At 50.2% G+C, this 116,508-nt stretch overlaps 1 protein-coding gene and 1 long non-coding RNA gene across 21 annotated transcripts; one reads left to right on the forward strand and one right to left on the reverse strand.

Annotated features, from left to right (window-relative positions):
• Window positions 1-11,057: 11,057 nt before the first annotated feature.
• Window positions 11,058-46,497, reverse strand: LOC102548902 (uncharacterized). Of its 10 annotated transcripts, XR_010066220.1 has the most exons (8): window positions 46,359-46,497; window positions 43,124-43,203; window positions 38,253-38,468; window positions 35,583-35,731; window positions 35,069-35,151; window positions 19,680-19,891; window positions 18,058-18,312; window positions 11,058-12,140 (listed from the first exon to the last, which is right to left on the reverse strand). It is a non-coding gene; the product is annotated as an uncharacterized LOC102548902 (long non-coding RNA). The 10 variants fall into 10 exon arrangements; XR_010066214.1 differs by lacking the exon at window positions 11,058-12,140 and having other exon boundaries at window positions 14,298-18,312; XR_010066217.1 differs by lacking the exon at window positions 11,058-12,140 and having other exon boundaries at window positions 14,298-18,312; window positions 29,258-35,246.
• Window positions 40,484-114,177, forward strand: Slc6a6 (solute carrier family 6 member 6). Of its 11 annotated transcripts, XM_063285683.1 has the most exons (17): window positions 46,750-46,887; window positions 48,405-48,730; window positions 55,161-55,204; window positions 67,821-67,937; window positions 78,799-79,038; window positions 80,333-80,467; window positions 81,487-81,721; window positions 89,753-89,885; window positions 95,011-95,145; window positions 96,156-96,259; window positions 96,380-96,504; window positions 100,064-100,176; window positions 103,555-103,692; window positions 104,991-105,093; window positions 105,539-105,639; window positions 107,286-107,456; window positions 109,982-114,177. In XM_063285683.1, the coding sequence occupies exons 4-17, from the start codon at window positions 67,919-67,921 to the stop codon at window positions 110,123-110,125; spliced, it is 1,896 nt and encodes a 631-aa protein (XP_063141753.1). In that variant the 5' UTR covers window positions 46,750-46,887; window positions 48,405-48,730; window positions 55,161-55,204; window positions 67,821-67,918; the 3' UTR covers window positions 110,126-114,177. The 11 variants fall into 11 exon arrangements, with proteins under 11 accessions (XP_008761345.1, XP_063141755.1, XP_038963138.1 ...); XM_008763123.4 differs by lacking the exons at window positions 46,750-46,887; window positions 48,405-48,730 and adding an exon at window positions 40,484-40,716; XM_063285684.1 differs by lacking the exon at window positions 48,405-48,730 and having other exon boundaries at window positions 46,640-46,773.
• Window positions 114,178-116,508: the final 2,331 nt, after the last annotated feature.

Raw genomic sequence — 116,508 nt, forward strand, 5'->3', positions numbered from 1 at the left:
TCCCATTGTTGCAAGGTTGGTAGCAGTGAGCCGAAGTGGTTTCCATTGTCTGAGGACAGGGCCAGTCACAGCACACGACTGCTTCCAGAAGTACAGAGGTCCATGGAGCGGGAGGAGATCCCTGAGTTCAGGGGAGCCTCAGAAAGGAGTGTGTCATAGCTTTCCTGACTGTAGGTGTGGCTGGCTCCTGGGCCTCGGGCCTGGAGCTCCTTGGTTGCCCCAAGCAAGCAGCTGCTCTGCCTTGCCCTCTGACCTCCCCATGAGCCCCAGCTGGACACCGTGCTGTCTTTCCTCATCCCCAGCCAGTTGGTTACCAGGAAAAGGAAACCTTCACACACTCGGCTTGGAGTCCCATGTGCCAGAAGCGAGAACATTCCTACACTCTTTGCTTTTTGAGTGTCTGTCTTCTCAGGTCTCGTCAGGATGCCTGTTTCCTGTTCCCTGCCCAGATGCATCTGGCCTGGATATGGTGACATGGAGTCACCAAGGCATCAACAACCACCCAAGCTGGGAAAGAATCTGTGGTATTTGTTAACTAGGATTGGGGGTGGGGGTGGAGGTGGGGGTGGGGGTGGGAAGATGGCTCAGCTGCTTTGCAGAGGAATGGGGCTCAGTTTCCAGCACCCACATCAGGTGACTCACAACCACCAGACCCTCCAGCTCCAGAGGATCACATTCCTTCTTCTGGTATTCAGGTGCACACACACACACACACACACACACACACACACACACACAAAATATATAAACAAACTTCTTTTTTATAAAGACGTAAATTGGGAATAAAAACTTCAGCCAGAGAAAGGCATATTGGTACAAGCTCATAATCCCAGCAATCATAGGCAGGAGGATCAGAAATTAAACAAAAACCACACATGGTGGTACACACCTTTAATCCCAGCACTCCGGAGGCAGAAGCAGGTAGGTCTCTGAGTTCAAAACCAGCCTGGTCTACAGAGTTCCAGGACAGCTAACGTTACATAGTGAGACCTATCTAAAAAACAAATATTAACAAGTTATTTAACTTAAAAACAGACAAAATAAACGTGGTGAGAAACAAGGGCACAGAGGATGTTGAACATAGACTGAGTCCACGGTCCGGTGGGTATGCACAAAGCGTAAAATTGAGCGTGGTGGCACATGCCTGCAATCCTGGTATGCAGGAAGTAGAGGCAGGAGGGCCAGGTGGGGAGAAGGTCCTGTGGTTGCCGACCCACAGGCCCTGGTTAGAGAGGCTGCACACCTCCTCATCGTGGGCCAGCCCACTCCTTACCAGCCACCTATTTTCTGGTGACCTTGTCTCATTAGGTAGCCCTGGCTGGCCTCAAATGCATTCTATAGACCAGGCTAGCCTCAAACTCTCAGAGATCTGCCAACTGCCTTCCCAAGAGCTGGAATTAAAGGGATGTGCTACCTAATGCCTGCCCCACTCCTCTTCTTCCTCCTTTTCCTCCTCCTCTTCTTCCTCTTCTTCCTCCTCCTCCTCTTCTTCCTCCTTTTCCTCCTCCTCTTCTTCCTCTTCTTCCTCCTCCTCCTCTTCTTCCTCCTCTTCCTCCTCCTCCTCTCCCCTCTCCCCCCTCCTCCTCTTCCTCCTCTTCCTCCTCCTCCTCCTCCTCCTCCTCCTCCTCCTCCTCTTCCTCCTCCTCCTCCTCCTCCTCCTCCTCCTCCTCCTCCTCCTCCTCCTCCTCCTCCTCCTCCTCCTCCTCTTCTTCTTCTTCTTCTTCTTCTTCTTCTTCTTCTTCTTCTTCTTCTTCTCCTTCTCTCTCTCTCTCTCTCTCTCTCTCTCTCTGTCTCTCTCTCTCTCTGTCTCTGTGCATGCATGCACACATGATTCTGGGCCCTGGTGGGGTTTTTTGTTTTGTTTTGTTTTTGTATTTTAAAGACTTGGTCTCCTATAGCGAAGGCTAAATGAACTCTGTAGGATGACCTTGAGCTCCTGATCCTCTAGCTTCTGCCTCCCAAGCTTTTAGTTTGCAGGCAAATGCCAGGACTGAGGATGTGGCTCAGTTAGCTGCTTCTCAAGTATGCAAACATCCCTGTGTTCATTCCCAACACCCCGTAAACCAGGTACAGTGTTGGTGAATGCCAGTACTCGCAGGACTTGAGGAGTAGAGACAGGAGGTCAGATGTTCTAGGTTATCCCAGCCCCACAACAAGTTTTGAGGCCATGTTTGGCTACATGGGACCCTATCTAAATTGAGAGGGTAGAGGAGGAGGAGAGGGAAGAATATAGAGACCACATTAGAAGACTACATTGCTGTTCTCCACCTCAGTTTCCCATCTGTGAGGTGGAGCGAGAGGTAACAGTCCTCTATTGTCCATCTGGTTTGTTGTCTCGTCAAACGTTCTGAGGAAGGTAGTAGGTTCTTTTTCAAAAGTTGATACAGCTATTAAGAGTCCTGCAGTCATCGGTTCTAACCCTATTGCTACCATACCTGGGCTGTCGCTTGGGGGTAGGGGATTGGTTCCCAGAGCCTCTGTTTACCCACCTGAAAGATCCTGAAGGTGCTGTGAGGCCAGAACGGAACCAGCTGCAGAGTCCTTTTCCTGTGCTCCAGTGGCGACCTTTCACCCCTCCTTGCCCCTTGTCTCCCCAGCACTACACAGGTTCCCCTTCTTTACAGTCCCCGCCCCTGCCCCCATGTCCTGTTTAGTCAGTATTTGTTATATAGGTTTCTCTGCCTCATGTGTGAGTCCCCTTTCTGGCACAGATGGTCCTCACTGGGTGGTGGGGAGGTACTGCCCCTCTTCCCACAGCTTGACATGGGACTGGAACTTGGATGCTTGTCTTGCCTCACACAAGTGGTCTTTGCTTATTGACCCTCCGTTTGCCTTCTCTACAAGGTGGGGACAAGACCCAAGTTCTTGCTCTGTGTTCATTCCCACCCTGTCACCTGAGGAAGTGACCATGGCTCACAGGTGCAGCCTCACAGTGCAAGTGTTTTCTAGAAGAGAAGAGAGGACTCGGCCTAACCCTCAAGGCTCACTTAGCGGGACTTACGTAAGTTCCGAAACTTATTTTGCCCTGTAATTATGGCAGACTCCCGCAGTGACTGGGCCCTGGCCCGGGCTTGAGCCTTTGTGCCTGTTGGGACGTACACCAGCATTTAATTTAATCCCCAACCCGGGCTTCCTTCCAGGTGGCCCTGTGAGAGCACCTCCCTCTGGGTCTCATTAAGTCTCCTGTCAACATGCCCACTCCAAGGGGGCTGCAGGGCCTTGGAGGTTAGGGGGGAGGGAATGAGCACTCACCCCACCCCTCCTCTTCTTCCCACAGATTCTTCCCTTAACCATCCTGGAGCCAGAGGAGCCTGCAGGAGGCCGATAATGCCCTGGGTGGCTGCGTGGGCATACATGGAGGTGGCTCCCTAGTAAAAGCTCCTGTGAGAAAGAGGGAAATGTCCAGTTTACTGTAAGGGTCCACATTTTGGGAGGGAGTTAGGTGGCTCTGAATCCCAGTTTGCACTGTCGTGTGCTTCTAGTGGAACTTGTAAACAGATGTAGGCTGAGCCCCTCCATCGTGCTTCAGACTGAGCCTTCATCCCTCCCGTACTTGGGTTATAAACACAGTCTGACAGTGGTTTCAGGTTGGGCTGCCCTCGTTAGAGCCTAAGGCTGAGTTAGACTCAGCCCTTCTGCTCACAGACTTTCAATCTGGTTGTAAGTACAGCTCAGATCCTCATTTCAGCTGAGCCCTGATCCCGATCAGCAGAATGGGACCACCATTCTGGACAGGACTGGATATATACTAATCCATGCTCCTGGTTCATCTAGTGAACAAAGTCCTGATCCTGACTGTATGCAGAACTCAGCTTTGTCTCTGACTGAACTCAAACATTAACCTTGGTGAGCCCTGTCTGTTATAGACTAAACTGAGCCTAACTTGACCCCTGTATGACTTCTGACCCTGAATCCTAGATGAGCCTGCCCTGGGCATTCTTTCACAGGTGCAAACCCGAACTATTAGCTACTACTGAGTGTCCCCTCCTCAGTCCAGAGGGAAGCCAGGGCAAGCTAGTGGAAAAGGTTATTGATGTCCTTGAGGACAGGTGACAATGAAGGACATCTTCACCAGAAAGCAGGGCAGTGACAGGCAGGGAGCCCACAGCTGGCCCCCTGACCTCTGCAGACCTATCTCTGGGTGGGATAAGGAAGTCACAGACCCTGGGGACATCAGGGAATCAACTCCATCCAGGCACAGTCAGGCTAGTACACGGGAAGAACAGGCAACCTCAGGAGGTGTGCTCTAAGGCAGACAGAGACAGGGCAGAGCACCCTGGGCTCTGGACATCTGAGCTGACAGGAGCCACTCTCTTCTAAGTGAAGGCAACAGATCGGTTGGCACAGAGAAGGTAATGAGGTGCCACATAGTGTAGTGCCGGTGGGCCTCTGGAGGTGAACGTGATCAGGCTCGGCGCTCGGGGTTCTTCCATATAGGTCAGAGGGCCCTTCATGTCACCCTACATCAGGGATGAGAGTGCTTATTTTCAGCTGAATATTTCCCTAACCACAGACGAGACAGGACGGGACCGCACATTCCAGAGTCCTGGCAGCTTGGGAAACAGTGCTGAGAGTCCTGCCTGGCCATCTCGCCTCCTCATGGTGGCCTGGTGCCCACCCCCGAGGCTCTGGGGTCTGAATGCCAGCTTGGATGAGAACCATGTTTGTGGCAAAATGTGCTGGCCATGTACCAACTCCTCTCCTTCCCCCCTCTCCCCTCCTCTCATGACTCAACCCCATAGATACTAGCCTGGGCTATAGAGAGTCAACACATACACACACAAGGATGAGCATCCTAGGCAGGGGGACAGCATGGGTTATAGTCTAGAAGTATGGCATGTCTTCTTTGGAGAAGGTGTATATGTTCTGCAGACAGAGCATCAGACTCCTGCTGTATGAGGGGTGGGGGTGGGGGAGCCACATGAGATAGGACAGACATGTCTGGCTACCTGAAGGCCCCGAGCATCAAGGGCCTATTCAAGGAGTTGAGCAGGCAAGTGTCCAGTGGAGTGGACAAGTAAAGCATGAGGGTTAAGTGATTGGGGTAGGTTGGAGTGAAGGTTCAGGTGAGGTCTGAGCTCCTCCAGAGGACAAACCACCTGACAGGGTCAGGTCCCTAACTGGCCACAGACTGGCTGACATAATTTAGTCTATAGAAGAGGATGCTGGTAGTTACCAAAATTATCTTCCTGATGGGCAATGGGGTGGTAGAGTCAAAATCCAGCTCTATTTCTCCCTACTGTGTCCACCTGGGTCCCAGTCTAGGCACTTGCAGGCTGTGTTTCTCAGGGATTCAAACTCTACTCAGCCTGGCACTGGGTAGAGGTGGCTCATACCCACAGCCCATTTTTCCCACCAGACCTTCAGTGAGGCACCATCCTATTTCTCCTCTCTATTTGGCTGGGTGCTCTCAAGGGACACTTAGGATCAATCTCCATTCCCACCTTCACACAATCTGCATCCCTCCTTCCCTCGCAGCACCCAACCTGTACTCTAGCTCAGGCTCCGTCTAGCTTATCCAGACCCTTGAGGTAGCTCACTCTGCAAGTGACCCAGCACGCTGAGCCCCTACTCTGTGCTACTATCTTAGGGATACTAAGCCTTTTGACATCTTCAAATAGAGCCCAAGCTTTCTCATGACCATGTCTTTAGAGTTGCTTTTATATGTTTGGTTTTCTCTTCTTCCTCTTCATCCTCTTCTTCATCCTCTTCATCCTCTTCATCCCCCTCTGCCCCCTCTTACTCTGCCCCCCTCTGCCCTCTCTGCCCCCTCTCTGTCCCCTCTTCCCCTTCCTCTTCTTTTCCTCCTCCTCTTCTTCCTCCTCTTCTTCCTCCTCCTCCTCCTCTTCCTCTTCTTCCTCTTCTTTTCCTCATATATTACATCCTGATTAGTTTCCCTCCATCTACTCCCAGCTCATCCACACCTCCATCCCATTCTGATCTACCCCCTTTTCTTTTACAAAATAAAATAAAAATAAAAAGATAAAATCAGAAAGAACAAGAGAAAAGAAAGAAAAGGAAAGAAAGACAAAAGGACAGAAAGACAGAAAGAAAGACAGAGAGAAGCTTTGCAGGACATTGTAAGCCAAGGAACCCCAAAGATGCTGTGGAGTTCCTTTTCTGTCGGCCATCTACTGCTGGGCAGGCGACTCCCTTGGAGGAAACTAAACTTTCATTTGCAAGTTACTGCTAATTGGAGGTTGCTTCTGGGTTAGGAATGGGCATGGGTTCACTTCTTTCAGTTCTGGGAGCCCTTCTGGTGCAGACCCTGCAGGCCCTGTGCATGCTGCCTCTGTGAGTGCTCATTTGCATCAGTCCTGTTGATGCAGAGGGGAGCTCTCCATCCCCTCTGACCCCTGTGCTCTCTCTCTGCCCCCCTCCAACAGGGCCGCTCTCACGATGCACACTGTCTGGCTCTGGATCTTAGTGTTTGTCCTGTCGGCTGCAGGAGGCAGCTTCTCTGATGATGGCTGAACAAGGCACTAATCTGCTTCCCTGGCCAGAGTGGTTTGTTCTTGGTGAGTTCCTATTCATCCCTCAATACCCACTCCTCGTGGTTGCCCTTCCACAGGATTACATATAGAATCAACCTCTCCCCTGAACCCTAGGAAGGCCCGGAACAGGGCCTGATATATACTCAGTATTCAATTATTGCTTGTCAGAGAAATAAGAAAGGGTTTTCAATGAGTGACACCATACCCCTTCCCCCCAAAGCACAGCTGTTCGAAGAAAGATAGGTTTTAAAACCAGACAGACCTAGCCAGCCCCCAGCCCTACCTCTTGCTGTGGGGGCATCTTTTTTCTGCAGACTGCCGACAGCCACCTGTCCTGGAGTGTGAAGTGTGGCACTGTTAGCACATGTGGTACAGAAGAGCAGTCTGACAGCAAGAGAGACGGAGCATGGTCTACAAAGCCAACTGACTGGGTTCAAACCCCGCCTCTGCCACTTCACAGCCGTTTAGCCTTGGAGAAGTTACTTGCCTACACTGTGCCTCCATTCCTCTCCGCCCCCCTTCCCCATAAAATGAAGAGGACATTCTCCTTGCTGTTTTGAGGCTGTGGTAAGAATATAAACATGGCAATTAGCAGATACTTCAAAAGAATCTCCTCACAGCCTCCTCTCCTCACCCTGTGACCCAGGGAAGTTGCTTCTGGGCCTTGGTGGGCTAGCCTCAAACTCAACTTACAGCTGAGGATGGCCTTGAACTTCTGATCCTCCTCTGCCTTCACCTCTCAAATGCTGGGACTACAGTCACATGCCCTCTCTGGAGGCGTAAGTGGGCCCAAAGCTGCAGAACCCACTGCGTTCCTGAATAGAAGCTCCGGGCAGACCTGGAATTAACCTCCCACGCCAACACTAATGACATTCATTTTGGAGCTTCTGCAGAGGAGGGAATATGAAAGTCGTGCTGAGAGAGGATTTCCGTTTAATGGCTTTTAGCCCCTGAGCCATGCTCCAGTACCTGTAAACAGTTCCTATTCCAAACAAAGTGTTCCTTCCGCTGGGCAAGGCTGATAATGTAAGCATGATTATGTCAGTTGCTGTTTTTCCATACCGAGTAATTTGCCCAAATTGTGTAATTTAATCCTTGCAGTCCTGGTAGGAGATGTGGTTATTCTGGTTGAAGGATAACACTGGGCTCAGAGAGGTTGTTGAATAAGCAGAGGTCACCCAGCAACATGAACCTGTTCAAGCCTGGCCCCTAAGGTGGTGTTCTTAAACATTGCCCCTCCGCACTGGCATCCCCCTGAAAAGGCCTGAGACTGGGGGCTGCCACTGAGATGCTAAGTGGGGCAGTGGCTATAAGACTTAAGAGACACGTCTCTGAGCTCATGTCTTGCCCATAAGATCGGTGTTGTTCTTCCTCTAAAACTCCTCTCGGAGACGTCATCCAGTCCTGTTGCCTGTCCATAACCCTCCCGGCCACCAAGTCACAATCCAGCTGCCTAGAGCTGTCCTATGGCACAGCTACCTGTATGTCTGGCCCATCCTTTCCGCCCAGGTCATAATACACAGTGGCCTGATGCTAGGGAAGCCACTGGGTGTGCTCATCTTAAATCTATGCCAAAGCTTTCACACTCCAGTGTCACAGCATCCACACTGGCCTGGACCCCCCAGGTGTCTCCTGCTCCACTCGCTTATTTCAGGTGAAACGGCCATCTGCTTGCAGTACCCCACCCACTTATCCCCATCCCTAATTCCTGTCTCCCACTAATGAGCCTGCCTTGTCTCTAAAGACGATCAAGAGAAGGCACCTGCCTGGTGTCCATTCTTCTCATCCCAGGGAGGCTCTGGAAGCCATGAGGAATGGAGAACCATTCTGCTTCCCTGTCTCTGACTGGAATGGAAAACTGTGGTGCTGGCAGACCTGACACAGGTGATCCCTCTCATTGCTGTCACCCCAATGCCCTTACCTTTTAAATTCCTGCTATCTAGAGACAAGTCATTCTGTTTCCTGGACTGTGGGACGTGGGGTGTAGCCTGGTAGTGTACTTGCCTAGTAAGTATGGCTTCTGTCTGCAGCACGGCATACGTCAAGCACGATGGGACCTGTTTCTAATCCCAGCACTTGGTGGGCAGGATAAACAGGAGTTGAAGGTCATAACTGGCTACATGGGACCTCATTAAAAAAAAAAAAGACTTCCAAGTCATGAGGTATCCTTCAGCTGTTGTTTTAGAATCTCAGCCCACCACAACTCCTGGACACAAGAAGTCGAACACACACACACACACACACACACACACACACACACACACACACACACATACACACACACACACACACACACCCCGGAACAGCCTTCTCATCTGACATAGCTGGGGGTACACCAGCCCTGAACTGTTCCATCAGCCCAGGGCCTCCACTATATACTGGTTAGAAAGGTAAGGCTATGTGATCTGGAGAAAGCACCTTCAGCTCTTTGGGCCACTCCTAATAGTATCCTCCATTTGTGATATGTAGGGTCATAAAGAAATGGCTGAATCCTTCAACCCCCATTTCACAGACTAGGCTCTGAAGGTGTTCTAAAATGCCTAGGAAATCCTCAAGCTGGGAAGCTTAGGGCCAAGATGCAAACACTGCTTGCTTGTTTCAGGGAATCCCTACTCCCAAAGGACACCCCATCTTCTCTCTTTCCCTCATCACCTTTCGGCTGAGCCTCCTGGCTGCCAGGGCTCCACTTTCCAACAGGCAGGAATGGGCAGGTGTGGGCAGAGCTTGCCTGGAGCTTAAGGACATTGCCTGCCAGTCCCTGTGCCATGACAAGGCAGGATGATGCAGAGAGATGCGGGAGCCAGCTCTGGCTGGAGGCTGGCCCTGCCCAGTCCCCAGGCTGATCCTTCAGCTCAGCCAAGGTTGAGCTCCACTAAGTTCAGATTAGTGCCTTTTCTCTGAGACACCCAGCTCAGGGCCAAGAGTTACTGATGAAAACACCACCCAAGGCCTATCACCACCCACACCTGAAAGTGCCCCCATTTGGACAGAGCATCACCCAGGCATAGGTAGCAACCCTGCACAGCATCTGTCTGCTGTGAACCTGGGGGCCACTTACCTGTCTTCTCTGGCCTCTGTCCAGGAAGAGAGGTGGTATTTACAGCGTGGACCTCTTCCAGCTTGGGGGAAACCATGAGGAACTTAAGTGCTCTAAGAACTCAGGGAGGTAAGGTATCACCATTATGGTTGTCCCTGTGGCCTGGTGACACACATGTAATCCCAGTATTCACATGGCGGAGGCAGAAGTTCCAAGCCATCTGCAGCTACCCTACCCTCTGAGGCTGGGCTGGGCTAATTAGGACCCTGGCTCAGCAGTAGTGACAACACCTACCGTTGTCATAGATGTACATTTCCAAGTTCCCATGCTGTACGTGAGTCTGAGCTGGGGCCCAGTGATTCCACTGGAGGACCAGTGACGGCTACTCTCCTCAGGGTGGAGCTGCGAGGGATAATGAGACTATAAGGATGAGAAGGGAAAGGAACTAGGGAGTTGTGCTGTCCACTTAAAGCCCCCACTGGCTACATGAACTTTGGCATGTTCAGTGGACCACCATGGCCTTCAGTCCTTCTCTGGACCACCATGGCCTTCTTCCGTCTTTATGAAGGCACTCTCCATTCTGTAGATCTATGACAAGACCATGGTCATAGAAAGAAAACCAGCCTCGGGCCAGGTGCCTGATGAGAAGCTGGAATCAGATTTGGAAGGATATCAGACCCTCGTTCAGTTCCTCAGAGGGGTGCTTGCTTTCCAAGGAAGGGGAACTGAGTGAGTGTTGCTATATGTTCGTGTGCCTCTGACAATACTCAAGATAAAATATGTCCTGTGGGGCTCAGGTTTCCTCCTCCAGGAAGTCCCCAGGAAAGCTCCCTTGACTCAGACGAGGCAGCTCTCTTTGCAGCCTCCTCAGTGTCTGTTCCCCTATGTCATGGTCTGGCTACCGTCCTCTGTCTCCCTCCCACTGCTTTCTGTGATGACAGAGCCTGCAGTGGCTTCAAGGAGCCTGTGGTCTTGACTGATGAGTGGAATGAAGGAGGGGGAGAATCTGGGAAACTTGGGGAGGAAGGGATCCAGACAGTCTGCTGGAAAGGAAGGACTAGGAAAGGGTAGTTAAAAGGCAGAGCCTTAGGGATTCTGACCTGAATCCAAGAGGGGCTTAGAGCTTTGAAACAATGTAATCCAGGGAGACAGAAGCTTAAGGGCTCTGATTCCATGCTCTCTACTGAAACATCACCACCCTGTTTTACAAGCAACACAACTGTCACTTTGAAGGAAAAAAAACATTTGAGGACATTTAAAGACATTTGAGGAGAACCATGACTGCACACTGCTGTAACCCCAGTACTGGTGAGGCTGAGAGAGGAGGATTGACCCAACACCAAGGCTAGAATGGACTACATAAAAAGAGACTATCTTAAAAGGCAAAAAGGAAAAGAAGGAGGAAGGGAGGGAGGGAAGGAGGAAGGAAGACTGGGAGTACCTTATTTGGCAGAAGGATTGTCTAACATGAAGCCCTGGGTTCAAGTCAAACAACCAAATAAAACCAGGAATGGAAGCCAGATGTGCTGCTGCAGGCCTTTAATCCAAGCACTTGGGAGGGAGAGGTGTGTGGATCTCTGTGAGTTCGAGGCCAGGTTGGTCTACAATGTGAGCTCCAGGACAGCCAGGCTTATATGGTGAGATCCTGTCTTGAAAAAACAAAACCAAACACATGGGAATGGAAATAAAATCTCAGGACTTGGAAAGTAGAGGCAGGAAGATGATGAATTCAAGATCATTCTCCGACATATATGGAGTTCAAAAACAGCCCGTCTATACAGATCTCTGTCTCGAAACAAGGAGTTAAGATTAATGTATATATTTATGGTTATTTATTTTAACATGTGTATTGCCTGCATGAGTTTATGTGTACCACATGCATGTGCCCGAGGAAGCCAGAAGAGGGCATTAAATCCCCTGGAGCTGAAGTGACAGGAGATTGGGAGCTGCCTAATCCGCAAGAGCCATGGGGGCTTTGAACACTGAAGCACCTTCAACCTCAAATTTCTTTTCTTTCTTCTTGAGACAATCAAGGCTGACCTTGAATTCTCTCTATATAGCAGAGCTCCTCTTGTCTCTGCCTCACAAGTGCTGGGATTATAGGTGTGTCCAACCGCGGAGACGTTAACTATCCGGTTTGAAGATTGCACCCACATACATGTATCTGTTTATCATGCAGTACCCCATAACCCTGCACGATCAAAGTCACTGAAAGCAAACACATTCTGGATCTACCTTATTGTGGCTGGGCCAACCACCACTGCTTCAGTCCAACCCACCTTGAAGTGAGGATACGGAAGGGGTAACTTTCTGCACATGCCCCTGCCTCACTGGTCTGGCGTGGGACCAGCCCTTTGGAGACAACCAGAATGGTGACTAGTCCTGGCTCTGCCTGAGAGAGGGCTTGTTATCTTGTTGGTGGCCTCAGGGTAGATAATCCCAAAGTGGCTCTGGAGTCTGCAGGCCGCTCAGCCTCGCTCAGCTCCACTGGGCCAGGAGCCTCGGACAGTGAGCAACAGGCGGGTCACAGGTCAAAGAAGCCTCTGTGAGGAGTCCCTCTGCTATCTTCTGCTTTGTTAGGTCAATAAACAGAAAGCAGGTCTCTGACCCTGAAGAGATAAAGAGAACCCGGGGAAAACGTCAAAAACCAAGTCTGCCTTCACATTTGCTTCTGTGGCAACCCCAGTTTGGAGAGCCTTTCTTCCGGTTCATCATGAATAAAGCATTTTAAAAACAAGCAAACTTGGCAATTGCAACAAGCAGCCAGCCAGAGGGGCTCCGCAGCCAAGGGTCTGTCTTCGAATCCCTCATGACCTCAGCCAGGCTCCATGCCTCTGTTTCTCCACTTGTGCAGTAGAAGGGCAGCTCAGAACAGTCCTCTAGCCTGAGGAATATACACGGTCCCTCTTGGCTTCACACGATGTGATTGATACTCTATTTAAAAAGGCTGACCTATGGGCAACCTGGTGGCATGCACACCCAACCGGGGCAAGGCTGGCTTGGTCCAGCCACTAGGCCTGCTGCTACTTGCCTGCCTCTCTGGCAACCCCCCTCACCACCCCCTTTTACATGCTGCCTTAATCCCCAGGTGTAAACAAGATTAGGTTCCGGGCTTTGTCCTCTTCCAGGCCACCTCCCACAGCACATCCTGACCCAGCATTGATGTCTGAAGCACCCAGTGCCAGGCCCAATACTGCCCATAACCTGAGCCTCAGTCTCCTCTTGAAATGGGTGTAGAACACAGCTGTCACCTGTCACCACCTCAGCAGGGGGTGGAGACAGGCCTGGGACAGGGGAGGGCTGTTCTGGAAACTCATCATCATCGGGGATCTATTATTTTCAATGTGTGACTCAAATACCTGACTTGTAGCCTGCCTTGCTCTGGAAGGTTCCACTGTGCTCTTCTCCTGCCCACCCATTCCTAGCCCTTGGCCTCCTCTACTGGGACCCTAAGCCAGAGAATTCTGCTTCTGCATCTCTCTGAACATCCCAGGGTTTTGGGTCCAGGGTACAGGATAGCTGGACCAGCAAGATGGCTCAGTGTATAAAGGGGCTTGTTACCAAGTCTGATGACCCGAGTTTCCTCTCTGTATTCATACGGAGAAAGGAGAGAACTGACCCCTAAAAACTGTTCTCTAACTTCTACATGAGCATCATGGCACACCTACACCTGCACAAACATGAACCTACACAAATGTAAAAAAGTGATTGTGTGTGTGTGTGTGTGTGTGTGTGTGTGTGTTCGTGCGTGCGCGCACGCACGTTAGTAACAGTTGCTCCCTTGTGAGGTTATTGGAATGAATTCATAAGCCATGTGCTGATTCAGCATCAGCCCCATATTATATATAGATTATGTGAGGCCAGAATCCTAGCTCTATAGGATGGTTTCCAGCACCAAATTTGATTTTTATGTATATGGTAAAAAATCACTAACACTCACTAACTCACTCACTCACTCACTCACTCACTCACTCACTCACTCACTCACTCACTCCTTGGTAGGCCCCTAGCTGTATCACAGTCAGCACCCATGTTCTTATCTCCACAATAGCCGGGCCTAAGCCTGCCCAGCTCCTCTCTTCTGAAGTCTTTGACGGCCCCTCCCAGCTGTTTCCCCTGCTGCCTCTGCTGGTGTCCCAGGGCCACCTCCTGACACAAGATTCCCAAAGGTGCCTGGTGGTTTCCAGCTCAGCCACTACCCAGAGGTCCCTGGGGCAGCCCCACTCACCCTTCTGGGCTTCAGGCTGCCTCAGGACCAACCCAACCCTTCCAGTCATGCCTGACACCACCTACTTCACCTGTGTGCTGCCCAATCTTAGCTGAGCTGTCCCCCAGGGCCTTCCCTACCTGGAAGGCTGGGTAGCGTCCGAGATCAAGATTGGTGTACAACATTGGGCCACTCTCACTCAGGTCCTCAGACACATGTGTAACCAGTTCAAGTTCTTTCTCTCCCCATCAGAGTGAGGACAGGGTAGGCCTGGGGTTTGCGTGTGCCCAGTGCTGCATCAACACCCCTCATTTAGCCCTCAAAACAGGACAATGGTGGCTCTGCTCATTTCTTCTATACCGGAAAACTGAGTTACAGAGTGGCCACACCATAATAAATGACTAGGGTTCATACCATGGGAGACACACACATACACATCATGTACACACACATATACATAAAGACACATACATAAACATAATATACACACAAACATTCAAATGCATTCACATATATACAACACATACATACAATATACTGAACACACACACACACAACCTTGGTACAAATCATTTTATTTCTTTTTAACTTTACTATTAGTGTGCCTATGACATCAACACACATGCTTTTGAGGTTCCTTGACAGCTCTGAGGAGTCGGGTTTTTTTCTCCTTTCACTTTTATGTGAATTCTAGGGAGCCAACTCTGGTCATCAGATTTGCATGGCAAACACAGCTGAGCTATCTTAACATCTATTTTCTGAGTCAGGATCTCATTATAGTCCAGGCTGGGTTGGAACCCGTGGTGACCCTCCTGCCTCAGTTTCTTGAGTGCTGGGATTACAAGCAGGCATGGACACACTTGCTAGACAGACTCATTTCAGTGAGGAGCCTGAGATCCTAAGATCCAGACTGACGAGCACAGGCCCACATAGCTGGGAGGAGGTGGAGCACCAGTTAGGGGAGTGTCCCATCAGGTACATTTGAGACAACATAGCCTACAGCCAGCTGGTTCCCTTCCTCCATTCCTCTTCCTACCCCAAGGGTCTGCTAGTCCCCAACAGGATGTGGTAAGCAGTGAAGGGGCTGCTTAACCAGGGCCAGCTCAGCTGCTGCGTCCAGCTGTCCCTGGTTGGGGGCTCCATGTCTCTCTTGATTTTATGTCTGTCTAAAGTATTATTTGCTCATTGGTCTCTCTGCCTCTCCTTCTCCTTCTCCCTCTTTCTCTGCCTCTCCTTCTCTCCCTCTGTCTGGCTTCACTTTGGAGATAAACAATACCCATGCTAGTGCCTCTTCACCCAGACACTGGAGCATCCAAACACAAGAAAGTCCACTGGAAACTGCAGAGAGCCATGAACAGTTTGCAACTGGTGTGATGGGTAAGGTACTTCCTGGTAAGTGTCCATGGAGTGAAGGGAAAGGAGCCAGAAAGATAGGGATGAAGCCACAAAGCAGGGGGCCCAGAGACCCTCTTCCTTCTACTCCACAACACACACACACACACACACACAGCCCCTATAGCAAGCCATAGAGCGTGCAAGAGACACTGACATCTAGGACCAAAGGACCCAGCCTGAAGCATTAACTCCTGGTGCGGCTCCTTGAGAACCCAGGAGGAAGCTGTGGGGGAGAGAGATGCTGTGTACATGTGTCTCGGTTCCTCTACTTGTCTCTTCTGCCCCCCATGGTCCTAGAAGCCTTAGATGGGGTATGAATGGAGCCTGGTCCCTCCCTGGCATGCATTCAACCAGTTAGTCCTCAGTGCTTTTCTATACCTGCTAGTTTGAGGTCTGAGAACTCAGGTACCCTTTGGTCCTCTGGGAAAGGGAAGTTTAACAACCAGGGGTAATGTGCCTGGTATTCAACTCTCGGCACTCTGCCTTTCTGTACTATAAAAATGGGGGCAAGCCATACCTGGTGGTACACACCTAGAATCCTGGCTACTAGGGCTGAAACAGGAATACTCCAAATTCAAGATCTGCTTGAACTACTGAGTAAGTTCAAGGTCAGCCTTAGCAACTTAGAAACACTGTTTCAAATTTTTAATTTTAATTAAAAAGGGGTGGGGGGTGACTTCAGCCCTGTCTCTCCTGCTTCTTTCCTTCTTTCCTAAATGCAGCCCACTGGCATTTACCAGGACTGACTCTCACACACACACTCAACCAACCCAACCGCTCCTGCTCTCAGTGTCCCCTGTCACTGTCCCCTGCTGTCATGACCTTCCAGCTTATGATACACTTCCCATCCTGACCCTGAACTTTTACCGGAATCCCTCTAGGGAGTACCACCTTCCTCACCATCCCCCTATCACCCCCAAAGCAGGGGCAGGTTAGAATATTGGCTCAGCTCAGTCCCCATGCTCAGTATCACACAGGGGCACCAAGAGCAACGTACAGAGGGGCTGTTCTCAGTCCTAAACTAGGGGACGGACCTAGGACAACACACCCTCCCTGTGCTACACACACTCCCGAATGCCCCTATGACCTCTGTGTTCTGCCCTGAGTTGTATTTTGGGCACCAAACCCAAAATCACACTCTGTGCTGGAGCTGCACCCAAGCTCCTGAGCACACCTGCAACCTCTCCATCTGGGGTGGTGCCGTTTGGCCTCCCTGTGAGGGTGGTTCTGATTAGATCAACCAGCCAAGGTTAGAAGAAGCCAACCCTAGCACCCAGGGCACCCACATGTGCCTCTGCTTGGCTCTGCTACTGTCCCAGCTGGGACACTTTCCGAGGGAGCTCTAGGTCGGCTCTGTCTGTGGACTCCTGTTTATGCTAAACCAGTGCCTGGTGCCAGAGAGTGCGTGGGTAGGCAGCTCCCCCAGTAGCAGCTGCCCCTGGCAAGAAGGGCAGGGCCTGTGCCAGGCACAGAGGGTTATTGGTCTGAGGGGTGGAGAAGCTTGTGGAAACTCTGAGAGAAACAACTGTTGCTCCCCAGAGATGGGGAGGGAGAAGGGTGGAGGTAGCTGGAGGAGGGGTTTCTTCCTGTGCTGGGTGACATGATCATATGTTTGGGGCATGAGCTGACGACTGAATTGTGGAGCCTTGATAATGTGGGCAAAAGCTGGTAGCCTTGAGTCTAAGCTGCAAGGAGGTCTTTGGAGGCCTCTCATGACTTGGATTTGGGTTAAACCTTACCCAGATAATGGAAGGAAGATAGTCTCTCTTCCTGAAGCCAAATGTGGGATCAAGGCATACCTACAAAGACCATCCCACCAGTAAAGAGAGAGAGACAGGTAGCCCAGGGTTCTGGCTGGCTTCCTGCCTGTGGTGAGAGCCTGGCCTGCTAACAGAGTGGCCCTGGATCTTTTCATTCTTTGATTGATTGATTGATTGATTGATTGATTAACTGACTGAGTCTCATGTAGCCCAGGCTGACCTCAAACTCATTATATAGCCCAGGATGCTCTTTTTTTTTTATCAGTAATTTTTCTTGCATTTATTTAAACAGTTCTCAAAACATTTGAGTGAATTGGGCTTCCTTTGGTGAGCAAAGGACCTGAAAATCATAGTTAAAAAATGAACAGGCAGTCTTCATCCATGACACAGGTGTGGTGATCCCTTCTCTCATTCCCTACTTTGAAGCACCCCGTATTTTCATAGTCTAAAGGTTCATTAGACACTCTTCACTTTTTTTTTCTTGAATTCCTCATCCACCTTTGCCTCTCCAGTGCAAATGTCCTAAGCATGCATCACCACATTGGGTTTCAGTGGTGCTGGGGATGGACCCAGGGCTTTGTGCACGCTAGGTAAGCATTCTGCTAACCAGCCACATCTCAGCCCCTCCATGAATTTTAACTCTCAGATGTTCTGGGTAGGAATGACTAATCCCACGTTACAAACAAGGATACAGAAGCTTAGAGTCTGTCTCAGGCTGTTCCAATTCATTGTCCAGGGGAAAAAGTACCTTTTTTTTTTTTTTAAAGAAAAAACGGTATGCGTGTGGGGAGGGTCTTTTAGTAGGACAGGGCTTCACACTTTACCTCAGGCTGGCTTAGAACTCACTCATGACAGTCTTCTTGCTCTAGGTGCTGGGATTACAGACCATCATGCCCAGTTGAAGAAGTATTCTACATGCCCACTGTGGTCTACATGCTGTGTCCTCATGTGGGATTGGGGGTGGTTGGGGTTTCTAAGATTTGTTTTCATTTTTTATGTGTCTGTGAGGGTATATAGACATTCGAGTGAGCATGTGCCCAAGTGCACAGAGGGCTGGGGAGGAGGGTGTCAGATCCCCTGGAGCTGGAGTCACCGGCAACTGTGTGTCCCTCAGTATGGGTCCCCCACACTCTGGCGTTCTACAACAGTGACGTGCACTCTTACCTGATGAGCCACGTCTCCAGAACTGAGGGCGTTCTCTGACCCTGGACAACCTCCTGGTCAAGCCAGGTCCCATCCTGACCATCTCCCAGGGATGAGATGTCTCCCAGGGGTCTTTTTTTCTTCAGTTTTCATATAATTCAGTATAAAGGGTGGCAGGAACCATATCATCTGGGGACCAGCTTGTGATTTTCTGTTTCTTAGAAGCTGGCTGATTCCTCTCAGGCTTTTAACCTCTCTGAGTCCCATTTTTCTCACCTGTAACAGGAAAACAAAACTCATACCACCAGGGTATAAACTCTATATGGTAACAGAAACGAGTGAACCGGGCTAGCATGTACCAGCACAGGTGAATCTCGGGGATGTCCCATAGAGAGAGAAATGACAAGTTCCAAAAGAATCATCCATCTGGTCTTCTTGTAGTGACCATGAAGGTTTGTAACTCAGTGGTACCATTCTTGGTTAGCACAGGGATGGCCCTGACCAGGTATGGAGTCACACACCTACAATCCCAGCACCTGGGAAGCTGAGGCAAGGGGATTGCTATTAGTAAATTTAGTCTGGGATATATAGCAAGTACTAGGCTAGCCAAGGGCTTACAGCAAGTTCTTATCTCAAAAAAAAAAAATCCAGTCCACCAAACAAAAATACTCAAAATATGCACACATGAAAAATACTGACATTTGTCTATATTCTTTGTAGGTGGATATGTATATAAAAATAAATTTAAAAATGAATAGGGTTGGAGTTGAGGAACGTCAAGCACAAGTAGTGGCTCCCTTTCGGTGAGGCCATGAGGGAAAGCTGTCTAGAGTCAAGGTCTGCCACGATTTGACCTTGTCCAGCTGGGGCCAGCACGGTGACGACTGTGAAAAAGCCAACCACAGCCGATCACAGCAGAGGGCTTTGTGCTGCTGCTTTGTTTTGAATCAGGGTCTCCTGTAAGCAAAGCTGACCGTGACCTAGCTGTGTGTCAGAAGACGGACATGAGATTCCTGCTCCTCCTGCCTCTATCTTCCCAGTGCTGAATGGCTGGTGTAGGCCACCATACCCAGTTCACGAGGCTGAAGACAGAACCCAGGGATCCATGCCTGTGAGCCAATCTCTCAGCAGCTGAGTCACATCCCCAGACCCTCGTGTAGGGTTCTGTGTGGAAGGGGTGATTGCTCCTTTGTGAGTGAGGAGAGCCATAGGAAGACATCAGTGTCCTGCCAACATTCCCTTCACCTTATTCCCTTGAGACAAGTCTCACTGAACCTGGAGCTCACCTACTTTGGTGCATCTATTTTTGTCTTTTTTTTTTTTCTGTTTTTTCTTTGTTTCTTTGTTTGGTTTTGTCATTGGTTGTGTATCCTGTCTTCCATCCCCACTAGGCTGGTGGCCAGAAAGTCCCAGCAATCCTCTGGCATCTGCGCCCCTACCCCTCACCCTCTCACCCAAGTGCGGATTTCGAGCTTTCTGTTCTGGTACGGAGGATCAAAACTCAACTCCTCCTGCTTGCACAGCTGTGCTCTACATGACTAGCCATGTCCCCAAGCCCCTGTCATTTTGAAGGCACACTGGTACGCCCACCTCTGGGGTTGCACATATATCTGGGCCTTCACTTTGCTATTTTGTTTCCTTACCTGTGAAATGGACAAAGGCATACACATCAACATGCTGGGCTACCTCACAGATTCTGGGCAGTGATGCTCGGTGCCTGGCACTCAGAGGGCTCTTCCAGTGGCTGACTACAAGTCATTCCAAACTCGGGGTGTAGATCAGGTGACAGACTATGTAGGGAGACTGAGACTTGGAGCACCAGAAGCCACATCAGCCATTGCATCTCTTCTCGCCTCTGGAGGAGGCGGGGAGGGAAGAGAGGGAGGGAGGTCAGGCTTCACTCCTCAGCAATCCCTGAAAATCCCTCCCGTGGGACTCACAGGCCCCACTAATCGGTCACATGGCTGACCTTGAGCACAGAAGCTGATCCACACATGAGTCCAGGCTGCCTCCTCCCACCTTGGGCCTGGGAGGCCTCTGGTCAGTGCTGAAGAGGCTTTGTGTTCTGAGAAGCAGGCAGAAGCTGCCATGCTTACATCTGACTGAGCTGGTCATCTGTGGGTGTCCACAGCAAAGCCTGGGCTAGTCCTGTCTGTGATCTCAACCAGTGCTGTGAGCCCCAAGCCTCAGCCTTCTCATCTGTCACATGGGGACATGGAGGTATCCTCTGCAGGTGGCCTGGGCGGGTTGCTTGGCTAAATAAAGCCATCCTTTATTTTGGTGGTGATGTCTAGCACCACAGTGGTTTTTTTTTTTTTTTTTTTTTTTTTGGTCAAAGGCATGTCCCTGTTACCCACTGCTAGAATGCAGCATCCAGAACAGAACAGCACATGACCAGTAGCTTGATGTCAAACAGGAGCTAAGGAGAGGGGTGTCTCTGAGGACTGTACCATGGGTCTGATTCCTTCATCTGCTGTGACTATATGTGGCATGGCCTGCTCCTCCCTCTCTAGGTCTAAGCTGTTCTGGATATCCAAGCCACCTGCTGCCGAGACCTCCCTGATTTCTCCAGGGCTGGGAATCCTTTCTCCCCAGGTCACGACTCTGGTGGCTTCTGCTGCTATGATCTAGCTAGAGTGCTTCCTAGGGCCCCTGCAAGTGCAGCCACAGCCCAGTACAACACCTGGCACCTAAGAAGACCAGAGAGTGGCCCAGGCTCCTTCCCTGTCCTTGTAATCTGTTGGCCAGGTGATGAAGAGCCCTTCCCAGCAAACAGCATGACCTCAGAGACCCAAAGTACATTGCAAAGGACGAGGAGTGACTTCTGAGGATGGAGTGACTTCTGCCCTGCTCTCTGGGACTACTTCACTGGGGAAGCCAGATACAGTGGGACAGACACTCACAAAGTAAACTGAGACATCCCACCAATAGCTAGTGTACTGCCCCAAGAGAGAGTGTGTCAAACCTTCAGATGACAGCAGTCCCAGACTATGCCCTGACAGTGACCCGACAACAGACTCTTTGACCACCTTCACCCAAATTCCTGGCTAACACAAAGAGCACATGTTTATTGTTTGAACTACTTTTTCAGGATGATATGATAGGTAACCAATACAGACAATGTGAGCTCATACTACTGTCCAGGGATGGATGGATTTCAGGTTCACACTGCCCCCAAATTTCCAGGGAATGGCCTCTCATTATACATCCAGGATGCGTAGAAGCCTTGCATCCCCTGGATCAAGATGAGGGGGTGTGGCACCTGAGCCCCAGGATGGGGACTTCGTGTTCCCAGGAAGTCGACATAAATGTTCTCGACGTTTGTTTACCACTCAAAGGCAATGTGCACTGTGCTCCCTGAAGGCAGAGGAGAGAACTGAGCCTCCCCGGTGATTCATAGGCTTTCCAGAACAACACAGTCCTGCCTGGTGTGAGGACCCACCCCAAGGCCCTAGGAAACCACAAAAGGCAGACAGACCCGGGACTGAATGTTACAGCTTCTTAGAAATTTACTGACAGATGGGCCCAGCAGCATCGTTGCCTCATCAGAAGTCCGAGTGGATTTAAGGGGCTTCCATTGGCTAGAATATATCTCCTTATCTTAGGATCTGGGAGAGTCACTGATTAAGACCTGTGAGGCCGGAAAGGCTTTATCTGTTTGTGGTTTGCTGGGAGGCTATGCAGAAAAAGGGAGCCCGGGGTTTCTCATGACTCGAGATGGCTGCAGCCATGTCAAGCTGCTTCCATACGATACAGTGGTGTTCCAGAAGGCATTGAGAAGGTTCTTAGGACTTTTTTTCTTTGCAGTGCTGGGAACACCATTCTCCCCACCCCAACGCCCCAGGACCCTCTACCATTGAGCTATACACCCAGCCTTGGCACACTCTTCATTAGGGGTTGGTGCAAGACCTGCTGGGAAACAGGTTAGGGTGTTCTTTTTATTGCAGCATCCAACCTGGAAGTCGTTCCCTTTCCCAGAATTCAGGTGCCCAGGCAGGCTATGCCCCTCCCCTATGTGGTCCCAGAGCCAGGCCCCGGGAAGTGAACCAACTGTGCATCTGGCCCTCTAGACATACAACTCCAGCTGCTAACATGGGCTAAGCTCTCTAGGGCTGGTGCCTCTGTACTCAAGAGCTCAGCACACTTCTGCCACATTGTGTTTTAGCAAGTGATGCAGTTTCTCATGAGGCTCCCATAGTTTTGCCCTTGGCCCATGGTGACATTACAGTTCTCCACATGGTCTTTCCAATCAGTCAGTCAACCAATCAATCAATTACATCTTGTCGCTTTGCTGATCAAAACCTTGCACTGACTCTCACACAGTATCCAAGATTTGAAGTCAGATGTGGCTTGAAACTGTACTCCCATCATTCCCTAGTCTGAGACAGGAGGATTGCTTTAAGTTTGAAACTAGTCTGGACTGCACAGTGAATAAGTAGGCCTGCCTGGGTAACCAAGTGAGATTCTGTTTTAAAACAAACAGTTGGGGGCTAGAGAGATGGCTCAGTGGTTAAGAGCACTGACTGCTCTTCCAGAGGTCCTGAGTTCAAATCCCAGCAACCACATGGTGCATCTGTAATGTAAGAGATCTGACGCCCTCTTCTGGTGTGTCTGAAGACAGCTACAGTGTACTTATTTATAAAATAAATAAATCTTAAAAAAAAAAGTGGTTGGAGAGATGTCTCAGCTGTTAAAAGTGTGCACTGCTCTTGTAGAGGTTCAGTTTCCAGCACCTGTAACAGGTAACTAAGAACTTCCTTTAACTGCAACTCCAGAGGAACCAATGCTCTCTTCTGGCCTCTTCTGGCCCTACCTCACTCACGTGCACAGACATGCACACATACATATAACTTAGACAAACCAAACAAAAGTAAGACTTCTCTAAGAGTTAGCTCAGGGGCAGACACTTCCCTGACATGCTGGAGTTTCATCCCCAGCACTGTAAAACAAAACACCAACACCTACTAATCTGTGGCTTTCTGTGGCTCTGGCTCCCTTCCTCTCCCACCCCACCTCTTTCTCTGTAGGATCTCTCCCCAGCATTGTAAAATAAAGCACCAATATCAAACACTCTGTGGCTCTCTGTCTCTCTGTCTCTGTCTCTCTGTCTCTCTCTCTGTGTCTCTGTCTCTGTCTCTGCCCCCACCCCCACCCCACCCCCGTCCCTCTCTCTCTGCAGGATCTCTCTTTATGTAGCTCTGACTGTGCTGGAACTTGCTATGTAGGCTAGGTTGGCTTCAAACTGCCTTCTGAGAGCTGGGATCAGGCACACTGGAGGCATGTACCACCATTCCTGCCTTCTCTGCGCCGCCCTTGGAGGCAGGGTCTGATTACACAGCACTGTTTGGCTTCAGAGTTGTCCTGACTATTGATTAGTCACTGGACTAACTTAAGATTACAGTAACACAGACAGTAGTGGCACACTCCTTTAGCTACAGCACTTGGGACGCAGAGGCAGGCAGATCTCTATGCGTTCTAGGGCAGCCTGATCTACAGAATGAGTCCGAGGATAGCCAAGGATACACAGCAAAACAACAACAACAACAAAGACCCCTATAACCAGATGAACTAATACTGGGATGGGACAAAAGAAACACGGGCCTATTTATGACATCTTTACTACTATTTGTTGTTGTATTTTTATTTTTTAAAATGTTGTGCATCTACTACTTAAATCATGAGATATTTCAAATTTTAAACATTTATTTTATTTTATATATTTTGTCTTACTGAAGTCTTGGGGCTTGGTGCTCATGGAGGCCAAAAGAAGGCATCAGATTTCCCAGAACTTGAGTTACATATGGTTGTGAGATCTCAAGTGGATGCTGAGAATTGAACTCCGGTCTTCTGCAAGACCAGCCTGTGTTCTTAACCGCTGAGCCATCTCTCCAGCCCCATTATTTTGCTTTTAAAACTTCAGTAAAGTGGGCTGGAGAGATGCTTCAGCAGTTAAGAGCACTAGCTATTTTTCCAGAGGACCCAGGTTCAATTCCCAGTACCTACACAGCAACTCACAACCTGTAACACCAGTTCTGGGGGAATCTGACACCCTCACACAGACATACTCTCAGGCAAAACACCAATATACATAAAATAAAAATAAGTTATTAAAAATAAAACTTTAGGTAGGCTCTTGCTATGTAGTCATGGCTACTGGAACTCCCAATGTAGATCGGGCTACCCTTGGACTTTTGGTGATCCTCTTATTTCCTGAGGGCTGCTGGGATTCTTATTAACTTAGTTTATATTAAATTAGGGGGCGACCTGAGTAGACTGCAATCCCAGCACTGGGGAAGTGGAGGATGAAAGGGTTCCAAACCCAAGACCAGCTCTTCACTATTATCTGCACCCTGACCTTGGAGCAAATGTCTCTCAAAACAGCAGAACCAGAAACGTGCTTATCCATAGAGCAGACACTTGCTACACAGCAACTAATGATTAGACTGCTACAGAACACACACATACACACATGCATACACATATAGTCATACATACACATATACACAACCACATTCATGATATATGCATGCATACACATATGCATTCATACATACACATATATACAATCACAATGCTTCCACACATGCATACATATATGTATTCATACACACATGTATATACAATCACACAATGCTTCCACACACTCACACACTTGCTCATACACCCACTCTCGAGTACACACACATTCCTACCTTCACTAGTCTCTCCATCTTGCACCCTTCTGCTAAGGAAAAAAAAATCAAACACATTATATAACCTAATCACATGAAGATCAAAACCAGCCTGGCCAAACTGTGGGAGCAGAAACCTATCTGTGACTGCCTCAGTGGAGTCAGAGTTTTCCCAGAAAGAGGGTAAGGAACACTTCTTTAGTATATGTGCTGCCGAAGCGAGCACAGGTAAGGAACACTTCTACAGGAGAGATGAGAGCTTCAGTCAGAGCTCTCCCTGAAAGAAGACACTTAAGAGAGTTGACTAATAAAAAGAGTTGCTTTGGATTATGGTTTCACAGATCTCGGCCCATGGCTGCCTGGTGCTATAAGCCATCTACGGAGGAATTGGGGCTGGTTGTAGCCAAGGACAACTTTGCCTCCTGGAAAAATAAAAGGGCTGGGGAGAGGCTCAGGGGCTGAGAGTGCTTACCTAGTGTGCTCAGGGCCAAGAGTTCAGTTTTTAAAGCACCAGAAGTGGCTTAGCTGGTGAAAGTGTCGGTCAGGAATGCCTGATGACCTGAGCTCCAGCCCTAGAATTTACTGTGGGAGAAGAGAACTGACTCTACAATGTTGTCCTTGACTGCATGCAAAAGGGAGCTTCAGGAGTGAGTCAGACAATGGGCTGTGAGCATCCGGGAGAGGCAGCACAGTATGGCGGTATGGCAGCCGTGCTTGGGCAGTAGAAGGGATTTACATTTTCGTAGAGGCTAAAGGAATAAGAAAGTGGGGACAAGGTGGGGGTACAAGGCAAGGTGCTGAGCACAATTGGACAAGGAGGGAGGCAGAGATCTGGAAAGGAGGAGTTTCTAGATTTACCACCATGTCAGAGCAGATGATGGGAAGCCATTGAGGGAGCTAGGGAGACAGAGGCTTAGAAGAGAGGTGGAGACCAAGGTTGATTCATGGTGCTACATAGTGAATCCCAGCTACATAGTGAATCTGAGCCAGCCAGGGTTACAGGAGACCCTGTCTCAAAAAACAACAAAAAAAAGTTAAAATGGAAAAGCTATGGCATGGACAGAGATCTGGTGGCTTGAGGGACTCATTTTACTAAGAGCAGAGGCACCTTCCACCTCCACCCCCCCCAACCCCTCTTCCCCATCCCCGGTCCCTTCAGCATTTCATACTTCTCAGTCCACAAGCACAATCAATCAGACAGCAGTAAGTAACAGAAAGCACTATCAAGAAGCTGAGCCAGGGTTCCTGAGTCATAATAACCTTGGGCCCTGCCCAGACTAGCTGCCTCTGTGACTCCTGTTAGAGGAAACGTTAATTTGACAGAATCTAGAGTCCCCTACTGAGACAAGCCTCCAGGCATGCCTGTGAGGGGTTCTCTAGAACCCAGTGGGTTTTCCCACTGGGCTGCAGTGGCACCATTCCTTGGCTGGTGTCCCAGACTGAATGAAAAGGAGGAGAGCACAGGCATTCACCTCTCTCTGCTCCCGGACTGTGGACACAATGAGACCAGCTGCCTCAGGCTCCTGTTGCCATGGTTCCCTGTCATAATGCTTGAACTGTGAGCCAAACTAAACCCTTTCTTCCTTAAACTGATATGATCAGGATATTTTATGATAGCAACATTAAAAGTAACAACACAGCCTTTGAAACCCTTTCCTTGACTGAGAAATTGGTACATTGTAGCAATAATGGTCTCCCCCACGCAGTCCTGTGGGACCAGAAAGCTACAATATTTCACTTTTCCTTTTTTTAGAACTTTAAACTCTTTTTGTTCTGGGATGTGGTGTGTGTGTGTGTGCACGCGCTTAAGTGTATATGTGTGTATATATGTGTATACATATATATATGTGTGTGTGTGTGCGTGTGTGCGTGTGTGTGTGTGTGTGTGTGTGTGTGTGTGTGTGTGTGTAATTTTGGTATTTTTGTATGTAAGTGTTTACCTGCCTGGGTGGCAATATACTACCTGTGTCACTGAGGCCAGGAGAAATCCCCTGAACTAGTGTTACAAATGGTTGTGAACCCCAAGGAATCAAACTCAGAACCTCTGGAAGATTAGTCAGTGCTCTTTACCATTGAGCTCTCTCTCTAGCATTCAATATTTGCTTTTATACATGAATCTATGAGACATTGGATTCCTGAATCCTGCCCAGGAGAGCAAACTAAGCAATTACAATCTACATAATGGGCTATGACATTGAAACCACCCCCCTCTCTGCATGGGACAGGTCATTGGCTAGCAGGACACTCCCAGTAGGATGTGGCAGCTGCTTCCTGAAGTTGTCCTGGAGGTGAGTTGTGTCAAAGGTAGACAAATGTGTGGTCAGAGGCAGTACTAGGCCTCAACTATGGCAAAAACTCACAGGGTCTGAAGAGTGAGAGCCCTGGGTATCTTCAGAGAAGGCTCTAGGGAGAGTGTGGGCAGCACAGTGGGGCAGCTACAACTCAGAGCTGCACTTTGTCTGGAGAGGCCCTGGCTAAAGTTTCCTTCCCACCTCACTGGGGCCTCTGTCCCTAAAGGATCCGCCTTCTGAAGTCAGCTCCACTCTGACTGAGGCAATGCCTCCAGGCTGTAAGAATCCTCCAGGACCTTCTGTGGGCACTGTACAGATTTAAAACAAGACTTAAAACTTAGTCTTCTTGAAAAACAAAGACTAATTTAGGGGCTGGAATGTGGATCTGATGGCAGAGTGCTTGTCTAGCATCCAGGAGGTCCTGGGTTCAATCCCCAGTGCTGTATAAACCAGGTGTGGTGGAACCGCAGCACCGGGAGGCGGAGACAGGAGCAGCAGAAGGTAAGGTCATCCTCAGCTGTTAGGAGGGTCAGGATTGTTTCAAAGAGCAAAGACAAAGAGCAAAGCAGCACACCTTAGCAGGTCCACTCTGGGGCTCTTTGGAAGACATAAATCCGGATTATTATATGATTATTTTAAAATATACGGTTTGGTTTTTAAGACAGGGTTTCTCTCCATCGTCCTGATGTCCTGAAACTCACTATGGAGACCAGGCTGGCTTTATTCAGAGATTCACTGGCTTCTGTCTCCTGAGTGTTGGGATTAAGGGTGTGGGTCACCACTCTGGGCAAAATATTCTTACTTTAAATCTGCATGGCACTTTCAGAAGATACTAATACTCCCCAGTCACTCCATCAAGCTTGTCTGCTTCTGTTCACAGCAAACACTTCTCAAGGACTCCAGGACAGCAAGCTAAGGTGAGGTTGAGGTGCAGCTCAGAGGAGACTGTATTCTCCCAGAGTGCTCTGGGCCTGAAGGACTTGAGGTAGCTTTGATCACAAGGGGACATTTAAGCCTTATTGAGGAGCTGGAAGAAGGAGGAGGCCCTGCGCAACTCTAGAATGCCAGGCTACTCGGACCAGGTGACAAGGCCTGAATCAGGTCTGAAACAGTCCTGGGCCCCAATTTCCGTCAGCCACAAATTCTTGATCCCAGGCACAGACTCTCTTCCTGAGTGCCCTGGGGTCAGATGGGCAGGATCCTGCCCGTGTCGGCCTCTTCTAGGTGTCACAGGCTTCAAGCCCTATTGGTGAGGCGGCAGGCTTACAGCATCCGCCTTGGGTCACTGTGAGGATCTGATTGGAAAGCAGAGGGAGGAGGGTGCTGAGGATGCTCCTCCTGGAGTATGGGAGCGGGAGCATTCCTGCAGCCTCCGCCCCCTCCTTCCTGGCCCGCCTGCCAGATTATCCAGGTTCTTGCCTTCCAAACAGAGTACAGGAGTGTGTACCTGTTCTAGGCAAGCACTCTACCAACTGATCTACATTCCCAGCCCCTAAATTAGTTTTGTTTTTAAACGTTTTGTTGTTTTGGGTTTTTGGTTTTTTTGAGACAGGGTCTCTCAATGACAGTCCTGATTATCCTGGAACTCACGAAGATCTGCCTGCCTCTGCTTCCCTAATAAAAGATTTAGTTTTATTTTTTACTGTGTGTATGAGTGTGCTTACTGGGGACGGATATCCAGATCTCCCGAAGCTAGCTGTTCAAACCTGAACTTGGGTCTTTGAGAGCAATTTCTCTCTCGCTCTTGCTTTTGCTCTCTCAAGATTTAATTTATACGCACACACTGTAGCTGTCTTCAGACACACCAGAAGAGGGCAACAGATCCCATTATGGATGGTTGGGAGCCACTGTGTGGTTGCTGGGATTTGAACTCAGGACCTCTGGAAGAGCAGTCAGTGCTCTCAATTGCCGAGCCATCTCTCCAGCCCTGAGAACAGTACTCTTAACCACTAAGCCATTTCCCTCAGTCCCTCCTTAGATTATTTTTACATTTTAGTTTTTCAGAGTATTTTGAGGGACAGGAAAATGGTCTAGGGATGTAGTTCAGTGGATAGGGCTTGACTAGGAAGATTGGAATTCTTGGTTGGATCCCTGTCAGGGCCTGAACTGGGGCATGGTGGTGCACACCTGTAACCTCCACACGCAGGAGGAGGCAAGAGGTTCAGAAGTTCAAAGTCATCCTTGGCTGTATAAGCAGCTGGAGACCAGCCTGGGCTACGGGAAGAATTTCTCCCTGAAACAAGAAGGAAATGCACTCACAGGGCCTGACGCAGAGGATGACCAGATGGTGATGCAGATCTATTGGGGAAAATCCGCACAGAGGTAGAGGCAGGAAAGAGATAGAGAGATGCTGACCAGGAAGACCAAGGGATGATGGCGGCCAGTATAAACCTAGATGAGAACACAAACAGTGCTGAGAGCCCCAGCAGAGGTGGGGTAGTATCTTGGGACTGTAGGCCTCTAGAGGAGCAGAACAGATCCCCGGAGGTTACAGCAGAACTTCGGGGCCTCACAGATTACCTCCACTGATCTTCTTTTCCAAATACAGGTTCATACCGCTGGTACACACACATTTTACAAAAGTAAACAAACTCCCCATAAAAAACGAAGACCATGGAAAGACACCCACCTAGCTGGATGCGATCACCAGATGGCGCCTCTCTGGGGATGGCACTGTTAGAAAAGGAGGTGGGAGCTGGAGGTATTTGCCTTAGCCTGGGTACAAATGATTAAATAAAAAATAAAGGCACAGAACGGAATAGGTCGCAAAGGGTGTCGACATGAGGCACCTAGCTCGAGGAGCTTCTAATTGAAAAGAGAAAAACTCCCTTATTAGCTGGAGTTATTTCTAGTGATTGGAGCTTCCATGGGTAGGCACCCCCGCCCCCTACCCACACACACACATTTTGTCATTGCATCTCAGGAAATTCTGACCCAGAAAGGTTGGGTGATCTGTCCTCACACAGCACAGTTAGGACAGCGCTTAGGTGCTTTCCTTATGCATCGGTGGCTGGGACATAGAGTATGGCCATAAATTCTAAAGGCCAAACTAACAGATTGCCCTGTGTGTTCTAACCAGTGGTGGTGGTGTCTGGGTGGATTGCAAAAAGTTGACATTTCTTCAAGGGATGGTGCCTGGGCAAAAAGTTGTCTCGGGCTGAAGACAACAGCCTAAGGGACACCTTCAGATTTTTATCTTTCTTGTCTGGCTGAACCACTTGTGGGAAAAGCAGTGTCTGTGCAGGGAGAGCTATCCACACATTGATCACATATCCAAGTGAACAGTCCAGGGCTTTTCCAGTTACCCTGCACCCCTGCCTGGTCTATGCAGTATTAGGGGTGATGTGTGTCATGTATCACCACCATTTCTCCACCAATGATACATGAAGAGCCGTGATGTATGGAATAAAGGCGGGACTCCCAGCCTTTCAACACACAGGCAGAAAATAATGGGCTTAAAGGCACCTAGTAGCTGAGGATGGAGATGGGTGGTAAAGAAATTGCTGCCTAGCTCCCCTAAGGTCCAGCCTCCATTCCCAGGAAGGGGTAGTGGGGGAGGACAGACCCCAACCAGTTATAACTAGAGTTAAAGCTTGACTGAGGCAGGAGGAGCCAGATAAAAGTCACTCTTGGGGATGACTGCTACCAGGAAGTCCTAAGTAACCTAACTTTTTTTTTTCTTTTCTCCCCCCACCCCCAAGCTAGGGACCGAACCCAGGGCCTTGTGCTTGCTAGGCAAACGCTCTACCACTGAGCTAAATCCCCAACCCCTGGTGACCTAACTTTTACTCTTGCCTCTTCCTCTCCCCGACTCTTCTCCCTACACTGTCTTCTTTTTCTTATTAACTGAATCTCACGTATCTCGGGCATGCTTCGAACTTACTATGTAGCCGATGGTGACTTAGAGCTTCTGAGTCTTTGGCCTCCCCCATCACTGGGATTGCACACATGCATACTAGGCATTGAACCTCCCCTCCCCCATCCCCTCATCCCACTGTCGTCCCCTGGGGGGCTCTTTGTTCATTTCTACTAGTTATGCTGTCATGACAAAAACATTCAAGAATGACAGTAATAATTCTGAGCATTGGTCCTATGCAGACCCGGGCCTTCACAGTGACCTCATCTGAGGCTCTGCAGCCAACTTCATTTGCAAACAAGTGCTCAGAGGCTTAGCCCGGAGGCTGGTCTCTTGTCTAAGGTAACAGCTGACAAGGGACAGAATCCAAGACCATACAGCTGTCTGTTGAGTCCAAAGCCCACATCTGCCCCAAAGCTGGAAACCTCAAGCCAGAGGGGCCTTATCAGTCTTGCTGTGTGTCTTAGCACAAATAATTCACCCTTGCAGACTCTGTTTCCTTTGGGAAGTGGTGTTGGGGGTGTGCCTGGGGTCATGTAAGAGTTGAGGGGTTCTGGGGCTGTAGCAATGAAAATTGGCCCACTCCGCCCAGGCTCAGATGACCAGTCCCAATGGCCTGAATACCCAATCAGGGAGGCCTTGGATCAGGCCATAAGTGGGCACAAGGAGGAAAGCAGCCTCCCTGGCTTTGTTTATTGTCTGGAGGCTAGGAATATTTTGAATTGTTGTGTTAGGAAGGGAGGGGAAATACCCAAATATAAGAAGGCAGCCTCAGAGAGGCTCCAGCAAGAATGTGAAGGAATTAGGCAGAGGAAGTGGGCCTGCCTGGGTACGTCTGGGCAGCTATGATGTTACAGGGTGCCCAGCACCCCTGGGCCAAGACTTCTGAGTCCCGATGAGCCATTCACATTATTTGGAAAGCTTATTTAACAATAAAGCAAACCAAACATGGTGGTTCATACCTGTAATCCCAGCACCTGGGGGAGGGGGCGGATGATTGCTGTGGACTTGAGGTTAACCTGGGATGTATGACACCTTGTCTAAATAAGTATAAAAAATAGTTTCACATCCAATTAAACTGGAATTTCTGCTGAGGAGCAGACATCAGCATTTCATTTTTCTATTTTTATTTGTTTATATCTTGCTTTATGTTTTTGGTTTTTGGTTTCTGGGTGGTTTGTTTGTTTTTTTGTTTGTTTGTTTGTTTGAAACAGGCTCTCTCTTGTAGTCCTGACTATCCTGGAACTCCCTATGTACACCAGGCTGGTCTTGAACTTGCTGAGTTCCTACTGACTCTGCCTCTTTTTTTTTTTTTAAAGATTTATTCATTTATTATATATAAGTACACTGTCGCTGTCTTCAGACACACCAGAAGAGGGCATCGGATCTCTTTACAGATGGTTGTGAGCCACCATGTGTTGCTGGGAATTGAACTCAGGACCTCTGGAAGAGTAGTCGGGTGCTCTTAACCGCTGAGCCAACTCTCCAGCCCCTGACTCTGCCTCTTAAGTGCTGGGGTCAAAGGGTGTGTGTCACCATGCCCAGTTAGCACCAGGCTTTCTTCTGTGGTTCTGGGGACGCTATCCAGGGCCTCTGGCTCTGGCAAGCACTCTGCCATTGTGCTCGATCCCAACCCTGTGTCAGGGTTTCTTAAACTATCCGAGTGGGTGCTTCTGTGAGCTGCTGAGGCAAAAAGCACCTGCTCAGGGGCTGGAGAGATGGTGGAGTGATTAACGGCACTTGCTGCTCTTACCGAGGACCCAGATGTTAGTTCTAGTATCCACACGGTGCTTCACAATCTCCTATAACTCCAGTTTCAGGGGACCTCGTGCCCTCTTTAGCACCAAGAGCATACGTGGTGCAAATATATGCCTAGAGGCAAAATACTCATAAAAATTTAGACAGACAGACAGAACCAGTCTACTTCCCAGAGCAGTGGCTCTCAAACTTGAGCATCAGGGAAACCCCTAAAGAGTTTCCCTCGTGGGATCAACCTCTCCACATCCACCCTAGTTTCAGACTCAGGAAGTTTGGGTGGAGACTAATACTCTCTTTCACATCCCAGTTCCTTCATATCTTGGCTTGGGGCCAGCCTCTGAAGACCCCTTTCTGCACTGCTGAATCCAAGTGACCTAAGAAGCCACTTGGAATGGGCCTGGGTCCCTGTATCCCAAGATAGAAAGAAAATAGGAAATCTATCCCTACCCCAAACTGATTCAATCACATCTTCACGGTGGTAATAATCTGGAGATTAACTGACACCTTTTGAATTTCAGTTTGTGAGAGGCGGGTGAAACTTGCCACGTATGGGGAAAGTGAGGCCCCTCAAGATCTGTTCAGGACATGAATTCAGGGGCCTGCAGGGAAGGTAAGGAGAGGAAGGGGTTCTGTGGATGGACTCGTATGCATAGTGCTGAAGACTGGCCCCTTCTGTCCTGAGCACACGTGTGGTAGTTTGTGTGACTGCAGGCAGGGCTGCTCCATCCAAAGTGCAGTGTGGGCGAGTACTGCTGTAGGCTCCAGGACGCTGCGCTGTAACCACAGACTAGCCCTGTCCACAAGGAATAGGCAGTAGAACAGTGGGAACATATAGAAACAGGCCAGTGGGCAAAGGATGGGAAATGGTCACCTGGGTATCCAAGGTTGACTGAAAATAAGGAAGGACACAGGCCGTGGGTCTGGGAGACTGTTGCGTGTAGTTTTTGCTACACTGCTCTGCTCTGTGTTCCTGGCTGGATGCACTCTTGCACACACCCAGAAGCCATCCCGGATCTGAGGATCTCACACACACACACACACACACACACACACACACACACACACACACACACACACACTTAGTTTTAATATGGGGTTTTTTTTTTTTTTTGGCCAGACACTTTAAGCTTCCCACGGCTAACGTGGCCTTATCTTCACTTTCAATTCAACATCTCTAAATCTCCCCTAAACCAATTGGGGAACAGGTCCTTCAACAGTCATTCATGACCAGAGCAGCAGAACCACTCCCTACAGGAGACTCAGGACTATGGACAGGTGGCTAGCTGAAAAACCAGGTGGGAGACAAAAGAGCTGAGCCCCAAGGGTGTTAGCCAGGGTCATAGGAGTCACCTGAGAAGGGTTGAGGGGGAAAATACCCTGCGTTAGAGAGCTGTGGTGCAAAGGCTCTGAAGCAGAGGAGTGCCAGGAGTCGTGTGTGTGTGTGTGTGTGTGTGTGTGTGTGTGTGTGTGTGTGTGAAAAACTTTTAAAGTCTTTTCTATCTTCAGGCTCTGTGGCATCCCTTCCCTCTATCTATAAATGTTTGTATATAGTAGTGGTGAGGTGGTGATTTTTGTAACCTCACCTGATCTTCTCTGAACACTGTTAGTCAGTTCTAGGTGGGCTGTGGAGGCCTCCCTGCAGGGCACTTGCCTTGTCTGTGCCAGACCTTGGTTCTTGGAGGCATTGCCATCAAATAATAACTGTAATAACATGATACACTATAAATGCTGCATTAAGTTATTCTACCAAATGTTTCAGGGAATAATAACAGGAACATTTTCTGTGTATGTTCAGTAGAAATGCAGTTTTCCTTGCTACCAAGTCCAGTTTATGTAGTGTTGGGACCAAACCCAGAGCTTTGTGAGTTCTGGGCAAGCACTGTGTCTACTGAACTATATTCCCAGCTCAAGGCAGTCCTTTTTTTTTCTTCTTGCTTAACATTGGTTTTTAAGGATTAAAAAAATATTTGTATATATGTGTGTCTGTTAGTGGGTATGTGCTTGGTGCTGGAGGTCAGAAGAGGGTACCAGGTCACCCGCAGGTAGTTACAGACTTATGGGAGTCCCTAGAGGTGGGCACTGGGATCTGAACTCTGTTCTCTGCAAGAGCAATATTCTTCTTAACCTCGGAGACATCCCTCCAGCCCCTTGGCTAAATATTGTGATCCATAGCGGGATGAGAAAAAGAACGGGGTGGGGGCAGGGACTGTAGAATCAAAGACCTGGGAATCCTCCCCCTCCCACCCCTCCACCCTCACCCCCCACCTCCCCGGAAAAAGCATTCAGATATCCAAACCTAAACACTTGTGTGACCTTGTAGGGTCAGGCCCTAGAGTCCATCCCTCCCAGGGTTCTCTGGGCTTTGTCTTTCCCTTCCCCTCAGGTAGCCCTGGCTCTCCAATTCGGTCTTGATTTTTCCATATAAATGAAACCGCAGGGAGTCTGGCTTCTCTCACCCGGTGCATTCAGAGCTCCCTCGTGGTTCTGCGCATCCCAGGAGTCCTTTTGCTAGAGCTGCAATCACTCAGCTTCTATTTTCCTGTTGATACAACCAGGCTGTTTCCATTTTTAGCTGCCATGAATTGTGCAGCCATTCATCCTTGTACAAGGGGGCAGGATTCCTCGTGGCAATACCTGGGCGTGTAGCGTAGTTAGCTCAGAGGCCAAGGGTTCAGCCTTACTAGAATTTTCTAACCTTATCTAGAACTGCCAAGCTGTTTTCTACGGCGGTGGTGCCCTCCTATGTTTTTCTTGGGGAGTGGAGACGGGATACCGGTAGGAGAAGACCAGGAAGAAAGAGGGCCCTGCAGTAACCCCCAAGGAGCTGGCTCGGCCACGGCCACGGCAGTGTGCACTTGCTCAAGTGTCCCTGGTCCCCCACAGCTACGCCTCTATCCCTGATACATTCCCTCCCTGACTCTGGAGCAGTCTGCTCCCTCTGAGAGGAGGAAGTGGGGCTCAGGGACTTACCTCCCCAAGACCACATCCGGCAATGGTTTCCCATGATCCTCTGCGCTAGCCACATGCCGGGCACTGCTAGGGAACCAGCCTCCTGGGTGCTTCCTGCTTGGGGCTCCAGCTTTGGCTGAGTCCCAGGCTGCAGCAGGCTAGTGGGCATGCTTTGGGTGGGAAAGAAACAGCGTGAGTGAAGGCTCAGAAGTGGAAAGACCTCAGCACTTCTATACTGGGGCATATGGGTAGGAGGAGCACTTCTACATGCCCAGTGGTAGACTGTGCCAGAGACCCTATTCATTGCTTCCCATGAATCATCTCTACTGGATCCTCACAGCGGGGGCGGGGTGGTACACTGGTGTTTTGTTTAGTCTGGTTGTATAGATTAGGACAATGAAGTACACATTGGTGGTTGTGTTCTTCACTGTAGGTCACACAGCCCATGATAGATGAATGTAGGATTTGCAAGCAGGCAAGAGGAAGATTCCCGAGAGCCAGGGGACTCTGATCAGGTTCTATGGTGTGATCACTGGTATATTGCCAGACATTGAACACAATGCAGAAGGTATCCCTAGGACAGAGTGATGTGGCTGCGAAGAGGACCACCCACGCACGGCCTAATAGCCCTGTTTGTCTCTTCGGGGTTATGCTGGGGCATGGTGCTCTGAATCCTATGAGGCTGGCCAAGACGATCCTCGATCCTTTGCAGGGTTGGTGCCAAGTGGACTTCCGAAGCCAGCCAGATGGCCCAGCATGTGCTGTGCCTCCCCCAGCATTGTGGCTACTCTTGGTGACCTGACAGATAGGACAGGAGATTCTCTGACAGGGTCAAGTGGGTTCTGTTCAAAGCCCTGATCGATTTGATGTCACTATCAAGAGCTTCTGAATAATGTATTCTCAGTGGCATTTTACAAATCTCATTCACTGCAGTAATAGCCAGGGACTGAAAGCCTGAAACCTGGATGTCACCCTGGGCACGTCCTCAGGAACTCTGCCTGAACACTGATTTTTCATTTCTGAAATGAGAAGTTAGTCCCATTGGAATGTCAGCCAATATTGGCTCATGGAAGGAACTTCTACCTACTTTTTCTTGAAGGACTTTCTAAGCGCCAATGGTTTGGGTTTCCTGTGTGCCCAACTCTGGTTTCCAGCTCCCACCTCTGGCCTGGGTCTGGGTCTCAGCTAAGCCTCCTGCAGGACCAGTTAGTGACATGGAGACATTTACAAGCTAAGGAGTAACTATGATCTCTCTCTGGAGAGCTCATGTTCCACCGTGTGAACAGACCCTTCAGTGCTAGATATCTGTGGGTGAGCAAGGGGCCTGCTCTGACAATTTTCAAGAGATTCCAGAATTTCCTTTTTAAGTTCTTTTTACTCATTCATTCATTCATGCATGCATGTGTGCATGTGTGCCTGTGCATACCACAATGTGTGTAGAGGTCAGAGTTGGCCCTCTCCTATCATATAGTTTCTAGAGCTGTAGCTCAGGTTGGATCTCCTTTGGAGCAATTGCCTTTGCCTGCTGAGCCATCTTGCTGGCCCTCGTTTTGTTCTTGGAGACAGGATCTTATTAAATTACAGCCAATGCTCTTGCCTCAGTCTTTAAACTCTGTGTGTGTGTCTGTTTCTTTGTCTATCTGTTTCTGTCTTTATCTCTCTGCACCTGTGTTTGTCTGTGTGTGTGTGTGTGTGTGTGTGTAGGTATGTGCAGGTGTCCTCATAGTCTACAAGACGGCATCAAATCCTCTACGACTGGAGTTAAAAGGTGATTATGAGCTGCTTGATGTGGGTGGCTGGGAACTAAACTCTGGCCTTCTGCAAGAGCAATTGGAGCTCTGTTGTTCTATCTCACTGGCCCTCTATTTTATTTTATTTTATTTTTAAATTGTTTGACACAGGATCTTGTATAGCCAAGGTTGGTTTCGAGCTCTCCATCTCCAAGGCTGGACTTGAACTCTTTTTTTTTTTTTTTTTTAAGATTTATTTGTTTTATATACGTTGAGTACACTCTAGCTGTCTTCAGACGCGCCAGAAGAGGGCATCAGATCTCATTACAGATGGTTGTGAGCCACCATGTGGTTGCTGGGATTTGAACTCAGGACCTCTGGAAGAGCAGTCAGTGCTCTTAACCGCTGAGCCATCTCTCCAGCCCTGGACTTGAACTCTTGATCCTCTATCTCCTAGATGCTGGGATTACAGGTATGTACTGTTGTGTCTGAGCAAATTCTTTGAGACAGACTCTTACTATGTAGTCCTGGCTACTCTGAAATTCACTATCACCAGGATGGCCTTGAACTCACAGAGATTCAACTTCCTCTGCCCTCTGGGTTCAAAGGTATATAACACCATGCCCAGATCAAAATAAAAATAATAAGATTATTGTAATATAGATTATTTTATATAAATTATAATATAATTATAACACCTATAATACTACTACTACTACTAATAATAATGATAATAATAATAACTGTAGACCAGGCTAGCCTAGAACTCAGAGATTTGCCTGCCTCTGCCTCCCAAGTGGATTAAAGTAGTACACCACCACCACCCCACAGCCTGAAGTTTTTTTTTTAAAGAGACAGTGTCCTTATGTTGTCAGGCCATCTCCAGACTCCTAGGTTCTAAGGAGTTCTGCCTAAGCAGCTGAGCAGTGGAGGGTACATGGATTCATATATGCAAAGTCACCTCTATTTTGATTCCTGGCAATGAACCCAAATCACGGTGGATGGAGCCCAGCACAGGCAAAGCAGCGGAGTATCTGGGGCTGGATTCAGCGCAGGCTGCCCTGCTTGAGACTTGTGACTGCTCTGACAGTCCATGGCCTCTCACATACTGAGTTCATACGCCTGACTGATCCTGTGCACCGAAAGCCTGGGGCTGGGTTCTCCCAAAGCCCCCTCCCTGGAAACAAACAGATGGTCTAGGTTTAGATTCCAGCTCTGTGACTCACTGGCCAAGCATCCCCCAGGCTAGTTATTTTCTCAGTGGCTCAGTTTTCCTTTCTGTGAAGTGGGAGAAATAGCAGTGCTGAGCTCACAAGGATGATCTGGGGAGGGGCAGGTTGAACTTGTTTACACGAAGTGAATTCTACCAGCCAGGAAAGTGCTAAAGAGAGGAAACTAAATAAATAAATATAGTAGGTGCGGTGACCCAAATGTCACTCAGCTGTGACCCCAGTTACCCAAGGGCTCTGCAGTAGGAGGGTGACTTGAAGTCCAACAATTTGGGGCCAGGCCAGGCAATGTAGTGGCATTCCTATCTCAAAACATAATAAATAAATACATAAATAAAGTGTAGTTGAGCACCTTCTGTGCACCAGGCCTGCGAAGCCTTGTGTACTTGGAGTTCAAGGACCAGATCTCCCAGCTCACAGAGCTGACTTTACAGAAAAGGAAGGCTGATGAATGCCTGAGCCACATCCTTCCATTCCTCACAGTCATCACTTGGGAGATACTGTGCCTATCATTCTTAGACTCTGGCCTTCCCAGGCTTTCCGAATCGTATCCCTGGACCTGCCGAGCCTCTGTGGCCTCCCCTGCCCTGGCTCTCGGTATAGTCTTGTGACACCATGCCTGCAGGCCCTTGCAGCCTTGCAGCCCTTGCTTCCTCTGCTCCCCACCTCCACCCCTCTGCCTGCCCAAAGGTTCTGGGCTTCCTAAAGTCTGCTCTGGGTTCAAACCAGTTACTTCTCTACTCTCCGATCTACCCCTTGGTCTCAGCCCTTTGTGCTGTGGGTAGTGACATGTGAGTCTGGATTTTTTTTTTTTTTTTTTTAAGACGGGTTTTCTCTGTATAGCCCTGTTGGAAGTCACTCTGTAAACCAGGCTGGCCTTGAACTCAGAGATCTGCCTGCCTCTGCCTCCCAGTGCTGGGATTAAAGGCACGAGTCACACTACCTCTTTATTTTGCTTCTTGGTGTCTTGTGCCAGCCTAGGACAATGGGTTCAGGCTGGCCAGGTCTGAGGCTTTTATTCTCAGTTGAAGAGGCAAGATAGACATGCTACTTGTGTGCAGAGAGAGAGTGGAGAGGAAAGAAAAGGAAGTGGGCAGAGAGGGGAAGGCCTTACTGAAGGTCACACAGCGCCACCTCAGGCTCAGCCAGGCTGTGGTGTGTACAATCAGAAGGAGGACATGCTCATTCAAATAAGGACAAGAATAATGGCACACTCCCCATCTCCATTTAAAAATAGTCACATTTGCTGACACTCGTTTGGCACTTCTTAGGTGCCTGGTGTCCTGTTCAGACTCTTTACACTGTTAACCTTGGACCCTCCCAGCAGCCAGAAGTGATGAGTTCCACTATTTTTATTTCCGTTTTACAGATGAGGAAACCAAGACACAGAAGGTCTGGGGAACTTGCCTGATGTCACACAGCCACGACAAAGTCAGGGGAGCTTCAAAAAGACAGCCTCATGTGGGCCGGGAGGGACTTGGCCCCCATTATCATTTCCACAGCAGCTCAGCCAGGCTCGCAGAGTTTCACACTGGCCAGGGAGGACTCCGAGTTGGGGAGGGAGGGGGGAGGAGGGGCAGATTCTGGCATAGACCTAGCTGCTACGGGAGCCCCAGGGCTCGTCCTTAGACCTAGGTGGATGTGTTAGAGAGCGCTGTGGTGTGCTAATGGCTATCAAGGAAGGTGACGAGCCAAGGGTCTGGGTCTCTAATGCCTCATCGCCTGCATGAGAGGCCTGAGCAGGGCCATTTGCTACCAGCGTTTTGATGGAGCATGAGGATGGGTGCGCGCGCTCGACGAGGCGAGCCCGGGTTCTTTGTGTGTCCGAGCTCCTGCGCGCGTGCGTGCATGCGTGTGTGTGTGTGTGTGTGTGTGTGTGTGTGTGTGTGTGTGTGTGTCCTGTGTGTGGGCGTGGCTGACCGCCCAGACCCCGCCCTAGGCCCCGCCCAGGCCCGGCCAAGCTGGTATTTTTCCACCCAGCAGGATGGGTGATGCGGAGAGCTGCCTGTTCAGACAACAGACACGCGAGGTCAGGGAGAAGCCGCTTATAAATTACCGCTTCCTCCGCGCCGCCGCCAGCGTCGTACTCCGGGACCTGGCTGCTGCTGAACTCCCGTGCCAAGCCGCCAACGCCGCGATCGCCGCCAATCCCGCCAGCCTCGGGCCGGGCCATCCGCTGTGGGCTTAGCCACCCAGGTACCCAGGGCGTGCGGGCCGCGACTGCAGCCCCCTCCCCGGGCCGCGCTTCGCCACCTCACCGCGTCCCTGCGGGTCTGGCCTCCCCGCGCTCTTTCATCCCCTTCACCCCTAAGGGAGGGAACGAGGGTCTCCTGCTCCGCTCTGCTGGAGAGGGAGTTATTGTTTCCCTGGCGAAGGGGCTGGGGCTACTGGTGCAGCGGCAGGTGTGTGTGTGTGTGTGTGTGTGTGTGTGTGTGTGTGTGTGTGTGTGTGTGTGTGTCCCGCGGAGAGTGTCTCCTTTTCCCTGGATATCTCTGTTTCTGAGGGTGGCTGTTTCTCCACCCTAGGCAGCCGTGTACATGTGCGCCCCGGGGTGTGTGATATTTTCAATGCCCTGGGCTGCCTTACCTGAGTGTAGTGTGGCCGTGTGGCTCTGTCTCCTGATACACACACACACACACACACACACACACACACACACACACACCTTGCCTATGCGAACCTGTACGTGCGTCTGTGTCTCCGGAACGCTAGCTGTGTGCACGTGTGTGTCCCTGATTGTGGCTGTATCCCCTGGGTCCCTGGTTGTGGGCAAGTCTAGTGTCTTTCGGCTGTACCCAAGAGGACATTCCTTGTGCCCAGTGGGCCCAATTGGCATCTTTGGTTCTCCGTAGTATTTAGGAGAGGTAAAAGGGAGGTATGGCTCCAGGTGCTGTCTGGGTGTGGCGCGCAGGTGATAGTGACAGCTGCCCCTAGGTTTGAGTAGCAGACTGAGGCCCGGAGCGACAGCCAGGGGTAATGGGCAGTGGGAAGCAAGCACCAGCTGGACACATCTTCCTCTAGGCTGCTCCCCTTCCCTTTATAGGTTCCTCTTTTGGGTGGGAGATTCTGGTCCGCTCCCACTGGGGAAGCCACACAAGGAACCAGTCTCAGGAACAGGTCCTACAGTCCCAAAGCCTCAGCCTAGACTATCCTGGGTGCAAGGGAGGCGTGTGCTCAGCAGGGCCACCGACCTGGCTATTTTGGTCACTGCTTGGCCTCTGCCAGATCCCTGCCTTCTCCAGGACCAGCCCCAAAGGCTTGGGAGACAGCCGGGGGCCCCCATTTCCTGCCTGGAGAAATAAATCATCTCAAAGACTGCCCAGGCGCTTGACCCGGAGGGTCTTCCGACTGCGGTTTAGTAGCACGTGGCTCCATTTGGATGTCAGTAAATTGGCCTCCGATTTGGCACAGCTAGCTTTCAAATAAATGTCATAGAGATCTTTTTTAAATTAAAAGAAAAAAAATTTTTTGTTTTTTTGTTGCTGGTAGGGAGGGGATCTCACCCAGAGTCTCTAAGCCAGAAGGAGTTTATTTTTATGAGAGAGCTGGTGAGTGCTTAGCAACGGCCTGCCTGCCTCCCTCTTTACCAGGGAGTCATCGGGGAGTGGGGGGTGAAAGGGAGGTGTTTTAGCAAGATGATGGTGGGTGGCTAGAGGGGGAACCTAGGCACCAGCTGAGAACCCATAACAGGATGGTATTGGCAGATGGTTGGAGGTTGCCTTAGATCTTGGTTCAGCCACCCAGCTAACCTTGGGCAATGTTTCTTGTCCTCAGTCTCTTCACCTGTAAAATGGGTGGGGCTTACTACCCATTGGATATGTCAACCAGGGATCCAAGAGTCAGTGCTTGTCCCCAGAAAGACTATGTGTCCCTCTCAATGGTGACCTTGGGTAGTTCTCTTAGCTTGGGCTTGGCTGTCCTGGCGACAAGGACGCTAAGGCCAGCCTCGCCTTGTCCTTGAAGGGATTGAGGGAGATGAGGCTGAATAAGCTTGTGGTAAGCTGTAAAGCCGGGCTCGGCTCTAGAGCTGCTGATTAGAGGGTGTCACGAGGTCTTGGGTCATTGTGGTATGTGGCAAGAGCCATGGTGCTGTCCGGAGAGAGCCTTTGTCCTTTGGGAATACCCTGGTATTGCCTGTAGCTCTGTTGTGGTCAGGCTCCCTGACTTTCTAGCCCCCTCTGTACCCACATCTGCTTGGTGGCATCCGGAGGCTCAGGGGGGTCTGGGGAAGAGCCCATTCTACAGATGGGCTAATTGAGAGCTGCCTAGGAGCCTGTACAGAATTGGGCTTCCAAAAGTTTTGCTGTGGCCAGCTATGCATTTAGGCTTCACAGTGCTTGGGGCACCGATTTGTTGGGGACATTAAGTTGGGAACATTAAGGTGGAGCAGGTTCTGGAGAAAATGAAAGACAAAGGTCTTCTGGTCCTTAGGGCTGGAGGGTGTATGGGGGGAGGGTCCTTAGTACCTCGGATTCCTTCTTGCTTCTCTGCGCCTTTAAGTGGAGCCCAGCTACTATCTATGGCTGCAGCAGGTGTTGTGCCACCCCGTCCCCACCCCACCCCACCCAGAGGCCGCCTGGCACTGGGGGTCCCCATTTCTTACCTTGACTTGTGAGAGGTTTAATTCTCCAAAAGTTTCCAAAGGTCTCAGTGATAAGGTGCCATGAGTCACTGAGCACATTCCTGGACACAGGAAAGAGCTGTCAATCACAGGGACTCCCTGGAGTGTTCCCAGCTAATGCCATTGCTGGCATCTGGGTGGGAATAGAAGGTTGGCCTGGGGTTCCAGCTGTGTTGACCGATTTTGGCAGTGGTTGTAGGCAAGAGTCAGACTCTGCAGTTTGCTTCTTGGCGCTTGTCAATTTACCCCAGCCAAAGAAGTTTGAATCTGTGCATTGTGAGGAGTAGCTACGGTCCAGGAGCATCCATACCCTGGGTGAGAACTAGGGCTCGCTCGCTTTCTTTCTTTCTTTCTTTCTTTCTTTCTTTCTTTCTTTCTTTCTTTCTTTCTTTCCTTCCTTCCTTCCTTCTTTCTTTCTTCTCTCTCTCTCTCTCTCTCTCTCTCTCTCTCTCTCTCTCTCTCTCTTCCTTTCTTTCTTTCGGAGCTGGGGACTGAACCCAGGGCCTTGTGCTTGCTAGGCAAGCGCTCTACCACTGAGCTAAATCCCCAACCCCGCACTAGGGCTCTTTCTTAATGTGCCTCATTTAGGTGGTTAAGAAACCTTGGCTCAGGTCAGCCCTGGGCAGGCACTGGATTTGGGGTAGAATGTTGGCTCTGAGGCACTAATAACCTAGGGGGAGGGGCTGCTGCAGTGACCACAGCTATGCATGGTTGCCTTGAGGAAGACTTAAGAGCCTGTGACCCAGTGTGTGCTTGGTGAGGCAGTGATGTTGGAATCAATGCTTCTTATGGACAGAGAGGCAGGGCGGGCTGGCCTGGTGGGCAGAGACGCAGAGGGTTTAAATGTGCTGTGACATGAAATAGCTAAGTGTGCTTATAGAACATGTCTATAGGGTCTCAGTAAGAGAGAGGCCATGAATAGATGAGGCCAGAGCCAGGTGATGGAGGGCTATGCCTTTCAGGCTTATAGCTATCAGGAGAGCAACAGGAAGACAAATAGGTTTGAACAGCATTTGGGGACAGTAGCAGGAGTCAATCAAGGCTGGTGCCTGGGGAGAGAGACTCCCTAATGGTGAGCAAGGAGCTGGGTTGGGCTCCAGAGATCAAGGGTGACTGCCTACTGGCCTATCATTGGACAGGGCACAAAGCTTTTTCTGGGCCAGTGAATCTGGCCCCAAGTTCTTTCTGTAAACATCAGGTGAAGCCTGGACACCCTGTTTAACAGGTACCAGGCCATTAACTTGCTGGTTTCCACCTCTCTGGAGCATGCAGATCTGGCATCTTTAGGGAAGGTTATGGGCAGATCTGAAGGGGGCGGGGCTCTCCGTTCAGACCACTTTGGGTTAAAGGATTCTTTTGGAAACATGAGCTGAGGCTGGGCTTAGGCGGGGTGGGGGCCCAGAGGCAGGAAGATAGAAATGTTTGTCCTTTTTGGTTGTGCGTGGGGGGAGGGGGGTTGACCTGGAATTTATTATGTAGCCCAGGCTGGCCTGGAAATTTGCTACAATCCTCCTGCTTTGGGCTTCCAAGTTCTGGGATTACAGATGTGTCTAACTCTTCCCTGGGAGTTTTAAAAAGCATCTGGGGCCTGAGATATGGCTCATCAGGTAAAATAACTTGCCAGGATCACCAGATCCCATGTTTGAAATAGCGAATTCCACAGTGATCTCCTTTGACCTCCATATGAGATCCTGGCATTCCACATATGATACATAAAATAATAATGACATTTTTTTAAAGGAAAAGGATAGCTCAAGGGTCTAGGACTGTAAAATGTGTGCTTAACCTGAGTTTGATCTCTGGTGCACCCCCCCCCAATTAAATTAAAATTGAAGTATCCAAAGCAGAGATGCTTTGGACATCAGTGTAACTACCACCCAGACCAAGATAAAAAAAAAATCCCTATGTTTGTACATGTGTTTGTGTATAAACATGTGTGTGTTGATGTATATGGGGAGTGTGTACTTGTTGGGGGTCAGAGATCAACATTAGGTGTCTTTTCAGTTGCTTTCTACCTTTTGTGTGTGGTGTGCATGCATGTGTGTGGATATGTTCATGTGTATACATGTGTGTGTGGAGGCTAGAGTTCCACATCAGCTCCCTTTCTCCTTTACTGTTGTTGTTGCTGTTGTTGTTGTTGTTGTTATTATTATTATTATTATTATTATTGTTATTATTATTTTGAGACAGGGTCTCTCACTGAACCTGGCACTAGGATGGCAGCCAGCGACCATCTTCCCATCTTTGTGCCCCCTCCCCCAGGGCTGGAACTGCATGAGTGTAGGGCCACGTCTGCCCTTTCAGTTTGGTGCTGGGGACCTGTGCTTACGTTCTCCTGCTCACACAGCGGCTGTCTTTTCTGCAATGGTTTCTCTTTAGCTCCTCCACGCCTTGCTTTTCTGCTTGAGGAGGGGATAAGGACTTCACCCTTGCTTGTCAGACACTATGCCACTGAACCACATCCCCAGCCCTCTCCGCCCCTTAAGAGAGTCACTTTGAGATGTCTGTCACTGTGAATGAATTTTGCCAAGTCACCTCCTCATATCAGTGGATTTGTGCCAGGCATGGTGAATCACCCTTGTAATCCTGGTACTGTATGTATGTGTGCATTATGTATGGCTAACCGTAGCACTGACTGTTAAATGGAAAATTCCAGAAATGAGCAGTTTCATGTGTTGCTGGATACATTTTATGACAGCATAGGGTTATAGTTCTGTTTTATTATGAGCCGTTGCTCTCAGAATGACTAATTTATAAATTAAACTTTATCTTGATTATGTGTGAGGGGGATAGAAAGCAGTGTAAACTGGAGGTCATTGCTTTCTGTGTTCGAATACTATAGAGTGCCCTCTGGGCAAGAGGCATAACCATAAAACAGCTTGTCCATCTGTCCTGCAGATGCTTCGTCTGTAGGTGTAGGATTGTGAGAGAATCTCCTGCGGACCTTGTGCGCTAGATTTTTGAATGGACATACCATTTCATTTGACAAACTACCAAATGATTCATGTTTAGTTACAAGAACTGTATACCTCAAGTGATACAGAACTGTTATAAGCTAAAATGTATCCCCTTTAGATCATTACAAAATATCCATATATAAGGCTAGGTTGAGGGTATAAGCTACCGAGTGTGTACTTGCCAAGTGTGAGGCCCTGGGTTCTATCCCCAACGCTAAAAATGACTAAATAAAGACCTTAAGGCGATCTATTGCTCTCACATGCAACTTTAGCTGTGTGGTCCCTGGAGTGTCTGTCGGAACGCAGTCTGCTTTTATCACTTTCTGGGTCCGTTTTCATTTCCTTGTGGGTGTAAGGATTTGCTCAGCAGGTCAGTCAGCCAGCCAGCCAGCCAGCCAGCCAGCCAGCCAGCTGTGGTTTGGTTTTGTTTTTAACAAAAACAGCACCGTACTGTTCCAGGTTCTGCCACTTGGTCTGTACAAACAATGGCCCATTATGACCTGCCACCCTGCAGAATGCCCTGCAGAACACACTGCAGAACATACAAGCCCACGCCGGTCCACTGTGCACATCCTTGGCTTGTGACCCGCTGGCCTCTTCTGTCCTAGCTGACCACCCAGACTACAGCTCAGTGAGGGTGTCGCCTCACTCAGTGACTTCCAACTTGCCCTGAAGGTGAACAGCCGCCTGAGCCCTTACCACTGACAGGAGGAACACGTGTCTTTTTAAATACAGGATCTCACCCATTCAATTCTCCTGCCTCAGCTTCCCAGGTGGCTGAAACTGCAGGTGTGTACCACCGGTTGCACCGCAGATGCTTACTGAGCACCTACTGTATGTCAGGCACCATCCCAGGGGTCGGAAGGGCAGCAATGAATAAACCAGTGTCTGGTGCTGGGCGGCTTGCAGTCCCTCGGGAGAGGGAGACCAACATAGGGAGTGGGGGAAGATGAGTATCTGGAGGTTAATGTACAATCCCAGGCCTTTTATGCTGAGGGCAGGCACTTGGGAACAGGTCGCAGGTGTGCGGAAGAGTGGTCCATTGACTGTGGAGTTCAGGGACTGTGGACTTTGGGATCACTCAGCTAACCAGCCCCACCCACCCACCTCAGGGACTGGGAGCTCTGGTGAGGTGTTTCTCCTTGGAAGAGATCCAGCCTTCAAATTACCTATTATTCAGTTTCCCTGCCTCTGCTGTGCCCACCATTCTGATTATGTAAAACTCCCCTTCTGGGAGGTAGGTTAAGGACACTGGCAAGATTTTGTGCAACCGACTTTTCTGGGGCTGGAACCCAGGATTTCTACAGTTAGGCAGGTTCTGTGCCACTGAGCCACACCCCAGACCCTCACCTCAGTGTTTCCCTGATGTTATTTAGTCTCAGTTAATGGGAACAGGGCGGGAAGGAAGCGCCACCCTCCCCCTCCCCAAGGGCAGGCTGCTTGAGAGAGAATCACAATCCAGGACCCAACTCCCAGAGAGCTTGGGGAAGAACCTGGAGCCTGGTACTGATGAACTGTTCTGGTCAGCCCAGGACTAAGATGCATGGGGGAAGGGTGGGCGAGAAGGACATTCTGCCCACACTTGTTGGGCATCCAGTGGACAGGAGACATCTGCTAACTGAGCCTACCCGTCTCCTGGACTGGTTGGTTAGTCTGTTCACCTTGTCCCATCTCCATCCCCCACCCTTCCACCCCAGCCTTGGTATCTCCATTTAGTAGATGGAGCTTTGAGGCTAGGTCTCCTAGCTGGGACATTCTGAGTGTCCTGTTTCCATGGTGCTCGTAACAGGGTAGAAGTGGAATGTTACTAGTTGCCATGTTCCATCAACCAACCCCCTTCCTATGGAAAGCCCGAAGGCTGAGGTTGCTAGATGCTTGGCAGGGGGTAGAGAAGTGTGGCTAGCCTGTGGATCTGTGCAGTCATGCCTAGTGGGTGAAGGGCGCTGGAAAAGGGCCGTTCTGAGGACTCTGCCCCTGCTCCAGGGCCGATCAGCCCCAATGGAAGGCTGGTCATGATTTCAAGGACCTTCATTCTATCACCAGCTGGCACCTGGTATCCAGCCTCCTGACCACCCGCCATGTCTCTGGGCACCTCTCTGTACCATCTAGGAGGGAATGCTGAGCCGATCTCCTGCTCAAGCGGCTTCCAGTGGCTCCGTTAGCGCTCTGTGAACTCTGTGACTAACTCAAAAGAAGAGTTTGATGCTAGAATCATTACCAGATCTGGCTCACCTCTCCTTGTAGGCTGGGGTTCTCAGCTGAACCCAGTCCTTTGTTCTCCATCTTCTCCCCACTCCTCCGTATAGCTTGAAGCTTTCTGGTCCAAGAACCATTCCTTGACCCCAGGTGGTGCTTAACATCCAGGAAGCCAAAGATCACAAGAATCAAAGTGGACTTGAACTTCCCTGCCTGGGCTCCTAGAGCTCTGTCCCCGGCCTGATCTTGGACCTCTGTGAGCTTGCGGAATATCCACCTGACCACCAGCTGGGGACACACTGAGAGGAGGGGAGATACTCCAGCATCTAGCAGAGGGGCGTGGCTCACAGAAGTACACCCCCATCCTGAAATGAGAGCCTATTCTTTCAACATCTATTGGTCCAGGCTTGGACCCACTCATCCACCCACCTAGCAGGTACTTATTCCTTCCAGACTGTGCAGATATCACCAGTGAATAGGGCAGTCTGAAGCAGACCCTCCTGGGGCTGTCTGCTTGCCAAGAGTGATGGATAGCCAGCAAAAAACGTTATGCAGGTGAATGTATAAAATCAGCATTGAAAGCCAGGGCTGGTATCCTTGGCCTCTGGCTTACTGTGTGACCTAGGTGCATCCTTATCCCTCTCTGGTCCTTGGGTTTGAGGAGATCACTTGGTGGACCATAAGGAAGAGAGTCCTAAGTCTGTGGGTCACAGTGTGAGGTACACCTACACTTGTCCTCTTGCTGATTTCCCAGGATGGCCTGACCCTTGCTGTGAAAGGAGGCATCCCAGTTTGGAGAATAGAATTCCAGAGTAGTGCTGAGCAGAGCTGTGGCAACCAGCTTTTAGTAAGGAATATCTCCTTGGGAACAATGTGGGTTTGCTTAAACTATTAGTGGGAGAACATAGATCAGAACAAATCTTTAAAAAAAGAAGAGAAAAAAAACCCCCACGCCTGCCAGTCCCTTCCCTTGCTGCTGTGGAGTCTATTTCTGTCTTTCGTTTCTCATGGTAGAAGGTGGGCTTCTTTTAAAGGTATCCTGTTGTGAGCCTGAAAACTGTGTCAACCCTTGTGGAATATCCCTTCCCATGCCCTGTCAGCTTTTAACCATGCCAAGTGGTTTGTGTATTTTTTGGGGGAGGAGGGTGTTCTGAGGGTGACACTCTTCCGAGGTAAGGGCTTTGCTCCGGTCCTGGGAAGCAATAGAAAATACTTATATTGTTTCTTTGTAGGACATTTTTTTCTATAGCCCAACAGGGCCCAGTAGGGGAAGTATGGCATGGTGGGCTGCTGCGGTGGTGGTGTGGTGTGCAGTTGGGGTGTGGTTTGGAGGGTGCTAAGCAGCAGCTGTGGTGCTTCTTTGTGTCCCTGAACCCCACTGGCTCGGAACCTACCACCTCTCGTGGCGGTGTTTTGTTGGCTGAAAGGAGGAGGGAGAAGCCGTCTGCTTCTCTGATTCGAGGGCACTGAGTCAGTACTGTCTGAGTGAGGGACTACTGTGAGCTTGTCCTTCCTTGAGATCATGCCCAGTCCATGCTGGGGTGAGCTCCAGGGTACACGAGTGTGGGTCTGTTTCTGTAAGAAGGTGAGGGCTGGAAAGGGGAACTGGGAGGTGTGAGTCGGGTGTGAGCTGGTGGTTCAGGGGAGCTGGATTCAATTCCTAGCAACCACGAGGCATCTCACAGCTGTCTGTAACTCCAGTTCCAGGGCTTCCAACACCCTCATACAGGCAATGAACACGAAATACAAATAAATCATTTAAAAAAGGGGGGGGGGGATGGTGGAACTGGAAAATCACTTGGGATCCACCACAGTGGTCTCCTCCCTAGGCAAGAACCACACCTTAGTGTCAACTCCTATTTTGAGTTCTGGGGCACAGGCTCCAGCCCAAGGATAATTTGCTGCCTTTGAATGTAAAGAGTCCAGGCTCTGCCAGCATCCTTGGAAGCCCCAAACCTGCCACCAGGAAAACCTTGTTTATTGTTGTACCTCCACCAGTTCCCCTTGAGGCCCCACCTTGAGCCTCTATCTTCCCCCCCACCCCTCAGCCTATTAGTAATTTTTCTTAACTTCCTAGCATTACCCTGACTTGCGGTTGCTGTTACCAGGTCCTGGAGCTACTAGGTGTGGTTCATTGTGGTGGTGTGGGGTGTAAATCATGTAAACCAGCTCTGCTCAGGTTTTGTTTTTAGATGTGATTTTTTTTTTCTACAGCCCAGGAGGGCCACAAACTCATGATCCTCCTGCTTTAGCCCCCTGAATGCTGGAATTACAGGTGTGTACCACCATGCTAGGCTTTCTCCCTGTCACAATATGGGTCAAGTTGGAGTCTCTAAGTTGGGATCCAGCATTTGGTAGGCCTTAAAAGCCTAGCTGAGATAGCTAGTCGCACAGTGGGTACACCTGTTGTCCAGTTACGTGGGTGGTTGAGGAAGAAGTGTGGAGTTTGGGCAATATAGTCTCTGAGCCACATAGGGAGTGAGACCCAGGCTGTAGACCCTTCTCCAAAAGATGAAGATGATAATATGATAAATTCTATTTCCCTAGCATTCATATTTTGCACAGGAAAACCCTAAAGCCTTCCTGGGGGCAGGTGACTGGCTCAAGGTCATAGGGCTGGGAGCTGGCTGAGCCGGCCTTGGGCCAGTGCCACTTTGGAAAGGATGCTATGGGGAAGCCGCTTGCTACTCTGCTGTGTTGGCGGTCCAAAAAGCCGCAGGAGGCTTTTGCAGGCAGCCAAGTCGGATGTAAGTCAGGGAGAGCCCAGGGCCAGCCAGGCCTTGCAGACAGGCCTGGTGGCTCCAGGCAGTGTGTCAGGACAAGGCCCCCAGCGTGGGATCTGGCATGTTGCCTGCTGGGGTGGTAATGGTGTAGGAGAGTCTTTGAGAGGCTCTCAGCTCCTGGAAGACAGCACAGGGCTTGCTGGAACACCCCTCACATGGCCTCTGGTTATCTAGAAACATTCTAGCACGGGGGTTAGCAGAAGCCCTTGACCCAGGACCGTTGCTGCCCTTGTGGCAGGTTGCATGCCCCCTGGAATTGTCTCCAACTGGGCTCTGATTGGAGGATGGAGAGGGGCCCTGAGGTCTAGTTTCCTACCTGCCTGGGACATATGTTTACACGGGTCACCGGGATTCAGTAACTGGAAGAAAAAGACAGATTGAGTCTTGCTTTCTTAGAACACGGTAGTCACTGGACCAGAAGTGCCAGTTATCACAGGAGAGACTAGGCAGCTCCGTCCGCATCTGGCATTCAGAGCTGGGAGTGGGGCTCGCAGTCTGCTCTGGAGAGCCCTCCAGATGTCTCACAGGCTACCTGTGAGGACTGACCTAAACATGTAGTATGTCTTCCTGTGTGCCCTGGAGTGAAGTCTGGGCATGAGGGGGAGGGTCAGCCCTAAGCTGTGCAATGGACACATGATGAGTAGAATGGCAGGCTGTGGGAAACCTCAGATGTCATCTGTCACCTGCATCCTCATGTTGGTACTAATAGGCTCAAAATGTCAGATAGATAAGGAATGAGCATAAAACGACACAGCAGATTCAAGCCAGGGCAAAGGTCTCTCTCTCTCTCTCTCTCTCTCTCTCTCTCTCTCTCCCCCTCCTCCTTCCATCCCTCCCCCTCCTTCTCCCTTCCCTGCCCCCCACAAATATATTGCTGAGGATGGACACAGGACCTTGCTCATACTAGGCAAGCAGTCTACCCATGAGCTGTATCCCTAGGTATTCAATTAATTAATTATATTGGTATGTGAATGGTTTTGTATGTATGTGTGTGTATATGTGTATGTATGTATGTATGTATGTATGTATGTATGTATGTATGTATGCATGCATATGTGTGTACAAGTGTGTACAAGTGTCCTAGGAGGCCAGAAGAGGGCTTCGATCTCCTGAAGCCAGAATCACAGTTGGTTATGAGCCTCCTAATGTGGGTATTGGGAAATGAACTCCAGTCTTCTTCAAGCACAGCAAGCACTCAGCCCCTGAGCCGTCTCTCTAGCCTTGTGTTTATTTAGTTTTTGCGATGAGGTTTTTCTATGTAGCTCAAGCTGGCCTCAAATTTACTCGGTAGCTCAGGCCAGTCTCCAACTCATGTTCTCCCTGCTTCATTCTCTCCACTGTTGGGATTACGTGTGTGTTCCTCTATGCCCTAATAAGACTGGGTTCTTACGGTTGTAGGCAGCAAAAATCAGTTTAAATTAACTTTAGAGGTAAATAGAACATTGACTGATACATTTACCTGAAGAGGTAAGGTTAGGAATCCTCCAGATGTGGCTATATTCAGGTGCTGAGATGTTATTAGTCCGCCCCATTTCTGGGGCTCTGTGTTCCTCAGTGCTGCTCCATTCTCCCTGAGGGACTTTAGCTGCCCTAGTGAAACCCCATCTCAACTTAGAAGAAACCACCTCCTCCTGCTCCTCCTGCTCCTCCTGCTCCTCCTGCTCCTCCTGCTCCTCCTGCTCCTCCTGCTCCTCCTCCTTCTCCTCCTCTTTTTTCTAAAGAATAACTTTAGTATTATGCATGTTGCATAGTGTATGCATATATGTGTGTTGGGGGCAGTGCACATGGCTTGACGTGCTTGTGGAGGTCATAGGAAAACTGTGACATCCGTTCTCACCTGTCACCCTTGTATGGGTTCTGGGGGTGGAACTCAGGTCACCAGTCTGATATGACAAATGTCTTTAACCCATCGAGCCATCTTGCCAGCTCCCCAACCCCCAGTGCTTTTAACAAGAGTTCTGGCTGCTATTCTAATTGTCCAGGCGTAGTCAAGTCTACAAGTGAGCAACTCTGACTGGCCAGGTCTAGTCCACATGCTTCTCCAGAAGTAGGATGTGAAATCAGTTTTCAGATACCTCATAGGATGAGGTCAATAGATGTGCCTCATCAGGTCAAGTCAGTTCAGACTGTTCCTACGTTGGATGTGAGTGCCAGCAAGCCACACAGACCCTCTTATCTATCTGAGATGAGCTGGCCCGCTTACCGCTCAGGATTTATCCAGACAGAATGATGTTGCTCTAGGTCCCTTGAACAATGTGCTGAGAATTGTGTTTTAAACACACTGTCTCCATCTTCCTCGTTCGTTTTCCCCCTTCCTTTGGCATGGCCCAGGAGAGTCAGGAACTCGTTTCCATCTCTGTGCCTCACCCATGGCAGATGTTACTGACCCACCTCGGCTTCTGTAGGCCAATGTCCACCAGGAAGTGGAGGAAACCTCTGCGACTTCCCACTCATGTTTCAGTCTCACCTTAGGGTTCTGGGCTCCTCAAGAACAAGGATCTCAGCTTCTTGAGGTGTAGTCTTTCCTTGAACATAGCCTGGTACAAAGTAGGTGCTTAAGAAATTGTTGACTGTTCCTACCATATGGTACCTTGGACTCAGTGTCTGAGCTCAGTGTGCTCAGTATGTGGCAGTGAGCGGTCTGAGGAGGGAGGCTGGCAATGTACTGACAGAGCAGCCATAACTTTGCTCAGGCCGTGGAAGAAGCTAGAATTGCTGCCAGAGAGGAGAAGTGGAGCATAAGGGGTGTGACAGGTGCCCCTGCCTACCTACCAGCCCCGTCCCTGTACATCACCATTAATTCCAGTTACAGTGTCCTTGAAATCTTAGATCTCCATTGATAAGAATGCTTTTCCTGATTCTACACATTTTTATAGTCCAGGAAAGCTGAAAAAGGCCTTCCTTCCTGTGTCTGGGCCAGCAGCGCTGCGGGTGGCCTGAGATGCCAGGCCCAGAGCTCTGCCCCCACTTGTCTGTTTCCCAAATCCAGTTCTAAAGAACAGAGACTCCCTGTCTTTTTTTTTTTTTTTTAAGTGTCTGGGGTGCAGCCCTATTGTGCTCCCACTGAGCATGCACAAGGCTCTGGGAGTCACCCTGAATACGCTATGTAATGCAAACAAGTAGATCAAAATTCAGGAGATGGATTTTGGGCCATCCTCAGGCGATAGCTGCTGGGCAGCAGAGTCCAGCCGGTCTCCTGGGCATGACGGTGCTCAGTAAGTTTAATGTGGTAATTGGTGGGCTGTGCCATTTCTAAGAATCTTGGGGCCGGACAATCCAGGTATCTCAGCCAGCAAAGGAACTTGCTGCCTCCTAAGCTTGATGACCCAAATTCAATCCCTAGGAGCCTCCTGAAAGTTGTCCTTTGATCTCCACATGCCCCCCAAACCCCCGCCTCCCGCCACACACTGAAATGTAATAATACCGATGATGACAGTAATAAAGAGAATCTTGGAGCTTCTTCACTCCTCTGTCTAGCCTTACACTCTCCATAGTGGATAGCCAGTGACAGATCTAGGACCTGGACAGATTACAGAGCTAGTAGGGCTGTAGGCTTTCTGGTCTAGTCCAGTGAGTGGCTTACCTGTGCATGCCAGCAAAAAGAACCTGTTGAGCCATCTCCCTCATTGGGACCTTTACTGTGGACGTCAGGGCTTCCAGCAGCCCTACACAGTGTACAAAGACAGTTGGGTGATTCACTAGGACTTGGGTTGTCTGGGTTCAAGAGCAAAGAAATCTGAGAAAGGATGCAGAGTGAGTTAGAGGAATGCAGGAGGGGAGGGAAGGAGAGAGAGAGAGAGAGAGAGAGAGAGAGAGAGAGAGAGAGAGAGAGAGAGAGAGAGTATCTTTGCCTGGCTGACCACATGGGTCTGTATTAGCACATGTGTGAGAGCGCAGGTCTATGTGTGCATGTGTGTGTGTGTGTGTATGCTTGAGATTCAGCATTCCTCATCCCTGGTCCAGGTCCCACAGGCTCAAGGAGGCCCCTCTCTAGCAGGTGTGTTGAGAGTCACCCATAGTCAGACCTGGTCACCCTGTACATGCAGGCCCTGACCACACCTCTTTGCTTCCTGTTTGTAACAGGTGCAGAGCCAGTGCCACAGCCTCTTCAGAGGAGCCTCTCAAGCGTAAGTACTTTTTCAGCTTCCCTATAGGCTTGGGCTCACCACCACACCCACAGCAGGATCCCACGGGGGAGGAGTCCCTGAGGTCCCTGAGATGGCCCCAGCACCTTGTTCTTGGCACCTCAGGTGGAGGGTCACTTGGTCTGCCTGTACACATTCTGTGGCAAGGAGTGGCTGAGGTAGATGTCATGTGTGGGTGGGGTGGAGGGGTGGGAGCTTGGATGAGGTGATACTGAGACCCACCTTCAAGGGGTCCCTGGCTCCAAAGACAGAATGTTCCAGCTTTTGATCTCAAGCCTCTTCAGTCTCTTCCGTGTGTGTGTGTGTGTGTGTGTGTGTGTGTGTGTGTGTGTGTGTGTGTGTACACTGCTGGGAGTGGATTGGTGTGAATTCTGAGTTCTACCATGAGCTCCAACTCCAGCTTCACTCAAGGTTCTATTTGAACAGAACTGGAAATGTTCAGCAAAGTTGTGAGCGAATCTCAGTGAGTTTCTGATGCCCTTCATGCTGATGGTCCCCAGGTTGATGCTGGCCAGGATGTCTCATCCCTGTCCACTGCTGTGAAGAACCACATAAATAGTATTTTTGCTGAATCACTGGGGAGTAAGGCACAAGTGGGGTGCCCCTTCCCCTAGTCTTAGTATTTCCTAAGAGCAAGGCCACTGTCTTATGTAACCACAGCCCGATTATCAGCTGGGGACATTTAACATTGACATAGTTCTTGTATCTAATTGGCTGGTTGTCTTGGTACTGCACCTTGCTGTCTCTTCTCTTTAATGTTTCCCCCCTTCTTCTAGTTCAGAATCCTAATAGAGCCTGCAAGAAGGATTTGTTTTCAGGCTGATTTGGCTGATTTTTAAACTTGGGACTCAAAGTCCTTTAATCTTGACATCTGAGGGTGCATACGCACTCTCAGAAGGTTCCAGGTTCAGGTCCCTGCCCTGCCATCTGTCCTGCCACTTTGTTGATCTTGTGACCCACCTGTGGACCCTGCTCTCAGATTTGAGAACTCCACCTTTCTAGAGATTTTGTAATATCTAATCTTCTCCCCCACCCCTTTCTCTTTTCCTTTCTTTTCCATGGCTCTGGGGTTGGAGTTTTCCAGCATCAGCTCCATCCTAAGCTGTTCTCTTAGCTTCCAAGGAAGGGCTGGGGCGTGGTCAATCTGGGGTCATCTGTGGAGCTCATGAGACCCTCCTTAACTGGTGTTGTGGCCGGACCCAATTGCACTTTTGGTCAGTTTCTAGCCGAGTGTGCTCCTGTATCAACAGCAGCCAACTGGAGACCATAGGTTCTCTGATGTCAGATATGCCCATCCCCAGAGATTCAGAAGACCTCCGTCAGCAGCCGTTGAGTAGGCAGATAACCTGCTTGGTTATGTTCAGAGTCTGCACCCTAATGGTCATGTGTCAGGGACACTTATTGCCCATGAGAACTGGACTTTCCTGAAAGGGTAACACATTAGCTGTTACAACCTCAGAGCCATGTTACAGCCTCAAGAGCTGCAGGAGGTAGGAGTTTTTGCTCTTTCTGTAAAGATGGCAGATGAACAGGTGGAATGCTTACTGAGTGCCAGGCACGGCCACACCCCTCAGCAACTCGGGTGCAGACTTAGAGTGCTGTTGTCTCCTAACTACTGATAGCTCCATTGTTCAGAATGGGAGACTGAGACTCCGGGGTAAAGGAGCACCTCCCAAGTTCTCACAACTATGAACCCACCTGCCCAACTCTGGTGCCCACTTGGTGGCACCACCCTCCCTCCCTGTAGGTGGGGAGTCCCTTCCATCCCCAGCTACTTCCCTTTTCCAAGGTCTTCCTGCTGCTGGTTAATGAGCAGCCAAGGAGAGTGGAGGCCAGGGAGGCCACTGCTTGCTCTGAGGCTGGAATGTGAGTTCTAGTTCTGTTTCTAGATAAAGAGTCTTGTGCAAGTGGCTGGCCCCATGGGGCCTGGCAACCTTATAGGCAGAGAATAGATGGTGACCATGCTATTCCTCCTCAGCGCTGACCTGAGATGCAGACCAGGCTACCTGGGCACTTCGGCCCTGTACCACTCTTGTATAGCTTGCTGTTTCTGGAAAGGCTCGTGGCCTCCTCTCCACGTGGTGGTCAGTGGGTTTGCAGGGAGCATATTCCACAGGGATGACACACAGTCTGAGTTTTGGGTGTGGCCCACCCCACACATTACCTGGGGCCTCTGGCCTTTGGGTTTCCATTTGAGAAGAGCGAGATCTATCTTTTCGGCCTTAGAGTGGAGAGCATAGGAATGGAGAGTCAAGGCAGGTCCAGGTCCATTCCAAGTCTGGGGTCTAGGATGTGGCTCAGTGGTCCTTTGCAATGTCTGGAGTGCCTTCTCTACAAAACAAACAACAAAGCTCTTAGCCCCCAACCTGTGCCAGATGTGTGACCCTGAAGGGAGTCATTTACACCTCTGAGTCTCAGACTCTCACTTCTCTAATGGAGTAGTTATGTCAAGCCAAGAGAGCTGCAGTCCACTGCAGGATGGGGGTTGGCAGAACAGGTGACATGGACACTTGGTGAGCCCAGAGACGGACGTTTTATGGGCTCAGAATGACTAGCAAAGTTAGTGCCAAGCACTCCAATAGAGATTCACCAAAGGAGTCTCGAGGGAAGCTGCATCCCCTCCATTGAAGAGGCAAGTCTACCTCCTGGGGTGCTGTTTTCTGGGGTGTTGATTTCTGGGGTGCTTTCCTCTGGGGTGCTAGTTGCTCTAAGGAAGAGACTGTGAGCAGGGCATGTCTCCTGCTTGTCTGTGAATGCCAATGTCCTGCTTCCTGGAGACCTCCGCAGTGAGAAAATGCCACTTAGGTTTGCTCTGACTATAAAAGTCATGTTTTCAACACAGAAATACTAAAAGGGAAAAAGTCACCCTTTTTTCTACCACGCAGAAGTGACCGCAGTGTAACGGAGTGGTGTGTGCACTCACACATGTGTCCGTAAGTTGATCATGGTGGAACATGTGTGTCTTCCTATCACAGGAGGCTGAGGCATGAAGGTCTCTCTCTAGCCCAAGCTTTATTTATCTTAGGAATTTAAAGCCAGTTGGGACTGCAGAGTAAGACCCTGGATTTGTTTTCTTTTGTTTTGTTTTGTTTAAGATATGAGATCTGAAGCCAGGCCATGTTGGCAGAGGCAGAGGCAGAGGCAGAGGCAGAGGCAGAGGCAGAGGCAGAGGCAGAGGCAGAGGCAGAGGCAGAGGCAGAGGCAGAGGCAGAGGCAGAGGCAGAGGCAGAGGCAGAGGCAGAGGCAGAGGCAGAGGCAGAGGCAGAGGCAGAGGCAGAGGCAGAGAGGCAGAGGCAGAGGCAGAGAGGCAGAGGCAGAGGCAGAGGCAGAGGCAGAGGCAGAGGCAGAGGCAGAGGCAGAGGCAGAGGCAGAGGCAGGCAGATCTCTGAGTTTGAGGTTTACAGAGCCTGGTTTACAGAGTTCTAGAACAATCAGAGCTACAAAGAGAAACCTTGTCTAGAGAAACCAAAACCAACACCAAACCAAACCAAAAGATAAAAGATCTGAAATTCTGCTATGTTGTCTGGGCTGGTCTGAAACTCACACACTCTAGGCTCTAGCTGTTCTCTGTCTTGTCCTCCTGAGGAGCTGGGGCCACAGGTATCTGGCCAACATTTTGCTCTTGAATAAAGACAGGTGGAGGTTGGAAAAAACATTTTAAAAGAATACAGGAAACACTTCTGTCAAGCCCCAGGAGGGTATATTTCCATTTTCCTGCCTTTTTCCTTGGCTAGACCCTTAGTGCTTTTTGGGCTTCCTCAGTCTTCCTCTGAAGCCTCCCTCCCTGCCACGTTCCTGCTTGTCACTGCTGGTCTTCCATTCCAGCTTATCTCCAACAGGCTGCCTTCACCTCCCACCCCATCCCCCACCCCCAAGCCCCAAGTCTATTCCCATCCTGGGAACAGTGAGTCACTCACATTTATAGCTTGCCTGCCCTAGGAATTTTCTTTAAGCTCTAATAAAACTGTCTTCTTTGAGTTTAAACCAAAAAAAAAAAAAAACAACAACAACAACAAACAAACAAACGCTCAAAAGTGAGCTAGGAGCGGTGGCACATGTCTGTGATCCCAGACTCTGGAGCCTGAGGTAGGAGGATAGCTAAAAGTTGGAAGCCAGTCTGAGCTACATAGAGAGTTCCAGGGCTCTTGAGGAAAGTATTTATTTAATCCCCAAATGAGAAGTTGCTTTTAGTTATGCTCGCCAATAAAACACTCTACAGTGAACAATGCCCTGTTTCTATTTTTTATTGCAATAAACTATATATAATGTGTAATCGATCGTCACTCTCAGGAGGGGGCTGAGTGCTGGGGATGGAACTCGAGGTGTCAGCAGGCTAGGCCAGTGTTCCACTCTGAGACACACCTGAGCCCCACTGTAGACACGGTGGCTTCAGGAGCCATCTCTGAACTTTTCTGTCTGATGCCCTGACCATACTTGCACAAGGTCATATCTTACAACTCGATGCAGTGTACAAGTCCTCCCCTTCCCCACATGGGGATGGGCCCCACGGTGCATGCTTGCCTCAAATTCTGCTACTTAGATGCACTTCTATTCTGGGCTACCCATTTTAAAGATGCGCAGACTGCCAATGTCAAATCTCTGGTTCTCCAGAGACCATACTCTTTGATGCTCCTACTGACATCAGTGACAACTTTGGGGTACTAGGAGGAAGTGGCAGCCCTGATCTAGGGATACTTTTGCCTTTGGGGCCTCAGAGAAAACAAATTAAAACATCCCACCCTAGACCTGTCCCCTACCCAGCCCTCCTCATTAGGAGAAGACTAGAAAATCCCAGAAAAACAAAACCAAAAACCCATGAAGCCTGGGAAGTTAAAAACAAACTCTATCCTCTAGTGACCCCCGAATCCGTTCCTCTCATGTATGGACTTTGTCAAAATGGGCATGAAGTCATGCATTGCAGCCTCCTGGGAGGGTCAGGAAAGAAAAAAAAAAGCTTTTGGTACAGTGACAGGCACATAGTAATTGCTCAATAAACAGTAGCCGTCATTGCTACACCTTCCTGCTGCTGGTATGATGGGGCTCTGCTGTTTTAGGGGGGTCAGGACACACAGGCAGAGCTCTAGTTTTCACAATGCTTTCTGCATTTGGCACCCCCATAGTCACTTAAGATAGCTCTTACTGACCCATGTCACAGGTGGGAAAACTGAGGCAGTGACAGTCTCTGACTATTATTTTCCGTGCTGGGACATGGCTTTCCTCACAAATGCCAGGGCCATCAGGTCATCTATCCTGGCCATATTTGTGGCCAAAAAGCTTGGGCCTTCATCACAGTGTCCCAGGTAAAGCTTTTTGTCCTGGTGCTTGGTCCCAGTAGAGGTCAAACGAGAATTCTGTCAAGGAAAAGGTCTCTTCAGGAAAAAAACCAGTCTCAGAGATCAGAGGTGCTCTCTGCTCTTGAGAAGTTTCTGAAAGGTATTTCTACTTGTTCACCTATTATCAGCCTGGTCTGCAGAGGGAGCTGGCTTCAGACTCCCGTGCAGGAGATCCTCCACGGTATCTACCAGTTTCCCACCAACTTGCAGAGGGGCCTTAGGCAGCTGCTCTACCTCTCTGGGCTTTTTCCAGTGAACACAGAGGAGGTGGATCATATGTTTCCAGATAAGCTTTTGGGGTGACAATGACCAGATAGGAAGCCTCACCGTCACTTAGTGGCTGGATGCGCTGGTACAAGGAGCTGCTCCCTCTTTGTGCCAAATGCTCTTATCTGTAAACCACTTGCCCTGTGAGATCTGTGGAGCACAAGGAAACACTGTTCCTGCCCAGGTCCTGGTCCCTGCTCAGCCCCAGCATGGTAGCTTAGTGGGACACCACTCTTGTTTTGGCTGTCATTCTTCTGTCCATCATTTCCCAGGCTGACTCTGTCTTCACCTCCAGGGTTATCCCTCCACTCTCAACCATACCTGCACTCCTGCCCTTCATCCCTGGACTCTTGTTCTTGTTGTTTTTTAAGACAAATTTTTATCTGGGGCCCTTAATCATTCAGGGCCTTCTTTTCTTTTGGGAAGAATGCCACAATCGATTAGTAATGTCTGTTAGGGGAGCAGACTAGCAGAAGGTGGAATGCATGCCATTTGTGTGGTGTTCCCTTAGTAATGGACACCTGAAAAGGGAAAGCCCAGAGGATTTCAAAAGGTCTCCTTAGCCAGTAGGAAAGAGGCTTCATGGGGGTGGGAAGAAGAGGAGGAGGGACCTGGGGAAGGAGAGTGTGACACTGTTCACACCAGGCAGCCTGAGTATTTAAACTCTCATATTATACTGTGCTTTGTGTTTTGTGCTGGGGTGTGGATAACACAAGGATCTTTGGGACACTGGATAGGGTTGCCAGGTAAAATACAGGGCACTGACTCTGTGAGAATTCACATGTATCACTCTGTAAGCCACTCTGTGAGTCCTTTGCAAGAATGGCAAATGGTCTTAATTCAGCCCCCAAATTTGGTAGATTTAAAAACATGTGCCTCTTATTAATGCATCTGTCTAATCATGGTCACAGAATACTGCCTGGGGTTGGGTGGGGTTGCCAAATGTAATAAACCAGACATTCAGGGACATCCATAATCCTAAAAGAGACAGAACCAGAGTGGCCCTTGTTTTTGGCTTTTGAAACAGGGTCCTACTGTGTAGCTTTGGCTGGCTTAGGAACTTACAGTAATCCTCCTGTTTTATCTTCCTGACTGCTGGAATTATAGGTGTGAGCCACCACACCCAGCTCTTAGAGAGTGGCCTTTTCCAGGCTGACTGATGCCTGGGTCCTATGGTCAAGGAGAAATGTCACCTCAGCTCCTGACTTGCTTTGCTTGGGGCAGGATCTTGACCTTCCCTTTGCCTTTGTCCTTTCGAGTCTTTGAGAAAGTTTGCCCTTTTATCTGTTTCTAGCTTTGCTATCCCAGGGAAAGACCAGGGCTGGCAAGAGTACTTGGTGGCAGGGGAAGTTTAGGGGAAACTCTCTGAAGCATATGGAAAGTGAGAATCGAAAGTCAGTCATCAAAAGCTGTGGACTTTTGCTGCTGTGGGTGTGTTTGTTTGCACTCCCAGCTCCTGGGAGGTGCAGAGCTCGTGGCTACCCCTCAGCTTCACAATGGAATTGAGGCCAGCCTCAGCTACCTGAGACTGTGTCAAGAAAAGAATGTGGTCATCTTCTCAGTGTTTCAGTCCCCCTTGTGTCCCAGGGGTTCAGAGGTGAGTGACAGACCCCTCAGCCTAGAGATTCCAAGGGCCATGGGAATCTGAAGCAATCTTGTTATGTGTGCCTGTGCGCATGTGCTAGGAGTGAAAACCAGGGCTTGCCACACCCAGGCAAACACTCCAGCACTGACCCTCGTCCCCATATGATGCTCTGGACACTCAAAACTATTTCTAGAGGTCTTAAGCAACAGGTGAGCAGAAGCCCGGAAGAGCATTACCCATAGCGGAAGCAGCGTGTGTCTAAACGCTTGGTGTGGCCGAGAGTGAAAGTAGTGAGCGGCTTTCAGGAAGCCAAGCCTTCGCCTGGCCTATCTTCTCAGCAGGGGCGGGGAAGGGGAGTGAAGAAGAGACTCACCTGCTGACCTCAGAGCTGCTTGTTGTGTCTGGGTGTTGATCTTGCTCCACTTAGGGGGACCAGACCCTGGGGACCAGTGGCCATATTCTGTAGCTCCAAGAAGGAGCCATAAGCTAACTGTTTTGGCGATGGGCATCCGTTAGGGAAAGGGCACAGCTGGGCTCTCACCCCAGCACAGTGGCTGGAGGTCCTGAGACAAATGCAGTTCTGATAAGTCTCACCTAGTGAGACACTCTACAGGGCTTGGGGGTTGGCCATAGAGAGCCAATCTGCTCCTTGTTTTGCATGTGATGGAGAACCAGGAGATCTGTGTTATCCCCGAGGCACACACCACCAGGCCTGGCTTTGTTTCTTCCCTTGGCGGAGGTGAGAAGGGCCTGATCAGGGTCAGTGCTTGTTTGAAAAGCTCAAGTTGATCTTCCAGGGCAGAGGGTGTGTTATGTGTCCTGGAGCAAATCTGATCCTGTGCTCACAGCCCTTCCTCCAGCCTTACTTTGTGTAATTTGACAGTCCATCTAGTAGATGGTGCTACTGAGGCCCTCTGGGAGAAGCCAGGGTCCTGAGGTCAGCAGTGACCCATTAAATTCCAATTAAAATCTAGGTGAAGCAGCAGAGGAGGCCAGTAGATTTAGGGACCAGACTCTCAAAAGGAAGTGTCTTCCACTATGGCCTTCAGAGAACAAGGCTGCAGAAGCCAGAGGAGGGACCCTCCTTTCCAGTCATCAGTCACCTGACACCAGTATTAATGTAGAACTCGGCCACCGGGTGGGGGTGGGGGAGGTCAGAAGGAACTCCTTGACCAAATAAATAGATGAGTCAATTAAAAAGGATGGAGTTAGGGGCTATTTATAGCGGTGGCCTGAATCACAGGTATCCTTGCCCCACGGAGGAAAAGGAGACCTTTTTTTGGGTGGCCCAGGCTGTATACACGATTGCTAAGCTGATTAAGACTTGGGCTGCAGAGGGTGGGACACTGGAGTCTGAGTGATGAGCCCTTGACTGTGACAGCTCAGGAAAGGTGAGGGGCCGGAGCGCTGCTGGGGCAGGCAGGGGGCGGGGAGGGCTGTCAGCTCGTGGAAACGGCTTGCACCGGGACAGACTCTGGAGTTGGCTGTCTCTACCAAGGATAGTCACAGAGAGTATCCATTCCCTGGACTTTGGCCTCCTGGTTGAACTTAATGGTTGAAAAAAAAGCCCTCTCTCTTAGCTGGAGGGATTGGCATTTAGCAATTACAGCTGGTATCCCTGACGCTCACCTGAAGAACACTTAGCAAGGCCTGTGTGGCATGTCTATTGCTGCTGTCACTGCCATCTGCCACATAGCCGCCACACCACGTGGCCGCATCCAGCCTGTGAAGGCAATTATGGTTTGGGTTTGCTCTGGAGATCTGGGCTCTTAATTTGGAGGGGGGGCATTATTTTGCAAAGTGGCCCCTCCACCTTTTGCCACTGTCAGTACTCTCCTGTGCCAAGTTGAAGGGGTTGGGACTTTGTGGCGTTAAAGGCGGTAACCCGGAAACAATCCTGAGCTCAGCAGTTAAGGATCCAAGACTGCAGAGTGTGCTTCTTCCTGCTTGTGTAAACCTTGGTCAGGCGGCTTAACCTCTTGAGCCTTGGTTGGGCATCTACAGAGCAGGGCAGTGGCTCTCATCTTACTGACTGGTAAGGGTTGGGCACCTAGAGCCGGGCATCTTGGCATGTATTGGCTGAGCAGGTGGGTGTCTCTTGGTGTGCATATGACATTTCCAGAGTGCTTTTGTTCCTGCAGGCTAAGATGCTCTGACGTCTCATTACCTTTGGACTAATTAGGAGATGAGTGAGCGGCGGCAATCACTGGAGAAGGATTTAAGGGAAGAAGGGAAATATTTAGCCTGATTAAAAACAACTGCTATTAGGTGGAATTATATAAAGCACCCAGAGCTGTGTGGCCACATGTCAGCTGCACTTATTATTCCAACCATAGGAAAACAGTTGGAATTAGAGGAACAAAGGGTTGCTATGACTACAGCAAACCCAGGTCTTTCTCAGTGCACCTGGGGCAGACCCAGTCCCCCCCTCCCCCTCTGCCTGGAACAGAAAGCAATCTGAGGCTACCGGAGAAGGTACAGGATTACTGCTGGGGAACCAGAGCCTCATTGATGGGAGATGGATGTAGGCTGGGCAGGGAGGGCATCCCTGAGGAGGTAGCATTGAGGATGGAGGAGAGCCAGAAATAATTTGGGGTGCCTGGGAGTATATCCCACTGTGAATTGCCAGGGCCTCCATGGTGATTAGAAGTGGGAGAAGGTCTCCCTTTCTGGCTTTAGCTCTATTAAGAGACATCATATTTCTCTTGTTCTCTCTCTGTGTCTCCCACTCCCTCTCCCTCCCCCACTCTTTTTTTCTCCCTGTCTGTTTCTCTCTGTGTCTCTGTTTTTGTCTCTCTCTCTCTGTGTGTCTTTCTGTCTTAGTCTCTCTCTCTCTCTCAGTGTAAAACCAGTGGCTATTCACATACTAGGCAAAGCTCTGGCATTGAACCACACCCTAAGCCCCTTATGGAGTTTTTTTTTACAGTATATATACATATATATGTATATATATTTATATACACACATGTGCGCCACGTGGATGCAGTGCCCACAGAGGCAAGAAGAGGGCACTAATCCCCTGGAACTGGAGTTACAGATGGTTGGAAGCTACCAAAAACTACCTAATCCTCTGCAGGAACAGACAGTGCTCTAAACCATGTCATCTCTCCAGCCACATGGAGTTTTTTTTTTTTTTTTTTTTTTTTTTAAAGATGGCAAGTTATTTTTACCATGATGTAAAAGAGAAAACATTTTTAATAGCAAAACATTAGGAACGGGCTGGGGTGCATCACAGTGGCAAAGTACCTAGCATTTGAACCCCCTGGGCTACTGTCCTCCTCACAGCAGGAATAAAACAAAAAACAAAAAAAAAAAAAAAAAAACAAAAAAAAAACTGAGATGCTAGAAGGCAGGGATTCTGTCCCCCAAATAGCACCAGCTGGTGAAGGCTGTCCCAGATGGACATGGGCCATCAGTGTACATAGCCATGGAGCAAATGTCCTTGGGTAGACAAGAGTCAGAAGCAGTGATCGCTACCGTTCTCAGCCCTCCACAATGGCCAGCTCCCCTGAGTGGATTGAAAATGACTGAGGGAAGGGACAGGGAGGGGCAGTGGAAGAGGTGGGGTGTTAGGGTGACATTCCATGTTTGAGCCCAGCGGTCCAACTGGACACTGCCAGAGGTCCTGGCCGCCAGAGGTTTAGGGAGAATGTCAGTCACTTTTGTCATGATCTTGTCAGCTGGGGCTCTGAAGAACCTCTGGGAGCTCACCTAATCCCAACAGTGTTACTAAACAGGGCCCATTCTCTAGGGATTGCCTTGTGAGTTCTCTCTTGCATTGTGAGCGCTCTCTCCCTCTCTCTCTCTCCATGTGTTGTGCCCATGTGTGGGAGGAACGGTGAGGCTTTATAGCTTCAGCTTGTGGGGTTCCCCAGCCAGCTGGTTCAAACCTCGCTCCAGCCTGGCCTCAGCAGTGGAGCCTGAGGCCTTTGAGGTCTGCCTCACTGTTGGTATCCATGGCAAGTATTTCTTTGGTTGGGAATATTCTGTTTCCACCCTGTAGGAAACTGAGTCCCCTTTCCCACAAATCCCGGACGTGTCCCTGTGGCATGGTGCTGGCTGTGAGAGGCTAGCCTGGAAGATTTTTGCCCTTACCAGGATGCTGAGCTAAGGTGGACCTTCTGTATCCATGGCTGCCCACTGCGGTCGGGTGTGGTCTGTAACACTTTCTGCTTGGATCAGACAGGCAGGCCTCAGAAGTCACCCACCAGCCCTCACCTTTGTCTCTCAAACTCCTCCCAGTTAGAAGAAGGCAGATGAAGTGTGTTGGCCTTGTCTAGAATTGGAAGCTTGCTGGGTTACCTGGGATCAGGGTATGTGTTTTCCCTAAGCCTGGTTTTCTGTCTTTGTGAACTAAAAGGAGTGGGTTTGGTAAGGAGCAGCCAGAGAAGGGCCTCTGAAAGGCCTCTGGCTTTGCTAGGCCCCCAGTGCATGCAGGCTGGCACATGTGCGCTGCACCAGCCAACCAACGGCTCTTCCGCTGGTCAGTTTTGTTTGATATTTTATCCAGTGCCTCCCAGGTTCCAGCCCCGCCCTTCCCAGCTTCTTTTATTTCTAAGACTCCTGGGAAGCCGATGTTAACAAGTGAGATTTCTGGGCTCCACCTTAAAGATTTGAGGTCCAGATGGGTCTAGGTACTCACGCTCTAGATTCTGTCTCAGGGTTCTACAGGCTCAGGCCAAGAGCAGACTGGCTGGGAGTGGTAGAAGCAGATGAAGCTCTCTGAGTTCAAGGCCAGCCTGGTTTATGATGAGTTCTGGGCCTGCCAGGACTCAATAGTGAGACCATGTGTCAAAAAAAGAAAAAAAAAAAAAAAAAAAACCGAGGTTTCTCAAACTGATCTTGAAGCTTTGCCCAAAGTTTCCCAATTCTGAACCAGAGCTCAGCCCCTGGTGAATGGACGGTTTGATGTGGGAGGATCTGGCAGGATCTGAGGTGTACAAAGTGGCTTAGGTGCTCCAAACAGAGGCTGGAAAGAGAAATACCAGGAGAATGTGGCAGTCCTGGATCACAAAAGGAAGTCCCCACCCACCCAGGACTGAACAGAAAGGGCTGTTGACACTTAGGTTCTAGTGAATGTCAGAGCTCTGCAGGAAGCTGGGACTCATTGGTAGTTCTTGAGCTGGGTTTGACCTGGCTGCCAGGTGGAGTCTGCTAGGAGTGAGTTGGTGGGGCCACACCTCCAAGGAGTTTCCAGAGTTGGTATCTTATGATGCCCACCCAAAGTGGCGGGTCATGAGAAGGCAGTGCTGTGCCCTCGGCGGGCATCACAAGACCTTACCTGGGCTAGCAGTGGAGAGGCAGATGCGGGGGTTGCCCTGGGAGATGCCCTGTGCTTGGAGGAAGACATAGCTAATTGTGTCAACCTCCACATACTCACCACATGGATTTTAATGCTGAGTTTTTCTTCTAGCCAAGCAGTAGCTGGTGTTAGGCACCATCTTGTAGCCCTGGAAGTCGCTGCCACCGCCACCCGCTGCACCAACGTCCGTCAGCCTGACAGAGTTAGATATGACTCCCGTGCACCCAGGTTTGCAATAGGAGTTTATTCTCTGCCTCTGGAGCCTACTATATCCACAGGGTGGGGGTGTTAGGAGTGTCCCCACTCCCCCCACCTCCCTCCAGTTCCCTCTCTGGAGCATGTCTCCTGTGGCCAATTGTGTTGGGCTACCCATGATAGAGTGCGGTAGGGCCACGGCCTTGATTTCCTCAACTACAGAGTGGGATTGTATCTGGATACGCTTCTGTGGGCCTATCATGCAGCTTCCAAGGGAATTTCCTGGTATTTGACAAACCTTTGGGGAAACACCTCAGTAGGCTCACACAAAGTCACCCACCTGGAGAGCTTGCTACTCAAGGAATGTGTGTGTGATAGAAATTGAAGGGAAGATTTGGGGCTCTCCAAAACACCAAAAGACTGTTCATCTTCTTAGGGAGGTTGTGCTCTGTGGCTGAGAACAGGTTCCAGGTTATCTTTCCTCTCTTTCAAGCACATTCTAAGTGTCTGTCTGTCTGTCACTGTGCTTTGCCCTGTGGCTCTGCAGGGCGTGCTTGCACTGAGCATCAGCAGGCCCCTCAACACCCTTTGATGTGTTTACTGTGATTGACGTCAGGAAACAGCTAGGACTCTCAGTGGGCGGGGTGAGTGACAGACAGCTGAGCACAGGCTGGTGGTAGGTTAAGAGAGGCCATGAGGCCATTGCCCTGGAGGCTGGCTGTTACTGCCTGGTGAGGGTTCTGATCATTACTCTTGGATGGTCTAGTGTTCCTCATCAAGGGCACTCTGGAGCCAAGATGTGGACTGTTCGGAAGAATCCTTTGGAGGTCTTCAGCTTCAAGGGGGGTGGGGTAAGGAAGCAGGTACAATGTTTCTTTTGTTCAGAACAGAGGGTGACTCTGGGGAGAGGGTGCCATGATTTTAGGTCCATAATCTGATTGGGCTTTGGTGTGAGTGAGGAAGAATATCCTTCTTGTAGGGGAGAAAGAAACATTAAAAGAGGAACACTGCAGGGAGGGGTGCATTTAAAAATATCACCCAGACATTGTGCCTACTGCTCAGAGGGTAAGGCTGAGGCCCAGGGGCAGTGACTTGCCTGAGGTCACAGACCAGAGTACATAGCCTGCTCTCCATGAAACAGGAATTCAGACAGCACCAATGGTTACATTAGGGGCCTGGTCGTGTGGAGGGGTTCCAAGGTGGCATGGCTAACACTTGGGGCTTCTTTTGCATTTCTGCAGAGAGAAAAAGAGAAAAGGCCTGTTTCCCTTTCATACATAGAGTACACAGGTGCAGCCTTGGGTTTCTGTAGCTTGAAAAGAGGAAGTCTGTAGACATGATAGAGGCCTCCGGGAATAATCCTGGGCTCCTGCCCCAGGACCCTGGTGCCCCACCCCCACTACAAGAGGCCCATGGCCCTGATGCTAGGGAAGTGAGGCTGCTAGAGGTGAATGACAGCCCTGTGGCCGGGTGAGTCAGTGCCAGGAGCGGGTGCCTGCTGACTCACCCTCCCCTGGCTGCTCAGCTGAGGAGGAGGAGAAAGGGGTGGGGAGGGGGAGGGGCAGAGCTGCCCCTTTAGAGCTTAGACCTTGTCCACCTAGAGACTGAAGCAGACAGGTGTTTGGCCAGGTCAGGAACTAGGCGAGGTGTCCCTGAAGCTTTGTGAATACACAGTCCCTAGGTGCACACACCCCAGCCCTGCTTCTAAGACAGGCCCTGAGCACCCGGGAGACACCATGGTGTAATCATGTCTCCCTACTTCCTCCTTCTCCCTCCCCCATCAATTCCTCCCTCTTTTCAACCCCCTTCTCTTCCTCCTTCTTCTGCCTCCCCCCTCCTTTTTGCCCTCCCTTCCTTCTCTCCCCTCCTCCTTTCCTCCCCCTCCTACTGTACAGCTTTGTTATTATAAGCTGGAGATCTGCTGGATAGAATTGGTGGCTAGACCTTATTCCCCCAGCCCCCAGTCCCCAGTCCCCAGCCCCCAGCCTAGGCTTTGGGGGTCCCGCTCGGAGGGGAGGGGTCTTTCCTGGACCTCCTCTTTGCAGCCTCTTCTTACCTTGGAAGCCCCTCCTGTCTTTCCTATGAACTTCCCATAATTTTTATGTTGCTTTCCCACTGTTTCAGATTCTAGGGAACAATAGGATGACCCTGTAACCAGACCAAACAAGTAGATGACAGGCAGGTGACAGATGGGGCTTTGTTTCCACACAGCCACCTCCTGCCATCAGGGAGAATTACTGCTCCTCTGAGCCAGGCCTGGAGTCACGTTTTTTTGTAGAAGGTTGGCCCTGTCCTTTGCAGAGCTTGGCTTCATCTCTGGAGTCTGGTGCTAGCCCTGTGCTGACAGACACTGTCTTCCCCATATCATCAGTGGTGGGTCTAAGGAAGGTCAGCTACCCATTGGTTCTTTGCAACACAAAACAGCTGCCTTGCACCCATCCCCAGAGTAGGTCTGCTCAGGGGGGACAGAGTGTAGCTCTAGGGTGTTGGGGTTAAATGACCGAAGGTCACATAACACCCAAGTAGACCCTTCAGGCTCACTTCCTGAGCTAGAAGGAGAGCTAACCAGGGACTCAGGGGTAGCTGGGACTTGTAGATGAAAGTGTTTTTACCCCTCAGTGGGACAGTGGCCACTGTTTAAACCTGACCTGGAGGTCCTGTGTCCACAGGTACTGGCTTCCTCAGGTCACTTTTATTTGCCAGGTCTAGTAGAGCTGTCTTATTTATTTGTTTGCGTTTTTGAGACAGAGTCTCACATTGTGTAGCTCTGTCTGGACTAGAATTTGCTATATAGACCAACCAGGCTAGCTTCCAACTCCAACTGCCTCTGCCTCCTGAGTGCTGAGATTAAAGATGTGTACCACTATGCCTGGCCATATACATACATACATACATACATACATACATACATACATACATATTTGAGCTACCATGTGTGTGCTGGGAATGGGTCCCAAGTCCTCTGGAAGAGCACTGGTGTTCTTAACTGCTGAACCAGTCCTCCAGATCCTAGTCTGACTGTCTTTGTGTATTCTTTCCGCTCTCCTCAGAACTCTGTACCACCAGGTCTTTTGGTTAGGTCTCGCTTGATGGCAGTGTGGTGGGAAGCATGAACTATCTGGATATAGATTCCAGCTGTGTGCGCGGCTGTAAACAGAACCCACATTGCTGTCTCTTCTTGGCCCTGTAAGCTGGTAAACGGCATTATTTAAATTTGCAGGTTCTATCTGGAGGTTCTCTAGCATCCTGGGGGACACCAGTGTCCTGGATTCTGGGTATAAATCCTGAGTATTTGGGGCAAGAGTGTATCTGCTCTGAGCCTCAGCCTCCCATCCTGGGCTTCAGAGGGTGGGGCTGCAGCCACATTAGAGTGGGAGGGATGCTGTGTCTCAGGTAGACAGTCACCCTGCCCAGAGATGGAGAGCTAAGATAATGCAAGTTCACTTTCACTTGGAGGAGAGCAAGGCTGTTCATTGTTTTGTGCTCTGTTGCTGGCCAGGGAAACTGCCAGCTTCCTGGTTGACCTCATGGGGACAAGCCACTGTGGCTCAAGCCAATGATCCAAGTATATATATCCTGACAAGCCTCTCCTGCCCTGCCTTCACTGGGGTTACGATGACTGAGGTGGGCCAGTGGTCTGACTGAAGTGGAACTGGAGGGCTCAGGTCTGGGTCACACCCCTTTTTCTTTGTGTTTAGAGGGCAATGTGCTAGAGAAGTTGGAAAATAGACCAGTGCAGTCCAGATCTCTTAAGACTCCCCGGAGGATGCCTTCCCAGGGGGTCCGTCCCAGAGGCACCTTTGGTGTTGGGAGTTTCGAGGTGCCCATTTTCCTTTTGCCTGCCAAACCCCTGGAGATGGTTCAGTTGTCACGTTGTACAAATAGATAACCAAAAGATGAAGGCTATGTGATTCAATTAAATGATCAAATCTGTGAAAGGTGTATGTACTTAAAAAAACAAAGGCTTTAAAAAATTAATTTATCCTTAATTTTTTTTTTGAGCCAGTCTCATGTAGCCCAGGCTAACCTGAAACTTACTATGTAGCTGAGGATGACCTTGAACTCCTGATCCTGGTGCTTCCTCCCAACAGCTGAGATTACCTGGCTCTTATGTCCTCTTAACAGAAGCATTTACACTGCTTAAAGAGCAGAGCTGCATTGTTAACTCAGCTCACTTGATTCAGTGAGCTTCCGCTAAACATTTTGTAGGGCCAAGCATGGAACCTGAGTAGAACAGCGTACCCTTGGCAGACAATTCTAGTGGATCCCAGCCCTCCTACTCAGACATTACTAATGGATCCCAGCCCTCCTGCTCCTTGCACTTGGATGTATGTATTAGTCTGTAGAGACTGTACCAACGGACCCCTTTTGATCTGTGAGATGTTGTTGCTGACAGAAGCAGGCCCCTGTGCAGTGTTGTTTTATCTGTGCCCACAACACAGTCTCATGACCCCTGGCCCAGCCTGTCATGTCATGTGGCCCCTCACTTCCCTGTTTCCCCTTGAGTTTGGTTCCCTAATCTGTCAACTGGCTCAGTGGCTTGCAGCTTGTCTTTAATTTTTAAAAAATGATTTTTATTGAATGTGTATGTGTGTATGTGTGTGTGTGTGTGTGTGTGTGTGTGTGTGTGTGTGTGTGTGTGTGTGAAGGTGAGAGGACAACCTTCTGGAGTCAGTTTACTCCTTCCACCTTGTGGGTTCTAGGAATTGTGGCAAAGCACTTTTGCCCACAGAGCCATCTCATCAGCCTATAGCTGGCCGCCTCCTCTTCCTCTTCTCATTTAGTCAAAGAGTTTATTTAGTTTTATTTTATGGTTATAAGTATTCTGTCTGCATGCATGTCTGTGCACCACATGCCAGCCAGAGTGGGTGTTGGATCACCTGGGCACTAGACTCACAGGTCGTGAACTACCATGGTGCTGAGACTAAAGTAGCATCCTCTGAACGAGCAATAAACAGTCTTAACCACTGAGCCATCCCTCCAGCCCTGTAGCTGGCTTCTTAAAGGCACCAGGCTCCATTTACTTATGAAGTTGTACAGATGGTATCCATTGACTGTCACAAGTTGTTGAGAACATGGCTTTGGAAGTTTGGATGAACCCAGGAGCCATTCACAGCTCAAGTATACATCATGGGGCCATGACCAAGTGACTTCACTTCTCTGGGTGGTGCCATCAGCAAGGTGATTAAGGCATGTCTTATTTACTTACAGTATGTCGAGAACACTGAAAATCTATAACTCTCTTTACAGGTTCCAAATATATTTATTATTATTATTATTATTATTATTATTATTATTAATTATTTTTTTCTTTTCTTTTTTTCGGAGCTGGGGACCGAACCCAGGGCCTTGCGCTTGCTAGGCAAGTGCTCTATCACTGAGCTAAATCCCTAACCCCATTATTATTAATTATTCAAGTGTATGCCAATGAGTGAAGTGAAGCACAGAGAGGCTGCTCCTTGCCCTGGGTCACACAGCATCTTTATGGCCTCCCCTTGGAGGCTTCTGCCTACTACTACTGGCTCCGCAGTGAATAGGGAAAGGACAGGAGGGAGGCTCTTTTCTAGAAGGGACACTACAAAGGGGTCTAGCCACAGGCTCTGCAGGGTTAAGATGTCTCCACGTTTGCAGTGGGTGTCAGACCTGTCCCCTGTCCCAGTTTTGAGAGCTGCTCACACTGTACACAGAACATCTCATTCCTCCTGCAGAGGCTCCCCGAGTGACAGCCCAGTCTCTCACCAAGTTTTGTGAGGATATGCTGTGTGCTAGGCACTGGGGTGGGGTGGGGTGGGGACAAGCACAAGAGGAAACAGACCCATGCCTGAGTCCTTGATAAGAGATACTGGATGGTGAAAGTGTCAGCAATAAAACTTTAATCGTTTCTAGTGGGGGGTCTTTTGTTCAAGGGGATCAAGCTTCTGCAGGAGAGTGCTAACACTGAGAGCTGGGATTTGGTGCTCCCTTGTCTTAGAGTATAAAGGCAAATGCTGGGGACGTAGGGGCAGCTTAAATCAACTTCAAGACCTGCTTGGCTGGTACATGGATGTCTGAGGGCCACAGGGGCTAGACAGGCCCTGAGAGGGAAGCTGGCAGGAGCTGTCTCTTGAGTCCCCTGTCTGTGAGCTCTGCAGCAGACAGGTCATTTTTCTGACCCAGCAGCCCTTTGTTTGTTCAATAGACTCTTCTGATCTCTACTGCTGTAGGTGTGAAGCAAGATGGGGGATTCTGGCTCCCTCTGCCCTGGCCCCTGTGTATGGCCTGGGGTGGGCTACCATTTCTCTGTGTACCCATCTGATCTGTTATGTGGGAACACATTGGAAGTCTCAGCTGTGGAGTAGCAGCTCAGTGGTAGAACGTTTGCCTGGCACATGCCAGGACTTTGGTTCAAACCCCCCGAGCTACATAAGCCTGGTGGGATGGTGCTGACCTGTAATTCCAGCACTGCAAAGGGAAAGATGGAGGCAGGAAGGGGGAATCAGATGTTCAAGGTCATCTCTGCTATTAGTGAGTTCAAGGCCAGTGTGGGATACATGAGACCCTGTCTTCCCCCTCTGCACAGCTCCCTTCCTGTCCTCCAAAGAATGACAGAATGGGAAACAATTCTGATATAGTTTAGCCTACATACTAAAAAAATGTCTGATGTTTTTAAACTGGACAGAGGGTACAAAAGTACATCTGGCTGACGTCACTGGCCCCAGGGTCAACCTGACTGTGTATGTGGCAAAACTTGTCAGTGATCTTCAAGCAAGCCAGCGTTCAGGCACAGCCACATCTGGCATGCCAGCCCAGGAAAAGGGACAGTGTTTTCAGTTGTATGGGGAGGGACACTTAGTCCTGGAGCCTATAACTCCATGCATTCTAATCACCTGTAGCTGTGGTAACCATGAGGAAGCTCCCAGAATGAGAATTAGGCGTCTTCACCACTGCAGAACAACCCTGGGCCCTGAGCCAAGAGAAACAGCTCCTGGCTTGGAGAAGCAGGCTGCAGACAGATGGTGTGAAAGGGAGTCACTACGCCTGTACTGTGGCCACTTGATCACCATGGGGGTGGACTGGCCTAACTGTGAGTCTGTAAAGGTGGACCATAGGGAGGGTGTCTCATAGAAGTCAGGCTGGACCAATAGAGAGCTGGCAGAGGCAGAGAAAGCCTCAGGGTCTGGGTGGTACCAGCTCATTCCCGTGACCTGGATTCAGAGTTGACTTGACCTTGCTCATATCCCCTTGTGTGGGTTGAAGGCCTTGCCCACCGTGGGGTTGGTAATAATGACACCAGCTATTACTTTAGGGAGTGCTTGCTATATGCCATTTGCTGTTCTGAGCTATCCTGTGCACCCCCTTGTTTCTTTCTCTGTATTCCAAGACAGGCACTACTGCTTCAATGAAAACATTGAAAAACAGAGAGACTGAGTATCTTGCCTAAGGTCATTCAGACCTTTTAAGTGGCTCTCAGCCCCTCTGTCAAGGCTCATGTTCCCGTCAGGGACCAAGCTGCTACCACAGGTACTGGAGCAGCCGGCACAGGGAGTGAGAGGAGCTATAGCATTTCTGTAGGGCCAGTGTTTAACAGGGAGGCGGGATGGGGGACTGTGGGGGTATAGGGGTTTGTAAAGGTCTTGCTTGAGACCTAGCAGGGCCAGGGGGTGGGGTGGGCTTTGCATTTCCCTCTAGCAATGAGCAGAGAGCTGGGGTCCATTATGAATGTGATTTTTAAGCTGCCTTCAGCTGCTGCATGAGAATAGACTTGTGGGGGGGCAGTAGAGCAGCAAGGAGACCTATGAGGAGACTGCGCTAGGGGCTGCAGGCAGAGAGAGAGAGAGAGAGAGAGAGAGAGAGAGAGAGAGAGAGAGAGAGGTTGCTATGGTGACAGGGACGTGGGGGTGGATGCCAAGAATGTGCAGAATGAATGGATCTGCAGGTTTTGCTGGAATGGTACGTTGCAGGGCCGCTCGGGCACACGCTAGCGTCTTGGAATAAGAAAGCAAGAGGGAAAAGGACAAAAGGACAGGGTGCCTGAGTCTCTGCAGGGCCATCTCTGGATCCAGGGAAGTCCAAAGCTTGGGTGGTGCCCTGCCCCCAAGTCAACAGTCCTGTGATTTCCAGCCAAGCTGAGGTTGATGCTGAGGCAGGACCACTGGGCCCTGAGTTCTCCAAAGGCAAATGGGTTTGGACAACACACCTACAGGTAGGATGGTGAGGATGGATCAGACTCCTGGATGTACCTGAGTGACCAAGGAGTCCCCACGGAGACCTTGGTACCCAGCAGAGGACAAGCACTGCACTGCCTCACTAAGGCCCCAGCCACCACGGTTCAGTCTCAGGTGGCATGATGACAGATGGAGTCCTGAGAGCATACAGGGATAGATTCCTTATATAGCCAATCAGTCTAGACACAGGGGTCTTTGGGAACCCTCCACACTCAGGGTTCTCTGAGAACAGACTTGTTAGTGGGTCTGGGGGCCCAGAATGTAGAACCAGGGCTGTCAGGACAGCAGGCCACAGGGCATCAGAATCTGGCTTCTTAGAGGACCAGCCAGCCTTGGCCAGTAGCTGACAGTGAGGCAAGGAGACCCTTGTCTAGCTCCCATCCCTCCCTAGTGCTGCAGGCTGCCCTTTCTCCTCCTCTTTCTCCCTTAGGTTTAAAGGCTAGGCTGACCTCGTGAAGTCTCAAGGACTGAGACGTGTCCAAAGGGTGGATCAGCCCTTCTCAGTTGGAGGCTCCAGGTCATTCTTGAGCGGACCCTTCCCTGGGAGGGAGCTGAGTCCCACATCCTCCAATTATGCGCCCACCGCAGGCCACAATGAGCTGTTCAGATAACCATCGGGGGCTGCTGACCTGCTGCAGGAACAATGCTGGCTGCTCGAGCTGTTTTCACAGTGGCCACGGATCTGCAGAGCCATGAGGCCCCGGGGGAGCCACAGAGAAAGGCCATGCGGATGCTCCCCCAGACAGAGGAAGGACTCCGGGGGCTGCCCAGTGGCTCCAGGAAGCCTTTCTTGGTCTGCTCACTGCCAGATAGTGAAACAATTGGGGTCCCCCACCCCAAGCCAGCCAGTGAGAGGAAGGAGGCGTGGGGGAAGCAGAGTTATTGAGCTTCTGGGCCTCTGCTCCTTGCCGAGCCCCCCCGGGGACCTGGCATGTCATTTCTCTGTACCTTAGCGTTTCCATCAGGCACGCTGAACCTTAGCATAAGGCCTCACCATTTCCCTCTTGGAGTTGAGGTTCTGTTGGCACAGCAGCACTTTCCTGGTGTCCTACTGCGTGCCGGGCTTCAACGGTATGAACGGGATAGATCCTTATCTCCATAAGCCTATGGTCTGGCTGTGGAGAAGACAGCAACTGGGAAGTGTGTGTGTGGCCAGTTCAGTTGCTCTTGAGGTAGGGCTGGCTGTGGGAAGACAAATGCAGCCAAGCAGGTGAAGGTACTCTGTCCGAGGGCATGTGCTAGGGACAGCATGACCTGCATGTATTTCAGTGGGTGCTCGGATGAAGGACACAGATCCTGTGTGCCCTGACCTTCCAGTTTTGCAAGAGAACTTCAAATTTTCCATTTTTCCTCTGAACTCTGATACTTCGATGTCAGCTCCCTGCTTGGATGATAAAGACAAAAATGAAGGATGTCCTAGGCTATGTGGCTACCTTCGCTGTCACTCTTTTTATTCTGCAGATAGGGAAGCCAAGGCTCAGAAAAGAGCAGGAAGGAAGGACCACTAGCTCTGGGTGCCCCCAGCCCAGCCTTATCCTGCGGTCCTGTGCCACGTTGTGTGTAAATCCGTGCACAAAAGGCCCTGACTTGACACAGGGCTCTAATGTGCTTGGTTATCTCTATGTGTTCTTTGATGGCCTGAATGGATGGATGGTGACTACCACTGGGTGTGTCACTGCCTCTCAGTTAAGCTTCAGAGACACAAGGAGATGCTAAAAGATGATCAGCTGGTACAACCCTCCACCCAGGGTGGGGTCCAAGCAGGAGGTGCCTGAGGGTGACCCTGAACTGTGCCAGGGGTTTAGGAGGTCTCCTTATGTCTGAGACCAGCTGGTGCCAGAGAGCAAGACCCCTGCTTGTTAGGATCCATGCATTTAGCCTGGAGTCAGCAGACCAAAGAATGGATACTAAATAGCAAGTCCTGGTTCACAGCCTAGGGGAGGGACTCAGACTTTCTTTTTTTTTTTTTTTTTTTTTTTTGGAGCTGAGGACCGAACCCAGGGCCTTGCGCTTTCTAGACAAGCGCTCTACCACTGACCTAAATCCCCAACCCCGGACTCAGACTTTCTTTGCATATTCCCCACTTGCTCAGCTTCTGCATCGTATCCTCAACTGCCACAAGCATCCTTGTACAATTCTATATAAGAAAGCCTTGTATTTTTCCTGCTACAAAACGTTCTGTAGCTGTCCATTTTCTGTACTGTTTTCCCAGTATCGTGTCCTGTGCAATATTCTCTTCCTGCTTCACTTCTTCACCCGGGAGCAGGTGCCTCCTGTAGGTCAGGGTCTACACCAGATTCTGCACTGAGGCTTAACTGAGATGGGAGTTGCTGGGCTTTGTGCAGACTTCAAATCAGAAGTGTCTGTCTGTGTGGAGTGCTGAAGACAGGCTCCCTCCTTTGAAAGACGGCTGGAACTGTCCAGGGTACACAGGCTGAATGAAATGTAATGTCTGAGTATGACAATCCTGGGCCACCAGTGCTTCTGGTTTAACTGGTGACTGGGAAATGAAGCCTGCTGCTCCTGTAGGTTGCAAGTGTTTCTGGTCTGAATTTTGAGATCCTTGGGATCTTGGCTTCTTTGATGGAGATTGATAGAGTGACAAGCTCCCACTGCAGCCTAGGGAAGTTGGACCTGGTTTTTAGTCACTGGGGGAGGCCTCATCATCCATATTGTTCTGCCTCCCATAGAAAACGAGGAGATGGCCACCAAGGAGAAGCTTCAATGTCTGAAAGACTTCCACAAAGACATCCTGAAGCCTTCTCCAGGGAAGAGCCCAGGCACGCGGCCTGAGGATGAGGCTGATGGGAAGCCCCCTCAGAGGGAGAAGTGGTCCAGCAAGATCGACTTTGTGCTGTCTGTGGCCGGAGGCTTCGTGGGTTTGGGCAATGTCTGGCGTTTCCCGTACCTCTGCTACAAAAATGGTGGAGGTGAGTCTGAGTCAAATTGAAGGCTGGGGTCAGAGTGTGAGAGACCTTTTCCTAGTCTTTGTCCTTTCCTAATCCAGGTATACCCTGCCCAACTGTACCTCAGATGCAGGGCCAGCATGCCTGAGAACAAGGTGGAGTTGTGCCTCTGGCTATGTTATCTTCTGGAGGACCCTCCCTCACCTCTCTGATCCTCTGGTTTGCCCTGTCTGACCCATGTCCCCTCAACCTCAGATGTTTCTGATGTCCGTTCCTGTATTCCATCATCTCTGAGTGCCTCTAAGCCTTCCCTTTTACCGTCTTTGTTATTGATTTTGCTTCTTAACCTCACCCTTTGTATTCCCCATAGCTAGTTCTGTCTCTCTGTAAATGGCAAGCCTGTATCATTTGCCGTTAATGCCAAGGGGCAGGGGGACAAAGGGCACCCATGAAGATGTTCTAGCTGTGGTGGGTTGAGTTGTTGGGGTTTGGGTTTGAATTTTTATGTGTGCTGTGTCTCCTCCTGCTGAGGTCTCTGAGAGAGCCCTCTTGGGTGTCTAGGTTAGGCAGCACCAGCTTAGAGACAGTTCTCGCTGGTGCAGAGGGGGACCAGAGGAGAAGAGTGTAGGTGGCAACCACCTGTCACATGACTGTAAAGGCAGGCGTACTGCCTGCTGCCCTGTAAGAGAGCTACTTTTTGGAGAACCCTTTCTTAGTGCCCGGTTTCTTGACCTCTCATAGGTATCAGACCCCTTGGGAACTCTGATGAATGTCTTAGATGCTCCCCAGAACAAAGCAGGTAGCCTAGACCAAAGGTGCCCACAGTTTCACATGGTTTGTTCACCTGCTGAAGCCATTAGTGTACAGCAGGTGGGGCCACCCTCCCCAGATACTTTGCTCTTTTCCTTCCCCTGGTACCCACCACCAGCTAGAGATGTCCACCTCCTGCCTTCCACCCAACCTGCTTCTGGACTTTCCTGGCTATTAACGCAGGCTGCCCTGTGGCAGATGGGTGAAGCTCCAGCAAGGAGGTTGTGCTGTACCTGGGTCTAGCAGACCATGCAACCTCTATTGGGAAGAACACTGGGGAGAAGGCAGACAGGTGGCAGGCATAGGCCCCAGCCTGATGGCTTGAAGAGTCTGGTAGATTTAGAGCTTAGTGGGTGGCCTGGAGAATCTTCAGCAGAGTCCAAGTTTGGCCTCTAGGCTTACATTCCTCGCTCCTGATAACTTTGATTGGGAGGGCTTGGGGTTGAGTGACTTATCGGCCATACTGTGACATCACAGCCTCCCCCTCTCTCCTCTGTGATATTGGCAGGTGCATTCCTCATACCGTATTTTATTTTCCTGTTTGGGAGCGGCCTGCCTGTGTTTTTCCTGGAGGTCATCATAGGCCAGTACACCTCAGAAGGGGGCATCACCTGCTGGGAGAAGATCTGCCCCTTGTTCTCTGGTGAGTATGTGGCTGGGGTCACTAGGGTCTGTATGCACTGGGGCTGCCAGATTTTTTAAGTGGGGTTTTTATCTTTTGGGTTTATTAGATCTCCTCACAGGTATCAGTGCCAGATCCAGGGCAGCTTATGTTGTCTGTCATGTCACTGACACTGAGAAGCAGGGGAGAGGGAGATACAGCAGGTTCCATTTGGAAAGTCCGTTTGGGGCTAGCTCTGTGAGTATTTGGTGGAGTGAGCTGGCTGCTCTCTTAGAGTGTAAGAGCCTGGAGACCTGACTGGGTTTGGGCTGTGCTTCTTCTTTTTCTTGGGATGGTTTTAGGGAAGTTATTGAGCCTTGATTTCTTCATCTAGAAAACAATATTCTCACTCTATATAGTTACTGTGACAGCAGGTCTATCCATTCATGTTTCCATGCATTCATCCATTCATCCACATTTATATCCATCTACCATCTATCTGTCCCTCTATATTTCCATCCATCCATCCATCTTCCATCTCTTTATTCATCTACCCATCTTTCCATATTTCTATTTATCCAAGTTTCTATTAATTCATTCATCCTTCTATTCATTCATTCATTCATTCATTCATCTATCCATGCATGCATCCATCCATCCATCTTCCATTTCTATTCATCTACCCATCTTTCCATATTTCTATCCATCCAGGTTTCTATTCATTCATCCATCTATCCATCCATCCATCCATCCATCCACATTTCTACCCATCTATTTATACTTCAGCCCATCTATTTTCCATCTATCCATGCATGTTTCCATCCAACCATCCAACTGCACAGTCATTGTCCTGTCCCCACTTCTTTCATTCACCCTGTGACTCTTCCACCTGCCATTTCTCTAACCATTCAGTCACTCATCCGTCCCTTTATCCAGTTGCTCCTCCGTCCTGCGACTCTTTGCTGCTTACTGTTGAGAAGGCCCCTTTGTCCCACAGACTGGGGCCACCAGTGCCTCCCGGTTGAAAGTGACATGTGTCCATTTGTTTGCCCCATCCACAGGCATTGGCTACGCGTCCATCGTCATCGTGTCCCTCCTGAATGTGTACTACATCGTCATCCTGGCCTGGGCCACATACTACCTATTCCAGTCTTTCCAGAAGGATCTTCCCTGGGCCCACTGCAACCATAGCTGGAACACGCCACAGTGCATGGAGGACACCCTGCGTAGGAACGAGAGTCACTGGGTCTCCCTTAGCGCCGCCAACTTCACTTCGCCTGTGATCGAGTTCTGGGAGTAAGGCTACCTCCTGGGAGGGAGGAGTGGCATGGGCAGGTCTAGAGGGGATAATATCTTCCTCTGTGACTGGGACAGACCCTGTCTCTGGAGGGAAGGAGGATGCAATGCTGGAGAAGACTCCATGCCTTTGTCTCATACAAGCTGGAGTTGAATCCCAGTTTACCACTGAGCGGCTATTTGATTTTTGTAGGGAAGTCCCCCTACCTCACCTTTGAGCCTTAGATTCTTTAACTGTCAGATGAGGAAAGTGTATCATTCTTATTCCACGAGATTCCTGTTGAGAGATGTAAAGGTGTTTGAAAATCATAGTTTTCTTAATGTATTTTGGGAAAAACATCACACACAGGGGAAAATGCATTTATGTAGTTATGCAAATGAAAAAGTGAGTTGATAGCAAAAATATGTATCAGTTAGCTCTTGTGTGTAACAACCATCTCCAAACATGGTGGTTTTAACCAAGTACTATTTGTTGAGCATGACTATTTGATGAGGTTGGGCTGGGCTCAGTTTGGTTGGTCTGCTCTTGATTGGCCTTGTGGATAGTTCTTTTGTAGAGTGGATGGCCTCTAAAGGGAATGAGCATTAGGAGTGAATGGCTTGTGTGACCTTATCCCTTAGTCTTTCCCCTTTGGCTTGTCCCTCAGTAACAACAGATGGGCAAGTCCTAGCATGTAGATAATCTCCTTGTGTCAATGGCATTGGGTGACTCTCATGAACTTGTATTCCAGGACATCTTAACAGTTCATGGAAATTGACTAGAAACCCTTGAGTACATCACTTTCCTTATACCCATGTGCTCTTAACTTGGGGTGCTCAGTCAGGGGTAGCCTGTCACCTCTAGAAATTACTGAGATGAGGCCTCGGGTATAGCCAAGAGCCAGGGGAGAGGAAAGCCTGTTCCAGATTGCCACAAGATGAGAATCCCTCTCCTTGGCTTCAAGGAAGCAAACCTGGGACCATCAGGAGGGAGCTGTGCTGTGATTCCTACAAGAATGGGTCAACTGCTCTCACCTGTAGGAGGTCTTGTTTGGGTGGCCTATGCCATGCCTGGGCCTTTTGTTCTACATTCCTAGGCAGGGCCTGGGCCTTGGGGACTTTGGGTCTCCTGATGTGTATATTTTCCACTAGCAAACAAAGGCAGTGTTAAAAGCGTGTTCCCCAACCCCGTTCCCCACCCTTCATATAGCTGAGTTTTTGAACAAAGGAATGTTGGCATTTCACGCCTTTCCCTTGAAGGGCCCAAGGCCACAAACCCTGGCCTTTCTGTACTGTTCTTGGCATGGCTTGGACACCGGGGCTGCCCCTCCCAGTCCTCTGGCACCTGGCCAGCTTCTGAGATGTCTGCTGAATCTCATTACCTCCTGAGTTTGAACTTGTGTTCTGTCACTTCTGTCTGGGGCAGATGTGGTCTCTCCTCCTGGCCTCAGTGTCCTGGGATGATCACAGTATGTCCTAGGGACCATACTGTAGCCCTAACTGGATGAGTCCCTACATGACCACCCTGATAAGCTGCTCCTTCACTTCAGGGTATTATGTATGTCGTGTCATCATTGTGATTAAACATCCTTTCTGGGGCATTCAGAATCTGTATGTAACTCCTCAAATGCCCACAGGCTCTGGCGACAAGGGAGTCACATTCTTTTTGCCTTTGCCTGCTACTTGTCATTATGACATGAAGGTCTTGGAAGACCTTGGCTCAGCACCCTGCTCAGATATCCCCAGCCCGAGTCCATTCTAGCAGCCCTCTGTTCTAGAAGCCCCATGGCTTTCGTTCCTCATTAGGAAAACAGAGACAAGCTCACTTTAGGAAAACCCCTGGTTCTACAGGCTCTCATGCAGGCTCTTCTGTAGTGTCCATAGGTATTCTTTACTTAGTGAGTGCTGACTTCTGCCCACACTGGCCTGCACAGGCTCTGGACCTGACTTTGAATTCTAGAAGAACCTCTAAGAATTCCTTAGCCCGAACCTGGGGTCCAGGAGCTACTGAGCAAGCTGAGGTGACGATCCGGGCAGCTTCTTGCTGATCCTAGGTGCAGAGGGGGTCAGTGGGCAGGAGATCAGCAAATCTATCAGGCTTCCTGCTTCTAAGAACCTGTGTTGGGTTTGAAATGTGGAAAGGAGGGTGAAAAGGAGAGGCAATGAGCTGTTTCAATGCAGAGGTTCCTGCCTTTGCTTTTCCTCCTCCTCTTCTCCATTTAATTTATTTTAAGAGGGCTGGAGTAAGCACATCAGGACATGCATGATGGTCAAAGGACAACGAATGTCACCTCAGTTCTCTCCCTATATTTTTACACGAGTTCCAGGGACTGAACTCAGGTTGTTAGATGTAGAGGCAAGTACTTTTTTCCAGTCAGCCCTCTTGCTAGCTCCTGAGATGTCTTAAGTAGCTGAAAGAGCAAGGCAACACTTCACTGGGGGAAGCTCTTTCTCACGTTTCGTGTGCAGTTCACTGGCCATCATGCATGCAGGGTCCAGTCACCCTCCCTGTGCACACCGCACCCCGTGATGGACCCTATATTGCAGGTAAAAGACACTCATTGGCTTCCTGCTTGCTCTCTGCCTTGTCCTAGAAACTCTTGTGCATCCCTGTTAAAGATTCCACATTGTCATCTTGCCCTGTCAGAGAGGAGTGGGCGAGTGCAGCGCTGCTCACTGAGCAGGCCCAGGTTCAGGCAATCTCCCTTGTTTCTCTTACAGATCTTAGGGTCTAGGAGCCAAAGGTAATGGGCTTAGTGGGGGCAGAGCCTTGCCCCCCTACCCTGGGCTTGGTGGGAGAAATCTCTCTCCCCCAGTTTCTAATCACTAGATAACTCTGTCAGCCACCCTGCTGCTCCTCCCTTCTGCTGGTTACCAAGGATGCAGGAAGACCTCAGAGGGGAACTCCCCTCTCCAGTGTAGCTCCCACATGTCCCAGCCCTCTGATGTCAGGGCAGTTGGAATGCCAAGCTTGAGTCCCCTTATATGCTCTGTGAGCCAGAGTTAGCCCAGCCCCAGCATTTATGCCTGCTCCCTGGCATTGAGGAGCCTGGACAAGTTTTGGGTATAGGGTTCTGGGTGGCCAAGAAAGACACAGGTGCACTCTCATCGAGCCTTTTGTCTGTGTTCCACCCCTCCTCCCACACCCGTGATACAGGGCAGGCCTTGGAGCTGAGTCCACGGTCACAGGTCACATGGTGCACTGCCGCCTGTGTGCCTGCACATCTGTGTCTTCAGGCTCTGCTCAGGCAGGGGCTCCTGTGTCAGGAGTCTATCATGGACTGACCTTGCCACCCTTACCCTGTCTGTAAACCCAGTAACCTCCTCAGCCTCAGCAGCTCAGATCCCCATGAGAAGCCCGGAGGCTCCAGAGACTGGCATTTTATGTTGACATTAGGGTATGTTTAATGGCTGCATGGTGGGGGTCACAGAGCTTCTGCCCCCATCCCATACTGGTCCTGGCCCTCTGAGGTCACCTCTCCCACTCACAGGCCTTAGAGGACAGGCGGGGCCAGGTCTGGCCTTTCAGCAGGCTGGAGCCAGGCCTTCCTCCGAGGCTCCTGCAGAACCCCCTGGGAGCCCAGCATGGATCATTAGATTCTATTAGAATCAAAGAAATGAGTCATATTTGCAAACAAGCCCTGCTCAGCCAATCTTCCTCCGTAGCTGTCGGAAGGAGGAGGTGGTGCGGGAAGGGCTGCATGGGGGCCCCATGCTCGGGCGGGCGGCCCTTTTATAATTGTTCCCTCTGCCAGTCTCCAGGGGACTGCTGCAGCCAATAAACGGCTGGCCTGTAGTCAAAAGGAAACGATTTGGCCCACTCTGAGGGCGAATCTACATCTCCAAGTGCTGACTGGACGGCAGCAGGGCAGCCGGCTGCAAACACACGTCCAGGCCAGCCACTCTTTTTTAGTTCCCGTCCTGGCAAGATGTAGCCCTTTTCTTGGAAAAGATCTGCAGCTTACCTCTGGAAGATAGTGAGAAGCACAAGCCTGGGAGCCCTGGCCTGAGACACACACTGATGTGACCCAGGGGACATCAGAAAGAAGGGAATCAGCTCCAGGCTTGGTGACTGCCTAGGGTCTATGGGAGGCTGAGCCTCAGTTTCCACATCTACCAAATGGCTATAATGAATTCCCTCACCTATCATTGGGTGAGCTCCTTCACGTGCCAGCTGCTGTGGTTGAGACAGATGCAGGCCCTGTGTACACAGAACTAGCTTGTTAGTAGACAGACATGTTAACCAGTCAGAAAGTACAACCATAATGGGAAAGCTCTGGCTGTAAGTGCTGGGGAAGGAGAGGGCTGGGGTGCTCTTGATAGAAGGTTCCCTGGGGAGAGATGCATTAGTGAGAGCCCTGGAAAGAGGCTGTCTGTGAATGGTGGAATTGTGCAGCTGAGGAAACCACTAGTGCCACAGTTCAGAGACCACACAGGACCCCTGAGGAAGAAGTCAGGAGGTGGGTGAGAGAGAGAGGCAAACAGTTGCACACCCACCGTGTCTGGCTTCCTGTGTTTGCTCTCCTAGTCTTGTTAGGTGCCCTCCACATTCTTTCAAGCGTATAGATTTGAGCGGAAGGTGACAGGGACAGATTAGGATGGAGATAGGAGGATGTGGAGTGGAGGAGGGATGTGGGCTGGCATTGCAGATACCGTAGGGTCCCTCTGACAAGCGTGGAGGATATAGTAGAGAGGTTGGGAAGAAGTTACTATAGTGGCTTGGGGACGCAGTGGGGCCTGAGCAGGGTGTTGTAGGAGGATGTAGGAGGCACCCAAGAGTGCCCTGTGGCAGCGTTCCCTCATGCACAGCACAACACAGTTTACTGAGCACGGCACTCAAAGCCGTGAGAAGGCCCAGCGGATCCATGAGTCCCCCTCGTAGGGAGCAATTCAGAGAGAACTAGGGAAGGGTTCTCGCTGGGATTCAGGTGACTGGCTACACTCCAGCTCAGCCCTGCCTGGGACTTGGTCAGAACCCAACAGGACATTTTGTGGCCCCGATGTGCTCTGTGAAGCCTGGCGACAGACCTGTATTATTTTAGTATTGTATAATTTTAGGTAGAGGATCAACCATTTAAGGCCATCCTGGGCTGCATGAGACCCTGTCTCAAAACAAAAACAACAACAAAAACAAAAAACAAACCAACCAAACACCCCCACCCCCAAAAAACCCCCAACAAACAAACAAACAAAACCAAATCATCACCACCACCACCAAAACTTTTAAATATATCTATAATGATATATCACAAACACACAGCAAAGGAGCTGTACCTTTGCTGAGTCCTTGTCCCCAGGTAATGTCCACTGGTAATGTTGGTGTGTATTCATGTTCTATCCCAATGCTCGTCCTGTGCAGATGCCCCCTGCTCTGCAGGCTCACTCTGACCCCCAGGGTGTTACACTGCCTTATCAGCACATCAAGAACTTGAAACTGGTCTGTCGCCTGTGTGGCATTCCAGTGTGCCTGCCCCAAAGCTTACTGTACCCTACAGAGGGGCGCTTTGGCAAACACTTTGTCTATGAGCCCTCATGCTGGTAAGAATAATAGGAAATGGTCTTGGGAATGGAGTTACTGAGTCAGGGAAATCTATCTTAAAATGTCACTGGTTGCCACCACGAGACCCTATAGGGACTGTCCCCAGCAGCAGAGGAACACAGAACTCATATGGCTGTCTTAGCTGTCCACAGCTACTCTGCTTGATGGTGCCTTGCAGCAGTGAGCATGGTTGAGCAGCTGACTTACCTAGCAGGGTGGTGAGAGTGGATAGTAAGGCAGTTGTGAGATGGATGGAGCTCTCAGGACCAGGAAGATCTGGCTTTGGAGTTTTGAACTTCTTGAAGGACTGTCCCCAAAGAACAGGGACATGATGGTTTCACGGCCTCAACATCAGCTGAGGGGATGGCTGTCGGCATGCTGTTCACAGAGTAGTCAGAACCAGTGGGAAACAAGGTAGACTTCAGCAAGTCACCTGGAGCACCAGCTGTGGACGGTACACCTATGGAGGGCAGGCGGGGGAGAAGGCTGTGTGTATGAAGGTGTGGAATAAGGTCATGTTCTCTCCCCCAGTGAGGCCCATTCACAGGAGCATGGGCTGTTTCTCCCTGTGCTTTGAGCTTCTGTGGCTGGCACCCAAGCGCTCAGTGTTGAACGGGAAGGGCTTTTTGTTCTGTGGTGCTGCCAGGTCTCGGCTTGGCAGGGGCCCAGCTGATGTGATTGACCATTAGCCTGCTCGGTGAAGGTACCCCATGATGCTGCCCGGAGGCACCAGATGATCCCAGCTTGTAGTGGACAACTGGAAGACCCTGCATTATTTAGAATTGTTTTTAATTATATTTTGTGTCTATAAATAGTTTGTCTGTTCGTGTGTGTGTGTGTGTGTGAGATAGAGAGACAGAGACAGAGACAGAGACAAAGATAGATAGACAGACAGGCAGTGAGAGAGACAGACAGTGAGAGAGACAGAGAGAATGTATGTGCATGGTATGTGTGTGTATGTGTATCATTTGCCTGATGCCTCTAGGAGGAGGCCAGTGTCCAGGGAAGAGGTCTGCATGTACAGCAGGGTCATTGAGAGACCCTGGATACCTGGGCAGTAGGTTTCACAGCTACTTTGGCTCTACGTACCCCATGTTGCTTCCTATGGCTCCTTCCCTATAGCGAGGGCCCCAATGGGAGTGTAGACAGCAGAGACTAGCAAAGATGACCGGAGGTCAGCACTTAAGTCCAGTTTCTGACTCCACAAACCCCAGCTCAGCTGTGTGACCACGAGCAGGGCTGGAGGCTTCTTCTCCCGGGAATTGTACTGAAAGCCATGCACGAGCAGGGTTTTGCTTAAGCACCTGCTGTATACCATCAGCTTCTCCGTGTGTATACTAACATCCTACAGTGTGTGATCAGGTGTATCAGGGGCCAGCCACCTCCAGACCTTGGTATCAAACTGTTTTCTGTGGTATTTTCCTCATAAGCCACTGCAGCAAGATGGGTACCTGTGCTCATATAGGACCCACTTTGCCTCTCTGAGACTTATACCTTTGGAAGGATCTAGATAATGGGCAGGGTGTTGTTGCTGTTGTTGTTGTTGTTGATGGTGGTGGTGGTGGTGGTGGTGGTGGTGGTGGTGGTGGTGGTGGTGGTGGTGGTGGTGATGATGATGATTTGGTTCCTTTGAGAAAGGATCTAAGTAGTCCTAGGTGCTCTGGAACTCATAATCCTCCTGCCTCAGCTTGAGATATATGCGCATACCACCATTCCCAGCTAACAATCAGAGTTATATCAAGGAAGCTAGCACAGATGGTTCTGGGAAGAGAGTCACACACATTTTACATACTGAGAGAGGCTGGGCTGCCCAAGGTTAGCAGTTTAAGAGACACTGAGACTTGAACCCAGTGTTTGCCCCACAGTCAAAATTGAAGATTGTCGTCGCAACCATGGGTCATGCAGATAATCAGTCCTCCTTTAAAAGTGTGTATGTATGTGTGCACACGCACGTGTGTGTGGCATGTGGTCAGAGGACAACTTGAGTCAGTCCTTTACTTCCACCATGCAGGTCCCGTGCATGCAGACCAGTTCAGCAGGCTTGGCAGCAAGAACCTTTTTCCTCAGCCAATTAAATCAGTTTCCATTTTACAGATGAGGAAACCAAGGCTTGGGGACGTGACTTGCTCATGACCAGGCTGGACTGCGCCTAAGATTACCTAATAAGGATCCTGCAGTTTGACTGCCCTGCTCCCCTCTGTTCTTTTCCTGACAAATCGGGATCCCAAGCTTGCATACATGCAGTGCCTGGGGCAGAGACTGTCAGTGAGGAGTAGGGATAAGGACAGGTCATGCTCTGTGGTCCAGGCTGGCCTGGAATTCACTATGTAGCCCAGGCATGCCTCAGATTTAAGGCAATTCTGCCTGCCATAACCTTCCCAGTGAAAATGAGCATTTTGTATTTCATTCTGTCATGGTGTCAGAAACAGAACCCAGGGTTTTGCCCATGCTGGCTTAGCTGTCAAGTACCCCCTAACCCCCAGCCCCTGACCTCTTGTCCTCTTTCTCTAAAGGCGCAACGTGCTCAGCCTGTCCTCCGGAATCGACCACCCAGGCAGTCTGAAATGGGACCTCGCGCTCTGCCTCCTCTTAGTCTGGCTCGTCTGTTTTTTCTGCATCTGGAAGGGTGTTCGGTCCACAGGCAAGGTGAGTGGACTCCTGTCCCTGCCTCAGGGACAGCCACACTGTGGCCAGCCTTCTCTTGAAGGCTGAAGTACCTTTCAGCGAGTGCTACCCTAGAAGGAGGCTCCACATTGGCACACAGGAGTGCTCTGACAAGATAACACACACACAGCCCTGTGTGGCATTGTCTCTCACTGAGTAAGAACCCTGGGTGTCCACCACCCACTGGTCAGGAGCTTAGTGACCTTATGACTGGAGGACAGCCAGGTGGCCCCACTGAGCTTCTGTCACCAGCCACTGCCCTGTTCCCTGATGTGCACTGTGGGTGTGGTAAGCAAGGCTCACTGAGCCAGAGGCCAGCAGCAGCCCTACTACTGGCTACAATTATCAGCCTGCAGTGTGGACCCTAACTTTGCAAAGTGATCTGGCAGCCCCCGGAGTTTAGAGGAGATGCTGAAGTAGCGCCACCTAGCTGCCTTGTGTTACTGTCTCTGTACTCAGGTGCAGAGCCCCCTGCTGTACTGAATCTCAGTCTGAAGGGAAGCCAGCCAGGCCCTGACCACTCCCTGCTAGCATCACTCCATAGGACAAACAGAGAGAGTCAACATGATGTTGCCTGTTCTCTTAGGGACCCTGCCCACTGTGCTTCTTACTTCTGCACAGTCTTGGGAGTGTGCGTGTTATTCTCCTCTAAACACTGAGGGAGCTGAGGCTCATAAGAGGTCAGGCAGCTTGTCCGAGAGCAGCCCCTCCCTCCCTTGGCTGTTGAACAGTGAACTTGAGGGTTGAGAAGAGGCATATCACGACTCAGGTCTACAGACCAATGGATCTGCCCTACGTGCTTGAGGAAGTAGCAATTGCCTTCTGCCCTCTGCCTCATTTTCCTACAAAGAAGCTAGTCTGTCTGGGAGTACCTGGGGGAATCTGGTGCTAAGCATGCTGGACAGTCAGTCCTTTGAGCCTCTTGTGTGTGGGTCCCATTATAGAAGCGGAGTGAAGGGATCCACAATGTCCAATGTGTGTGCTGGCTGGAAAGAGCTAGGCTGCAGGAAGATAAGCAATGGGACATGTGTGACATTTATAAGGTGGCCGGGCAAAGGTGACTATGGTGACGAGACAATAGGAGAGGGGAGTAGAGAGCATCCAAAGGGGGTGCAGGCAGAGCTAATGGTCAGTGTAAAGGTTCTGGTGTGCATCTGGCCAGGCTGTAGGGAGCCCTCCTGTTAGACCAATGTTGGGGTTCAAATCTTGGCCCGTGCCCAGACAAAGCACACCAAACCAACATAGTTCCACATGGAAAGGTTTAATGAAATAAGAAGAATAGAGGGTGGAGGAACAAAGGCCAGTCGTGGGCACATGAGGGAAAGGGGGTGGGGTGGAAGAGAAGGGACAGGGAAGAGGGCACAAGAAGAGGAAGAGCAAGAGAGAGAGGGAGAGGAGGGGGCAAGCAGTCTCCTTTATAGTCAGGCACAGCTGGCTGTTGCCAGGCAACTGTGGGGCAGAGCATACCTGGCTGTTGCTAGGCAACTGTGGGGCAGAATATACCTGGCTATTGCCAGGTAGCTGTGGGGGTGGAGCTTAGACAGAATACCAGCACCTCCAGTCTTATGGAGGTTGACGTCCACAAGGCACAGTCAGCAATATTTGAGACGCAGCATACTACAAAGGGGTCAGAGCCAAGACCAAATAAGTGGCAGCTATGGCTACCATGAAAACATGACTGACCAGAGGCACCCGGACCTACCCTGAGCTATACCCTGCTTGTGGTGCACGCGTGGTTCCTAGAACAATAGCAGCTCTGATGGGTCAGAGAAGCCAAGACAAACAGCTCTGTGGACTTCCTCCAGCTCAGTGCTGAGAAGCCCTCAGAGGCCGTCCGCCTGCCTGCCTACCCCATCCAGGGGCCCACCCGCTGGCTGGCTTCAGCTTCCAGTCCTGGCTGCAAACCAGACTCCCAGCCCTGGGGGCTGAGCCTTCACCTTGGCCAAGTTTCTTTCTGTGGCTAACTTAGTTCAGGAGACGGGAGGGTGATGGATGGAGGGCCCGAGTTCAGGTGCTTGGCTTTTCTTTCCCGGCCTGCCCAACTCTCCGAGCGTCTGAAACAGGTCCCAGAATGAATGTCATTTTCACTTATTTAACAAGCCAGGTAGCTTGGACATTCACATGGCACCCCCATGAGGGTGGCAGCTCATTTAATCCTCCTGAGTTTCTCTGATCCTGTACAATTGAAACTGCGGTTCAGCAAACTTAACTAACTTTCCCAACCCTACACAGCTTGTTGGTGGCCAAACTGGGGTTTGAACTCAGGCAATTCTCTTTTCCCACCTCTCAGTCACATCCTTGTGCTGGCTAGCAGGTGCAGGGAGGCAGAAGCCTGGTATGTTCCTGCTCTCCTCTCACAAGGAGACAGACTGCCAGTGGAAGTCTGGAGGGCCTGGACGTGTATGTGGCTGGGTCTGTGGTCACACCCCAGGACAACCTGTTATGTCAGAAACAAAGCAGAATGGGGCAGACAGGGCTAGTTAGTTGTGAGTTTGAACTCAGCTCTGCCCGTTATAAATGGAATGACTTTACCTGCCCAGCCTCAGTTTCCCCTCGTGTAATGTGAGTGATTGAAAGATCTTGCTGGCCAGGCCATCTGCTCTCAAGTAAAGCTGAGTAGCAAGAGACTAGAAGTTAGCTCTCCCTTGCAATCCACCAACCTACAGAGGGCCAGGGATGAGGTGCCCGCTAAGCCTCCATTTTCCACAAGGCCTCTGGCCCTGTTATGAAAGATCAGCAACAGGAGTGGAAAAATACCACGTCCCACAGCAAGGCCTACTGGGCCACTGTCAGGGGCCCAAGGTGGCGCCTGGCACCAGCCTCTCCCTAGAGGATCCCTAGGAACAGTCACGGAAAAGTTGAGAGAATGGCTCTCGGGCTCATCCAAGGAGTAGCAGAGGCTACAAAACAAGGTTAGCCTTTTCTAAAGAGATGGCTGGAACAGCGTGAGAGGAGGTGGCAGCAACAGTAACACTCCCAAAGATAGGGGAGCCCCAAAAGTACTTGGCCTAAATGAGATGCCACTTCTGACACCTCCTTCTAACTGGGGACTCCAGGCAGGTGACATGGCCCGTGTGGCCTGTAATGGCTTCTCCAGGTATGGCCTGTATTAAGTAAGTTCATAGCACCATGCTGAGCACATAGTAAGTAAGTAGGCAAGCCAGAAAGCCCTCCCCACCCCAGTGAGCCCACCAGCGTTTCTGGCTACAATCCACTGACTTTGAAGTGTCCTAGCCCTCTGGGGAACCCTGTGGCACTCTTGTCTGTGGCTATTGTTTACCAACTTGGGTGTGGTTTTGTGTAGGGCCTCAGAGAGGGGACCTGGCCAGGGGTGCCTGCCTACCCACAGGAAGGGAGGGGACAGGAGGATTTTCTTTCTTTTATACTTTTAGTAGCTTCCTGATTGGCCCTTGTCCCAGGTGTCCGTCAGTCCATCAAGGGAAAAGAAGCAAGGGTGTCTGGGGACACAGAGGCCTAGAGGGAAAAAGGCATCCAAGGGAGGGGTGGCAGGCAGGAGAGGGCCCTCCTTTAGCCTTGTAGAATGCCACCATGGTCCGGATTGATAAGTGTTTCCAAACATTCCCTGAAGACCTTGGTGTAGAGGGTGAGGTCAGAGTTCCCCTTGAAGCGGCAGCCACAGTTGCCAACTGGGAGGTAGGACAGATGAGCCATGAACTCCAGCTGACCCTCTGGGTCAGTCTATTTATCTTAGCCTCAGAGCAGGAACCTAAGCCTATCCAGTCCACGTCTCTCCCCTTAAAGTGGGGACACCTAGTCTACAGGAGGAAGAGTGGCGAAACTAGCTGCCAGGCACTGTGCCTGAGTTCCTCTCCAAGGAGCTTGACCTCCTAGAAAGCGATGTCTTCCCTCAGGCCTTCTACCCATTGTAATGGCCAACTGCCCTGCAGTGGTGTGGCCGACCGAACAGCTGGTGGGACCAGGCAGAGGGTATTATTATCCATCTCTCCCTCATCCCAGCCCTGGCCTGCTGGAACACACAGTATGACCCTGTGGATCTCCTACAAGTGACCTTCGAGACGATCCTGCCCACCTCTCGAGTCACTGTCAATCAGGCTGTGCATCTTGACAATCATTTGCTGTTGTCTGACCGTGTGGATCCTCACCCATCCCTGGATAAGGGCTGCTGCGGCTCTTGTCCTCATTCTGTATGAGAAGAAACCCAACATGGCCTGCATCTCTCAGCAAGAGAAGGCCCAGAGCTGGAGCTGACCCTCCCCTATCTTTGGCAGTGAAACTGTTGCTGCCACCCCCTATCACTTTGCTGCTGCCCCAGCCATCTCTCTAGAAAAAGCTACCCTTGTTTCATAGCCTTGAACACACCTGCCCAGGCTCCTGGGTGCTGGGATTACAGATGTGCACCCACGCCTGCTTCTATCTGTTTTTGTTTTTGTTTTTGAAATATGTATGGGTATTTTGCCTAAATATATGTGTGTGCCTGGTGCCAGAGATGACCAGAGGAGGATGTCAGATCCTTTGCAACTGGGATTTCAAATGGTTCTGAACTACCACCTGGATGCTGGGAATCAATCTTGGGTCCTTTTCAAAAGCAGCCAGTCTTAGCGAGGAGCCATTGCAGCAAGGACACTCACTGTGTTATCTCTCCGGCCCTTTCTTTAACCCCGTGTTGTGCTGACGGTTGAATGTCAGCCGATATGTGTTGAGTACCATGTGACAGCCCATGTGACCACAGGCTGAGCTGTTGCCTACATCCCTGATAGTTGATTACGTTTGTGTTGTCTGTATTTCTTTCTCCAAGTGCATTGTCTTTTCAAAGGGTGGATTAGTTTTCCACCTTGCCTGCTTTTTAAAAGTCTGCGCCTGAATGAACTATGTAAATTATCTACCAGAATTTATTTACTTATTTCTTATCTATGAGGTAGACCCTTATGTCATATTTAGGCAAGATGGCAGAGGCTTAGAGGTCAAGCATCACACTGAAGATTGCACAACAGGGAGAGCAGTGTGTCTCTAGAGTCCTTGCTGCACCCAGGGCAACTTCCTGCCTCAGAGAGAAGAGGTTTGCCTGCTGGTCCGTCACTGCAGCAAGGATCCTCACAATTCTACCCAACTCCTTCTCGCCCAACAGGTTGTCTACTTCACTGCTACTTTCCCGTTTGCCATGCTTCTGGTGCTGCTGGTCCGTGGACTGACCCTGCCAGGTGCTGGTGAAGGCATCAAATTCTACCTGTACCCTAACATCAGCCGCCTTGAGGACCCACAGGTAGAACAGGATGGGGTACCTGGTCCCAAGGCCCTGAATAAATCGGTTGTACACAGGGTTCCTCTTGCTCTTTGATGCCCAGTGTGGCCAAAGATACTTCTGCCTGGTACTTTTCTACTGGGCCAATAGTGGCTCACAGTCCTTCCGAGCTACAGAGCCTGCCTCAGGCAAGCACCAGCTAAGGCAAGGGCTCCTCCTCCTCCAGCCACACCAGGACCGGAGACTCAGTGTTCAGGATGCCATCCTCAGATAGACTTGATGGTGCTCTGAAGGTCAAGGGGCTCATATTGTAAGTCCCCCTGTCTCAGCACATAGCCGAGGAGTGTCAGAGTTGGTAAAACCTCTGGATGCTTTTGAGTGCACCCTTTGAGACCTTGTCCCAGGCTCCCAAGCCCCTGGGAAGCAATTGAAAATTGGAGCAGAGCGGGGTTGGTGGGTATCCAGAGCTGTGAGCTGGGAACGTACTGCTGTCTTCCAGAGCTACAGTGCCTGGAGAGATAAGGAATACCTTGTGCTCTAACTGAGGTCTCCGACTAAGCCCTCACAGCCGTCAATGCAGCCTTGCTGTGTTTGACGTCATGACCATGGCAACCTAGGAATAGATTCAGAGTAAAGACCATTCTTTTCTGAGTGTGGAAAGTAGTTCGGAGGGGCAGGGTAGGCTAGGAGGCTCGTTCTGTAGATATGAAAAGCAAGGTTTCAGAAGTACCTCTGGTCACTCCAGCGTTAGAAGCCTCCCCGCCTTCCCCCGAGCTGGGGACTGAACCCAGGGCCTTGCGCTTGCTAGGCAAGCGCTCTACCACTGAGCTAAATCCCTAACCCTAGTAGCCTTAACTGATACAGGAATACAAGGATCTTCCTCTGGGGTTCTAGATCTTCCTCTGGGGTTCCTCGCAGCTCATCAACACTGGATCCCGTGCAGACTTTGTCAGGATTGGTCAGAAGTCCTCTCATTGGCAGGTTCCTCTGCTCACCCCAGGCAACCACACTAATGCTGCTCCCCTCCTCAGGTGTGGATCGACGCTGGAACTCAGATATTCTTTTCCTACGCTATCTGCCTGGGGGCCATGACCTCACTGGGAAGCTATAACAAGTACAAGTATAACTCGTACAGGCAAGTGTCGCGCTGGCGGGCCCGGTGAACGTTAGAAATGATGATTAAGAAAAAGAGAAGTAGGGAGCGTGGCTTCCTTGTGTTGTGATTAACTTACCCCCTGACGTGTGTGTAACTTAGGGACTGTATGCTGCTGGGATGCCTGAACAGTGGTACCAGTTTTGTGTCTGGCTTCGCAATTTTTTCCATCCTGGGCTTCATGGCACAAGAGCAAGGGGTGGACATTGCTGATGTGGCTGAGTCAGGTACGGTGGTGTCGGTGGCAGTGGTGGTGGGCACTGCCACCTAGTGTGTAAGATGAGTACTGCAGGCATGGAGCCAGACCCCAGGGGGATGGAGGGAGCCTGGCTTTTACATAGACATCCCCTCCCCCACCCCAAGACGTGCTCCCATACCTGAGTACAAAGACTACATTTAAAGGTATTCAGTACATTCTGGCCCACTGAAGGTGGGAGGAACAAGGGCAGTTGAGATGGGACTTGGTGGCTGCTTTAGTTGTGGTCTTCCAAGCCCCCAAGACTTCCCCGGCAACCGCTGGTTTTAGCCATGGGAGTTGCTTTCCTAATTAAGGCCCAGGTCAGCCACAGCTAGGACACCATAACCAGCACTGCTGCCATCTCAGCCTTGGTTTCTGTGGTTTGCATTTGGCTCCTGGCGAGCTCCAATGCCAAGCCGATCCACTCTTCGGTCCTTCCTGTGTATGTTTACCAAACCTCACCCTCCCAGCCTCCTCCACAGTCACCAGGAGTGAGAAGGCAGGGGAGGAACACCACTCAGAGGCCATGACAGAGCTGATTTGAGATTAGGATATGAGGACACTGTTGCCTTTGGGGAGTTGGGGGCCTGTTGGTCCCATGTTGCTACTCAAGATGCCAACATTCACAGAATGGATGGTCACTTTTAGGGTCATGGGCTCTGCACAAAGTGGGGTTCTTCCTTAGCAACATGGGATCCAGAACTGCAGGAAAGATGGTTCTGGAACGTGGACTAGACTCCTACTACCTCATCATATTTTAGGGGTCTGGGCTTGAGTGGCCCTGTAGTGGATAGGGTTCTGGGGTGGATATCCCCAAAGGCCATCTCCCACCCCATTCTCTTGGAGGGTGGTAGGGTGTTATCTAACCTAATTCCTCACAGCCCCTCTGGGGCCTTCTAGAGGCTGCCAAAGCCCTAGGCTGGGTCTTCCTCCACGACAAAGGGATGGTGTGAGATAGAACAGACTGTCCTTTGCTATTTGAGGTATTTTTGCAGATGGGGAAAGTACCCCAAATCCCTGCCATTCCCTTCCCTTGATCTCCTTATGTTTGAAATGTGAGGTCATCCTAGTTCTCTGGTCCCGAGCTTGGCATTGGAAGGTCAGAGGGTCCCTTGGCACTGTGTGTCTGGATTGTTTAGATATTGGTGTCTCAGCTGAAATCAAGAGCCCCAAAGAATGGGCTGTGTTCGGGTCAGGGCAGGCTAGGCTCATAGGCAATGCATCCGGTTGCTGAGTCTCCACCCACAACATGTCTGGAGAACCATCCAATGTGGCCATTTCACTCGATCCTCTGACCTCATGGATCTCAGGGACCGCTCATCCTCTGTCTGCTGCAGGGCCATACCTGAGGCCCTCCCCCAGTGTGAACTCCACACTGTGCGCACACACATACCTATTTTGCTGTGTCCCAGTTGGACACTCAGAAGAACTATTTGCCCATCCTCAGCTCAGAGGCTCCAAAGGCAGGGAAGGACCCGAGGGCACAGAGACTTCGATCATCATGGCCTCATGTGTTGGAAGTTGTATAGCAAGGGGCCCAGCACCTCTTCCAGCCCCTCTGTTCCCGCTTACACAGGCAAAGTGATTCCAAACCTGTAACTGGGTTCCACCAAAAACACAGAGGAAAATTGTTATGGGAGAAAGATGGGTCCACCAAAGTGATCTCTGTGCACAATGGGTATTTTCACGCCGTGCATGTAGTCAGTCAGCCCCAGTGGTTTTTTTTTTTTTTCTTTTATCCACTTCAAAGGCCTCGTCCATACTCTTTCCCCACAGTGATCTTTGAGCAGCCAGCACAGCAAGAGGGACAGTGACTCTAAGATTGGTTTTGGCAAGCACCATAACAAAGAAAAGTGCATTTGAACAAGGGTATCGCACAGCCAAGGGAATTCCAGACAGGACATGGTGTGCTATGCCAGCAGGGCATCACAGTGGCCTAAGTATTCTTGGCTCCTATCCTCCTGAGTTCACTGTGGTTGTAAAGAAGGGTGCTTGGCCCCTCTCCTGAGGCTGGTTTGAGAAAATCTCAAGTAAAGGGACAGAAAGAAGTAAACCGATTCTGTTCACAGTGCCTGGTGCGGAGGGGAGGGCTGGGGTACACCACGTTTACATCTGTGGTTACATCTATAGCCATCTTGTAGTTGGCTATAGCCCTGATTGCTCAGGCAGGTAGGTCCAGAGCTTTGAACTTCAGGGGGAGCCAAATGTTTTTGGTTCTAACTTGAGTCCAAGTGTGCTTCATGATGTCCCAGGTGGGAAGGTGTGTGTCCTGAGCCCCCTCCCCTCAGTCTTGCTCATTCAAGCAGCTTCCGGCTTGATAAGCAGCCTCGCCCCTCCCCCTCACAGAATCTTCTAGAATCACCTTCTAGCACCCACTCAGTGGCTGCCCCAGGTCATTGTTTCAGTAGGGTTTCTCATTCCTCAGGCTGAGCAGACAGCATTGTCCCTCTGCCACAGTTGGGGTTGTAGATGCTTTACTAAGTGAAAATTTTTTTTTCAAAATTGGTTTGTTTTTGTGGACTCTTCCCCCTTCCCCTGTACCCTCCTCCCTTAAGCCATTCATTCAGTTTTGATGCTTGTTTGAGGTTTGCTTTAAAGGGTAAAACATCTTCCCCGTCTCCAGCAGTCTGGCCAGTAGTTCTTCTTGATTGGTTTGTTTTGTTTCTAGTAGTTGATTTTACTTTAGTTTGTCAGCCCTCGAGTGGGCTCAGTACCAGCTAGCTAATCTCCCCCAGGAGTCTGTTTGTGGGGGGTGTTTGCAAGCAGAAGATGTTTGTGTTCAAATGACCCTGTGAGAGGCGCTCAGAGTGGGCAGAGCGCTTGTCCCCCTCTGCCTCTGAGTCTGGCCAGATCCCTTTTCTGGGCAGTGGCATCCACTTCCGAGAATCTGAAGATAAAGGATCCTGGGGCTACCGACCTTCAGTTAGGGGAACCTGATGCCCCCAGAAGCATATAAACGAAGTGGTGGTTGAGGACTGAGATGTGGGTAGTCTCCTGGGCCTAGGCACAGGCCTGACTGGTTTCACCTTGCCTTGAGTGAACTTGGGTACACAGGCATGTCCTTGAAGAACCATTTGCCCTGCTGGGCATCTAAATTCTTTTTTCTTTTCATTCAAACAGTGTTTTAGCCATTAACTAAAAAAACAGAAACGGTTCTTTGCAAAGGAGGGTTTCACGAATCAGATAACCACGACTTTCCTTCCAGCCAATGTCAATGTGCCGCTTTGGTGTGTGAGGGGAGGGTCCTCCTTTGCCCAAATCTCTGGCTGCTTGAGCCCCAGATTCAGTCCCACTCCCTGCCCCTAGGACCCCGTGTCTATACGGGTGTAGATTCACTTGAGAGGAGGCCGTGTGCTGGATAGGAGACAGATGCTTACATGGGGCCCCTCCCGAGCCCCACTGGTCTCTTTCTCTGGCTCCTCCTGCATTTTGGGCTTAGGCGATCTCCCTCCCTACTCAGATGTGAGTGTTCTGTGAGGCCCAGGGATTGAAGTAGCATGGTGCTGATGTGTGTTCTCCTGTGTCCCCTCCCCGTTTCTCTCCCTTAGGTCCTGGCTTGGCCTTCATTGCCTACCCAAAAGCTGTGACCATGATGCCGCTGCCCACCTTTTGGTCCATTCTGTTTTTTATTATGCTCCTCTTGCTTGGACTGGACAGCCAGGTACGTGTATGTGGGGCCGTGGTGCTCGCCTGGGCAGCCTCATTGTGAGAAGCCATCCTTACCGAAGCTGAGGCATGTTCAGACCCTTCCTCCTCAAACTCCCACCTCAGAGGCTTCAACTTGATTCCTTCAGGGCTCTGGGTTGAAAAAGGCCTCAGCCCAGCAGTGGGAGGAGACCCTCCACCCCCAACGCTGAAGGCTGTTACTTCGAGCAAGGAGATGAGGGTGACTGGGTGTGTGGTTAAGGTCAAACTATAAATGAGAAATAGAAGGCCAGGACCCAGAGATACAGATATCAGAACATGCGTCAATCATTGCCTGGGCCACCACAGTCCCAAATATGTCCAGAAAAGACGAACCACATTTGGCAAACTGCTTTTGGTTCAGTCCAGCTTGTCCCCCATCGTCTGGTTGCTAAAATATCTGCCTGATCTGTACTTCCACTTTATTTCTTGGGTAGAACCCAAGGCTTCACATGTACCAAGCACACACACTATCCTGAGCCATGCCCCAGTCTTTCCCCCATGCTTCTGAACTACATCCTGCCCTAGCCCCCTGCTAGGGATAGGCAGTTCACTATCAGGGAGTGTTGGTGACAGCCAGCCTGCATCTAGCTCAGGAAGGTAACATCATTATGTGTGATACTGGCCACATTCATCTCTTTCCTCTGGGCCTCAGTTTCCTCATCCTGGTTAATGGGTACAGTTTGTGAAGCATGAGGTTCAGAGCCAGGTATAGAGAATTCAGGTGCCTGTGAGATTCATGGGGGCTTGGGTATCCCTCTTCCTGAAGTGTCTTTTTGTGGGATATTTTTCAAACTCCAAGAGGGAGACTGTGGTATATAGGGGGCAGGTGATCATGGGCTCAGACCAGCTATAGAGACTGGGAAGGCAGGAGAGACTCCTGTGTGGTGTGGGTTTCAAGCCCAGCTACTTCAGGAACAGTTCATCAAATTCAATAGGCTGTGAGATCAGTCCTGGAGACTCCTCATGGGAGACTTCCCAAGGGCATGGCCTCCAACGGCCCTGACAGGATGGGTCTCTGGGGACTCAGAACCAGTGGAGGTGAATCAGTCCAGAGAGGGGAGACAGCTAACAAGGTCAAGAACACAATGCAAGACTTGGCAGCTAAGATTAATGGAGAAGGCAGCAAAAACTTCTCCAAACCAGAAAAACAGATCCTTGTGGAATTGGTGATGGGCAGACGATGTTGTAAACAAGCCGAGGTTCTGTTAATGATTCCTGCTCTGAGAGCTTGCTTGGCCCTGGGAGCAGACCCCATGCAGTGCCTTTTAGTGGCTTTTAGAACATCTCCCAGGCTCAGAGGGGAAGAAGAAAACAAAAACACAAGTTAATAAGTGGCTAAGCGTGACATCTGTGACATCCGCCAGGGCTCCAAACAGGCCTTGAGGCTCACAAGTGGCTTGGGAGTGGGGGGATCTGGGCTCTGTGAAGGTTGTGTGGCTTGCAGCTGAGCCATAGGCTGAGTGGAGAATCTCGGGGGGCTGTGAAAGCTTGCCTTAAGATGTTCCTCTTTACCCTACTTTGTTAGATCAGGGCTCCCAAGGTTTGGTCCTTTTAAATGGCCTGATGGTATCATCACTGCGTGAGATGCCACCACATGCCCAGTGTCACACAGCCAATTTGTTTTCCCATGTGCAGCTCAATTGGCATTGATCCCCAAGCCCCGTGCCAACAGTTTTCTTTATTTGTAGTGCTGGACATGGGATCCAGGGCTTTGCCTATGCTAGACACATGCTCTTCTTAGACCACTGCACCCAGACTTTTATACGTTAGCTCCTGTCCCTGCCGTGCTCCCACCTCCGTGTCACAGATGCCCTTTCTGCAGCCAGAGAAACTATTTTGGCTCTGGTTGATAGCCATTCATCCTAATTCATTTCGTAGCTTGGCCCTGGAGCTGCCAGTTAGCCACTCAGCTGCTTTTCAGCTTCAACTCCCCTTCTGGCACATCAGTTAGAAGTCATGAGGTCCACCCCTCTCTCAGAGCTCTGCTTAAGAGCCTCTTGGTCATCTTGCTCCTGAATCCTGGCCTCAGAGTGGCTCTGTATCTTTGGGCACATGAATGGGATTATCTCTCTGTCCCTTAGGACACACGAAAGGGATCTTCTCTCTGATCGCGTCCATTCTTGCAACTCCCTCACCACCTCCCAAAGGCCTCCGTGGTTGGATCTTCCCTGTAGGAATGCCAGGGGGACTTCTCTCCCCAACCCTTTTTTGTCTTTTTATTTCAAGATGGCCTTTCATGTAGACCAGGCTGACCTTAAATTCAGTTAGGTCTGACTCTGAAAGTGTCCTAGCCTTCTGCCTCTCTACCTCCTAATTGCTGGGATTCCTGGTGTGCACCCTGGGCCTCTGCCTACTAGGTGAGCACTCTCAGGCACTTACATGCCCAGTCTTTAGCATTTTAATGTTTCAATGACTCAGAGCAGTCTGGGTGTGGCTCCTCTAATTGAAGTACTTCTGTGGCCCTCAAGCCCCCAAATGCTGCCAAGACCTTGTTACAGACTTGTATATTTGTGTGTTTAGAGACTGATAACTAGGAATGTTGTTGCCAGTATCATTGGGTAGGTGAAAGGCGATGTATCCAGAGGGCGCAGTTTTATGCCGCTGTTAGACGGCAAGATAGATCTTTGTGTAGGGACATAGCACAGTTTCCAAGGTAAATCATTAGGTACAAGCAAGATTGGAAAGATGTAGAGAGACTGATAATCATCCTAAAACACGATTTGCGCGCGTGCGCTCGTGTGTGTGTGTGTGTGTGTGTGTGTGTGTGTGTGTGTGTGTGTGTGTGTGTAAATGTTCCAGAATTTTCTTTATGTCTGGAACCAACAGGGTCATGGATTTCCAGTGGGGTTAAGCTACCATGTAAGTCAGACCTGATGTACCTTTAGTGCTCTAGATGGGGAAACCGAGGCCAGGCTTCACCCAGAGTCTCCCAACTGGTTAGTGCAAAGGTTGACCTTACCACACTGTGGCTGAGCAGCCCCTGTGAAAGGCCGGGCTAGGCATTCATTGCTTACATGTGTGTAGCACCAGCCTTGACAAAGGAGGGAGGCTGTCATGGCCACACCCCTCCCCTCAAGTGTGTCAGGGGGAGAGCTGGTCCTGGCTTCCTAGAGAAAGAGCTGCTCCCTCATGAGTCTCCAGCGATAAGGGTGGGAATGGCCTGAATGCAGCCATACTTCCTGATTTGCTTGGACCACAGACCACAGTGGCTGCCTGCACAGCCCAGGGTCTGGCTACGTGGATTTCCAGGTGGGTCTCATAAGATGTAGCCTAGCCTTCCTTCTGAGCTGCAGGCCTGCGTTGAGCCCTCTTACACCCTTCTCTCTCTCTCTGTCTCCCTCTTGCCCCTCAGTTTGTTGAAGTCGAAGGACAGATCACATCCTTGGTTGATCTTTACCCGTCCTTCCTAAGGAAGGGTTATCGTCGGGAAATCTTCATTGCCATCGTGTGCAGCATCAGCTACCTGCTGGGGCTGACGATGGTGACGGAGGTAGGTAGTTAGCGCTCTGGATGATGTGAGTTTTTCCCTTCCTACTTTTGGATTTCTCAGGGCCACAGGGGAGGCTGCAGCTGGGAGAGAGGCCCGGGGGGCAGGGAGGTTCTCCTTACCACACCTCCTTTAGGTTGGCCCCCAATCCCTATTCTGTCCAGCTCTCAAATGATCATGCAGCTTCCCCCTTATCCCCCTTTTTGAGATGTTGTGGTCAAACTAAGGTTGTGGCACTTGCTTGGCCAAATGCTCTACCATTTGTGTGGGTATCTGCTGAGGAGAATGTACCCTCTTCCCAGAGGGTGGGGACCATACTTAAATAGGAGGAAAAGAAGCCAGGAACCTGGGGGAACAGAAAGGTTGAAGGCTAGAGGTTTCAGTGGCTGGGAAAAGGGCAGCTAAGAGGGCATGAGCCCGGCCTTCCCCAGAGCATGCTCCCATTCCCTCAGTGCACTAACATGCCTGAGGTAGAGTTGTCAATCACTACTCCGAACCCTGCTCAGGCCTTCACTTTTCTTTACCAAAAGAAGAAACTTTTAGGGAAGTGTTTGTAAGAACGCCCCCTCTGTGGCTGAAAAGATCTCTTGGGGGTTAAGAGCACTGGTTGCTCTTCCAGAGGCCCCAGGTTCAATTCCCAGCACCCACATGGCTACTCACAACCGTCTGTAACTCTACTCCTAGGGGCCCAGCATGTTCACGGTCTACAGACACGCCTGTAGGCAGGACACCTATTCACATCAAATAGAAATGAAGGTTATAAAGCACTAAGAAATGCCCTCTAAAGTCAGATAGCCTCTATTCACCGAGCACTGGTCCCCGCGACTCGGCTCACCCTGTGTGCAGAATTCTATGACTCATTGTGTTGCTAAGATGTGTTGTATTCTCCCTCAACCCTGTGTGTTTTGTCAAGCATGAAGTTGAATTTGTTATAACTGGCCTTGAACTCACAACAGTTCACCTGTCTAGACTTCTAGAGTATTTGTTGTAAACCTATAAGCCACTACAACACTTGGACCTGAATATTTTTTCCTTCCTTCCTTCCTTCCTTCCTTCCTTCCTTCCTTCCTTCCTTCCTCCCTCCCTCCCTCCCTCCTTCCCTCCCTTCTTCCCTCCCTCCCTCATTTTCTTTCTTTTCTTTCTTTCTAAAAAGTACCTGTATTTGGTCATCCTAGCTGTTGCCCATTTTTCTTTGGAATTAAAAAAAAAAGTATTGATTTACCATAGCCCTTTATAGATGAAGGGAATTGAAGACCCTATAATGAACCAACTTTATCTTCGATTTTTTTTTCCCTTTCTAGGGTGGCATGTATGTGTTTCAACTCTTTGACTACTATGCAGCTAGTGGTGTATGCCTTTTGTGGGTCGCATTCTTTGAATGTTTTGTTATTGCCTGGATATATGGTGAGTATAATGTTTGCACGTCCCTTTTCAAGCCGCTCATTTGGGCAGAGAATATAATGGAGACGCTTTCTTTGCCTGGAAGGTTCACTCCGGGTTGCTCCTTGAGCATGTCACAGATAATGCCACTGAAGGCACAAGATGTGAACATGTCGCTATAGATATAACACTGTCACCTCAGAACCCGTGGTGACCTACTCTGTGGCCCAGAAATGGTCCACTTGGACCTCTTAGAGAGCTGAGATTGACCACACCTAAGATGTGGTCTCTGTCTTAAGACTTCCAGCAAAAAATGCAGGTACCCAGCTGCACTGAGTGTCACATGGTCATGCGTGGTGTGGAGATACAGGCCTGGTGGTTAGAGGCGGTGACCCCTGCTGCATTGTTCCCCAGGGCTATTCTGGCTTTGGCTCCCATGTCACCGGGGACCCGCTGCTCTCTCTCGTAGGCGGTGATAACTTATATGACGGTATTGAGGACATGATCGGCTATCGGCCTGGACCCTGGATGAAGTACAGCTGGGCTGTCATCACTCCAGCTCTCTGTGTTGTAAGTTTCACCCCGGGCCTGACATTGTCACCTTGTGATCCCTAGTTCTGTTTAGCATTTCCTATATTCTATGGGCTCTGATAAAGTCAGCTTCAGCTACAGCTGCGACAGTAGGGGCATGTTGCAGTAGGGGTATATTGCCTTGGCTGTGTAGGGTTTTGTAGGACTGATAGGAGTTTGTGAAGAAGAAACAGGAAGGGCAGTATCAGGGACACTAGGCCAGGCTGCTGTCCTCTGTCTACCACCTTGGAGCTAGCCTTGAGGTTTTGCATGGGTACCTTCTCTGAGGCTTGTTCAGTACCATTGAGCTTTCACAGCAGATGCTGGCCAATACCCTAAGGACCTTCATGCATAGGAGTTCCACCTGTACTGCTGTTCCTGGTCAGCACCTTGGGGAGTCCAGATGTCCCTTGCTTTAAAACCAGTGCTTTGTGATGAACAGGTTCTCTCTCCTGTGACCTCTATTCCCAGGCCAGACCTAATAGACATGCCAACTCACTCCCCTGCCAGGGCCTCAGTTTCCTTACCTCACTCACCGTGTCACCTCTTTGACAAGGATACTCTGATGTGAGACTTCACCACTGAGGCAGGTGACAGTTTAGAATCCAATGAGTCTGACTGTGGCTCTCGGCACACATATCCCGCAACCAAGTTAAGAGACCACAGACAGCAACTGGAGGGCCAATCCAGGTAGGGTTGCAGTCAGTTGGGCTCTGGCCAGTACACCTGTCCTTGTTCACACTAGTCTATGCCTGGGGTCCATCTCACACGGACCTCTGATCTCTACCCTCTGGACCAGAGGTGGACTGCACTATGGTGGCAGAATGAGGCCCCCTGCTGGAAAGGCTAAGTAGAGACCAGAGTCACCCACCTCTGGGGCTCACTTCAAGGAAGCTACAGCTTTCTAGGCAGAAAGCAACAGAGAAGGGTAGGCCCCTGTGGGCCAACTGTCCTCACCATGTACCACCATCTCCCATCAGACCTTATTTTAGGCAATGAGCAGTGGATCATTTTTGCCATGGCACCCTGTGGGGTGCCTCGTTTTCTGAGGAGAAGGATACAGGGCAGTTCCTCCAGAGCCAGAGCCCCTCTCAAAGGCAAAGGTAGACTCCACATAGCTGTAAGGTTCAAGGCTCACCCCACCCTTCAGGTCTACATCCTGTCCCTGGGACCAGACCGTGGTGTGCCAAGAGATAACGGCGTTTAGGCCACTGGCTGCCGGGCTCATCCATGCCTTTGGCATTTATGGTGTACCTGCTGTGTATGCCTAAAAGTCACATCTGTTAAAAGAGAGAAGCTCTAGAGTGGTGGCTCTTAACTCCTCCTTCCACTGGGGTTGCCTGAGACCATTGGAAAGCGCAGACATTTACAGGATGATTCACAACAGTCAGACAACTGCAGTTATGAAGTAGTGACAAGAGTAATTTTATAGTTGGGGTCACCACAACTAAAGGGTTGCAGCGTCAGAAATGCTGGGGAGCCAGGGAAGGATGAGCAAGTGACTTGGCCGATTTGCCCTAGTGAGGTCCATAAGGCATGATACCACCCCATCTCCATAGTAAGGATAGAGGAGAGGCCCTGCCCCAGATAAAGTCCACACTGCTCTCAAATGCCTAGAACCCTCTGACTGCCCCGTCTCTCCACAGGGATGTTTCATCTTCTCTCTCGTCAAGTATGTACCCCTGACCTACAACAAAGTCTACCGGTACCCTGATTGGGCAATCGGGCTGGGCTGGGGCCTGGCCCTTTCCTCCATGGTGTGTATCCCCTTGGTCATTGTCATCCTCCTCTGCCGGACGGAGGGACCGCTCCGCGTGGTGAGCATGGGGCATGGGTGATGGGAGGTGGAGGACAGTCAGTGTCAGTTTCTGTGTGATGTTAGACAAGATACTCACCCTCTCCGAGTGCCAGGTTTTCTCGCACCCCATGAAAGGCAGTAGATCTAAGGAGGGAGTATGCTGTGGGCACACAGACAGGTACCTTTTTGGTGACATTTAAAGTGGGACATGAACTTAGGAGGAATGTGCCCAATACAGTATGAGGTAGAATATGGTCCTGGTGTGGGGTACAGAGGGTCAGTTGCTAGGCTAGAGATGGGACAGAGGCCTCATGTGCCAGTTAAAGGCTGTGGGAATCTCTGTTCTGAGTCAGGGCAAGAGATAAACTCTGGAGAGGAAGCCCAGTACTGCCCAACCATGCCACCCTCTATGCCACCACCTCTGCCCTGCTCCCAGTCTCTCTGACTGTCGTCTCTTCACGGCGCCCCCTCCCTTCCTCCAGCCCCCTTAGGAATTCTTCCCACAATGTGGGAGCTTCCAGGCCTGGCAGTCCCCTGCTCTTTCCACGAAATCCCTTTCTCAGAATCTCCTTTAACCTTTGCACCTGGGCCAGCTCCAAGGCCCCACAGTTTTATTTTGGGCTGTTTTTATTCTCTTACAAAAAATATCTGGAGCCAGGATGTCCTGGGGCCCTGGCTCCCCCTTGAGCTGGCCCAGGCTTCCTCCTGTGGAGGGGGCTGTGTTGGCTGGGAGAGGAGGGGAGAAGAGACAAGGAAGGAGCCAGGGCACCAACAGCTTCCCTAGAGTGGGACTGGGACCCCAGCTCTCCCACCATTAAGCCAGAATCAAGGCAACCATCTCTGTTGTTAGTGCTGAAACAGTGGACTCCAGACACACAGGCAGCTACAGTGCCTGCTCTGAACCCCTGAGCTGGCTCCTAGTGCCCTGAGCCAACTCAGGTCACCCTAGAAGGTTATTCGTACCCAGACATGAATTGGGCTTTTCAGGGGTATTTAGAGCTATGTTCTGGTTATAGTTTTTGTAGTAGTCACTAAGTTGGGGTAGGGTCTATTGAAAGCCTGAATGTTTTTTGTGTGTGTATGTGGTTGTTTGTTTGTTTTTGCTGTTGTTGTGGTTACTGTGGGGCCTAAAACTCACTGAAGTCCAGGTTGGCCTCAAACACTTGGCTCTCTCCTGCCTTAGCCTCTCTAATGCTGGGATTATGGGTAGAAACCCCACTGCCCGGCTTAAGGCCCCATTTTAAGAGGCTGATCTAACCTGTGTGTCCAGATCCGTTCAGAGTGAGCTGCTGGGGGAGAAAGGGACAGGTTGTAAGGATGTCTGCCCACAGCTGGAGTGAGCCACAACCCCTCTGGCAGCACAAACTGCCCTGGTGCCCTCCTAATGGTGAGGTAGCAAGTGGCAGGCATATCAGGATCTCCAACCCAACCAGAGTTCCAGACCAGGCTGTGGTTCCCAATAGACAGCGGGGGTGGCTGCCAGTGGTGGGTACACTTTTCCACTTTGCTTTTGGACCCCATTGTTCCAATGTCAAGGGGGCAGGGTTGAAAGCAAGCAGGCAGGCCAGGTCAGTGAGGAAGAGTCTTCCTGCTCAAAGCAACACAGGCGTTTGTGGGAGAGGCATGGCCTGGAGTTACCAGGTCTTGTGTTTGGTCCCTCCTCAATGTCCCCTGAGAATGAGGAAATGTGGATTCTCCAGTGAAATAAGCCGCTTTTTAAATAAGCAGCTTCTCCCAAGTCCCTTGACAGTGCCAGGGAGAACACTAGACCTGGCACATGCAGGTTTTAGCAGCTCTCCCAGGTGTAATTTGCCATAGTTGGATGTAAATACCTAGGAGGGCTTTTTGTTCCTTTCTTGTTTTCTTTTTTTAAACTGCTGGCCGGTTTCAGTCTGAGCAGACACCCGGCAGGAAGTGGGCAGGAGGCAGGAGGTAGGAGCCAAGTTCCACTCCCACTCTGCTGGTGACTTCCTAGTGTCCCTGGAGAGGGCTAGGGCTCTTCCCTCCCCAGGTTCATGATCAGTCACCACACTGAGAGGCCTGGGCTCTATGGCTAGAGTGTCTGAGAATTCTCCTGTAGTCTCCTCCCAGGACCAACCCTTCAGAAGGAGCTCCCAGTGAGGAACTGTCTCATTTAGGCTCTGGGAGGCCAAGAAGTACAAATTTCTTCTTTAGGGGGGACAGGGGCTGAAAGAGATGGGGGTTAGGTCAGTTTTCCAACTCTAAAAGATACGTAGAAGCAGAAATCAGAGAAAGCAGGGAGAATAAACCATGGAGAGACAGGACTCAACTCCTTAGGGGAAAGAAATCTGCCTGTGGAAGTCATGTGTGTGCCCCATCTGTAAGCATGAATACTGGCTGGGGAAACCACTGTAGGACATAGGGTGCCATCCCACCATCCCCCATTTAAAAAAAACCTACAAAAGGCCCAGAAAGGGTGGCAGTTGACCAGATGCCTTATGGCAAGTATCCTAGGGGGTTCTGGAGGTGGGTGGGAAGGACCCTCCCTAATCCGCTCCTAATCTCCTCCTCTTTCTTCTGCAGAGAATCAAATACCTGATAACCCCCAGGGAGCCCAACCGCTGGGCTGTGGAGCGTGAAGGGGCTACGCCCTTTCACTCCAGAGCAACCCTCATGAACGGTGCACTCATGAAACCCAGTCACGTCATTGTGGAGACCATGATGTGAGGTCCGGGCTGTGTGACCGGCGCCGCTTTCCTGCCGTTTACTAACCTTAGATTCTCCTAGGACCAGGTTTACAGAGCTTTATATTTGTACTAGGATTTTTTTTTTAATTGTCACAGAAAATGTTACTCTGTGTGTGTGTGTGTGTGTGTGTGTGTGTGTGTGTGTGTGTGTTTCGTGTGTGTCTGTATATGTGTATTTTGTTTTGTTTGGGGGATTATTTTGTACAAAAAGAAAACCCATGGGCCTATGTCCTGGGGGGAGAGGATGGACTTTCATATTGATTTTGATGTATTTTATGGGAACTTGGTAAATTTTTCTTTGTATTTTTTTAACATATAACTATATATAGAGTCTGTCATACACTTTGCCACTTGAATTGGTCTTGCCAGCAACGGATCTCGTTTTTTGTTTTTTGTTTTTTTTTCAAAAGCAATTCTTCGGTGCTTACATAGCTGGCAGAGAGTTCTGCCCAAAAACAAATGAAAAAGAGGAAAAAAAATAATACTAAATGCTGGGTGGAATTTTCCTATGATGGTGGATATATCTTCAAGAAAGGTGTAGTCCCTTCTGAGCTGGTTCAGGAGGAAGGACACAGCTGAGAAGAGGGAGCCCCGACTAGCTGAACAGACTTGAGGGGCAGGAGAGAGCAGGGCCGTGGGGAGACCCCTCACTCTTTCTCAGTCAACAAGAAAGATGCCAAAATAATGACCCACCCTCAGCATGAAGGACTGATCTGAGAGCAACTGAAGTGGTTGTACCAGGGCCAAATGCCTGCCCTTTTACTTTGAAATAATGGGTAGGTAGTCAGTGGGAGTGTCTGAACCACCGTGGGTATTAGAGACAGAAATGGGACGTCTGAATGTCGGGTGAGAATGGGGCTCGGGTCTGGGACACTCTACAGGCATCGGCAGAAACCATGTCCTTTCTTGAGTACTCAGTATGGTTTGCCTGAAGCCAGTTCAAGGAGCCTATGGGGCTTCAGAGTGGGGATCACACTCAGGAAGTGTGTGCCGTATTTGAGTGGAGTCATGATAGGTGGTGACCAGAGCATTCCCCAAGCAGAATGTATCTTGGTGAGGACCAGGGGGAGAGGCCAGTGGACCAAATGATATTAGCAGCTCAGGAGGGTGAGTGTAACCCAGACTGGCAAGTGTACCTCATAAGGATACTTTTCTTCCTTGCCTCTTGACAAACTCTTGTTAAAGATCTTACCCCAGAACCATCTAGTTCCCAACAAGGAATGCTCCAAGTGGCTGTAGACACAGGATCTTAACGGATCTGAGTTCAATTACAGAGCCAACTTAGTAGTGACCTCAGATGATTCCAAGCCACTGCATTGGCTGTTGGACAGGTGTTGGCCCCCGGGGAACTGCAGAGAGAGGACAAAGGGAAGTTTTGTAGGTTGAAGCTGTCCCCACAGAGATGAGGTCAATACTCTAGAGCTGCCCAATGTCAGACAGGGCTGTTTCCTTCTGAACCAGGAGAGGGCGCTACACCTTCACCCCAGCCTCCACTGGGCCCAACTGTGCCATCCTGAACTTCTTTGACAAATGTACACATTTTTCTGTCTCCAAAGCAATGTACTCTGCCAAGTGACCCTCTAATCCTCTTCCAGTGGCTGTTGACTCAGCCACCCATGATTGTACCGTGTTCCTGTTGTCCTGTGTATTTCTGGTTGCGCTTGTGTTATTTTGAGTGTTGGAGTTTCTCCTTCCCTGATTTTACCGACTTGTAATGTACCCTGTTTTCTTTTGTTCTATGGAACCTTAAAAGTAACCACTGTGGGTGATTGAAAGATAGGTGAAGTGTAAGGGAGAGGGGGCTCGTCCAGCTGTGGCAACATCTGTGGTCATGCCCGTCTACCCTACCGCCAACCCCTATCGGGCACGCCCCTCTGGCGAGCCTTCAGTATTTTGGGTTGGCAGACAAATGACACCATTCTGGAAATGGCCTGAGAATGGCCTTTTTAATCATTCCCAGATCAAATTCTAGACCAAAGACACAGCGGGCCAAGTCCCCAGGCACTGCCTGGATGGAAGGCCAGCCACCTCCACAGCCCACTCCCTGACAGTGTCCCCTCACCTGTCTTCAATACTCACCACTCCCACCCAGTCCCTGGCCCTGATAACTCTTGTCGTGACACTTGTCTTTTCATGTCTGCATGTAAGTAACATTTTGAAGTAGAGCTCGTGACTCTGGTCCACCTGCCTCTTGGAGAGAGGGCTAAGCTGTTGGCCAACCAGCCCTTGCCTGGAACAGGCCAGATCCTGCCCTGCCTGTCAGAAGTAGACAGGAAGCCAGGAACATTGCCAGGTTTAGATGAGGACCTTCAGTGGGCCCAGGAGAACTCTCCTGGGAGATGTTATTTGGTCCTAGGAGTTCTGTTATCTCCCTAGTGGAGGATCCCTACTGGGCACTGTGGACTGTCCCAGAGGGCCCGATCCAAGGCACTTTGTAAACAGGAGAATAGGCCTAGCGTGGGACTTAAACCGTGAGCTAAGTGGAACTGGACATTTGAGTTCTTTGTAGCTCCAGGCTCTCAAGACATGGTAGACGGAAGGCAGGGCCAGGGCATTGTCTAAGTAAACTGTCAAGCCTTCTCTGTCAACCAAAGGCCAGAGCTGATGAAAGCCCCTGTCCCGTATTCATGGAGCAGAGAGCAATACCCACTTGTGCCCGTCCTTACTGTCCTGCTCACCCCAGCCCCATGCTACCCTTCCTTCCTTCCTTCCTTCCTTCCTTCCTTCCTTCCTTCCTTCCTTCCTTCCTCCTTTGAAGCCTTCGGGAACTAGGAATTGATACACCCTCCCCTCAAATTGTACCACAGGAAACTGAGGGCCAAAGACACTGCTAATGTGAAGAGCCTTAGCCAGGGTGTATGGGCAGGCCTTTGACCTCCATGTAGCCCAAGGCTATGCAGGAAGTAGCCTGAGAGGAAAGCTGTGCAGACCATGGCAAAGCATGAGGAGAAAGCAGCATGTGCCCCCTCCGCACAGGAAGGGGCTTTCTCTATCACAGGGTGTCACTACCATGGCCGACAGCATTCCAGCCCCGCCCCTCTGGACGGGGCAATGCTCTAGCAAGCAGTCGAACAGGTGCCAGCCCAGTTTCTCTCTCCAAGATGCAGACGTAAGCCAGGAAGGCACCTTAGAGAAGGCCCCTCACAGTCCCACTGGAACCTGATACCCCTGTCCCTATGGACACTGTAAATACCTCTGTGTGCACACCCCTCCTTCATCAAGTCCCAAACCACACACACAACAAAGCCCAGATACTCCAAGATGGAGAGGGCCGTCCCAGAAGCCAGAGCAGTGCTCCCTACCCTCCTCCTCCATGCTGATCTCCCAAGAGTCAGGCCTTCACAGGAAACTGGCTGTCTGTGTTCTCTGGGAGGAGGAGGAAGAGGAGGAAGAAGAGGAGGAAGAGGAGGAGGAGGAGGAGGAAGAAGAGGAGGAGGAGGAGGAAGAAGAGGAGGAGGAGGAGGAGGGGTGGTGGTGGTGTCATTGCAGGCATGTTCTGGCATGTTCCCCGAAGGACAGAGCATCTTGTTAGATATTTGGCTTCAAAATGAGATGGTAGTTACATTTCTTTTAAACCAATTTTTCCAATCCCTAACAACTGTGACTGTATTTAGCACAAGAGAAAAGCTGAGAACGTGGGTTTTGCCTCCTTCAGAAATATGTCTGGCTCATCAGGACATTTTTTAAAAACTTCAAAATATTTTTAAAATATTTTAAACTTTTGTAAAAAACAAAAAACAAAAAAACAAATGCACACGCACACACACACACACAAAAACCTGAAACCAACCAAGAAGGGGAGGAGCGTTTGTGTTTGAAGGATCCTTGGTGTGTGACCTGTCTTGCAGTATACAAGCTCTGTGTATGTTTAATTACGGCGACCCCGCATTTTGCAGGGTTTCGGTTTTTTTTTTTCTCTTTTGCTTTTTAGATGAATATGTATATTGATATTTTAAATCCATCTTTGCTTTTTTTAGAGGAGTTTATAATCACCTTGTAACACAACAATAAACATTTCCTTTTTAAAATTCACGAATGTCTGGTGTGTTTCGGAATGACTGGGTTCACCTCTACAACTCTAAAGTGGCAGGCACTTTACAGTTTATAAAGGAATTTCACTGGGGCTGGAGAGCATTTCCTGACCTTGATTTTTTTTTTCAGACATTAGCTTAGGGCTGGCCTAGGAGTCCCAGGGACTCACCTGTGTCTTCTCCCCAGCTATGAGATTACAAGAACTGTTGTTGCACCTGGCCTTCCGTGTTGGTCTGTGCATGTGAATGCAGTGCCCGCAGAGACCAAAAGAGGGCATCAGAGCCCTTGGAAGATAAATCGTGCAGGGAACCAAACCCAATCTCCTGGAAAGACAGCAAGAGCTTCCAACCACTAAACTGATCCCTAGGTCCTGCTTAACATTTTAACATGGGTATTGATCAAACTTGGGTCCTCATGCTTGTCAGCCAAGCCTATTTCCTGGACTCAGCCACACCCACCCCATAGTCCCATCCTGTGAAACCAAAGTAGGAACCAACCACATTGTTGAGGAGTTACATTGTTATACGTTCTAAGTCTTCATACATTACAAGATTAAGGTTCAGTTTCCTAAACCTAGTGTATGCTGAACACCAAGTTTTTCAACCTATGTTGAACTGTGACCTCTTTGGCTTGCTGAACTGAACCTGTGGCGTATGATTGCCCTCCTGGCTTATGAAAATGTGTCTTCCCAGATACCTTGATGCGTCCCCTTGCACATGATACATGCTTGCCCTTCTCACAGGCAGCATTGAGTCCTGCATCGCCCACTCTTCTGTTCAAGTGCTAACAGAATATTATCTTGACAGCTTTTTTTTTTTTTGTCAATCTTAATCCTTCCCCATAAAAGGGGCCTCAAAAGATAATGAGGTGCTGCTGCTCTCTGGAACCCTGGGCTGCTCTCTGAAATCCCGACTTTCAAAGAAGCAGCTGACTGGCCAGTTCTAATATAGCTTGCTTTAAGCAGACAGTTATGGAATTGGTTTTCCCTCAGGTCTAACAGCTCCTTTGTCTTGGCTCGGTTGTTAACATAATTTCTGGTGTGAATTATCCACTGTGTTGGGATATCAATGCTCCCAGGTTCAGATTTTGGAGTGTTTTGGATTTCAGGTTTTCATATATGGGATGTTCCTTACATCCACAGAGGTAAGAACTGCTAAGAGGAAGCTCCCAGACAAGGGTTTTATTCTGGGGTACATAGACTTCCCACTCAGATCTGGGGTGGTGAGGACTATAGGTCTTCTCTGACTGGTTTCATAGACAGTGTCAAGTTAAAAGAGCACCTCACCAACATGTTTCTACTGCCTTTTGGATGGTTTGTGTCTACTTCCCTCCCTTTGTGTCTCAGCCGCTGGCTTGTGTTTGGATCCTGACTCCACCCTACACTACCTTACGCCTTTGGGCAGATCACTTAACCTTCTGAAGCCTTGGTTCCTCCTCTGTAATGTGTACGGAGTCCTCACCTGAAGGCTTCTAGGAGGATCCCACCAGTTCTTACAAAGTACTCAAAACTGTGTGTGTGGATGGTGCTGGCCTTCGACCCTGTGCACTGACACCAGAGGGAACAGCTTCTATCTGCCTTTAGATCTGTAAGCTTCCTCCATTCTACAGGCTTGACCCTGTTCGCTGGACCCCAGAATCCGTGAACTTACTTTGCCCTGGGTCCTTGAGACTTGGGAGCAACAGCTAGACCTCCAGGCTACCCACTTGGTATTTCCCTTCATCAAGACCAAAGATTCCCTGGCTGCTGGAACTAAGATGGGTGTCTCCACCTCTCTGGGTCCTAGACCCTACCAGACTCATTTATACCACGGGTGCTTTGCATTTGTGCCTCCGTCCCCTGCCTGGGATGCTTCCTCTAGGTCTGTGAAGGGCTGGCTTCTGTCCTAAACCATCACTCCTTCAGAGAAGCCCTGCCTGGGCTTCTCCTCAGCCTGGCCACTCTGCTCCAGCAGGCTGTGTCTTCTTCACTGTTCTTTCTGCACACTGAAAAGATGCTTTATGACCAGCTCACTGTCTTCACTAGGATGTACAGTAGATGATTCTTTTAATATCTATTTTTATTGTGTGTGAGTGGTGGGTATGTGCATGTAAGCATAGTGCTAATGGAGGCCAGAAGAGGGTGTCCGTTGGGAGCTGGAGTTAGGGGTGGTTGTAAGCTGCCCAATAAGGGTGCCGGGAACTGAACTCAGGTCCTCTGGAAGAGCACTAAACCATCTCTCCAACCCTCAAAATGGGCCAGTATCTTTTGCTTAAAGATTTGTTTCATCTTACGTGTATGAATGTTTTGCCTATGTGTATATATGTGCACCACATGTGCGCCTAATGCCTGCA

This window comes from Rattus norvegicus, chromosome 4 (assembly GCF_036323735.1).
Source record: "Rattus norvegicus strain BN/NHsdMcwi chromosome 4, GRCr8, whole genome shotgun sequence".
NCBI classification, from domain to species: Eukaryota; Metazoa; Chordata; class Mammalia; order Rodentia; family Muridae; genus Rattus; species Rattus norvegicus.

Excerpts from the sequence above, each read along its gene's own strand:
- Slc6a6 (XM_008763123.4), top strand. Across the intron at positions 96,260-96,379 it reads TACAAGTATAACTCGTACAG|GGACTGTATGCTGCTGGGAT; the intron begins GCAAGTGTCGCG and ends TGTGTAACTTAG. Across the intron at positions 105,094-105,538 it reads TGTTATTGCCTGGATATATG|GCGGTGATAACTTATATGAC; the intron begins GTGAGTATAATG and ends TCTCTCTCGTAG.